Below are 144,179 nucleotides of genomic sequence, written 5' to 3' on the forward strand. Positions count from 1 at the left end.
AAGAGCTAATAACTTTTTTGATATACTTTTACAAATAAAAAAATATCAAAACAAAAAGACAAGTATTATATAAAGGAAGAAATATAAACATAAATGCTTTTTACTTATGAGAAGTTGCTTAGCTTCATTCATAATTAAAGAAATAGTAATTAAAACAACAATAATATGCTGCACCATTCGTTCATCAATCAGAGCAGTAAGATAAAAAGTTTGATGAAAGTTTGTGTTGACCAGGTTGTGGGACAACTGGCTCTCTCCTATAGTACTGTGGCAATGTAAATAGGTTCACCTTTCTACAAAATAATTTGGTAATAGCTATCAGATTTTTAAAAAATGCATATACCCTTTGACCCAGCAATTCCTCTTCTAGATACTGTCATACAGATACTGGAACAACTGTCACCCAAGACAAAAGAACAAGGATGCTCTTTGCAGCAATTTTTCTAATAACAAAAATTTGGAAACACCCAAAAGGCTCATCACAGAACTGGTGAAATCAAAGATGCTACATTCATCTAATGGAACACTATGCAGCTAAAAATAACACAGAAAAATTGTATTTGCTGATTTGGAACTTTCTCCAAAGTCCATTATATTTTAAGTGAAGAAAGAAATGTGTTAAATAGTGTATGTAATATGCATCTAATTATGCAAAAAAATGAGCATATTCATTCTTTCACACATATTTATTGAGTGTCCTGGGCATTGTGGATATAGCAATGAACAAAATACAAAAGACTGCTCTCTTGGAGCTTATATTATGGTGGAGAGAGAAAGGCAGTTTCCAAATACAGTACATACATAAAATCATGATAAGTGCTACGATGAAAACTGAGCATAGGAAATGGAATAGAGACTGCAGTATGTTTTCCAGGCAGAGAACAGAGCAGTACTAAGTGGCATTGAGATGAAAAAGCATAGCAAGTCCACATTCAGGAATCTAGTTGCAGGTTAGTGATAAATTCACATGGCGCCATTTCTTCTGTGAAGAGATTCATAAAATTTCACGTTTAAACCATAAGAGATTTCTCTCTCTATTACAGCAATTCTTCCTGTCAAAAGTATCCAGGAGCAATATGATATGCAATTCTCATTACTTCACTTTGTGGCTGACGTGTCCTAGACAGTTGGTTTCTGGGGTAACTAATTCGAAGACTGGAAGACAAAACCACTATTTCTGTGTCCCTAAGTCACCCTTTGCTCAGTGGGACTTCCCAAACATCAAGGGAGAATATTAAATGTCTGTTTGTTAGAACTTGGGCTCTCTCTTTCTCTGAGCAGCCCATTACTAGAGTGACCTTGATCCTCTCTGCAGTCATTTCTCATGGATAGGAGTCTGGTCGACCTTGTCTCTTGTGTTCCCAGGCTATTAGACAGCCACAGTCAGCTGTGTCTTGATTGTTCAAAGACTCTCTTCTCTTCTCACTGACTTTACTGGAGTAGAAGGCTAAATATAGGCACAGCTTTCCTATCTCTCAGGTCTTTCTATGCAGACAGACTTGCTATCACTAATAGATTATGCTTTCGAGACTGACAGGAAGAGTAAAATAGAAATGGGGGTCTGAGTGGTGCTGAAAACAAACAAACAAAAAAAGAGGCTTTAGAAAGTTTCTCATTTAGTAGAAAGATAAATATCATATGATCTCACTTATAAAAGGAATTTAATGAACAAAATAAACTAACAAGGAAAATAGAACCAGAGACATGGAAACATGGAAACATGGAACAGACTGACAGCAGCCAGAAGGGCGGGGGGAGGGGGTTAATGGTGGAAAAAGGGGGAAGGAATTAGTCAAAGAACATGTGTGAAACACCCATGGATCTGAACAACGGTGTGCGGACTGTTGGAGGGGGTGGGGCAGCGGGGGGAGCTCGGTGGAGGAGGGCAAAAGGGGGAAATTAGGACAACTGTAATAGAATAACACACACAAAAGTTTCTCATTGAGTAAGATCAAACACGGAAGGAAAATAATGTCCCTTAACAACAATGAACATGGACATAGCCTTAAGAAAATTAGAGAAATTAATAAATCCCATGCCTTGAGGTATTTACTAAAGAGATAAATGCATCCTTTGGGTTAAGGGGGTAAATTCCTTGCCTACAGGGAACAAGCATACAGTAGAAACGAATGAGAAGCTAAATGGGGCTAGGGATAACCTTGAGCAGGCAGAGCCAAGGTGAGAGGCTGATACAGAGAGATCTGATTAAGATCTCTGGGGAGAAGTAGGAGGGGCCTTAGGAGGAGTTTGCCTAGACAATGGAAAGCAGTCTAGGACAGGATTGGCTGAGAAGCTGAATGCCTCCAGAGCTAATGGAAATAAAGAGGGCAGGCTCTTTGGCTCAACAGTTTTTCTGGCTCCTGAGCTGGCTTTGGCTTTCCGGCTTACTCTCAACTTGTTTCCTTGAGGATGCCTAGATAATCATGCTGCTACTGCCTGCATTTTCCAGTGGACAGTATTTTGGAATGGGAAGGAACTCCTGGCACAGCCTAGGATTGGGCTGGCCCAGCAGAGGGTGGGAGGTTTATTTAGGGGGGTTCTAGAGGGAACAGGCTCTGAGGCAGAAGCCTGCCATTCTTCTGGAATTGTGTAGCTTTTGTGCATTATGTTATTTTAGTTTCTCAAATAACACTATAGAAACTAACAGGCTAAAAGATAGAAGGACCCAGGTGTTAGAGTTTAGTCTTAATTGATAGGCTTAAGTAATTAAAGACAACTTATAGGCTTAAGTGACTGCTTTTGAATAAAGACTGCTTTCCTTTGTCACCAAACCTTTTCCTCTAAAACTTTGCCTAGAGGGTGGCGGCGGGCAATGGGACCCCAACTTGCTGTTCGGTAACAAGGCTGCTGTTTGCTTAGTGCCAACGATTGTTGAGCTAGAATACGAACTTAGAGTTGCTAGAACTGATTTTTCAAAAGAAGTCAAAGATCTGAGACTTAGTGTGAAAACCCCAATTTTTAAATATTGGCAACTTATTTAAACGTAACTTTACAAATGTATTTAAAACATGATCCATCTCTTCCTTGTATTTTCAATGCACCGGCGTCATTACTTAGCCTTGTTTTAGGGACAATTTTAAGGCAAGTTATGAGCCTATTTGTTATACATACATAGATGAAAGACCGTTTTTCCTGTTCCATCAAACAAAGAGAACACTTTTATAAGGATGAAGTGTGGTACATAGAGTTAGGTTTTGAGTATCTGACTTGGAGGAGATTAGAATGCAGAAAACACATTCCTGAGTGAGGATCACACCTCAGCTCTGGCTTTGTTATGAGATCCAACTCTCTAGATATTGACGAACATCAGTTATTATTGTGTCATGGTAAATATTAAACTAGACATATAAATGTATTTCAGGTATCAATTAACTTACTTGCCCATATTCATAAGAGATTGTTGGTGCTTTGCTTCAAAGTGTGTTTCTGAATAGGATATGGAGGCATTGGTCATGCATTTGGTTAGTGTACAAATCTTCAAGGGTCTACTCTAAACCTGGCACTGTGGTAATATTATGGGAATTAGTAAGCTGAATTTGATACTAGCTCTGCCTTCCAGAGCTAGTTCCATGAAAGACATAAAACATGTTTACAAGTACTGGTTCAAAGCACATAGGACAATTTATTGTAAGCAATAAAGCTGCACATTAGTTCTGTAGGGGTAACCCAGGTTATAATTTTCAAATCCAAGAGCTTCAAATACTTTTCTTTTTACTATTAGTAATATGAAACCAGGAAGAGAACACCTGTAGAAAGACTGAATTAGTAATTTTAATAATAAATATTGAGTACTGAGTATACTGTTTATCACTGAGCTATATATGTCGTGTGCATTATTTTATCAGTTCTCTCAATCACTCCAATAATTACTACTTTTCACAATTAATTGGCTACTGAAAACAAGAAAATTAGTAATTTACCCAAAATAACAGAGTATAAGTAGACAATTCAGAACTTGGATTCAGGGCTATTTGACAGTGGAGCCCAGACTTTTAACATTATGCTTAGCTATAGTTCCTGAAAAACAAAAAACAAAAAACCTGAGAACAATTTTTTAAAGGATGACAGGAAATTATTTTTTATAAGTACATTTATAGAAAGTTTTCTTATTTGGATTCAGTTAATACTCATAGAATACATTTTCTTTAATACCATTTTATGATATAATCTAAAATTTCATTTTGGGGGAAACTTTTAACAACAGAGTGTGTGAAATTGATATCTTAATTTTTTCTTGAAATATTGTAATGGCATTGAGATATACATGTATATTTTCTATTTGCTGTTGTATCTTGTAAGAAATTCAGAAATGTAGAAATCTAATTTCCCAGTTAGTATTTAACAACATATCCCAGTAATTGTATACTAAATAATAAACTTAATTGTCAAGGTTAACTTAGGATATCAACTGTATTCTTTTCATTGTGAATTGCCAAATGGCCTACAGGTGAAAAATACACGTATAATGTATTAGGTTAAAAAATGCCCTTTAGGCCCCGGCTGGTGTGGCTCAGCGGATTGAGCACAAGCCTGGGAACCAAAGCGTTGCCGGCTTGTTGCTGGTTTGATTCCCAGTCAGGTCACATGCCTGGATTGCAGAAAAATAATGAGGGAATTTATTATTTCATATAAAAGAAAATTCAAAGGTATGGCTCACTCTAGGCTTCAGCTCTGTTTCATCTGCTTTCTCAGCTTCATCTCCTGAAGCTATCTTATACACTCATAGATGCAAGATGGCTACAACACTTAGAGAAGAAATATGCTGTCATGACAGTGTGCAGTGAAGAAAAGCAACCATCTCTTCTTTTTTTCCCTCTTCTTAAGATGAATATACCTTTCCCAGGAGCACCTTTTTGAACCCCTGCAAAGATCTCCTCACATCTCATTGGCCAAAATTGTATTATATATATGTATATATGTATGTGTATATTACATATATACATATATTGTTATATATCATACATTATTATATATTATATATACATATATAATATATATTATTATATATAATATATGTGTGTATATATATATGTATATATACACACATACATAAAACCGATCACTAGTGACAGGAGTGGGATTTCCTTAGGAAAATTAGAATCACTCCTTGGACTGGTTTTTCACCCTGACTCCTTTAAAGTATATGGCTGTGTGAGGGAGGGTAGATACTATAATGGAATCAGAGTTTTGTAGGAAAGGAGAAAGAAGAATGGCTATTTGTAGCCAACCAACAATGGCTATTATAGAATAGTCTAAATGTGGCTGAGAAGAGAACAGCTGTGGAGATCAAAAAATCTTCTGCAATTCTTCAGAGACTGGCTCTTTGATTTCTAGATGGTCCCCAATGCTGCTACTTACCATCCTCGTAACTACAGCTTCATAAAAATTTGAGCTGGAAGGGACCTTTCTCAGTCCCAGTTTATTAAAACATTTTCCCCAAAGTCACACAATAAATTAATGGCAAAGCCAGGGCAGGGTCTCTTGACTTAGATCTGTGTTTTTTTTTTTTCATTCTTTACCCTTCAGACTTAGGCCTGTTAGAATGACTGTAAAGCTCATGGCAAGCACTGGCCTTTTTTGCAATTAACAAATTATATTCATTTTGTTTGTTCAGCCTCCTAGAAACTAAATTGAGTCTGTGCTTCAAAAAGCCTGTTGAAGTCTTTATTCTCTGTTTTAATATCATCTGCATGAACCACCAATGGTTCCTTCCCACCTCCTATTTAATGCAAATCCTCTTCTTTCAACATCTCTCCCTATTGCTTTCCCATCTTCTCTTGCTCCATCTATGACCAACTTCCTGTATCTAAATAGACTTTGTGGTCACCCTTCTCTCTTTGTGCCAGCTCCTAGCCACCAGTAATGAAGGCTGTGGTCTTTATTGTTCTTCCTACAGCCTACCCACTTGTGGTTGTCCCACACATTCATTGTTATGTCCCCAAATTGGGTTCTGGGATTATTTTGGTAACGACTGCACTGTGTGAGAGTCAAACTAATAAAGTGTTGAGACTTCTCCTACTGCAATTTCCTCTCCCATTTTTATAATCTAAGAGAAGCTACTTTTGGTATTCTTATTATAAACAATGTACAAATAACATGTGATTTATAAACCACCATAAACCTTAACGCTTATGATTTACTTTGTATTTTTCTTCATTTCTAGGACAAAATGCTGATTAATATAAAGAGCATCTTATTTATGTGCTCTACTTTAATAGCAGCACATGCACTACATAAAGGTGAGTATGGTAACAATTTATTTGGTGTTATGGGAATAAAAAATCTAAGTACTGGGGCATGGAATGCCAATATGGAATAACTAGAATAAAATATTAATTTTTAATCTATTCAGTGCTGAAACTTTTAGTTAAATATTATTAGGCTGAAAACAGTAGTTTTAAATAAATCAATCAAAACAAAATGATGAATAGGATGCTAAAGAAGCAGATGATCTTACAGTAACTTCCCAGATTACCTCCAGACTGTGCAAAAGGCTCACAAGGTAGTCCCTTGGTATCCATGAGTGATTGGTCTCAGGACCCCTCCACAGATACCAAAATCAATGGATGCTTAAGTTCCTTATATGTAATGGTATAGTATTTGCATAGAACCTATGCACATCCTCCTATATACTTTAAACCAATAATGTCTAGATTATTTATAATGCCTAATATAATATGAATGCTATATGAATAGTTGTTATTCTGTATTGTTTAGAGAATAATAACAGGGAAAAAAGTCTGTACATGTTCAGTACAGAGGCAAACTATTTAGGCTTAACTACATATTACTCATCAGCAACATAACTATTAAAAATATATTTTCAATCTTCAGTTGGTTGAGTCTGGATGCAGAAACCTGTGGATATGGAGGGCCACCTACATATGTCATTGGGCAAATTTCCCATCTTATTCCATACTGCTCAAAGACTTTTCTATTAAAAAAAGGTGGGAGGGGGAACATCACACCCTCAGGAGACTAGATTTTGAGAAAAGTCAAGAAGAGAAAGAGAAGACTGACAGCCAAGTATTTGCCCCTACTTCCTTTTCTTTTCTCTCTGTTTTTCAAAGTAACTGGATAAATTCACATAAACTGTTTTCCTTAGCTTTAAATTATATGTCCACCAAATGAATATTTTATAATTCCAAATTCAGGGACTATGACTCATGAAGAATGATACTGCCTTGAGCTTCAGTGATCTACTCCTGTTTTGTGCACCTCTCCAGGCACAACGTCCACTTCTTTCTCACACTCACTCTATGCTTCAGAGTCTCTGAACTAACTTGCCACTCCATGCACAGACTTTCATACTACCTGGGTTTTCATATGTAATTTTTTTTCTGCTTGGCAGTCCAGTCTCTTGTTCTCTACAGTTCTACTTCAACTCATTCTTAGATACCCAAAATTTAAGTATTACTTCATCTATCCATCCATTGATTTATTCACCCCCCCCCCACCATTCATTGACATATCTACCAACTAATAATATTGTTTGAATGCCTTCTATGGTCCAGGTTTAATTATGGGTGTACAGGGATATACCATTCTCCTGGATTTCATTAAACTTAATCTCCTAGTTATATGAGACAGATGATAAACAAGTAAACAAACAGTTCAGGTACTTTCAGATTGATCAAAATAAAGCAGTGTGACTTCATAGAGAATGATCTGGGTTGGGGGGAGGTGGTAAGACCTCTTTGAGAAAGTAACAGTTAAATTGAGATATGAATGAACTAGATGGCTATCAGACTCCAGGGCCTACCAATCTGTTAACAGTCCAGGAGCTGTCCTTTTCAGCATTTTCAGGGGTAAAGGTGAATGTCATAGAAAGGAAAGGGCAACAGCATCCAAGGAAGAGAGAGGACATAGGAAAGATATAGAAACGGGGGTCGGTTTGGATAGGTAGTAATAGAAAGGAAATTACAGAGAAAGTAGTTGGAGAACCTTGAAGGACAGATCAACATCCCTCATTTAAAACAAAGTTTAGACTTTCTACTTGAAAAAAGAAAAAGAACTCACCTCCAAATTAAAAAAAAAAAAAAAAGGAATATTTCCTTGACAGTATTTTAACATAGTATAAAAATAATAACTAAAAATATTGAGTAGTTTTAATGTGTTAGGCCTTGTTGAAAGTATTTTGCATAATCTTAACTCTCTAAGATATCTCTTTTTATTCTCCCCATTTGGAAGATGAGAAAACTTCAGTACCCAAAGGTTTGGAGGCTTAGCTAAGCTAGAAGATCACACAGCAAGTTAGTGTCAGAGCTGAACCCAGGCAGTGGGGCCCCTTCACCTTTATTTCTTGAAAATGCTGAAGAAGACAGCTCCTAGACTGTTAACAGATTTGTGGACCCTAGACTCGAATAGCCATCTAGGTCCTTTACATCCCAATTTAAGTGTGATTTTCTCAATGAGGCCTTGCCGCTGCCACCCACCCCAGATCATGCTCTTAGTCAGTATATTATTCTTTACTCCAAGAATCAAGTTCTTTGTAAATCTATGATCACAGTTAAGAGATGTGATTAGTTGGGGCTAATTTCAGAAGAATTTAATTTTTTCATATGAGAGGTAAAAGCTGAAAATGTAAGATCCACATAAAAAAGATTTGTCAAGTTCATAGTGGGAAGCAACATAGTACCTTGTTGTGAATCAACAGTAGTACTTACATCTTAAGGATTTTTTCTGTTTATTCTTAGGCCTTCAAAAGGCCAATAACTGACATTAAGGAACACCTTGTGTACTGGTTATTAGCTTTATTTTAATTCATGAAGAGCTCTTTGCTTTAACAATTCCCATTATATTGATTATCTAGCATTGACCTAGTTATTTGGATATTCCTCTAACATTAATAAATAGAATCATGCACAGTCATGAGTAAATAAGTGAATAAGAGAATACTGTTTATCACTTGAGAAAGTGATGAATTCCCATACTCTCAATCTGATAGGTTTTGGCCAAAGTCTCTGTGTGTATATGTGTGTTTAGTCAAATTATATAGATGGAATTTACATCATCGTTGTTCTGAAGGATGTGCTGACAGAGAATGAAAAGAAATCGATTATTCATTTTTCAGCCATTTCTCCCTTACTGTACTCATTTAGATCACAAACCATCTGGTGAGAGCAGTGAACTTTTTGTTAGCATTGCTTTTTATTGCTTGCATTGTTAGAATTTCAGACAAGTTCTTGCAGGTAGCAGTTTTCTTTTTTAAACAAGGATAATCCATAAACATTTTCTTCTGAACTACTGAATTTATTTCTTAAAATATTTAGATTTAGTGAACGTAGTTCTGGTGATCCAGTGCATTAAGACCCAAGATTTCATACACAAAAGAGCTGACCACACAGCTTTTTGTTAGTCCTGGATTCTACATGGAATATATATTTATATCCAACCAAAGATTTTAAATTTCTTGGGAAATTTGCCCCTGATATCATTTTGTTTCCATATATCTTTTAATTGTAGTAGAGTTATTGAACAATGCTCTAGGTTTCTGAGACCTCTTGATTTGATAGATTGGGCTGAATCTCATATTTGCCTCTATACATCTAAAACTGTGAAAAGAACTATAATTTAGTAATAAATATTAAGAAATTCTAAGTCACTTATCTTAAAATCATTTTAAGGAAGTGGTAAAGAACCTTATCATTTATACCACCATTGAGGTTGATGATAAAGTTTATCCTCTGTTAAAAATGTAGTACTTGATTTATTCTGAAGTCAATATTTAAATAATTCTTTAGAAAGGGAGATGAAATTTTCTATAAATATGATAAATGTAAATCAAGGAATTTTATCACTCCTTTCCTACCCAGCACCCCTATTCCTGGCCAGAAAAAATTGTGCAGTCATTATCTCCTTCATGGGTTCCAAATTAAAGATCTGTGCAACAGGTAGTGGTTTCTCTCTGGGAGTCCCCTGTGGACTTCATAGATTTATTTAAAAGATTATGAAACTTCTAACAATTTTCAGTTCAGACAGCCATTAAAAAAATAGAATGGGTTAGAAATAGGATAGGTGTAGACACTGGAAAGAAACTAAAACTAATTTAGGAGCAGGGGAAGAACCCAATAAATACCAAAGCTGAAAGATGCCTTGATTAAGTGTAAGAAGACATGTTCTGTCCCAGGTCTCTCACCAGCTAGCTGAGATTTTGAGTGTCACTTCTTTAGTAAGGAATTGGACCAGTTTCACTCTGAGGATGGGCTTTAAGTAACAGAATTTTTTTTTTATAAGCCAAGGAAACCATTAAAAAGAGAAATATTGCCTTGCTATATGCAAATGCTAATAGTCTTTGTAACATTTTAAAGATTAACTTAGTGCAGCTAGTAGCACACTTCATTTTATTTTTATTTACTCTACAGTGCCTTAAATCTGTTTTGGACAAATTATATATAGATTAGCAAAGTGATAGAGAAAATGACAGCAATGATCATTATAAATTTGGAATTAGTACTGGTTTCTATTATATATACAGTAAATATAACACTGTATTAATTATTTCAGATTTATTTGTATCCTATGAAAGATTTTATAGGCCAGTCTTTCCAAAGTTAAATTTCAATTGCTAGCAACAGGGAGTAGTTTTGTCTTAAAGAGAGTTATATCTCCATATTTTTTTGCAATTTTCAAAATGACTTATCCCCAACTGAATCCATAGAGCTATATTGACAACTATATAATTTCTGATGTATGTCCATACTGGCATATGTGTTACCACACCTTTGACCATTAACACGCTGTTAGATATACATCATTTTGTTAATTAAGAATTATTATTTCATTCCACCTACTATTAACTTATCCATCATGTTTCATTAAGTTGAAGTTGCTTGTGTGTTAATGATAATTTCTATTGCTATTACCGAAACATTGTCTAGCAAAATAGTAAACACAGGAAGATGGAGTGGGTGGAGGTATGGATCCCATAAGAGTGAAACATTTCTTTTGCATGGAATAGTGTTAAATCGTAGCCAATACATTCTTTCTCATTAAAAGTTAAAGGGTTTAAACAGAAAGACATTGTGCAGATTAATACTTTAGGAAGGTTAGGTGAACAGATGCCAAATTTCCCCCAGGATATAATCTAGAGTTAAGGTTTCATTGCAAAGTGATTGCAGCTGGATCTGTCATTATAATGAAAGCCTTTGGTTCAAACACTGAACCAAAGAGGGTTCTTTCAAGTGTTACACTTCCCCCTGCTCCACTCTACTGAAGTACATTTTTTAGATTTTCACTTCCTCTTTAAATTATATTTTCATTTCCTCTAAGGCAGTGGTTCTCAACCTTCCTAATGCCACAACCCTTTAATACAGTTCCTCATGTTGTGGTGACTGACCCCCAACCATAAAATTATTTTCATTGCTGCTTCATAACTGTAATTTTGCTACTGTTATGAATCATATGTAAATATCTGATATGGAGGATGTATTTTCATTGAACATAATTAAAACATAGTGATTAATCACAAAAACAGTATGTAATTATATATGAGTAAATCAAGGGGTCACAACCCACAGGTTGAGAACTGCTGCTCTAAAGTAATGGGGCAATTACCTTAATAAAGGTTTTCATCTTCTGACCTGTGACATAAATTCACCTTCCAACTGCTCTTTCTAACATTGATCTAATCTTTTAAACCTGCATTGTTGATTCTAGACTCCTTTTGCTCTTGATTGCTTGTCTTCCTATACTTGCCTTATATTATCACTTATTTGTTCATGTTAAACACTGAGTTACAAATACTTTAAAATTAATCTCATGTTTTTGATACGTAAAATGAACATTAATTATCTCTGTCTTCATGATAAAACATTATTGAAATTGTATACTATTCTCTGTATATAAAATCACTCTATTTCACACATAGAAAATGTAAGAGATTTTTGTAAGCGTTTCTTATCCATTTACATATTTAATACACTTTTTTTTAAGGACTATTAATTTGGTATTTTCTCTTTCTTCTAGTCAAAGTGGAAAAGAACCCACCTGTTAAGGGGTCCCTCTCTGGAAAAGTCAACCTTCCTTGTCATTTTTCAACCATGCCTACCTTACCACCCAGTTACAACACCACCAGCGAATTTCTCCGAATCAAATGGTCTAAGATTGAACTGGACAAAAGTGGAAAAGATTTAAAAGAGACTACTGTTCTCGTGGCTCAAAATGGGAATATCAAGATTGGCCAGGGCTACAAAGGGAGAGTGTCTGTACCTACACACCCTGAGGATGTGGGTGATGCCTCACTCACCATGGTCAGACTGCTGGCAAGTGACGCGGGTCTCTACCGCTGCGACGTCATGTATGGGATTGAAGACACACGGGACACGGTGTCATTGACTGTGAACGGTAAGGCTTTTGGACTCTGTAAGAAGGTAGTATAACATGATACCTGATTTAGAAGTGTTTGAAACAGTACTCAAAAGTAACTTGTTCAGGGTTTGGACAAGTGGAAAAACCATCAGTCATCCCAACAGTCAATGTCTTTCAGCAAGAACAAACTGTTATTTGTTCGAGAGTTGAGGAAGATCACTTTGCATAGCAACTTGAATAATTCAATGTGGAAAATATAGTTTAGATACTGGAAATAATGACTACCTGAAGACATGGTATATAGTTCAAGGTCATTACCTGTTATTGAGACCTATCAATATTGCTTTTTAAGACTATAAAGGCTAATCTACATCTTGTTTTAATTTTTACATGTGTGTATGCACATATACATATACACACATACACATACACAATATATACATGTATATACACACATCCCATAAACTTTTTCCTTCTTTTTCCTCACTCTTCTAGCATGATTGTTAAAATCTTTTGAGTTTGATTTTAAGAAATATAAATTCTGTCTTAATTTACATTAAACAAATAAGGCACTTAATAAGTAACATGGTACATATAACAATGGCTTTAAAAGGCCAAAACTCAATAAATATTTGAATTGGATCAAAATAATAACTCAGTGAATTTTTTAAAATGTTAATACACTAGTTGTTATTCATTGTCTTGCAATGGAACATTTGGTTTTAGCCCTCTTTCAGTAGAGACTTATATGTCATTTGAATTTAAGTTAGGAGACAAAGCAAAGAAAAATTGCTTTAATTGGGTACACACGTAATGCCATAGCTCTTGGAAGCAGGCTATTTTGGCAAGTTACTAAGCAAAATTCTAATACCCAGACATGATGAAACGGATTTTTCTTCCAACCCTCTATTCCCCTATAATATATTTACCTTTCAGAAATATATACAAAGGGCTTTATTAAAACTCTTTCTTATGTAGCCAAAGGGAAATACTTTAAATTTCAGATGCAACAAATTAATTTTCTGGACATCCTTTTACATTCAGATTCTATTGCTTTCTTTCATAAATCTATTTCTATATTATCCACTAAATATCCTGTGTTCTTTGCTCTCTTAAGCTTTTTATCATTTATTTTAGTTAGCATAATTGTTTTATGCTATTAGTATTTCTCTAGATATATATAAGTAATAGTGTTAGATGCACACTGTATATAAATATATAATAATATAAATATATTAATTATATATTTAAAACTCCCAAAGGAGTTTAACATCTTTTTATAATTATCAATATTAAAGAATTAGCAATGGATTTGTCCCTTGCCCCTCTGACACAATGAAAATCCTCTGCTTAATCTCCTTAGCCCCATGAGGTATTCAAATTATCCCAACAATTGCAGGTACTTGTACAGACTGTTATTTGCTGCCTTGGTCATGGAGGCCCCTTTGTGCCCCTTACTGCCAATCTTCAGTGCACATGGAAGATGTTTAATTATCAAGAAGACTATTTGAAGCTTCAGTCAGCATAAGATTAATTCGAAACTGTTCAAATTCTCGCTTAGCCTTAGAGATTATTATAAGCTATCTCTCATAGTTATCAAATACCACCATATATACTTCTTGGCAATTTCAGAGTAGTTCTGTAAAGGTAAAATTTTCTGAAAGGCATTTAATGATTTTTTTTTTTTTCAATATCAGAAATGGGAACACAAATGTTAGTTGTTAGTGCATCTTACTTGGTGCCTGTGCAGGTCCTTTTGTGTTGATCACATGTGTTTATGACATGGCTAGTCTGTTCCCTCATAGTTACTTTATTGGCACAAACCTAAGACCATCTAAGGTTGGACATGTGAGAGATTCTTATAGCTAGAAGTCAGGCTGTGTCAGACAGACTTTTGTCAACCCTATTCAAGTACTAGGAATAAAAGGAGAGTGGAAGATATTTCAGAAACCAAAGTTCATTCTACATAACAAAAAGAAAAGTAGTCTTCAATTATATGACTCAAAATCTTGAGCCCTGGCTGCTGTGGTTCAGTGGATTGAGCATCGGCCTGCGAACCAAGTGTCACTGGTTCGATTCCCAGTCAGGGCACATGACTAGGTTGCATGCCAGATCCTCAGCTGGGGGCACATGAGAGACAACCGCACATTGATGTTTCTCTCCCTCTCTTTCTTGTTTCCCCTCTCTCTAAAAACAGATAAATAAAATAAAATAAAAATAAAATAAAGTAACCTTGTTAAAAAATTAATTAATTAATTAATATTAAAAAATATATATTATCTGTAAGACCCAGATGACCCAGTTTCCATTTTCCAGTAACTTCTCAGGCAAATTAGCTTGACTCACTTTGCAGACTTAACAGAAATGAGTCACCATATTTACTCCAGTTAAAAATGGAGATCCTCTTGCTGAAGTGGAAGTAGAGGACCCACAACTCCACCCCCAGCTGCTCTTTCCTCAGTCCCTTGACAATTCCTTGAGCCATGGAGGACAGCAAGAACTACTAGTTTATGTAACTGTTAAAATACAAAAAGATGGAATTTGAGGCAAATACCAGGATTCCTGACTTTACTTAAAAACTTCTTTGGGATAAAAGTCCTATATTTTATCTGTTATAGGGGAGACCCTAAATTATGCTGGTCAGATAGTAAATACAATTAATATTTGAGTAGTACTTAGTAGTCTTTCCAATATTTTAAAATCCTTTATCTGATTTGAACATCATAGTAATCAAATAACATAAGCAATAGTAGTTACACTTTAAGGAAGCGAAAATTAAGGCTCGGTACATGATTAAGGATTTGTATATATTTAAGGAGTTAATTAGCCTTCTTACTTATACATAGTGCAGTATCTTTTCCATCTTTATATATTGTCTCCAAAAGTAAATATGTTTTATGTTCAGAAGTAGTGTTATTGAATATTCCATGTACTTCTTTTGAGTTGGCTTTGTGAAAAATAATGAAGTAGGAGAAGTTGGTCTTACGGCCCTCTTAACTCTTTGTATCTCTTGTAATACCTACTCCCTTTAGTTGTCCCATGCTCCCATGATAACCTGAATACTACTTGTATTAGGACAACTATCCACATCTTGAGACTTAGTGGTGTAAATCTTAGATTATGTACATGTGAGGAAAATTTATGACTAGGGGTCTTTTTTGGAACAGAATAGGACACCCAGGTGAATGACATTAATGGGGCTCCTCATATCACCATAATTTTGCATAATACAACATAAAGTAAAAATAAAGAATTATCATGAAGTTATTACCATGTTACCAATAATTTGATATATTGCTCCAATGACAAACTTGGCACATTGTGGTGGCAGTTTTGAACACACCCGTAATTATTTGCTGCTATCTTTGCAGGGGTTGTTTTTCACTACCGGGCGGCCACCAGCAGGTACACCCTGAATTTTGAGAGTGCTCAGAAGGCTTGTTTGGATGTTGGGGCTGTCATAGCAAGTCCAGAGCAGCTCAATGCTGCCTATGAAGATGGATTTGAGCAGTGTGATGCAGGCTGGCTGGCTGATCAAACCGTTAGGTGAGATATCTGGGGCCACAGGCTTTAATTCACCAAATTGGGAGTGAGAATCAAGTGCTAATTATTAGTCCTTTATTTCCGCAGATATCCCATCCGGACTCCCCGAGAAGGTTGTTATGGAGACATGATGGGGAAAGAAGGTGTCAGGACCTATGGATTCCGTTCTCCTCATGAAACTTATGACGTGTATTGTTATGTGGACCATCTGGATGGTGAGAGGTTTACATTTCCCTACTTTCATTTGAACTGAGAAGACTGAGGAAAGACTAGGATTATGTTGGAGTAAAACAAGTCTTCCTGCCTGTTTGGATTCCAACAGCAACACTAAGTTTAAACGACCATATGATTCTGTGGTGAAAGAAGCTTAAATTAAAGTGGAAAGAGGAGTGTGTAAATGGTCAGGCAGGTTAGACATGTCTTTAGTTAATAGCAGGTTTTCTTTCCATCGTGCTTCTATTGGACTGTTTTCAATGCACTTTTATAGCATTAAGAATAGAAAGCTGTAAGGGTGGTACCTATTCTTGTGAGAACTTCAGGTAAAATCCTGTGATGACAAACCAATGTGAATCCCTGTGCTGATAAACACCCCGAAGCATAACTAAAAAACGTAAGCTAGCCCAGGAAGGGTTTTCATGTTTCTCCTCTCCTGGTTATTTTGTGCACTGATATCAGAGCAATTATTTGCTCATTTGTCCAATCAACACATTAAAAACAAACAAACAAACAAACAACCCATCTGCTTTGTGATAGATACTCTGCTAGGTAAGATATAAACCTTACTTTAAAAATGCTTAGGGTATGATTGGTTTTGGACTACCATTTCTATTCAGCATAAGTTGGAGATTCTTAAAGACAAGTTTAAGGTCAATAGTGTTAATATTCTCTAAGGGGTGCATGAAGTTTTATTCATAAAATACATGGAATACAAATTTTTGTGACTTTTAAAGTAGAGTTTCACTTGTATCAATATATATCTTAGAAGCCTAATATATAAATAGAAGTATTGAATTGAGTTGTACATTCAATTTTGGCTGGGTACGTATATAAAGAATGATTTCAATTTTCTTAACTGTAAAGTTAGGAGATTAGACTAGATAATTTGCACGGTCTCTTCCAAAATTATGATTCTATGATTTTATGAATTGAATAAACAACCTCAGAGACTGAGAGCTAGAAGAGGAGCAGCCTATATTTTCCCAATGCTCTGATTAAATTTGAATCAGTAGGCCTGCTTACGAGGAGGCTGCTGAAGTGTGGTTCTCTAGCACCTTAACATTCTTATTATAACTATCACTTAATACTGGCAAATGTATAAGAACCTCAGATATTTACAATTTCCCTTTTTGTTTGGAACAAAGGAAACAGCACATGTGAAGTCTAAGATATGATACATAGTTTTTCTTCTTCTTTTACTTTAAGTTTCATTTACTAGGAGAGGGTTGGTAGAAGAATCTAGTTATAGAAAATAAATTTAGCTATTGCTATTTCAGAAAGATGGAAATTTGTGTCCAAATTCAGTAACATGGAATTTGTTTGATCATGGTTATTTTAATATAGAATAATATCTATCACAGTGATAGTTACATAAATATTTGGAATATTGGTAATACTGGAACTGAATCAAAGGTAGTTTTGAAGAAGTATACATAAGTTCTAATGACCTAAAAGAGCTTTACCAAATATAATTGAAGTGATGGCTTTCAGGTACAAATCTATGGCCTGCTCCAAATATGAATGATCATTGCAAGCCAGCTTCCCTGTTGGAAAGACAAGCTCATGTACTCACAGTGCTCTCAGGAGGAATGCCTAAGGGCCCCTCTGTGTGTCTGTTCTTCATCTTATCCTGATGGAGCTACCAAAAGGCTGAAAACCCCATCTTTTGAGACCACCCTGAGGACTTTTCTGCTTCTGTAGAAGTCCTTCTATAAATACTGTTTGAGGTAATACCTTTGAGAGGACCACTGGGGATCCCCAGCCATTCTGAACCCATTGAGGGCTGACTCCCTTGTAGTCTGTTCAGAGTATTGCAACTAGTGTGTGAGGATAATTGGACTCTATTAGAAAGGAGCTCTGCGAGTGTGCATGCGTACCACAAACAGAAGGGTTTCCTAGTCTACAGGAGTCCTTTCCCACCCCCATAAACAGCGTTTCTAAAGCAACTGTGCCCCAATGTAACCCAGCTGTGTTTTGTACAGTTCCTGGGGACAAATGTTGCATATTTTTGATGACTGAAAACTTGTAATGTATAATGTACCATAAATTTAGTTTTGGTATTTATACAAAAGCAACAGAATTTAAACCCTTTTCTTTTAGCACATAAAAGTTAGAAGAGAATGATAAAAGAATCAGTATAAATACTAATTCAAGTACTAGCTGAAGTTTGTGTCAGATGAGCTACAAGGTTTTTATTTGTTACATGTAAGAAACATGACAACTCTGGAAGATGTTCAGTATGTTTGTAATGACATTGTGCTGGAAATTTTTTCCTCCTTGTTTTCTGTCTTTGGACTAATTAGCAAATCTTGGGACACTAAAATTGGGGGTGGGGTGGGGAGGTTAAAGAGTGACTTTTGTGACTGATGATGTAAGAAGATCACAAGATCATTCTTGTAATGTCTCTCTCCTTCCGTTACTGAAGTGCGTGTCCTCCCTCTGAAGTAAAGACCATTGGCTAAATTGTGAATTGGTTAAAGTTCTTGTGGAAAATTAACTATATAAAATCATATCTGGTGCTTCACTGAATATTAGTGGATTATTTGAAGTGAGCCAAAATTCCTCATAAGAGACATTAATTGTTATATTCATGGGTATAATAATTCCTACCTATATTGTTTTGTAATTTTGACAGCCAAGTGTGTACTGAGAGAAGTGGTAGGACAGTAAAAGTTAGAGATATTGATGTATTCAGAATGCATGTGATGTACACAATTATGAACAAGGTATAATACTTGAGATTAGGAGCTATATTATTCCAGATGGTATAATGAAAAATCCTCTGGAGTATAAAATTAAACCTAGTCCAAAATAACATTAATGTTGTTTTAATTTAGTTATTTACCGTCAACGATATTTAGTTGACAGGATGTCAACCTTCTGTTATTATTTCTTATCTTATACTACCATATTTATTCTGATATCTATTTCTTTATAAAGGAGAAAAATGAATCTGGTTCCTATTCCAAGGTGGTAGTTCTAACACAGTTATGCATATAAGTACAAAATTTAGTTCTATTTAAAAAAAAATAACCTAGTAAATATAAAAGGGCAATTACATTATCTATATTCACCACCAAGCATTCCAGTATTAGCTTGTGTTCTTAGAAATGGTCTAGATGTTATGGTGATTTCTTAGCCATCATGCAGTAACAGCAATTAATAGAGTTTAGATTCTAAAGTAGGACTCTAGCAATTAAGATTTATAAAATAATCCTTATTAAGAAGCGTTATCTGTGTTTCTTGGTAAGGTAGATTTGGAAAACATTGAGAGAGTTCCTTCTTAGAACATTTAATCTTTGTTTCCCGGTAAGAGGATTTAGAGTCAAGTTGAGATGATTATGTAGTAGAAAACTGAGTGAAGGATTAGGGTTATTTAGGAGTGGTAAAGACAATCCGGAGAGAGGGCTTTGGGAGGCAGTTGTGTTTCTTATAATTAAGAATAGGAAGGACCTCAGCTGAGTCCCAGCTCTGTCACTTACTAGCTGTAAGATCCTGAGCAAGCCTTTACCTCTCTAAGCTTCAGTTTCTTTTTCTGTGAAATGGGGACAAGAATTCTTACTTTTTTAGTCATGGTATGAAGATGAAGTGGTTTAACGTGTAAAGCTTTTATCACAGTGCATGGCACAAAGTAAGTGCTCAATAAGTAATAACTATTATTATAATTTATGGGCATATTAAATGTTCTTTATTTCCACTGAATTTTTCAAAACAAGAAATAAGTTAAAATTCAACTTCATAAATTACATTCAGTATAAAAATTTTTTTCTGACAATGAATATTATTAGATGTAGAAAAATGCTGACAAACTACAACATTTTTTCTCTGGAACTTTCTTAAAACTAAAATTAATCTAAAATGTTATCAGTGCATTCCTCTGTCAAAGTCTGAGTCATGCATTGTACTTTGAAGGATAAGGAGAATAACTGGAAATGAGTCACTATATGAAGAAGGGTGACTATGGGAAGCCAGGGTGCTTGATGATGGCAAATGTAGCTCAGCCCCAGATTTGGAAAACCACTGGGAGCGTGGTGGCACAAAGGACCCACTCCACACACCGTTTTTTCCATAGAGAACCAGGCCTGCATTTCTATAATATCTTAAAAGCTTGCTTTCTGCTAAAGGACTCCCTCATCCTGGGCTGAGAGCAACAGATGTTCAGCGTGTAACCTTGAAGCAGTTTCTTAGGGTCTATTCTGGGCTGATTTTTAAGAACAGGATATGGCTAGATGAGTTATCCTCATCATCCATGCATGTGTTACATTCTTTTCTCTGTTCTATAAAAGTAATAATCATATAAGGCAATAATTGGCACAATGATTCACAATTTTCTTAGATGTAATCCACCTAAAGAGTTAATAAAAGCCTGTTTAGGCAGGGGCAAACTGCACTTTCTCCTCTAGAAAGTGGCTGGTTTTGTCCCCTCTTCTCCACAGAATTCTTGTAGTTTGTAAACATTTATTCATTTCATTCACAATGCCATGGACCCTGCTGGTTGGAGGTCCATGACAGATGTCTCTTACATCAAGGCATTCTGAATATGAAAAATTGCTTGAATATTATTGAATAATTAAAAATAATACTGTAGCAAAATAAGAACTCCTATATTATCCCTCCTAAATTGTTTGAAATCAGTTTATTCTTTGATTAAGAACATTATCTTCAGAAATTCACCTGGTGTCTGACCCTGCACAAAGGGCACATAAAAATGTCAATTTTGCCAATGGAAAATTTAAGTACTTCTGAAAGTGTTTTGTGAATAATGTATTTCTGTGCTGAAAACTGTCAGCTTAATAGAAATTATGTGTATATAGTTGAATCTATAGCAAAAAATGATCCCTAAATAAGGTAGATAAAAGAGTGTTGGAAAGAATGGAGTTCAATGTAAATATTTCAGCCAAGAGAGCACTCAAACATTTAAGGGAAATTTAATTCTTTTTAAATGAAATTAATAGATTATTATCTGGTTTATTTATGATAGCAGGTACTTGTAAGACAATAGTTTCCTTTATACAGGCTTTAATTCTCCCTGCAAATAAATCAGAGGATAATAGAAGAGGTCAGACTGCTTCCCTTCATGGCTGACCCCTTTATCCCCTTGCAAATGAGTCAACACATCCACTCTTGTCTCTAGATCTGACCAATAATTGATCCAGGAGCTCTTTGCCCCTCTGATATTGTCAACCTCGGAGACCTACATTCTATTCTACAATCTGATTTCTGTGCGTCCCTCGCTTTTGGCTTTTACTTCACCTGGAATAACTACCACCCCACTATTCCAATTCCCTGGTTCTCACACAAGTTTTCCTAAACTTTGATGTGTCTGCACTATGGGCTCTTTCATTAATTTCATATCTTCCATCTGAGTCCTAGTTGATCTCTCTTACCTTTACCATCTTCGAAACTTGAATGTCTGACTGTAACCACTGTCCTGTACACCTCCCTGTCTCCTACAAGTCTGTGAGTTCTGGGAGGGAAGAAACCATGTGTATCCCACTATCTCCCTGGCACATAGTAGCTGTTCTGTAGATGGGGAGGAATAAATGAGTGAATTAATAAATTAACCTCCAAACTATAAGAGCCCACTCTACTTACCTCACTTTATACTTGCCCCTTGGAAAACTCCACATCTCTGCAAGCTTCATCACTGTTCTATTTGCTTCCGAATTTTCCATTGCTCTGATTTCCTTAGTAGTTTGTTTAAGTTCATTTTAGTTCTCTTGTATGCAAACTGTAAGTCAAATGCCTTGTAGGATGATTGAGCGGCAAAAGTACACCGAAAAGAACAAAAAAAGAAAATGAAAATGTTAATTTCTAGTTTTGCATGTCCAGCCCTAACCTCTCTTCTGAAGTCCGTATACGTATTTCTGGTCCGTGAATCATTTTTGCGTCTCACCTCCGGTTTTGATCCTCACAAATAATCACCAAGTCAACATTGTGTAATGAATTTTCCGTTGCCCTCATCCTCAAGCACAAACTCTGCCTGATTTTTGAAGCCCCTCAAACCCTGCTTGGGAGTAACCTATTCGACAGCCTCGTCTCCCTGTCTCCAACATGGTGGCCCTCCACAGACCCTTTGCTTGCTCCTACTGGCACATCTGCCTTGGTTCCCTCAGAGAATACAAACTCCTCAGCTTTCCAACGTTCTTCTCTTCCCTTGTGCCTGAGCACACTACTTCCAAGAGCTCATCTTTTGTTCTCTCATCTCACAGCGAGATTTCCTGGCTCTGAACTCCCACTTTGCTTAGACCTAGTTCCACATACTTGTTTAATTATTCTCTGGTTGCTTCAGAGTCATCAGATACAAAATGTTATCTACTAGTTTAATTTCTGTAACCTCTGGGTAGAGATAAGGCCCTAAACATCTTCTATTACTTTCTCAACCACAATGAAGGATCTATTCCAGTAATAGACACATAATAATTACTGAAAAATACTTTGTGATAATGGCAGTATTTCTCCACTCTGTGTTTTTTGGGGACTGCTTCCACCACCCTTCCATTTCTATAATACTTCAAAGAAATACCAAGCTTTGTCCACCACATTTACTAAGGAATTTTTTTTTTTTACCTTTATTGAATCACCGTACTAATTTTTCTCTGTGACTATCTCCTCTCACTGTTTTCTGTGGTGTCTCAGAAATAATTCTTTTCTGGAGACACTCTTTTCTCCTTTCCAACCTCTGACAATAACTTCCCTTTCTTGTTGACCCAACCAATTGTTCTCTGTGGGGTTGGTTCCTTTTGTACCTATTTATAAATTACAGGTTAATTTTTCAATTTTTCTACTTCTTTCTTATGTCAAAATGCAGGATCGCTCTGTCACCTTTACAACTTGTCTGATGCCTCCATGTCATCTATGTGTCTGACCTAGAACCAAATATAACCTTTCTTTTTTGTTATCATATGAGCTCCTTTAGAAATGCAAAGAAAAAAAGAAAAATAGGTAAAGGCCTGAATGTCATTAAACAAGTCTTAGAGGAAGGCTTATTTCTTGTCTTCTTGGAGGCTTTAATTGGGCTAACATCAGATATCAAATCTGGAAATTGTGTTATTTCCTACTGTAAATTCTCAAGTTGACTTCTCATTTTTTTTATTTTTATTTTGGTTTTTCAATTACAGTTGTCCCCTTTTCCCCTAATTTCTCTCTGACTTCTCATTTTAATAGAACTTACAGTGTGTAATCTACAGAATAATTCACTCATGGGAGTTTTTTAAGAATTAGTGATACTGGGCTTATTCCATTAAAAAACCCCAAGTTCAACAGATAATTGAAGTATTGATTCTGGATTACAGAGCCCCTCCACATGGATTGAGGTTGGTGCCATAAGATGCTGAAAACTTTTTAGCTATTCTCTGTAGAATTCACAAATCATAGATCACAGCTATGGCTATTCTTCTTATATAGGCTTTGGAGATTAACATAACTTGTTAGGGATTTGAGATTGAACTTGGAGTTGTTTCTGTTAAAGTGTTTGAAAGATCTAGCAAAGAGCCATTGATGAAGGCAACCAGGCATGGTACCTCTGGTAAATGACATCTTCATTCAGTATAGTGACTTCAATAGATGGACCATGAGGTAGGCATAGGTAGGGTAAGGAAAGAAACTATTATATGGTTGCCTATCAGGAATTAAAAAAAAAAAACAAAAACAACCAACCCTCCTTTTTGAACATAAGGTAACTGAGGCACAGAGATGTTAAGTGATAGGATGTGCCCTTTTCTCCGTTCCACTGCAGTTAGCTCTCAGGGCCACCAAAGATTCCCCAGCAGAGCAGTAGCTCTCATGGTACTCCGGAGCTCTGATTTGCCACATAAAAATATTCTAATTCTTATTTCAGTAATGATTGCATTACTGATTTGATTGCAGTGATTGGAGTCGCTGGATTATATGGTAACTCTATTTTTAATTTTTTGGTGAACTGCTAAACCGTTGTCCAGTGTAGCTACACCATTATAAATTTTCACCAGCAGTATTTTGGGGTCCTGCTTGCTTTACTTTCTTGCCAACACTTCTTTTTATCAGGCTTTTTGATCATAGCCATCCTAATGGATATGCAATAACACTGATAGTTGTTTTGATTTGTATTTTCCTGATTGCTAATGATTTGAACAACTTTTTATGTACTTTTTGACTATTTACATATTTTCTTGGAGAAATGTCTATTCAGAATCTTTGCCTATTTTTAATTGGGTTAGTTGCCTTTTTGTTATTGAGTTGTAAGGGTTCTTTATATACTCTAGATTCAGGTGCCTCCTCAGATACTGAATACAATTTGCAAATATTTTCTCCCATTCTGTGAGTAGTATTTTCACTTTCTCAGTAGTGCCCTTTGAAGCACAAAATATTCTAATTTGTATGACATACAATTTATTGAAGTTTTCATTGGTTGGTTGTACTTTTGGTGTCATAGCTAAGAAAATGTCAAGTCTCCAGTCATGAAGACTTACTTCTGTATTTTCTTCTAAAGTTTTATGACATTTGTTTACTTATATTTTGATCTATTTTTAGTTAATTTTTATATATGGTGTGAGGTGAGAGACCAAATTCATTCTTTTGCTTGTGGATGTCCATTTTTCCAGCACCACTTGTTGAACAAATTATTCTTTTCCCATTTAATGGTCTTGGCGTCCTGTTGAAAATCAACTGATCATAGATATATGCGTTTATTTTGGGACTCTACAGTCTATTCCATTGATCTTTACATCTCTACTTATGCCATTACCACATTGTCTTGATTACTATTGCTTCGTAGTAAATTTTCAAATTGGAAAATGTGAGACTACCAACTCTGTTCTTCTTTTTCAAAATTGTTTTAGATATTTTGGGTGTGTTGAGTTCCCATGTTAATTTTAAGATCAGCATGTCAATTTCTATAAAGAAAGGATTCTAATATGGACTGCATTGAATTTCTAGATCAATTTGAGATATATTGCCATCTCAACAATATTAACTCTTTGGATCCATGAATACGGGATATCTTTCTATTTTTTAAAAGTCTTCTTTAATTTCTTTAAATTATCTTTTTAGCCTTTAGAGTATGCGTTTTACAGCACTTTTGTTAAATTTGGTCCAAAATATTTTATCCTTTTGATGGAAATGTAAATGGATTTTCCTTTATTTCTTTTTCTGTTTGCTTGTTGCAACTGTAGAAATACAATTGATTTTTACATATTAATAGCGTATCCAGTACCCTGCAACCTTGTTGAACTTACTAGTTCCAATAGTTTTTTAATGGAATTCATAGAATTTTCTAAAATATATATTTTTAAATTTTATAATAATACCTTAAAAAAAATAGAAATGTCTTAACATAAACTCCTTGAAGCATGTAATAGTCATTTGCTTTAAGGTTTTGATGTCGAGGTCTCCTTGACTTCTGAATTCAAAGAGGTTCTTTGGGAATATAGTGGCCATTTATCTCTCAACTGTGAAACTTGAAAAACCGTGTGCACATGAAAGCAAAAAGCTAGGCCAATTCTCTTGTGTTGACCTGCGGCCATACTGTGCCTGTCAGACCAAATAACATGTTCAATCTTTTATATATTTTAAAGATGCAGGGACTCAGAAATTTTTTAGAACTTCCTTCTCACTCTAATTAAAATCTTAGCACTGTATCAATAGGAAAGAATAAGATCAACATCCTGAAAAACCATTAAAATGTTTAAATTTTAGTGGGGCTTCCCCTGTCTTTAAGCCCTTCAAATTGGCATACATGAGCTCTTGTGCAATAACACATTGACAAATGAGTAGATTCCTTTCCCATGAATATTACTTGATTTAGAGAATGTTAGCTGACTATCAAAGCCAACTAATGACAATTCTTTAATAATTAATTAGAGGTTACAAATTTCAGAACCCAAAGTTCATGTTTAATTACAACTCTCTAATAATTAATTAGAGGTTTCAGAACCCAAAGTCTATGCTTTAAGCCACATTAGGCTTATACTTCAGCCTAAAATAAGGGAGAAGTTGGAAAGGTGCTGGCTTGGCTTTCCAGTCTCATTACCCCTCAAATTAGAAACATTACCAGCCTAATGCTAGAAATGAAATGAAGTTACTTTGGCAGACTGGGAAGATTTCTTGTCATTGTTAACAGGAGGTTGATGGTATCTATGAAGGTTAAAGGATCAAATCTTAGGGGGAATCAACATGCTTCTTGAATCATCTACAGATATTAGCCCTCAAAAGATTATACAGCAGTGTATGTTAGCTGTTAACCACACATGTACAGCTGATGGGTTTCATGATTTAGAGGATAATGAGCATTAGTCTTCATTGCTTTGATCTTGTGTATGTAGACTCAGTCCAAAAATGAGACCGAGAGAGAGAAAGGGGAAGAAAGAAAAAAGAAACCTCATTTGAAAAAATTGAAAAGTCAAAACTTCAAAGCTAGTAACAATTATGTTGAATTGTTCTTATCACCATAGTACTTGCCATATACTATAAGTGGTTTTATTGTAGGAGCATTTAGAAACTCATTTCGTGTGACTACTTTCAGCTCACACCATATCTACTTTTGCATACGTTTATTACTTATATTCCCCTTTGATTCAAATAGCAAGAAAATGTACACATCTTGAACTTCTTTCTAATGAAAAAAATTGGGGAGTTCTATTCTCAGATGGGCAAAGGGAATCATGATTCATTTATAAGAACTAATTTTTAGGCCAGGTAGTTCCGGATAGAAGGGTTATGATCAAAGATAAACAGAAGAAGCATAAACATTTATCACACTACCTGGCAGATACCTCCACCTGGAGAACTGTGGTGAGATCTCAGCTTTGACTGCCGCAGAGAGCAGCCTATCAGCTGCAGTCTAGAGAAGAACTGAGTATCACCTGAGCTCTGCTGATGCCCATGTGCCTTCTCACCTTAGCGATGACAGGGAATTGTCAGCAGGAGAGAAAGATTCTATCCCACCTTTCCTCTAGACCCTGCCCCGTTAATAATTTTTCTGAGTTTCTCCCAGGTATAAACTCCAGCTTTTGAATAGTATGGTCATTTTTCTATGTTTTGATTTGTTTTTTTATCACTGCTTGCCTTTTCAGAATGTGTCTTTTTTGAGTTAGCCAGGAAACAGCTTTTCCATTTAGAAATCAGAAGTACAGAAAATGAACATGCATGGTCCAGTTTCCAGGGAGTCTAATAGCAGTTAATTGTCAAATTAAAATTTTTTCTTTATAATTCTGATGATGTTAATTACCATGATTGAGATGAACTCAGTTTGTGAAAGGTCAACAGATATTAAAGTCTCACCAGCATGTCTTTCAGTTTCTTCCAGGACATCCCTGGAAAGTTGAAATAATGAGAATATTCAGAGCCACAGTGTTTAATTTTCAATTTAAGGAAAATATGGGTTAATAATACTGCATAGATATTTTTCATAAAATATGCAGATTAGCCTGTGTGTGAAAACCTCCATTCAGCATTATATCTTATGTATAAAGTAATGTAGATACATATGCTTATGTCGATAAATTATTACTTATACCAACTTAAAGTGACTTGGTATTTTATCTTAGGTAATGCATTGTTTTATGTATATAAAATATATTTTGTGTGTTTCTTTCCTGACATTTTATTCGGTCTCTTTATCTAGAGAAAAATGAAGTATTCTCTCAGAGGTAGATAACATTTGGAAACATATTCCAAATCTGTTGTCTAGTTACAAATTTGTCAGTAAGTGTCCTAGAGATGTAGCTGCTTTGATAAGGCCACTTCTGGAACTTAATAATGGGCTAATTGTCAAGTTATAAATGTGATACTTGCCTTCCAGGAAGGCAGTTATCCAGTAAACCCAAAATGCATGAAATTGTTTAGTTACAAGTATTCAGGTATAGGCATAGAACATAGCAGTGTCCTATCCTAATAAAATAGGGTTTAATCTCATGGAAGGCTTTGCTTTCCCCCTTCTCACTCTACAGGTGGTACTGTAATAAAAACCCAGAAGGAGATTTTATTGCCTACATCAGAGGGACAAAAAGTGCCTTTAAGATACCCTCAGGGTAGGAACTTACACAACCTGACCAATTAAGTCATATTGAAGAGATGCACTGAGTTGCTTTGCTTGGTTCCGCATGTTTGCTTTCTCTTTCTGTTCTTTGGTTCCTGATTTGGTTTTGCCTCTGGATTTTAGATTTTATCTCTTGGTGCATCCTCTCATGATCATTCATTTTTGGATCAAGACCTAAATTACTTTATTATTACTGGCCCAGACTCAATACATATCCTTCTAATTTATTCTACTGTGCTATACTTTAAAACATATAGTTTGACCTGTAAATAATTTCTGACATTAAACTTAAAAACTGAAAGTAGATCAAATACAATTTTTGAAAATCTTAATATCTCAACGGCATTTTTCTGTGGGATATGGTATGGAAAGACATGCCTATGATTTGTTATAGAAGAGAAAACCTGATGCTTTTATCAGCTGTATCTTGTTTTATGTTTTACAAAAAGATCTTTTTAAGAAATGAGCTTCTGTGTTTGGCTTAAAAGCTATCTTAGACACTTCATCAGGGCCGCCTGCTCTGTCCCAGCACCCTTTGCTCACTGGCAGTCTTTGAAGCAACGCTGGGAGACAATGGACTCCATGTGCCCTTTGTGTTGTATTCCCTTTCGTTTCTCGGCTCCTGCTTTGATTCTGTGTCCTGATCCTGATTCACTTTCTCTACTCTTATCTTGAGCAGGTTGACAAATAGGCAACCAGAAACTCAATACTAAGTTATAGTTTTCATGGATCAGTTGAGGTTCCTTTTCATTGAAACATGTATGTCTCTAGAACAATGTTTTTCAAACTATTCTTTGAAACAGATCCATGGACTATTGAGTAGTATTCTGTGAAGAAAGGAGTGTTCTCTGGTCAAATGGTGTGGGACTCCCCTAAAATACTATAACATTAAATGCTCAGAGAAGTCTTGCAGAAATGAAACCTGTCAAATGACTTGTGTTTGTGTTTCTAAATGCAGTTGTCCATGAAACCTCTTCTCTTTGGAATACCTACCCACATCTCAAGGCTCATCAGTTTTCTGTGGAAGACTTTTTTGGAAACTATGTTCTTAGAATTTGAACCATATGTTAACTGATCCACATCTTCAGTAATAAGTGTTTTTAATAGATTGATTTAAGAGAGAGAGAAACATCGATTTATTGTTCCATTTATTTATGCATTCATTGGTTGATGATAGTATGTACCCTGACCGGGGATTGAACCCACAGCCTTGGTGTATCTGCAAAACACTCTAAACAGCTTAGCTACCTGGCTGGGGCTTCAACGATAAATTTTTAATATGTAATTCTAATTTAAACAGCAGATCATCTATATTTGTATTATGTTAGATAAAAATCATATAATGTCAAAGGATTATCTAATTAAAACAAGGCATCCAATTAATTTAAAAAAAGACTTGACAAGAAGTTATAGATGCCTTAGAAATCTAAACCTCTTTCTAATATGAATTAATTCAGTTACTATTATCTGTGTATTACCTATCTATTTACCTTTTTGTGTATGTGTGGTTTGAGTTTTAACCCCTGGCTGGTTTGGCTCAGTGGATTGAGCGTCGGCCTGCGAGCTAAGTGTCGCTGGTTCGATCTTCCAGTCAGGGCACATCAGAGAAGGAAAACTCTGACTCCAAAAAACCTCCGCTGCCTTGCGGCATACCTCTTCAGGGGAAAGGCTAAGGGAGTAAACCCCGACAGAAAATCCGGAGCCGGAGTCCCTAAGGCGGTTTGACGTTGTAGTCAACACCGGCAACTCCTGCGGCGCACCTGAAGCCAAGCTGTATTGACTCCGTCTTTCCCTTGGACCCTTCAGCTGCGAAGAGAGGGGGGTTCTGCTGCATGGGCAACAGCAGACCCTCCATATCACCCTGCCCAGGCTCTGTAGCTTCAGCTCCACTGGAGAGGACACTCCAGCGTCATCGCAAGATGTCGATTCAACACGGGAGGAGACAGATACCGTGTCACTCCCGAGTCAGACTGCACAGCCATTCTCGGCGGTGCAGATAGACTCTTAAGAAGCTACACCATCGTCTCTCGAGACGGACGGCTGCCGACGACGACGGTTTGAGTTTTAGTATGAAACTGATGCCAGGATATTCTGGCATATTTTAGAAAAACATGTGATGTTCTCCTGGCCTTAATAGTTTGAGGTTAATGCATGGAAAGGGCAACGTTTGGACATTTAACATTACTTTGGATATTGATTCAGTGCTAATCATAGGAATATCAAGACATAGTAAGATAATTTTATAATGTGAATGTTTCACTATATCATTAGTTTTTTGAAATGGGCAAGGTAATGCTCATGTTAAACAATTATGATTTAGGAGTCTTAGATATTTTTGGGATTGGGTTAAAGGAAGTGTTTTTCTTTTCTTTTTCTTATTATTTTGAAATAAGACAGTTACGACATGTATATAATCTTTATAGATGAAGCCTTTCAATTCTCTCCTTAAAGTAAACTCAACTTCAGTTAAATATTCTCTCTTTTTGGTTTGAATTATACAAAACCCAATGGTAATGTAGCTTCCAATATTTAAAAAAATTGTTATTTGCCATGTTTAAAAAATTTCTACGTATAAATGAAAAGAAAAATAGGTGACATTAGAGGAAACAGAAGTTAATCAAATAAGTAAAATCATTATTTCTTGGGTATTGGATAGATAGATGAAAATTGTATTCTACAAAAAAAATGAACTAAATAACTGATATTTTGACATAAAGTCAGATTTAACAAGAGTTCCTATATAAGAAGTTCTATAAGCAGATCTTTGTGATTTAATAATAATTAGAGAATTCTCTTTTTAACCTGCCAGTGCCTCCGAAACCTTTCTTTTCCTTTAATACCACGAATGTGTGTGCTGTGTAAGACAGGGAAACCATTACCCATGAAATCATGCTGCCATTTTTCTTCATTAGTCCTTTGGTCTGGCTGCATTTGGAGAAGTTGATTTCCCCCAACTGATCGACTAACATAGATGTTTGGAGAAGCAGTTTTACTCAGTTAATTATGTTTCTTTGCCCTGCTCTGGTTGGCTGATCATTCCTGTTACTTAAGAGGAACAGTAGTTTCACCTCAATGTAGAAGCACCTCGCAGTGCAGGAAACTTAAGGCCACAGAAACGATATGCCAGCTGTAATAACAAACCCAAGTGTTCCATCTCGGAGGGAAACGGATTGGCACTCTGCCCTCCTTCACACTTGCATTCCTTTCAGGCTTAATGCAAGTGTAATATGAAGTGAATGAGGCTGCTCAGGGCAGCACCGACCAGTCTCTCTGTCTGCCTTTTCCTCCCTGTCGCTTTGAGCCAAACCCATAGGTGAAATCAATCACCTGTTCCAGACAGCAGCTCCCCAAAGCCCTGCCGCAGAATTAGCTTTCTTTAATGTGTTGCTTGGGAAGGAGTGAAGAAAAAGAGCACCTTGTGTCTTAACAAGAACTTGAAATGGAGTTCATTTAACAAATATTATGGAATACATACCCTGTAACTGGTATTGTGACCCTTATGCTTTTAAAACTTATTAGGGAGTGAGACACTGAAGAATTGGGGAGGGGGAACTTCCATGCTTATATGTGTTTTTAGAGTTGAGGTTCCATCCCTTGCCAGACTAGGTCATTAAGAACAAACCTATTGACACCTCTACCTTACTTTTCTCAGGTAAAAGTCATTTTTCTTTCTCTTCTTCAAAGAGCTCTTATTGGGATTTGACCGGGTTTTATCAGTAGTCATTTTAGGTTTATAGTGAGAAAAGCCAATATGTGTGACTAATTTTTCTTGCTTTATAAATCTACCACACACTCAGAGAGACTAATGGCGCTATTCATTTTAAATAATTGCTTGTTACATCTAAGTTTTGTCAGGTGAAGCTCCAAACTGTGAGCACTCTGGAGTCCCAGCTGTTTAATACCTCGTAGAATCAGAAAGAGCCTCAGTGAGATGGAAGCGGGACCCACACAGCTACTACAATAATGCGCTATGAGTGCTTTAGCTTCCTCTCCATTTCATTTTACATTACTTCTCCTGCCTGCTGTATTTGCTTAGGGAAGCTCTGATTCTGCCTTTGTCTTTAAAAAAAAGGCACTTGTGCTCAGGTGTGGAAAGCATCATTTAATTTGCCCTGAATTAACTTCAGCCAATTGTTCTGTTAGTTATCCAAGGAAAATTCCAATTTAACAAGCTGTCTGGCATTTCCAGACTATTTTATTATGACACGTTAAATGGTAATAAACATATCCTTCGTTCATTGGGCCTGGTGATTAACAAAGTAAATGTTCAGCCTTTCTTTGTTAATCAATAAGCAAATGTAAGAGTCTCTCAAACTTAGAGCCCCTGCCAGGACACAATGTGTCTTTGTGAGAAACGGAGACAGGTGTCCCTCTGGGCAGACAGGTTGCAAAAGGTATCTACCTTAGGCAGAGCAAGTAGGAAAAACGGTGCCCCTTCCTCCCAGGGGGACAAGGATGCCTTTCGCTGGTTGAATGGGAGCTTATGGCCCCCGTTCTCTCTTGGTCCTGACCATGTGCAGGCAGCAGCCTGCAGAACAGCCCCAGCATCCCTGTGTTCCAGACGGGAAGGCAGGTAACAGCATTTCACTCTGCTTCCATCCCTTCCTGACTTCAAACTCTGGTGGTGTTCTCATTTTGTTGTTTGATTTGATGGGAGTTAATCCATTTTTATGGTAGTGGTATAAGAGGAGGGTCCGAGAATTACTATTTGACTTTAGGATAAACAAAGTGAAATAACCTCAGTGACAATTCCGTACATCTTTTTCTTTCCAGCTGGCAATGTTAATAAGTACATCACAGGCTCTTTCATTAAAGAGAAAGCTTATTTCTTGGACAATAATCCAAAAATTCACTTGGAAAGGTTTGTTCATCTTAAAAAAGTTAATTGTAACTTTATTATCAAATAACTGCTTTTATGGCCATAGAAGCATTTATTTGATAATAAAGTTTTCATATATGAAACTTTTCAGGTATGTGTTATTTCTTATCATACATAAATAGCAACAAAATTAAGTAACTATTATGTTTTCTTCTTTAAAGTGTAAGAAGCTGCTGCCATGCCATGAAAAAGTATTACATGCTTTCCTGAACCATGCTCAGGGCTTTTTTTCCTCTTGTTATTTCAGGTGATGTGTTTCACATCACTGCTCCCGATAAATTCACCTATGAGGAGGCTGAAGAAGAGTGTGAAAACCAGGATGGCCGGCTGGCAACAGTGGGGGAGCTCCAGGCGGCGTGGAGGAATGGCTTTGACCAGTGCGATTACGGGTGGCTGATGGACGCCAGTGTTCGCCACCCTGTGACTGTAGCCAGGGCCCAGTGTGGAGGTGGTTTACTTGGGGTGAGAACCCTGTATCGTTTTGAGAACCAGACAGGCTTCCCTTCCCCTGATAGCAGATTTGATGCCTACTGCTTTAAACGTAAGTGTTTGATACCTTTTTAAAATTTACAGATTAAAAAAAAAATGCTTTGAAGGCATGCATTGATGTTCAACTCTCAGTTGGAATGGACTCCATATCTTGTAGTGTGTGCACAGAATAGAAACAGTTCAGTGATTTTCAAACGGAAGCAAACAGAACAGCAATGAAATGGTTAAAACAATAGGAAGTTTGATAAATGGTTTTATAAAGAGGATGAGGACATGTTAAGTTGAGGTCTTTACTGTGTCCTATTGCACATGGAACATATTTCTGAGTAGTTATTTTATATTAATTGTAGTCCTCAAATGCAATTTGATAGTTGGTGTTATAATGCTGAGACCAACTGTGGCTGAGTTGAATCCTTGAATTCTGTTTATTTTGTCTTTGGTTTATCTTCCTTTGAAATAGCAGAGAATTTAAATATCAGTAACTGCAGGTGAGTACTTGGAACTGACAGGGATAATCATAACATTCAATTAATACCTAAAAAGGAATCATGCTATATATAATCTCCACTTATCTCATTTTGTTTCAAGTAAGAGAAATACATGCCTTCTAATAATCAATTCCCTTGTATCAACTGACATACAATACATATATGCTTTTTTGTGACATATGCTATCTTCATTAGGTTGACTACTTAAAATTGGTTTTAAATAACATTTTTCAACATTCATGATACAGTTATTTAAAGTTTTCAAGTGACCTTAAATTATCTGATCAAAAGTAGTCACATGATATAGTATCATACTTATAGAATATTTAATTAAACAGGCAAGTAATCCAGAGACCATTGATATTACTGTCAGGACTATATCATGACAGCTAAAAAAAATATAGAATTTTGGAATTATGTTTAAGATACAACCATGTTATACTGAAAATACTGAATTTTTTTTTTACTAAGTTTCTAATACATCTTGTTATAGCACTATGTAACAGAAATCAATAGAAAATAATTTATTATGTGATTGGTTTCTAAAGTCAAGCACAGGCATTCTTCAGCAACCAAAAAGACACAGTCAGGATATCTGAGTAGTCAGCAGAATAGATGTTGGAGCAACGAAAAGGCGTGATTTCACATACTGCTGTTTCCCAGCTCTGATGCCTCTGTTTGGATCTCCTCCCATGAGCTCAACTCTCTCAGTGGTAAAGCCATGTGCTGTGTATCAGTGCACTACAAATGGGCCATAAAAAGGCCATTGAAAATCCTAGTTTTGTTCCTAAACCCTGAAACAACAGCAAAGTCCTCTTTAGTGATTTCTAGGAAAATAAACAAACAATAATAACACCACCTTATCCCTAAAAGTAGAAAGATACGTATTCTTTTAAGCCACATTCTCATAACAGTTTTTTTTTAAGTAGTTCAAACTCTATGATCGGTGTTACATTAAGTGACTGATATGATTAAGGAACAAAATGAGATTAATGTGTGTTGGGATGAAGTGGTTAGGGAGGTTAAATTAGAGAGGAAGAATTCTCCAACTTCACTACATTGCTGGATTGTATTTTCTTGTGCTTTATATATAATTGGCACGAGAAAACTTTTAAACATTTTTTTCTCCCCAAGGGTAAAATTTAAACCAAAGTGTGTCTGTAGCCACAAATAATTCATCCCAGTGTATTTTAAACTATTTGTTTGAATGAGGAATTCACATGAATGAATAAAATAGAAAGGTATTTAGATTCCAATAAAAAAACCACCTAGAATCTACATAAAAATCTTTAAAAGTTGCAAAGTTTAGATCTGTTGTTTTCCCTCTAATTCATTTGAATCTATGTAACTTGGAAATATATGACTTGCAAATATAATGGTTCAAATTTTGGTTATTGTCCCACATAAGCTAAAGGCTAGATTTTTTTGTTTCTTTCTTCCCTACCTAAGACCCTATTATATTCAAAATTTATTCAGTGCATAAAAGGCTTAGAATACTTAGTCATAACATAAAAACCTTTCTTAAAATACACACAATGCCAACAGCTTCCCCAAATTATTAATTCATTTTTCAAGGATTCTTTTAATGTACAGGGTGTGACAAAAGTAGGTTTACAGTTGTGAGCATATGAAAAACAAAAGTTTATTCTTGTATTATTATATATTAATTATTGCATTATTTTCCATATGAGCAACTGTAATCCTACTTTTGCCCTCCCATTTATATATGTTTATTTTAATATATATATATTTAATTTGAAAAATATTCTCAAATGACTTGATTGCTGTCCACTTTTCCCACATAGCTGAGCAGTGACTAAGTTCTGTAGGGTGAATTTTGTAGGAGTTGTGGCCTTAGCGACAGTTCCAAAAGTGATTTCAGAGATATATAGTCGGTTTGATAAAATAGAGGAATTTAGAAATATAATTATATTTTTCTTGTTTCCTTTTAACAAATATAGAAAGTGTTCTTACAGCCACTTCTTGGTGAGTGAACAATAACAAATCTCACTTTGCTATAATTCCCTTTTTCTTCTAAAACCATTGAATAGAACATTAATAATGGCTGATAATATAATTAGAATTTATTTTTATCAAATAGATTTTAAAAAACTACTAAATTAATGTTTTGGTGAAATAAAGTTTTCCTCTGTATTGCCCTGTGAAGGTTAAACTAAACTGTGTACTTTTGATTTTTCTATCACCTCAGAGTTAAGCAAGCTATGTGAAAGTTAGAGTTTTCAGGGCTTTGGAAGATCACCCATACACCCCCAAATTTAAGTGAGTCAAAAGCATTCAAGACATGATAATCTTTCATTCAATGTTATTAATGATTTTCAAGACAAGGAGTAGAACATGTTTCCTAGCGAGCCCATTCTAATGTCCTATTGCTATCACTAAGATAGTTTTTCTAATGATCTAAATCCATTGTATCAGAGTTTGAGCCCTTTTTCCTTTTTAAGTTGGAGACCAAAATCTATAATAATATCTATTTCTATTATTGAACACAACTGTTCAGTTGTTCCTCAACTAAAACAATTTTTTGTTTTGAAATTTCAGTGTGTAAACCTCTAATCACCTATGTGATCTTGCTTTGAATTCTCATTATTTTTCACATCCCTCTGTTTGACTGAGCTTGAAACTAAAAGTAGTGACCTAAACAAGGCTAAATAAGTGCCCCAAATTCATATGCTTTCTTACTTACATATTTGTTTACTTTTAAGTTTGGTCTGCCCTTCTAACCTATGGTCAGTTTATCTTTCTTGTCATTTTGTCTTTCTTGTGCCTATAATCTGACCATAGGCACCAACATTTACCCTTCTCTAATTGGTATTTTTTAAATGTTTTCTGTTTATTGAATTTGAATCTGTTAGCATTCATTCACTCATAAAACTTCTTTTAAAAGTTTGAATTTTAATCTCATTGTTTCAACCCTTACTTTTTTCCCAACTATGAACCCAGAGTCAACCTATTGTATATCCACTTTATTTGTAAATTCCTATGTTTATAATTATTTATGCACAAAACATTTAATCTAGAAGAACTAATTTGAAATTAGTTATTTTTTTATAATGTAGGTAGTATGGGCATAAGTTAAACTATGATGCTGCTAATAGGGTTTTTATATTTTATTAGAAAAATCTGTTTGATGTCTAACAGCAGAAGCATGGGGAAGATCGTTCATAGGACATAAAACACCATGAGTACAGTGATGTGAAACATCTGTGTGGGAGACAGCTGCAAAGGTTGGAAGGGAGCTTTTGTGGGAAAAGCAGCATGCTGATTTCTGCTGGCTTCCTCAGCCATGAAGTTGAAGGGCATGGGTCACTTTCCAAGACACACACTTCTGCCTGTGAATGCTCCTTCTGCAGGGATTGTGGTCTTGCCTTTATAATAATAATCATTATTATACAACACTTATTCATATGATATCTCTTCAGAGATACTTATAGTTTTAAAAATGAATATTTGGGGTGGGAGAAATGATTGAAACAAATGGCACAGATGAGGTGATATACTGAGTTATGCTGGATATAAAATTCACCAAACCCCAAAAGGAAGTCTGAAGTTTTTCATTCCTAATAGTATAATTAATTAACTTAATTATAAGCAGACATTTTAACGAGGCTCTAAAATTATTGAAAACCATTGTTGTTGTTGATTTAATCACATGAACCCTGGCTTTGTAAAGGAGATTTTTCTGAGATTTATTAAGTCACTTCACTGTGCCAATACCAAATGTTATACTAATTATTGACAATGACATAGTTATTTAGTTTTATTTTAATCTGAGTTCTTCATTTTTCAAACACAATACAAGAGTTTTCATAGCACTGTAGAAATCGCTAGTACACACAACCTGGGTTGGAGCGTAAGGAGACCCGGTTCACAGGCTCATTGCTTGACCCTAATGCAGTTATCACCTCCTGTGGAAATACTCAAAGAGAAAAAGCAAAATTACCTCTTTTGTTGTTAATAATATGATTCATTTTTATCTAATATGTAGTGTGCTAAGTGTTTATATTATGTTTCCATGGGAACTTTCTCTCTATGCACATTTCACTATTTCCCTAGAGAATGCAGTTATAAGGCAAACCTGATATCTGGCAGTTTAATGAGGTAACAGTTATGGAATTTCAGAGGGTATAGATAATTGAATTAAAATAAAAAATAGTCAGCCACACTTTGCTTCCTGAAGTTGCTCATGTCAATCAAAATAGACTAAAATGTCTTCCAGTAAATGAATGTAGAAAGAATTTTTCTTAAAAAAATTTTTTTAAAGGAGAAAAAGGCTATTTAACATAGTTTGAAGAGTTCAATCCTTTTCTGAAGTTTAGTTTTGTTTTACTATAAAAGAATAAACAGTGACAGGCTTTAAAGATTATTTAAGAGCACCATAATGTAAATAGCCACCAGGCTTTTCTTATAAAGTTGGTTAATCTGGGCTGTTAAAGCTCAAATCTGACTTTCAACAAAATAATATCATTTTATCATAAAAGTTTTTAAATATACTTTATTTTTTAGAGCAGTTTTAGGTTCACCACAAAACTGAGTGGACAATGCAGTGATTCCCATAATCCTACTATCCCTACTCAGACACAGCCTCCCCATTACCAACATTCCCCTCCCTTCACATGTGTTACAGTTGATGGACCCACATGGACATATCATAATCACTCAAAGCCTATCATTTACATATGGTTCACTTTTTGTGTTGTATATTTTATGAGTTTGCACAAATATATAATGACATGCATTTACCATTTTATTCATACAGAACAGTTTCACTGACTTAATATTAACTTTTTACACGATAGATGGAGCTCAAAGGTATCCAATTTTGTTTTCCAAGGACTTCTGTTTTGGCCTTATTAAGAGGAAGACACAAGATAGTATAGATACTACAGACATTACTACTCTTAACAGGGGAATAGATATTACCCATAAAACTAGTTTTAAGTTATATAGGATATAGCAAAAGAACAACTAAGTTTTCCTCAGAATAGTTCCTTTTGAGTCTAGTGGCAGCTAGTTTTTGATTTTCAAAAGTCTGGATTTGAAAAAAAAAATAACATAATCTTCATGTACTAAGCTGCTCCATTTTCCCATGTTGAGAAGGAATCTTCTCTACAACACTGTCACTTTTATACACAATTTAAATATCTTTAAACAGGCCAGGCAATTCTCTGTAAATCTGGATGCCTTATAATGTAGCATTTTATGATGACATGTTACTTTTTATTGCCAGAGCCTATTCTTTCTGATGCTCAGGGTTGTTTCCAGTGATTTGTAATTACAGACCTAAAATATATCATGTGGGTATTCTATTTCCTGTTCTACGTTTGGGTTTCATGCTAACATAGGCCTGGAACCAAGACCTTTTTACATACACACTGCATAGAACATAGAACAAAAGGTAGAACTACAGTGAAAACCAAGCAGTCTCTGCCAGAAACATTTTATTATTATGTATTAGGAGCACAGCTACACTAGAGTTGAAAGGAAAGGAAGACAAATGTCCAACACCTGGAGTCAAGTGAAGGGTGGTATTAAATGTTAATATCCTGTTTTTATGACACCCTCCACATTATGGACAATGAAATAGTTTATATGTAACTTGGGCACATTTGATGTGGCTTTTTGCTGTTTTGTAATCTGAGGCACTCCCTCTCCCTTGAGACACTATGCAGCTTGAGAAGGAGTGAAAAACCTTGTGGCAAAGTACAGAAGCTTCCAGAATAGTAATACTAAGTTCTCTGACTAGGTTTCAAGTTGCTGCTGTGGTTTCCAATAAATCGCCTACCAATTCTTTCCAAACTCTGCATTTATACATTTTTGAACATCTCCTTATGTTAAAATGATATAATATTCAACTTCCTTAAGCCAAGAACAGTCAATCATATCTACAGGTAGAAGCAATGATAACCTTACAATACAAAATAAGCGATCAATTGGTGACTATTAAATGTTCAGTTGTTTTTGAGTTAATTTGCATAGTCTTAAGACTCCCATCTATCACAAAACACTTTTGGGTCACCCCAAAACAAACAGCAGCATTTAACAAACATTGGACGTGCAACTTTTTATTAGTGACTTGTCTAATCAACTCTTTGAAATTATTTTCTAGCTAAACAGAATATATCAGAGGCTACAACCATCGATCTGAATATCCTTACAGAAACTGCATCACACGGTTTATCCAAAGACCTACAAACAGTACCTGACAGAACTACACCAATCATCCCTTTAATCACTGACTTACCTGTCAAAACAACAAAGTTCCCTTCTGTGGGAAACATAGTCAATTTTGAACAGAAATCCACAGTTCAATCTACAGCTGTCATACACAGATTAGCCACTGAACCACCCACACCTGCTGCAAGTACCAAGAAGCTTTGGGATATGGACTATTACTCACCTTCTGCTTCAGGACCACTTGAAAAGCCAGACATATCTGAAAGTAAGGAAGAAGTGCCCCAAAGTACAACTGTCATCTCCCCTCATGCTACTGATTCATGGGATGATGTCACGGAAGACATACAAACACCAGAATCAGTTACACAAATTGAACAAATAGAAGTGGGTCCCTTGGTAACATCTATGGAAATCTCAAAGCACATTCCTTCTGAAGAATTCTCTGTAACTGAAACACTGTTTGTATCAACAACAATGACCCTGGAATCCAAAACTGAAAAGAAAACAGTAAGTACTTCTTCTCAATCTGTGACCACAACCCAAGAAGATGGTGGTGAAGACAGAACATTTACAGTTGGACCTGCCCAGAGCACCTTGGCCTTTAGCCAAATACCTGAAGTCATTACAGTGTCAAAGACATCAGAAGATGCCACACCCACTCAACTAGAGGATGCAAAGTCGGTCTCAGTATCAACAATTGTTTCACCTGTACCTATGCCTGACCGCGATGGCTCATCCATGGACACCTGGGAAGAGAAACGAATTAATGGTAAGACAACTGAAGATTTTTTGGGCCGGTATGTATCCACCACACCTTTCCCATCACAGCATCATAGAGAAGTAGAATTGTTTCCTTATTCTGGTGATAAAATATTAGCTGATGGAATAGCCACAGTTATTTATCCCTCTCCACACACAGAAATGACACGAGGAAGAGAAAGAACAGGAACACTAACACCAGAGATGAGAACAGATACTTACACCAATAATGTAATACAGGAGAAGATCACCAAAGATCCATTTATGGGGAAAAGGGAGGAAGAAGGCTTCTCTGGAACGAGGTTCTCTATAGCTTCCTCAGAGCAAATTCACCTTACAGAGTCTTTGGTGGAAACGACCAAATCCTTTGATTTGCCAGCGCTGACCACAACAAAGCTAAGCATTGCACCAACAGAGGCAGGAGATGTGGAGGCAGACTTTACAAGATTAGAAACAGATGGCTATCAAGATGCTACAAAGTATGATGAGGATGTTGCCACAGTACATTTGACCCACAGCACTTTAAATTCGGATGTGGTCACTGTATCAAAATGGTCATGGGTTGAAGGTAATACAACCTCAAAACCGTTAGGGCCCACAGAACATGCAGGTTCTCCTGCCTTACTCACCACTATAGGAGTGGCTGGAAAGGATGAAGAAATCCCAAGTTTCACTCAAGATGGAGGATATGAATTTATTCTTACCCAAGACAGTACTCAAAAACTGTTAGAGAAGTTTACTGAGGGAGATACAACAGATCATGGGAAATTCACAGTTAGATTTCAGCCCCCTACATCTATTGGCATCACAGAAAAGTCAACTTTGAGATACTCTACAACTGAAGAAAGAGATCTACCTGTCACAAGCACAGAAGGTCGTGTTGCTCAGGCAACCATAGAAGGAAGCACTTTGGATGAAGGAGAAGATATGGATGTCTCTAAGCCTGTGTCTACTGTCCCCCAATTTGCACACACTTCAGATGTGGAAGGATCAGCATTTGTTAATTACAGTAGCACCCAGGAGCCTGTTACTCATGCAAACACTACCTATACCGTTCCTCTTTCTATAATTCCCAAGACAGAATGGGGAGTGTTGGTACCTTCTGTTTCATCAGAAGGTGAGGTTCTAGGCGAACCCTCTCAGACTATTTCTCCTGAAACTATAAGAACAACAACAGGAATTATACAAGGAACAACTCAGGACGAATTCCCTTGGAAAGATCAGACTCCAGAGAAACCAGTTCCTGCTCTTGGTTCCACAGTTGGCACAACCAAAGAGGCAACAGCACTTTTGGATGAACAGGAAAGTGATGGGTCAGCATATACTGTCTCTGAAGACAGAATGATGACAAGTTCTGAGAGAGTTCCGGCTTTAGAAACAACTCCCATTGGAAAAATTGAGCACACTGTGCCTTATCCACCTGGCGCTGTCACTGAGCACACATCCAAAGCAGGTGAAGCAATGACACTGACACCAGGCCCGGGGACAGAGGTATCTTTAAGTCCAGGGGCTGAACAAAAATATGAAACTGAAGGTACTAGTCCAAGGGGAGTTATATCACCTTTAAAGACCAGTATTACCCAGCTTATGGAAGAAACCACTACTGAGAAAAGAGAGAAAACATCTTTAGACTATTTTGACTTAGGCTCAAGATTACTTGAAAAATCCAAAGTCACAGAACTCCCAGAATTTTCAACGCTTAAAACTGCAGTTCCAAGGGAGATCACTACTGCCTCCAGTTCAGTAGACAGACCTCACACAACCTCAGCCTTCCAGCCATCTTCAGCCTCCACTGAGAACCCGCCTCTCACTGACAGGGACCCCAGAGAGGAAACAACCCGTGACATGGTAGTCACTGCAGAATCAACACCTCGTGTTCCTCCCACTACCCTTGAGGATATTGTAGTCAAGGAAATGGGAACAGATATTGATAGAGAGTATTTCACAACTTCAAGTCCTCCTTCTGTTACACAGCCAGCAAGACCACCCAGTGTGGAAGGCAAAGAGGCCTTCAGACCTCAGGCACTTTCCACTCCAGCACCCCCGATGGGGACCAAATTTCACCCTGACATAAATATTTATATTATTGAGGTCAGAGAAAACAAGACAGGTAAGTCTTTGCTTTCTAGACATATCAGTCAAGGCAATCACCATTTTATCTTGAAAATTACTTTTGGAAAAAAAAGTAACATCATACCAAATGTTGCCATTAGAAGATAACTGGAGTGTGAAAAAATTCTGTGATTTAGTTTCACATATTTGTACAAGTATTGGAAGAATATGTTAAACAATTTGGAAGAATGTTAGGTACAATTTTATTTTAAAACTTATAAGAAGCCCTGCTTTGTCATCTAATATAACCAAATCATCATGTTACATCACTTCTGAACATGCAGAGCAAAGTGTTTTAATTTCAGTGTCTTTCCATGCATTACTACTCAAGTGTAGTACTAGACTGTGTTAACATTCCATTGGTCTTTAACTATTAACCTTCAGTACTTAACACTGTGGACAGCTAAAACCGTATTTCATATTCCTAGGGTTGACAGAGAGACATCTAAAGGTTTGCTATAGTCTTTCTTTTCCAGGATTTTGCCTGTTCATTATGTGACTTGTGGGGTGGGTGATATGTCTGCTCTTTAAATGTTATTTCATGTAAGTTCAACATGTTTTTAAGCTGTTGTTCTTGGGTGTTTTAATGAGGCTTTAAATGTTCAGAATAAATACAGCCTAGCTCAGTTCTAGGAAATGCTATAATTCATTACATCAATGTCAGCATTACTTCTTTTCCCTACAACCAGGCTATAATGCTATTTATTTTATGATTTAATTGTTTCATTTATAGGAATATTTACAATGCCTTGTATTTTGCTTTAATATTTTATTTATCTCTTGGTGAAAGGAACAAAAGCAGTTCTTTTTACATTGATTAATACAATTTTTATTATCAAACATAACATTTCTTTCTAAAGGTCAGACCATACCATCTTTTAATTTTGGTAAGCTAAATTGAGACTACGTAGAACATACAGGTCAGTAGATCAGTTCAGGTTTGTTTCTCTCTTTCTAATACAGGAGTCAAGATTATTGATTTTAGTTAAGTTGCTAAATTCTCATTTTAATATGTGAATTTTTCCTTGAGAACTTGGGTTAAAGGAGAGATTTTTTGTTTTGTTTTGTAAGCAAGTTTTCTTTAACTGTTGAGGTATTCCCCTCAGGGTGTCATTTTTCTTAAGAGCGATACATCCTCATTAGAGTTCTTAGGAGTGTACCTTGTTGGAAACAAATAGGTCACTGTTGTTATGTCATCAAGGCTTCTGGTGTTGTAGGTGGAAACCTCACAGCTTCTACTATCTACTATCTAGAATTTTCTCAGTGTGAAAAGCTCTTGCCAGGGCAGTAAACAGAAGAGAAGGGAATGCATTCCCAGAGTATTGGAGTTAATCTTTATTTTCCAATACAGTTGAAAGCAGCCACCATTCTTTTCCTACGAATGATGCTGTTTCTTGGAGACTATAGCGTATTTCCTACATTCCATTTCTGCCTCTTGGAACTGGAGCTGGAGAGATGATTTGCCAAGTAATGCGAATGAGGATTGCTGTTAGTAGGGTTGGAAAAGGGAAAAGAAGTTATTAATATGAAAAGGAAGAAGTGAAGTAAAAAGGAATTACTGCCAACATTAAAAAAAAAGTATTTGAATGGCTATGCAGCAGTTTTTCCCACTTTAGATTACTCTTTTGTTAGTGTAAATATTAAGTTGAATCAAATAATCTAGAAAACAGAAAAAAATGCTCTATATTGGAAAACTTTTAAATGGGAAACTGTTAAGGTTAGAGTGATCAAATTACAAAGTGAAAAAGTGGAACTCCATATCCCTGGAAGGACTGGCAGTTATAGAGAAAGAAAATCTGAGTTTATAAATGGTTACTCAAAATGGAGGGTCTGAGTAATCTAACCCAGAAGCCATTTATACAACAGTGCATATTTATATTTGAGTTGTGAACTTAATTCAGCTTTGTCTGGGAGACATGACTAGGTGTTTCCTCTCTACCACTTTTAAAACATGGGCCAATGATTAGTCTTCAAACTAATTTTTGTTCAGCATTGATAACAAATGGCCAGAAAACTCTGTGAAAAGGGAATACTTGGTGATCTCCATAAGGACAGGATTCTATTATCTGGGTGGTTTAAGCCTAGATCTATCTAGTTTCCTCCCTCCATTTCTCTCTCTCTCTTTCTCTCTCTCCCTCCTTTTCTCCTTTTTCTCATACTCTCTCTCTCTTTTATCATGTTTGTGTACTTCATATATGCCATTTTCTTTATGACTAAAAGCATTATTTAATAAGACAATGAAGTTAACTCAGATATGCTTACTTTTACTTTTATTTGTTTCCTATAAGAAATTTAACTTTTCAAGCATTTTGAACTTTGGCAAGGGAAACAGATGTTAAATTAATGAGTTCTAAGGCAGGTGTATATAAATAAAGAAAAATACATATGTGCCTGGAAAACCAACCTTTTTATGTATCAAGGCACATTTTTCCAGACTGGAAAATCCTTGGTATATATATGCATGAACTTATATGACTCTATTCACAAACATAGACTCGACCTCTACATATACTGTATATCCAAGTAAGCAAAGATACCACCCATGCTACACTAAACCAAGACATTCATAATTTTTTTGCTGCACTCAGCAAGTCATATAAATCTTGATGTATTTTTTTTTAGTACTATGAAACAAAACATGCTACTCAGGACATGTTAATGTTATGTTTGTTCAAATGGATCTTAATAGCAATTTAGGGTGCTGTTGCTGGAGGGCACCGATAGTTAGCAGTTAAAAAAATCTGAAGGAACTTTTCAGCTCATAAAAGTTTTATGAGCTGAAAAATGCTGTGGGGTGTATTTAACAGTGGTTCAGGGGATACTGAAATCATGACTCCTGTCTATTTCAGGAGTAATTTGCACACCTGCATTTTGAAAAATTATTAAAAGGTTTTCTTTGTGAACATGTATGAAGTCTATGGGGTTTAAAGTGTAGGAAGATTTCATTCAATTCTGGGTCTTTAAAACAAAAAGAATGCTTTTTCGCTGAATAATCTGAAATAGCACAAGTTAGTGTGATAGACTGTGAATTTCTTTTTTTTAATGATACACTGATGTGTTTAAAAGAATAACTTGGAAATATGTAAATATTATTATGCAAATGCTCACAGTATTCACTTTAAAATAGGTGGCTTCTTAGATATTTTTTTTTTTTTCTTTCAAGAAACGAATTTATATAAACTACATACTCTGTTTTGGGCCAGCTTAATGTTATTTGTCTTGGCAGATTTTTTTCACTAGTTTTATTATTTATATTAATCTAAACCTAAGTGCAAGGCAAGTATAAAGCGAGTATTAAACTAAAATTATATAAATATCAAATATATAAAATACTTAATGTAATTATATTAAATATTAATAAGATCTTAAGTAAGATAATTTTGGCTACTAAATTAGAATGTATTTTGCCCAGTTTCCCTATTGAGAATTATGCTGACATAATTGGTTACATCATTCAGCAAAAGCTCCCATGTGATAAATCCCTTCTGAAATTTTGTTTGTACATTTGCGAAATGTACAAGAAGCTAAAGGTTTATTTTATGAATATGATAGTGTTGAGGAGAAGGTAAAGAACAAGGGACATTGGCTCTGAGAACAGGAGATATATGGGCAAATGCTAATATTTGTATCATTGATTTCACAGTCATTTAAAAAAGCTATTGTTTATACAAGATAGCTTCATATAAATGTTCATCATACATTTTATTTTTAAGGAAACTTCAATTACTGTTGTTTTTTTTTTTTATTATAGTATCAGATTCCTTTCTTCAAACAAAATCTTATTCAGAACCTTCATATTTTGAGCAGATAAAAGGATGGCTGCTGCTCTGGTTAATGTTTGGGAACAGAGATAGGAGCCCTACTGCCTTGAAATCTCCCCCTTAGGCCCTTCGGTAGTTTCTAAAATAACACATACCTCAAAACAGAGCTAAAAAGAGAGTGATATTATTTAGATAATTCAGAATAAAGCAGAATAATTACCCATTCCTGATTTTATAAAGTAAAAATATTTAAGTGGTCTGATTAATACCTTTTCTTACTATAATGATGCATATTTGTTAACATTTACCTTTAGATAACAGTATGATTCTGAACAAAATAAATCAGGAAAATCTAGTTTCAATCATCGATGCCTATGTGTAATGAAGAAAATATCTAGTTATGTTTCAGAATGTCACATGTATATGCAGAGCTAAATCATCAGTTCACACTTAGAGCTTGATATTTTCAGACTCTGTTTTACATATATTATGATGTTTAAGCCTCAGAGAGAACTTGTGAGACAATTTGAGAAAGCGTTGCAGGTGGGCTGGTGCAGGCACACTGAGTCTTACACTATTAGCACTGGGGCTACAGTCTTGGCACTCCTTGGAGCAATTTTGCAGTGAGGCAATTCTCTCCCCTGATGAACTCACAGGAGTGATGACCCCTGTTGGCTCAGCTGCTGACCTGTCCATCAATTCCTAAAAAAAAAAAGCGTAGACTATAGAAAGACTGGCTTTTCATTGGCATTCTATGGAACTGTTAAGACTACATGACTCAGGTTTAGTTGGCAGGTACTGTGGGAGACTATGCATGCTATTCAGAGACCTGCCATGGCAAGAGAACAGCTTGCTGAGATTGGTAGTTCTGGTTGCAGGCTGCTTCTTTCCTGCAGAATTTTGGAGCTCATCCTTAATTGTGGATGGGGCTGGTGCTCTGGTTCCCTTTGTGGGGCACCTGCTGTGGCTCCCTGCCAGAGAAGCAAATTTTTCTGAAGGGAATTAGGATGGCCTCTTCCCTCCCTCTTTGGCTGGAAAAGGATTGAATTTCTCTTCTATTAGTCAAATAATGAAAAAAGAAGAGACTATCTTTCCTTTGTTTCTATAGTATGAAGAAAAGAATAGACTTCAGTGTTTCTAAGTTATAATGAGCTTAGCACTGCACTACAGACCAAAAGTTGCCTTTTAAAAAACTTATAAGTGAAATATTTTTTTATGTATAACATGTACATACACATTACCACTCACACAAACTCACACAGAAGCTCAGTTTTTAAAATCCTCATTGAATGCTTTATAAATTCATTAAACTCAAGGAAAAAAGATTAAGAAATTAAAATTGTTTCCTTCACAGATTGAGGTTTAATAATAAAAGACATGTTCCATAGCTAGCTAAAAGAAGCTTTGTATCTTCTTCCTAAAGTGACCCAATACCAATTCTTCCTGAAAATGGCATTTGCAATGACAACTTACTGCTATTAAAAATAACTGCTGAGGTGAGGCATTATCCAAAGACAAGTGTCGCTTGGTTATCACTGGCAGTGACCCTGAGAGAAAGGCTTGCACTGTCATGTAGCAGAGTGTAGTCAATCAAGAGTTATCTTCAGGTAAAGCTACAACATGACTACTTTGACATATTAAAAGAGGCACAAAATAAACATAAACCATAGGCTCTGCTCCAAGAACTTTAAATGCATTTTGGGGAACCAGTATTAACACAATCAAATATAATTGCATTACAGAAACAGATTATGGTGCACTAAGTAATGTGGTGCCGGCTGTGAATGGCAGATTAAGTCAGCATAGCGAGGAATTGATGAAGGCAGGGAAGTCAGAAAATATTGCATGAGAAGGAAGAGACTTAAGCCAGGGCTTGTTGGAGGAGTAGATAAAAAACAAATTACTCGAAACCAGTTATCAGCTTATTGCTTCCCAACAGAGGCTCACAAGTGGGTATAAGCAGCCCCAAGTATTAACAGGCTTGGATTACAGAGAGCACTGTCTGCTTTAGGATTCTCCAGGAAAGCTACAGGTTCCTGGAAACCAGAAATATTCAACCAACTTCCTCAGGAGGGAGTGTTCTCATACTACCTTTCTGTTCTTCAGTGACTTTTATTTTTCTTTTTTTTATAAAGATGGTATCTTCTATGGGTTAAGTACATTTAAATTCTCAAGATATATTCCCATGAAATATCATGGTTTAGTTATACACTCGTGAAATTCAAAACTATTTTTTGAAGAGTGAGCTATATACTCCTAGAAGGTGATTTAAAGGTTTATTACATTTTAAGTCTAGTGAATTTTGAATCAATAGTATGACAGAAATAGGTGCTATATATTGGGGAATTTACAGTCAGTCTCTCATTATCTGCAATGTGGACCCAGGAACTTCTTAATTTGTCTGTCAAAATTTCTTGGCCAGTAAAATGGATGTAATGCCTATTACTGTATATAAGGAATACTGTTTTCTAAACTTTGATTGTTTTTTCAAATCACAGGGATTATAAAACAAGAAAGATGATCATGTATATACAGATATATGTATATATCCATTTTTTTTCACTTATTCAACCAATAGTCAGATAATTACCATGCATTAGTTTCTAGACTAGAATTAGAGTTTTTAAGCACACTGTGATATTTGGAATAAAATGGAAGGGTAATCAGTTCCTTTCACCAGATATATACAAGAGGCAGCTGATGTAGTTGAAAGAGCCTTTGGACATTGTTATTTGTGACCTGTTTTGATCTTGAATAAATTGCTAATCTCTAGAGACCTCAGTTGCTATAACTTTAAACATATATAATAATACTACAAACCAACCAAGTTGCTTAAAGGGGAAAGGAACCTCTTCAAGGGCTTGCCAGTCAGTGTGGTAGGCAACATCACACACATCTAATGCTCCCAGACAACAGCACTCCAAGCACAGTGCCTGGAACATGGGAACCAGTTAGTACAAATTAAGCCCCTCTCAGCTTTAGGAATTATATTTTTCTGAATTTTTAAATATAGGCATATTTAGACTGTTTTGTACTAAAAAGGTAAACACTGAGTTCTCTTAAAATTCAGGATGCTTTATACCACAGGGAGCCAAAAATAATTATACTTTAGTGTCTGCTTGACTGCAAGAGCTTGTTAAAATTTTAATCCTCTGTGCATTGTGTTTAGGTGATGCCAGTTTGGGTGCAGAGCAGAAGCAGCTGCAGCCTTTATTTAACATTTAAATATAATATCGATTCTATAGTCTCTACGTATAGCTTTCTGCTCTATTTTATGTGCAAAAATTGGGCTTATGATTTTGATAAAAACCAGTTTCATTTTTTTCAGAGCAAAAGAGGTTTTTTTGAATTCTTCATGAATTTTTTCCAGGTACTGGGCCTAGCTTCTTCTTGCATATTCATAGAACACATGGGCATTCCCTGCTGTCTTTTAGTTGTTGTCAAGGAAACCCCCTAGTTCTCTACACAGGGATCACATTCTTCTTTCTTAATAGCTCTTAGATCATTCATTTGTGCAATGAATAAAAAATGTATTCATGGGCCCAGACAGTGTTCAGCACTTTTTTGGAGGGGGGGTGGGCATAGCTAAGGGAACAGACATGCCTGGTGAGAGAAGCAATAGAGATAAAAGAAAAGGAAAAAGAAATGCTCTCTGGGGTTTTATTTTAATGAGGTAAAGCTACAAATTTTATGTTTTAAAGAATCGATTGCGTATTTTTGTCAGTTTACAAAACACTACACCTCAATGAGACCAGTTTGTCAGGTACAAAAGAGTTGGTTATTCAGTACCTTTAATGACAGAATGATTTCAAGAATGACCCTGGTTGGGGGCAGTAGGGATAGTCGTGTTTTGGTGAAAATTGTTGTATATTTTTTCATTTGTATTGAAGTACTTTGGAGTTTTTACAACATAATTGAAATGATATAAAATGCAAAACATTCTTTCATCCTAAGACATCACATGTACAATAGAGACTCTATTGGCCAGCAGACTATAATTATTCTGAAAATGAACAAATTGATTCTTTGGAATAACATAAATTATGAACTTTCTAAAGACTTGCCAAAATTATTGCAATGATGTATAAATTATTTTTTCATTAGTAATTTAAGATTTAAGTAGAAGATTTTAAACTGGAAAGAAAGTATTGGTGGAGGAAGAGGAAAAGTTGAATTAAATTTCAGTCTATGAAAATTTGACATATTGTGTCATGATATTGTACCTAGACTTGCTTGTGTGCATGTATAGTCAGTATACAAGAGCTTAACTGGCTTCTAGTGGCCTCGTCTTCTGACATTGTATTACAGTATTCCTAGTATCTCACAGGGTGATTCAGTTGCTTTGGCCGTATGATGCATATACTAGGTTTCTGAAAGTTGGTTTTTCTAAGTTGAGAAAGGGAAAAGAAACTATACTAATGTATAATTCTGTATAGTTTAATGGGATATAGTATAATTATCATGTTTCAGGATGTTGCAGTCTTACCTTACTCTGCTCTTTGGGGAGCCAGTTCACTATCTGAAGATAAAACATTCTCTACCTATCTCTTCACATCCATCCTCAGGAAATATTTTAGAGGGTTGTTGAAATAAAGTCATTCCATCAAGCTACTGTGTGGCTGCAGGAAAGAAAATAATGCAATTTATGAGTTAGTTGGGAAGGCAAATTGAAATAATTAGTAAGCAAGAGAGTATATAATAAAAGAAAATTGCTTACTTTAGTAAAAGGAAAAAGTAGAGGTAATATTAAATATGTTATTATAAAAAGCATCTTTAGCTGGCAAAGTCTCAGAATTGTCCTCACAGGAAACTTGGAACATTTATCCCCTCATTAAGGAACCACCCAGTTTACCTGGGAGAGTCCAGGGCTGCACCAGCCAGGCACCAGCCAGCTAGGTAACCATGATGCCTTTACATGTTGGGATTTGGGAAACACCAGAAAGTCACCCCATGCATGGAGATTGTTCACACTATTTTTCAACCCTGGCTATCACTCAGAATCACCAGAGAGCTTCCAAAGAAAAATATCCACTACCTCACCCCTCACCAGACAACTTAAATCTGAATTTCTAGTGGAGCTGGTCAGGCATTTCTATTTTTTGTTAGTTTCTTTTTTTAATTTGCCTTATTTATTTTTATTAGTGGTATCTGTATTTTTTAATGCACCCCGTGTGACTTTGATGTTCAGCGAGGGTTGAAAACTAAAGGCTTTCTGACCTACAGACAGCCCTGGCAGAAATACAGAAATTATTGGGGAAGTGGCTGCTTTAAGGTTCTGCCCCTTTAAAATGTACTTGATCAATTTTAAGGAGGAAAAAATATGTATGAATCAGTCTCTCTTGAGTGAAATGGTGGTCTTTGATCATATTTTGGGAAGTGTAGTTTTTGTCACAAATGTTAAATGAATCTTGACACCTGTAAGTGAGGAAGAAAGTAAAATTAAGAACCACTGAAACATGTTTTTAAAAGTTTCATGAGTAATGGTAATTGAATCAGAAGTAATATGGAAGGGTGGAGGATATATCTCAAATTATCCAGAGCTACATACCTTATTTTGTTGTACCTATGTTACCTTCCCTCTGCCAACATGGAAATTAAAAGGAAATATGTATGCTATGATTAAGGATTATTATGGCTCTACTGATGTATATAGTATACAGTGGATATTTACATTTGAGGAAAATAGTGATTATCCCCCTGATATAAGCCCATATAGAAAGCTGGATTTGGAAAGTGAATGAGTGATGAAAAAATATTGAGGCTGTGTCTGCACATTTAGATTACCTGGATTTTAATATTCATTGGTGTTTGAACTATCTATATGGTTTTTTAGTTGTATCTTAGAATTCGGGCAGTTATTGCAGCTAAAGAACACCAATTTCTTCAGTCTAAAATGCAAATCTTTTAAAGGAAGTATCAAACAAGATGAATGTAAACTTTTTCATTCTCGATGGTAATTAACTGTGTAGACATTCTTCTAACTAAATTCCCCAAGTAGGGCCTAAGTGGCCAGAGTATGAAGAGCATTACATGTTAAAGGATCCTTTCACTTTAGTTGTGGAATATTCAATTTAGTAAGGGAGGTGAGATAAAAATATATAAAAACAACGAGGGGGTTTATAAATAGGGGACATGTGACAAAAGTCCTGAGGCATACAAATCAAAAATACCACCAATTTGGGCTGGGGAGTTTTAGAGAGGATGTATCAGAGAACGGAGGGCTCCAGCTGGATCATTCATAAATGCATGGGAGAAGTTCCAAGGAGAATCTGTAAAGCATACCAGGGTGTGGGAAGAAGGGTTCTTCTTGAGCAGAAGTCTGAGACAGAAAGGAAGATACTGAGATAGGAACATGGAGCTGCTGGCTTCCCATGCGGGGAAGCAGAGAATAACATCAGCGAACTGAAGGAAGAGGAGAAATGTGGGCACCGTGAATGGAGATGTTTGAACACTTTTTTTTGTAGTGGAAGAGGTGACCGGAAACTACTCCTGGTTTTTGAATAAGTGGCACAGTTAAAAATAAAATGGTATTCGGTCAAGTTGAGCTTGGTAGCTATAATTTGGGAGGCTTAGAAAAGAAATATTTGTATATGGGGGAACAAAAGGAGGTTTACAGTTGTTTGATGGAAAAATAATACAATAATTAATAAATAATCCGAGAATGAACTGTTTTGCATACTCATAGCTTTAAACCTACTTTTGCCCCAACCTATATTTATTTATGAGAGACAGTTGTTTTACTTTAGTCAAAGGTTTTACTTAAATTTTAAATCCATGAATCTGACCAAAGCATTTTTCTGGTGTTAGGAGACCTGGTATTTATCTATCTTTACTAGGCTTTGACAGAGTTAAAGAACTAAAGTGAAAAAGATATTAAAAGTACTGCCCTTGGTTTTTGTTTATTTGTTCTACTTTAAAGAAAACATTTAGAAACCAAGTAATCTGGCTTACTTCTCTTTCATATAGCTCTTTATGCTATTATTCAGACATGCTTGAAGGTCCCCGAATTTCTTGAGTATGCTATCCAGCAAAGCCCTTCTTTAAAAACTGGAAGTTATGAAGTCCTCGAGTCTTTTCTATAAGCAGGAAGAGCTCACACTCAGCGATATCTCCTTAGGCACACTTACAAGACTGTATCTAAACGCGTTCCTTCCACTCCAGGGAATAACATTATTAGAGAATTATGTGAAGTTGAAAAAAGATGTGATTCTCATTTATCATCCACAAAATATATTTGCCTCATAAAAGTAAGGTCGTCAGAAAGTCTTATTGTTTATACATACATATTACCCTTTCTGGGTGTAAAATTCATGAGCTGAGAAATACTGAGCTTCTTGCTCAGCGAGAAGCGGGAATTGTCAGTGTAAGAGAGCACGCTGGGAGGCTACACCAAATGTACCTTAGCAAGCAGAGGTAATAGAGAGAGGTGGGTCACACAATCAGTATTTGTCTCCTCATCTTTCCTTCAATCTCTCTCACCTCTGGGAGGTTGAGTATTGATATAAATATCACATGATTTTCAATCATTAAGATAATTAAGGAGGCAAAAATATCTGACAAGATTTGAGGAAGGTGTTTATATCTTGATTACTATGTCTATTTTTAAAAATATCCTGAGTTGGCACTATTTTTAGTATCTCAAATTTTGAAAATGTTGAAGAATTTAGGATGTCTGAGATAATCTGGTTGAAATTCACATTAGGTGGTTTTCTTTGCTTTGTAGGAAGCCAGTTAGCTTTTTATTTTAATTAAGAACGTTAAAGGTGAATGAAATTGAAGCATTTGTTTCTGAGTGATTATTATATCTTATAGGTGTGTGTCAGAAAAGCTAAACATATTAAAGAACTTTAAGTTTTTTTCTATTTAAATATATTTAAGTGTATTTCTCACACACTTCCATATGACTGTCTATTGTGTTTTTAAAATAAGAAAAAAAAGTTCCTTATTGTATTTCTGCTGAGTAGTTTGCTATATGCTTACATTTAATTGAAAGCTCTTAGACTTAAATTGTAAAATTCCCTGAAGAGAACATGAACATTAGGCAGCTACCTATGCATCTTAGCGACTATGTTACGCACCTGCTAAGTGTGAGTGGGAGACTTTTGCTAGGTCAGTTAGCAATAAAGCTTTGTGTGAAAGGCCACTAAGAAAATCTGTTAACCATGGTACCAGTTTATTCAAGTCAAGCTGTTAAAATACATTCACATAAACATAGAAAAGATTATGCATACACTGTGTAGGGTTTGTGGTCTGACTCTTAAAATCCAAATAAAATTTATATTACCATTAGAATGAAATTCTAAAACAGAGCAGTCTTTCATAAAGACTTGTTCATCTAAGAGGTTAATTACTCCATCAGATTGCACTGTTAGTACAAAATTGAGCAGATCACAATTTTGGAATGATATACCTGCTTTCACAATAGCACTGATGTTGCCTCTACCATCACCCCTCTCCACACCCTACAAAGAAAGTTTTCTAATTTGCAATAATTATAGCTCTTGCAGCTTTCTGCTAACATGTGTAGTGCATGGGGGGTGGTGACAAGAAAGGGGAATGAGGAAGTAATTTTGGAATCTGAGTAAACAAAGGAGAGCACATGGGAATGGGGATTAGATGTGAGGTGACAATGACGGGAGTACCAGTGACAAGAAAGAATTCACCTCTCTCTACAGACAGAGGCAGAATTCACCACCACACCCTTGTGGTCTTAAAAGTATGAGAACAAATTGGCCACACTGAGAGAATAAAATATAAATTTATATGTTGGCAGAAAAAATGAACTTCAAAGTCCTAGACAATTAACATTTTTCTCACCCTCACACCTATATTAAGAAATCCAACGGACCCATTTGGAAGTTGAGTAAATGTACTTAAACAACAAATAGTTGTCGCTTTATTGTGAGAATATTCCTTTAAGGAAAAGAACAGAAAATAATTTCAACTGTTATTTTGTGTCTTTGTTTTATTTAAGAATGCTCATTTAGTGGAACATTTTTGTAACATATCAAATGAGCACTTTTTGTAATAAGTCTTTTCTTTCCAGTCACTGTTTAATATCATGTGCTATGGTTCTTTGGTTACTGCCAGCTTCGTGGTAGAGTGAGAAACATGAAAAAGCTTAAAATGATTCTATGTTCTCTACTTCAGGGAAGGCAAGTGAGATCAGATACTTGGGAGGCAGGTGAAAAAAGAAATCATAAGTTAAATGTAATGTTTCCTTTTAAAATAGGATAAAAGGAGTTTAATAAGGCCATTTCTCTAACCTGTTAACAAGAGTATTTGTTTTTGAGAGAGCAGAGTGAGACACACGGGGGGTGGGGGCAGAGTGGAAGTCTTAGTTCTCTATAAGGTTGGTAGGCAGGTGTCTGCTATACCTTCTGGTACATAACGAGTGCTCAGTAAATTCCATGCAGTCAATTGGCTCCTGCAAAGACAATACAATTGGGTGGTGTGCATGGTCGTGACAGTGCATTAAATTTTGTGTGAAGCCAAGCTGTGTTTGTATTGCTGTGATTGAATGGTGATATTTATTTAGATTATAAAATGGAATATACTGCACAAAACAGTTGAGTCTTTTGGTGGAATATTCTGATATTATGGTGTAATACGCCAAGGGAAATCTTCATAGATTTATGAGTAGTAAGAAATGTTGGAATTCGTTATCCAAGTGGAAAATGGACTCAAAAAGTGTTATACTTTGTTCAATGGCACTAAAATTGGATAAGATAAAGTGAATGCCAGGGTTTTTAATTGAATTAAATAGACTTAATAAGAGTTGATAGTCAGTGAAATTATTATATAAGTTGCTGATTCTCAATTAGAGTTCTTCTAGAAAAACATTTTGTTTTTAAATTATTGATTCTTTGGTAAAACATTTAGGTGAACATTGTAATGTGTCAGTTTCTTTGGCATATTGACATTTGACACACTGGCAATCTTAATATCTTCTCTTTCTGCTTTACTCCACTCTATTTATTTTTAGAGCTATTAACACCATACCTGATGGAACTTCCCCATATAATAATTCACTAAGAAGTTCATAGAATATCTTTATGCCAATTTTGATATTTTTAAATATTATTTTTAAAAGTAAAATAATTATTTAGACACTCATACAAGTTTTATAATAACAATGAGTGCTTTTACCATATTCCTGGCCTAAAAGTTTATAAATAAATGATATCAAACAGTTATTTCCTTATTAATCCTTGTGTTTGTCCAGAGAAGCTTAGCTGAATTATCAGTTTTATATCCATTATTTATAAAAAGGTAAAAAAATGTGGTGGGGATTCTTTATATTCTTGACACAGATTCATGTTTTTTATTTAAAATTCTTACTGTATTTAAATGGAAGGTACTATGTGAATTTAGTATCTGTGTGTGTGATGCTTCTTAATGTGAATTTTAGTTTTATTTATACCCAATGAAAAAGGTTGTAGGTAAGACAAATGTACTGTAAACATGAAAGTAGGCACATTTTTGAAGCTCTAGCTAAGTCTTGTATAGTACAAAATAGTTTAACAGAATCTAGCTTAACTCAACTATATTCAAATAGTATTAGCAGTGAGAGACTAATTAATGTGGTGATTAGATAGAATTATTGATGTGATATTTCCAGAGATTCATTTATACAACATGCATTTAAAATATATTCTCTTACAGACATATATATGCACGTACTTATTTATTCTCTCTCTCTTTTTTTTTTTTGTAGCAAAAGGGTAGACTTCACTGTAAGCCATATTAAAAGTGTTGTTATCTATACATTTTACTGTGTCCTCTTTTAAACATACACAACGTGGGGCACTGTAAGATCACTGGAACAACTTCAGTGATCTGATATTGAACAAACTTACTCATTTAATTATATATTTTTAAAAAGGTAAGACATTTAGTTATTTTCTTGTTTGGAAATTAGAAGTAGTTGCAACATCTATGGCAGAAATTATCTGCATTCATTTTATATTTTCATGAAATACTAGAGTTAGGCATTGGTCACACTTCTCTTATGGTAAAAATATGTTTTTCATTCATTTGAATACCCATGAACCTTTGTTTACATAGTTGAAAAGTTGGATGCATGGCATGAAATGAGATTAAGACATAAGAAGTGTGTGAAAGTTAATGAGGAAGGATATGTAATTAGGGTAAGAGTAAGCCATCCCTACACAAATAGTATTCTATGGAGATAATACAGTGAAGTGAAGATGGAATATAGAGAAGTTTTCTTTTTTGTTTTTATTAGAGTGAAAAGAATAGATGTAAATACATAAATGTCTTCTAGCTACATAAAGGCCTTGTGCTTTTCATTTTTTTTAAAAAGACAAACCATAGTTAAAAACATAGAAGGAGCTTTGTAGAGTTTTAATGAGAGTTCATATATGTCTATACTTATGTTGATGTATAAAGAATCAACCAATACCGGTTCCTTTTCAGTAGGGCCTTTTCTGACCATCAGTAAGTGCTAGATGTTGATACTTTCACACATGGAAGGGAGCGACTTCTTGCAACAGTAACAATCTCCCTACCGATGGGAGGAAGGTGTGGCTCCATCATAACTGTTCTTCCTGTAAGCTTCTCAGGTTCAGCCTGAGCGCCTTCAGCCTGAGCACGTGTGGCACGGATCGGGGCTAAGCTGAAAATAGTTCTGCGACAGTATTTCTGGGGGCTGGAGAGTGTGACTGTGCAGTCCTTGGGCTTTTCTTCATGGGTCCTTTTACCCATGGGCACCTTTTCACACTGCTGTGATACTAGGAATAGGGCAGCTGTAGTGACAGGACCCTTTTCCAGGACAGCCGAATATCACTCTAATGAGAGTGAGCGCCCAGAATTTCCTCTTTCCTGAAGCTTTGCTGGTGTATTTCTGGAGGCAGAAAAGTCAACTGGGCTTAGTAGTTTGTACCCTATGGCGATTACAATCTAGGGAATGCTCTAGAGATGTCTGTTATTTAACATATGCTAGTTCAAATGCTCGGATGTGACACTTAAACTTCCTTTGGAGGACAAGTTTTAAAAAGAACTACAATAGACCCAGTCCAGGTCATTTGTCATTGAAGAATCAAGGTGTAGCATTGTGGAGGGCTCTTTCTTTCTGGTACTTCCAGTGAGCTACAGGTTCATGCAGAGAGCGCCCCTCCAAGGCTTCTGCCCTGCGTGTGGAGGTGGTTGCTGTGTATGCAGCGGAGTCTTGTCTCACTGTTGCTTTGGGGAAGGGCGGGTTGTCACTGCACTGTAAAGGACTGTAAAGAAACCTCTCCTCTACTTTCTAAGGACAATCTTCTTTAGGACAAACCCTGACAAGAGACCAAAAGGAGTCCCTTCTTATTTCCTTATTGAATAGAGGGTGCCTATGCATCCTGTTACATAAAGGACAATGATCAGTTGCTTTTTCTATATGATTTGGTGAAATGACACTAATTAAAACTTTTTTTTTCAGTTCCCACAAAGATGAATTTCCATATTTTACTATTACAATGTGTGTATATGTGATTTCTTGTTTCATTTTACGGACACTGCTTTGTTAAACATGCCAAAGAGTTTTTATAACCTGTTCCTATGATCTTATATTGCATTTACTTTTCCTATTGTTAATATAAAACAGCAAATATGAAGACTGAGAACCATGTATAGAAAGGGGAGTATACTTAATGGGAAAAGATTTGAATCCTTCCTCATGTGTGAATGTGATCTGCCAGCCTTGCTATCAGTTTCTTCTGTCATACACTGCCAAATGTTTTATTTAAGTATTGTGAAAACTCTTTGTTTTTTTCAGGTCGAATGAGTGATTTGAGTGTAATTGATCATCCAATAGATTCAGACTCTAAAGAAGATGAACCTTGTAGTGAAGAAACAGATTCCGAGCACGACCTAATTGCTGCAATTTTACCTGAGTTAATTGACTTAGATCTATACCACAGTGAAGAAGATGAAGAGGAAGATGAAGACTGTGCAAACGCTACTGACCTGACAACCACCCCATCAGTACAGTACATAAATGGGAAACACCTAGTCACCACCATGCCCAGGGACCCAGAGGCGGCGGAAGCCAGGCGTGGCCAGTTTGAAAGTGTGGCACCTTCTCAGAATTTTTCAGACAGCAGTGAAAGTGATACTCATCCATTCCTCATGGCCGAAACTGGATCATCTACTGCTGTGCAGCCAAATGAATCTAAAGAAACAACTGAATCACTTAAAATGACATGGAAGCCTGAGACTTACCCTGAAACACCAGAACATTTTTCAAGTGGTGAGCCTGATGTCTTCCCCACAGTCCCAGTGCATGATGGACGAGCCACAGAGGGACCAGAATCAGCCACGGAGAAAGGTCCTGAACTTGATAACCTGGTACATGAACATACTGAGCCTGTACCTCTGTTTCCTGAGGAGTCTTCAGGAGATGCTGCCATTGACCAACAATCCTCAGAAATGGTCTTTCCAAGGGCTACAGTAGTAACATTCAGCGAAGAGGCAGAAAAAAGTATTTCTCTCACATATGTTCCAACTACAGTTCCAAGTTCTGTGTCAGCAAATGTTTTGGAGGAAGTATCCATTCCCTTAACAGGAAATCCCCAGCCTGCTGACCCATTGTCTACTGTGGGAAACTGGGTGGAAATAACCTCTAGACAAATTGTAGAGCTCTCTGGGAGTCCTTTAATTCATATTCCAGAAGGTTCTGGGGAAGCAGAAGATAAAGAAGAAATGTTCACCATGGTAACTGATTTATCACAGAGAAATACTACAGATACTCTGGTTCCCTTAGACACTGGGAAGATAATAATCACAGACAACCTTTTAGAAGTTCCTGCAACCACCATTTACTTGGTTTCTGAGCAAACTTCTACAGAAGTAGTGCCCACGAAATTTGTAAGGGAAACAGACACTTCTCAGTGGGTTTTCAGTACATCTCTTGAGGGAAAGCAAAGGGAAGATGAGAAGGAGGAAACTGCAGGTGCAAGTACTACAGTTCAACTACATTTACCTACACAGAGATTGGATAAACTAATTTTACCCTCTGAATTAGAAAACTCAAGTGAAGCTACATCTGATGATTCAGCATCTGCTACCAGGACCAGTTTTATGTCCTTGACAACACCCACACCGTCTGAAAGGGAAATGACAAGTTCTAATCTTGTTTTTTCAGAAACAAATGTTTTAGGCACTCCGAGGGCAGAGGCCAGTGTGCCCAGCAGTAGTAGCCAACCCGGGGCTCAGGAAGGGCTGTCCATCACCCGAGGGAGCCCCTCCTCTCTCTTTATGGAGCAGAGCTCAAGAGAAGCTGCTGCTGACCCAGGAACCACCACTGTTTCTCCATTTTCATTAAATGTAGAGTCTGAAGTTCCAATTAAAAAGGAAACAGCTAGCACATTGTCTCCCCATGTGGAAACTATATTCCCTTTTGAGCCAACAGGACAAGTGATGGACAGAGAGGTTACTGAAGTTATAAGCCAAACATCTAAGGGAAACCTTATACCAGAGGTCTTAGGAGAGCCAAATCATGGGACAAAAATAAAGGGTTTCTCCACAGATTTTCCTATGGAGGAAGACTTCAGTGGTGACTTTAGAGAATACCCATCAGTATCTAATCCTATAACAAAAGGAGAAACAGTAATGATGGAAAGCTCTGGGGATGCAGCATTTAAAGATACTCCGAATTCACCATCAGCAATGCCTACTTCAGGTCACATCAATCACATAGCTGACTCAGAAGGCCCTGGTAGCACCCCGGTCAGCTCTTCAGCCTTCCCTTGGGAAGAGTTCACAGCCTCAGCTGAGGGCTCAGGGGAGCAAGTGGTCTCTGTCAGCAGCTCTGTTGACCAAGTGTTTTCCAATGCTTTGGGAAGTTTCCTTGGTACGGAATCCCCACTTATTGACCAAGTTTTGGGAGAAGAAAGTACTATCAAGGAAACTGGTGAAAGATCCACCATTTTACCAAAAGCAGAAGCTGAAAGTACTGAAGCTCCAACTGAAAAGGGGGACATAAAGGTCAGTGGCTCAGCTTCAACAGACTTGCCCCAGTTGATGGAGGCCACCAAACTGTGGTCCACACAAGAAGGCAATCCCATAAGACAAGAAATTGAAAGCAAAACAGCATCAGAGGAAAAGACTCAAGATCAAAAATCTTTGGAATCCCCTCAAAGTTCTATTGCACCAGAACAAATGATTTTTGATTCACAGACATTTATTGAAACTGGATTTAGAAGCACAGATTATTCTACACTAACAATCAAGAAAACTTACAGTACTGATAAAGAAATGGAAGAGGAAGGCATTTTCGTAGTTGACATATCTACTCCAGATCCAGATTCAAAGGGTTTGGAACCCTATACTACTTTTCCTGAAAAATCCCATTTATTCTTAGCTACTGCCTCAATGACTGAATCTATATTAACCAAAAGTATAGTTACAGATTCACCAATCAAAGAGGAAGAACATATCAAACGCTTTCCCAAAGTTATGAGACCAATAATTAAAGAGTCAGATACTAATTTATTCTCTGGCCTAGGATCAGGAGAAGAAGTTTTGCCTACTACAGTGTCAGTGAATTTTACTGAAATGGAACAAATCATTAGCACATTGTATCCCCAGACTTCTCAAGTGGCAAGTTTAGAGACCAGCATTTCAAGTGACACCACTGAAGACTATGAGGGAATGGTAAATGCAACAAATGAAGTCAGACCACTCATTTCTAAAACAGACAGCATCTCTGAATATAGTGAGACAGCATCCAGTACAACCTCACCAGCAATTTTAAGTGACACCAGGGCAGAAGGACCCTTTATGGAGCCTCTCACTTTCTCCACAGACAGTGAGAATCCTCAAAATCAGACTCACAGCTGGAAAGAGGACATTCAGAGTAGTCAACCGCAACCTACTCCTGAAGAAATCACCAACAAGAATTCTTTAATAGCAGAAACAAGAGAAAGAGCGACTTCTTCCACTGACTTTCTGGCTAGAATTTATGGTCTTGAAATGGCCAAAGGATCTGTTACATCAGCACCAAAAACATCTGACTTGTTTTATGAACATTCTGGAGAAGAATCTGGAGAATTGGATATAGTTGATTTAGTCCACACTTCTGGAACTACTCAGGCAACCAGGCAAGGAAGCACTGCATTTGTTTCTAATAGATCCCTGGAAACACAACCCGAGGTCTCAAGTTCCAAAGCCGTTACTCTTGATGGATTCCCAACAGTTTCAATGGTGCTACCTCTTCATTTAGAGCAGAATGAAAGCTTCGCAGATCCAACTACTGCACTGTTGAATACAGTGTCATATAAGAGGTCCACAGAAGGTGCACATAGTTTCCAAGACAATTACATAGGATTTGAGGATTCCACCTTGAAACCTGACAGAAAAAAAGCCACTGAAAATATTATTATAGATCTGGACAAAGAAGACAAGGATTTATTATTGACAATTACAGAGAGTGCCGTCCTTGAAATTCTACCTGGGCTGACACCAGATAAAAATACTATCATAGATATTGATCACACTAAACCCATGGATGAAGACATCCTTGGAATGCAAACAGAAATAGATCCGGAGACACCATCAGGACCACGTGGTAATAATGAAGAAAGTGCTCAAATTCAAGACAAGTATGAGGCAGCTCCTAACCTCTCCTTAGCTGAGGAAAACTTTGAAGGTTCTGGTGATACTCTTGTGGCTATTTACACTCACACAGGCCATAATGAATCCATGACTTCTGAAGACAAGAGCCAATTTGATCACATGGGCTTTGTCTTCACAACTGAGATCCCCATCCCAAGCACAGAAACAGAATTAGATATTTTGCTTCCCACAGCAACATCCCTGCCCATTCCTAGCAAGTCTGCCACAGTTCATCCAAGTATTGAAGAACCAAAAACTGAAGCAAAAGCCCTGGAAGACATCTTTGAATCAAGCACTTTGTCTGATGGTCAAGCTATTGCAGACCAAAGTGAAGTAATATCAACACTGGGTCATTTGGAAAGGACACAGGAAGAGTATGAGGAAAAGAAATATGTAGGTCCTTCTTTTCAGCCAGAATTCTCTTCAGGAGCCGGGGAGGTGCTAACAGATTCTACACCCCACGTAAGTATTGGTACTATCCACCCTGTGGCTCAGAGTTTAACAGAAGCACCTAATGTGAGGGAAGGATCTAATCCCCCAGATTACACTGATTCAACATCAGCACTTTTGGCCTTTGACAAGTTGTCCTCTGAGATACCATCGTCCTCTGAGATACCATCATCTCCATTCACTGTCCACTTAGGCAGTGGAGCCTCTGAACACACAGACGTCCCTCAGCCGAGTGCTCTGCCCGGAGTGGGTGCCAGCACATCTCAAATATCCCCAGGAAAATTTGCAAATATTGAAATGACTTTCAAACCATTAACTGAAGAGTACTTTTACATAACTGGGCCTCCATCTTTACCTCCTGACACAGAACTAGAACTTTCAGAAGATGAAAATAAACCTAAGTTTTTAGAACAAATGGAAGCTTCTCCCACAGAACTATTTGTTACAGAAGAAACTGAGATTCTCCAAGATTCCCCAAACAAAACTAATGTTCAACCTTCTGGAGAAACAACCCAGGTATTATCTAGTATGAGGACACCTGAGGCTGGAAGTATTGTCACTGCTTCAGGTGAAATTAAGTTAGAAGATGCTACACTGTGGCCGCCCTCTATTTCTGTTTCTGCGACTTATGGGATTGAGGCAGGTGTGGCACCTCAGCCCAGCCCACAGACTTCTGAGAAGCCCACTGTTCTTTCTTCTCTGGAAATAAACTCTGAAACACAAGCAGTTTTTATCAGAGGGCAGGATTCCACAATCGCAACATCAGAGCAACAAGGATCAGCGAGAATTCTTGATTCCAATAATCAGGCAACGGTACGCACTGCAGAGTTAAATATTTCACTTCCTACACCACCACTTTACCTTCTGGAAACTTCTAATGAAACCCGTTTCCTGATTGACATGAATGAAGAGTCAGTGGAAGGCACAGCAGTCTATTTACCAGGTAAGGTCACAACATTGACTAATTGGTTTCCAAACTCGGAAACAGTCCCTTGGCTGTAACATATAGTATATACTTTTTATTGTGATATTATATCATTGGAGATTTCTATATTGTTCACATAACAGCAGGCCAGGCCACAGTATTGAGTCCATAATGAGATGCAAAGAAAGTTAAGTATAGATAATTTCTGAGCTTTGTATTTTTCTGGGTTTTAGAAACAATGTATAATTGCACCAAGGAAAAATCAAAAATGTTAGTGGTGTGAAAATTCATTTTCATTTTTCTCACAGCTGAAGTATTACTTTGTCATATGTCCTACAGTCACACATCTGAATTTTAAAAACAGAAAAACAAATTCTTAAAAATATCACTGATAAGTGTTATTATGACAGTATCAAAATTTGTCAGGCCTTTAAAATTTGACAGTAGTAAATAGCTCTAATAAACATTTCATGTAGTTTGAGCAATATCAGTTATGCATTCATACTTTTATTCAATTTTTATTCAATTTCCTTGCTCTGGACAGTCTACATGATGCTTCTAACGCAGTGCCTCACCATAGTGGGTATTCAGGGTATTCATTTAGTATTGAAAGAGGATTTCTGTTGTTGGGTTTTCTTTTTCCCTTTTTTTTTTTTTACCAAATATGTAGAATTCATGAATTTATAGTGGTTCATGTAGACTATCTTACTTGATCTTCACAAAGCTGTACAGCATATACTGCTCTCCCCATTTATAGGAGAGTTTCTGTAATTTTCCCAGGACTGCACAGACACACTCACCATAGAAGAAGTGAGATTCGAACCCAGATCAACCCCACTCCAAAGTTCATGGTCTTTATACTGATCTTTGCTCATTTCCTATTAATATAGTATAAAAATGGATAATTGATAATTAATAATATGTAAACCATAAATCTAGGAGTATTTACATTTAAAATTTATTTTCCTTTTAATCTAGACTGATAATGTTGAGAAGTGTCCGCTGTCACGGTATTTTTCAGGAATGTTATTAAAGCAACAATATCAGTGGAATCCATAAATAACCATCACCACCCAGCTACTACTTAGAAAAAAAAAATCAGTACTTCAAGGGCTGTGTTGGTTGAAAATTAGTTACACTTCAAGGAGCATGCTTTAGAGCATGGGCATACTTAAAATTATTCTTTTGATTGTTTCAATATTACCTTTTATGCCACTACTGCTTTAGTTTGTTGTGCTTCAGGTGGAATGAATAGTCATAAAGTGCAACTTTTATAAGTGACTTAAAATGTTTTATGAATAAAATTGATCAAATGCAGTTGATGAATTTGTTTTGTCGTCACACTGTATAATCGGTAAATGATAAGCAAGTAATCTGGCCAATATTTGTCTTTTTGTAATTTAGTTAAAGTATACTTCAGGTTGGTGAAAATATGATATAGAAATCACCTGTAATAACTGTATATTGAGAGAGAATTAAGTTTGACAAGTGAATAGGAAATGTGTACCAGTTATTCAATCTATGCTGTTTACCTGGATTTAGAACTTGCGTCTTCATTGCAAAACACATTGTCACTTTAGATTAATTCAGTAAATGGCCACTCATCTTGTATTGCCTGGTCTATCTGTTGCAGATTCAACTTTCAGAGATTAATTCAAACTGTTTAGAGAAGAATGAAAACCATAAAAATAAAACTTTTCTCCTAATCTAAGCTACTTTAAGTTCATAGAAAGACTCATTTTCTTGGTTCCATACTCAGCATGGTGTCTGGTCTAGTGTTTGGGGCAGAAACAGTAATGGAACCTCACACACACGTGGAACGTCACAATCTTACCAAACGCTTTCTCCTAATTGTCATGTTGAGTTTGCACTGAGGGCAACGCATAGATGTCTTGTGGACTGTAGCGTGTTGTCTAGGCAGAGTACTATGAAAGGCAGAAAGCAAAAATGGCTAGGCAACTTTTAAATATTGTTAGGACTATATGAGAAAAAGTCTTAAAAGAACTGGAGTAGTTTTTGGAGAAGTAGGTGTAAGCATCTGAATTAACCTAATGTTGAACCTACACATGCAAATATGGATCTATCAAGCTTTCTAGTAGTTTAGAATTTACTTAACACTCAGAAAATTTGAGTTTGACTTTCCTATCTAGAAAAGACTCAGTTATCTTCTATAACAGTACCTTCTTTATCCTAATATTTCTTAAGTTCATGTTTTATATGTAGACATCTTCTTTTTATGTGCAATCATTTCAGGATTTTGTGTCTTAAGATTCTTGAAAATAGGTGGTAGCCCACATATAACCATTTATCTCAATTATTTTGTAACACTTTAATCTGCAATATGGATTTCTGAACATTTTGAAACAAGCAATTCTGGAAAAATATTCAAGTAATAAATATAAGCTATTAAAGTAAAAAGAATTATCCAAGAATTGTTACAGAATAATATATGTGCTTCAAATAGTGTAAAAGTATTTGCATTTAGTAAACATATTTTAAACTGTTTCTCTTCATAAATTTGTATCTCTGGCCTTTATATTTGTCTGGTAAGAGTTTTGATTTTATTTGTGTTTTAATGAGAAAAATTGTAATAAAAATGTGGGGTTTCATTTTAGGTGAGGTTTTTGTGTTTGGGTTTGTTTTTATACAGTAGAGTTTAATCCATGTGTTGCTTTTCTTCAAGTATAGTTTAAAGGAGTACATTTGGAACGTGTTTTTGGAAAAAGCATGTTAATGTAGCAGAAGAAACTTCAGTGCACACTTTCGAAGAAAAACAGTTTCTGAGCATTAAGTGGTAAAAGGCAATAATAATTCAAATGATGGTAACAAGCCAGTCTGCTAAAAAGAATGCATGTTCTGTGTATCCAGCCATTTCACATGAACTAACCTCGTTTAAAAGAATACATTTCCATTCACTGTGCACATATGTGTAATTCATTTTTGACTAAAATCAATTACCATTATCATGCCAACTAAATCTGCAGTAGAATATATTAGTTGCCAGATACCATACAAAATAGTTTAAAATAATGATAATTGAAACCCAGAAATGAATAGATGCAATGTGTAACAGTTAATAATGCCAAGAAACACTCCAGAGAGTAAAGTTAATGTTACTTTTTATGTGTAGTATCTCTAAATTGCTATGGTAATACTTATATATTATAGTAGCAATAAATGGCATTTTATGCTAAAATGCATTGAAAATTGGAGATGAGACTAATTGCTTTTCTTACTTTCCTGAACATGATAGGACCTGATCGTTGTAAGACGAACCCGTGCCTTAATGGAGGCACTTGCTATTCTACTGAAACTTCTTACGTATGTACCTGTGTGCCAGGATATGGTGGTGACCGGTGTGAACTTGGTAAGATATCCTTGCCTGAAAGAGAATAATGCTTTTACAAAAGATGTAGTGGGGGAGAATTTATATTGCTTGAATCGATCAGAGGATTTCAGGGAAACACACATGTAAATGAACTATATATTCAGTAAAGTTAAAATCACGGAATAATTTAAGTAGATTCTGGGAAACAGGGATGGATGGTTACTGAATTTTAATATTTCCAAGTTTCAGTGAAGCTTGTTGAGGTCAGCTCTGTCTTTTGTGGTATTTTATAGTTAGGCTTTCTACATATGTAAAGTTGCATAAATATTAACAAAAATGTGAATCTATCCCCCAAATCTGCATATCATTAAATGATCAATTTAAATACAACAAAGTTTTACAAAGCTATATTTTAAAACTAAAAAGTTTAGCTCATAATGACTAAATAAAGGAGGCCCACAGAAATATAGAATAAAATCCCCAATGTCATATTAAAAGAGTACTTGTCTTATTAGTAAGCTTTATCTGTGTGCTAATTAGTGGGGCTATAGATATAGCAATAGATAATATTTAAGGAATAATTACATATTAAACACCATATATGTGTGTGTGCGTGTGTGTGTAAGAACATCTATCTGGCCTGCATTCATTTTACATTAAAGTCAGTTCAAAGTAATTTAATGAGTGAATATGTGTGAAGCTCATAGAACAGCAGCTGGCACTTAGCAAGCACCATGAAAGTGTTTGATATCATTACTATGTAATATCATTATTACTAAGACAATTTATTTAGGTAAGAATCATTATGTACCACTTGGAAATTTAATTTACTTTTCATATTCATTTCAAAAATATTCCTTTTATTTAAAATAAACATTAATTAAAATTTTAGTGGAATTGCAAAATGCTATGGGAATGAAGTCATTAATTTCATCAGAGGAGACCATGCAAGTGTTTGTAGAAAGGTTGCATTTGATACAAGTCTAAAAGCTGGGGAGGATATTGACTGGTGGTGGTGGGGAACTCAGATACCAAACAAAAGCACAGAGACCACAAAGTACGGAATGCATGTGGGTGACTGCAATTATTTGGGTATGTCTACTTACGGGTTTGTGGGAGAGGAACATATTGGGATAGAACACTAGAAAGCAGGTTGGATCTAGATGGGTCTGAGGAGGTCCTGAATGCGGGTACTGAATTGTTGTACTTCATAGCCTAGTTGAGGGATTCTGAGACTTTCATGTGTATCAGAGTCACCTGGAGGGCCCAGTAAATACAGATTATTGTTACTCCATCCCCAGTATCTGATTACGTAGATATGGAGTGGGCCTGCGAATGTGCATTCCTAACATTCTCAGGTGACGCTGATGCTGCTGGTCCAGGGCCCACACTGTGAGAACAACTGTCCTGGGATCTATGGAATGTTTGGCAGCCAATGAGTAAAACTGTCATGACTGTGCTCAAAGAAGGTGACAATCGGTAGAGTGAAGGATATATTGGAGAGGGAAGGGCCCAGGGGTTGCGAGTCTTGTTAGTTATTTTCAGTATTTCATGAGTGAGGTAGTGAAAGCATGAACCAGGATTTGGGGTGGGTAGATTAGACTAAAACTTCATTCATTTTAAGGCTCATATGACTCATTTCAAAGAAATGGATGCAATGACCCTCCTCTAATATCTCTTGAATTTTGTTAGGGTTGCCAGATATTTAGCAAGCGAAATACAGGAAGGTCAATTAAATTTGAATATTAGATAAAGAAAGAATAATTTTTTAGTTTAAGTGTGTCCTAAATGTAACATGGGACATATCTATACTGAAAAAAATTTGCTTTTAAAACTGCAATTCAAATTTAACTGGCTATCTTGTCTTTTATCTAACAGTCTTACACTAAATAGAATCCTTTGACTGTTTTTGAAAGTACTTTTGTGACCTTTCATGGTTTTATTTCAGATTTTGATGAATGTCACTCTAACCCCTGCCGCAATGGAGCCACATGTGTTGATGGTTTTAATACGTTCAGGTGCCTCTGTCTCCCCAGCTATGTTGGTGCACTTTGTGAGCGAGGTAAGAGCTACTGCAACATTTGTATAATGAATCTTACTGATACCTCAGTTTGAGTGTTATTGCTAGCTAGGCTTTTACCTTAATGATTTAAATATTTTAGTAATTTTGGCCATGCCACGTATTCTTTCCTGCAGAGGAAATTCACAGGTTACCTAAGTGCATTTGGTTTTCTTTCATATCCGTAGCTCACAACATCTGAAAAATAGTGTTGACTTGATCATTTTTGTTTTGCTAATACAATGCAATTGCAGATAGGCACACTGAGTTGAATTTAGGACTAGCTAGCCAACAAAAAAGGAACATTGTTATATGTATTCTTCCTGAGGACAAATTAGGAATAGACCTTAATCCACGTATGTGGTTTGTACTGAGAAATATTCAATGTTAGTTGCCTTTATTTTCTCCCCCCTAAGCACTTGAGATTCAAGGAGATTATTTCTCATAGTCAATCATCTATGGAGAATAAGTTTATGTACTCGTTAGAACACATTAGCTTTGGCTTGGCAAACACTGTAAAAGATACTATGAATCTGCTTAACAGGGAATTTTCCTACTGAAGAAGCATTTACTTTTTCTGAATGAAAGAAAAGTCTAGGTTCGTGATGCCTTAAATCTCGTGATCCTTGTAATTTGCATTTTATAGCCAGTCTGAGAGTCAATGTTAGGTGGTTAGTCCACCAATCAGAAACAGGTTGCGTGCTCAGCACACTAAGCTTTGGAATGTCAGTTCCCTCTACTTAAAGTCATACAGTGGTTTGGCTTTGACAAAAGCGCCTAGTGCCAAACTTCCATTTCACCAGAAAAAATGAAAATGTATTAGACACTCAGACACATCGGTCTGGCCCTACATTCTGCTTTTCAGCATTAATCCAGACATCACCACAATTAAAGAAAAACTGAAAGGAGCTTGTATTAAATTGCCAATCAAAGGGGATGGCTGATGGCTGAGTTTTTAGGGTTTTTTAGGGTTTTTTCTTTCTCTTTATTGCCTAGCATAAATCTGTTATAGAATTTTAAAAGGTAAATATGAAAATTGACCAAGGAATTTTCTCATTGTTTTCCTTCTTTTTAAAGGAAAACAGTGAGAAAAATGCTACTTGTTGAAGAAAACAAAGGGCGATATACTTGAGTTATTAAAATATGTTTAAATGATTGTCACTCCCCTTTGTTCCAAGTACAAGGAGCAATTCAAAACATCATTTGTTCAACAGCTGTTTATTGAGCACCTACTGTTTTCCAGGTACTGTTCTGGGCACTGCAGATAGAGCTCTGAACAATACAGGCACAGTCCTTGATTTTGGTGACTCAGCCTAATTTTTGGCAGAGAATAAGAAGAGATACTATTTTTTTGGATACTTTATAGTTAATCAAATGCTTCCAAGTATATCATTTCATTTGGCTGACACACTATTTCGATGTAATATTGTAAATGTGTCAGAAATTGAGGCTCAGAGAGGAACAAGGTTGTGTTCAAGGTCACACAGCTAATAAATTTGAGAGTGGGGAAAAGGAACCTAGGTTGCCTTTTAAAGTCTAGCTTTTTTCAGTATCGTTACTCTTCTAAGGTAACTGTCGCAGATAAGCATTTTATTCATGTGTGTTCCTGGTGGATCCAGGGGCCAATTAACTTTTCCATCTCTTTAAAGGAATTTTGGGAAGAAAGAGTTTTGTTTTTTTTTTCCCCTCTCATTTCTGGTGCCACCTAACTTTCAGATCCCTTTTGTATTTTCTTACAGCAAGTTTAACTTTCACCCATGCAGTGCTGAGAAACAGCCATCTCAGTCTGTTTACCAGATGCAGCTGTGCTCCTGTGATTTATTGCCAGGACTGTGAAAGATTTTCTTTCTGCCTTTTCAGGTTGCTTAAGAACAAATGCCTTCTTCATTAACAGCAGCATTGTTGTCTAAACAGTTTTCTGTCCAAATTTCAGTGATGACTGGGTCATTGTTTCTTCAGCTGACCTTTTCTGCTCTCTGCACTAGTAACATCCCAGTTCCCAGTAACTCTGGAATGGGGGCTATGTATTGATGGGATGATAACAGATTTGAGATCTAGAAGGGGGTCTTAGAACAGTGGAAACACCATTCTGAACCCACAGATTGCCCCCAGCCAAAGTCAAGGATACAGCTTGCCAGTGAGAAGTGCCTCAGTGTTGACAATTTCTTAAGACTTGACAACTATGTGTCAGAGGTGTTGAAAACATTGCCTATGTATCATGAAGTGAATGGATTTTTTTGTGAGATTGTTTCAGACTGGTAGTTTCATCTCCTGTGGTCACGAACAGAAGGTGTCGCACCCTCCACCACTGCCCCCAACATGCACAGGCAAAACCAAATCTGGGACTTTGTAATGAAACCTATGCACTACAGGAGTGTTAAAGCATGAAAAGTATTCCCATGTCAAATGCATTTTAAGACAGTGTTTTCCAAAAGGGTTGCCATTTAATAAATAAAATGTGTATTACGTTACTTTTAGGTAGGATAGCATAAACAGACTGCTTATCAAGATGCTGCTTGAATCTCTGTCCTTCCTTGCACATGTATTAAAAATAAAAATCAAGTGAATTAAGTGAATCAATGTGGATATTTAGCTTTTTTAAAAAGTCACTTTATTAAGTGGTATTTCATCATATATTTATAATCATTGGGAAGCTGTGGTTTATATAGTCCAGATAAATAAATTGTCCCTATTTAGTTTTAACAGAAACTCTGCCCCTATTTTTGGAGCCAGGTTCTGATAGGAATATCGTCGTTGGCAGCCGTCCGTCTCGAGAGACGATGGTGTAGCTTCTTAAGAGTCCATCTGCACCGCCGAGAATGGCTGTGCAGTCCGACTCGGGAGTGACACGGTATCTGTCTCCTCCCGTGTTGAATCGACATCTTGTGATGACGCTGGAGTGTCCTCTCCAGTGAAGCTGAAGCTACAGAGCCTGGGCAGGGTGATATGGAGGGTCTGCTGTTGCCCATGCAGCAGACCCCCCTCTCTTCGCAGCTGAAGGGTCCAAGGGAAAGACGGAGTCAATACAGCTTGGCTTCAGGTGCGCCGCAGGAGTTGCCGGTGTTGACTACAACGTCAAACCGCCTTAGGGACTCGGGCTCCGGATTTTCTGTCGGGGTTTACTCCCTTAGCCTTTCCCCTGAAGAGGTATGCCGCAAGGCAGCGGAGGTTTTTTGGAGTCAGAGTTTTCCTTCTCTGATGTGCCCTGACTGGAAGATCGAACCAGCGACACTTAGCTTGCAGGCCGACGCTCAATCCACTGAGCCAAACCAGCCAGGGCTTGATAGGAATATATGCACCTGCTAATTGAGAAAGGTGTTGTAGCTATGATGTGGTCATGTATCTGAATTTCATAATCATGTGTTTTTTTGTGTGTGTAAAAGGAAAAATAATGATCACCTATTTTAATGATAAAAGATAAAACCAGACTAAAACCATTTGGGTTAATAGAAGATAAGAAAGAGTGTGCAGAAGGGTTTGTATGATGTATTGTTCAATAACTTAGGGATCCTCTAGAATTTTAAACTGTGTGACTTAAAATAAATGATAATTTCCAAGGTTAAGGAACACTGTGCTATTATATTATCACATTATTGACTTTGGCAGTAAGAGTATTCTAAACATTTTTCCAATTTTCTTCCCATGTAAACTAAGGCCCTCATGTATGAAGATCAGTTTCTTCAGCAGCACTTGTACCTCAGCTCTGAATAGCTTCATGAGAACTCCCCAAAAGGAAAATTACTACATTCAAGTAACCAAAATATGCCTCATTATTGGGCAGTGAGTGCTACTTTTGTACCAAATCATCCAGTTGTGTCTTGTGTCCTTTCCTTTGAGATTTGGTGGTCTCCAAACAGCACTTTAATAAAATTCAAAGCTTCTAGTGCGCATGATTTAAACCAATTAGTCAGCTGGCTATAACTAAACAACAGGCCAGATAGACTAAACTGAAATAAAGACTGTTCCCAGAGATAAGTTGCATCTGTTGTATGATCATGGCCTAAATAACTGAAGCCAGGGAAAAATAAATGTAATCTCCCGGGTTGCGGGCGTTCCCACAATTGTGGAAAGAGGAGTAAATGGAGTGAGAATTAGGAGATGGTTTGACTTTCAGTTTAGCCACCAAGTCTGATACATAAAACAAGCATTTATTTCATGGAGGAGGGTTTTGTTTTTTTTCATTGATCAGTAAAATTAAGGGCAGAACGGATGATCATTAGGTAATCTAGAAAGTTTTCTTGGTGTTTAAATATCATGAACCTTATAGTTTTGTTAGTTTAACACATAACTTAAATATATTTGTGAGAATTATTTTATGAAAATCAAAATCATTTCTATTAGGTCTTATTCCATAGAGTTTAACCCCACTTGTGACTGGGTGAGTCTCAGAGAAGATCACTGCTGAGAATGCAGTGATATCAGCAAGGTTGCTTTCCTATGAGAATCCATAAAAACCTGGCAGTCTAAAAAATATAGCTGAAGCTTACTGCCAGTGCATAATTTAAATACATTGGAAAAGTGTTTTCTTCCTACCAAGTTATGGGTTATAATGTGCTTGTTGGGAAAGAGGAAAAACAAAAACAACAACAACAAAAAGATTTAGAAACACAAATGGGTTGGTGGAATACTAGCAATACAATTAAAGAACTCAGGTTTTTTCATGTTTAATAAACTTAAAATCTGGATGTGTTTGCATTTGCAGTTACCTATATTCCTGCTTTCTTTAGGAAGAAGGCACACAGCCTTCGCTCTATCCCAGAAGCTGCCTACTGATGAAGTTTTTTTTCTCTTGGTAAATCTTAACTGGCCAGATACTGGCTACCTGCTGTCTCTCTGGGAAGTGGGGAAGGACTGCTGCCAGACCTTTGAAGTCCTTATGCAAGCATTTAGAATCCTATTCACTGGAATTCTTATCACTTAAATGAGGCTCTTCAGAAAACTTTCATTTGTAAGGGATTAACTGCTTCACAAGGAAGCCAGTAGACACTGCAACCTAAGAGGTCTTGGCTGGCCTCTCTTTCAGGCTTTTCTCCTGCTAAATCTGGCTTTCATTAAGGAAACTGCAGTTAGAGAGTGGCTTTTCAGTCCAAAGATGTATAGTGGCTTTTCAGTCCAAAGATGTACAGTAAGTCTTCATGTGACATCCTCCATAGATTCTGAGACTTTCAGTGAAATGACATCTTTATTTCATTTTAGTGTATCAGGCCTGTGTCTAAGCAGAGGCTGATTGATAAAAAGCAAGAGTGAAGTCCCTACAGCATCTTATCTACATTAATACAAAACAAAGTTGAACTGAAGGACAAGATCTGATCTGGGGACCTGCTGTAGAGCCACCCACTTGGCAGGAATCAGCTGGGCTTCTAGTTCTCACAATTTCTTTGTTATCACGACAAAGTTTTATGAATTTGTTACTTCAGAGATGTTGCATTGATAGTGCCTTGGGTCTTCTGTTAACACTTGGATCGGTGAGCCAAGCTTAAATGATGTAGGTGAGCTTATTAAGCCTCTGCTCTATTTCTGTCCAGACACCGAGACATGTGACTACGGCTGGCACAAATTCCAAGGGCAGTGTTATAAGTACTTCGCCCATCGACGCACATGGGATGCAGCTGAACGGGAATGCCGTCTACAGGGCGCCCATCTCACAAGCATCCTGTCTCATGAAGAACAAATGTTTGTGAATCGTATGTACCAAATATACACTGGTTTCCTGAAGCTTCACTCATTCTCACCACCTGCTTAGCTTTCTCTCCATCTAACTAAAAAAAAAAAAAAAGTAGCTTTCTCAGTGTTGATTCAACTTGTTCAATCCTTCATCTGCGAACTACTTAAAATCATCTCCTTTATGAGTCCCCCATCTGGGGAAACATCAGCTATAATATAGGAAGGCATTTCTTGGTCAGCTAGCAATAAGAGATGGAACAGCATACTATAGATTAAATCACATGAAATTGTTTTTTGATCATTTTTTGACTCATAAAAATGGCTACTTCTTATGGTTTAATAGAATTCTTCTGAAGATTACCTTTGTGGTCTCTGTCTTGAATACGTTTATGCATATGCTGTCTAAAATTAAAGAGAAAATGGCTCTCAGTTATTTTTGTCCCAGTAATTAAGATTGAATTGTTAATCGCACCCTATTTTAATCCTCTATGCATAATTAGTTCTCATCCAAGTTTCTAATTATTTTAGACCATAGAAAATGAACTTTCATATTAAGATAATGAATAGATGGAGACAACACTATGAAATTTGCTACCAAAGCTATTTACTAACTCTTTAAACTATAGCAAAGAGGAGGGCAGCTAGCTTTTTCTTATCAAATATGGAGAATATTTTTGCTCATAAAGCATTGTTTAATGCTTAATTAAATATGTTCTCATAATGCATGCTATCTTTTAGATACTTGGTTGTTAGTTTTCAATTTGGATAGAGGTTCATTTAACTTGTATGCATGATATGCTTGCTGGTGACTCATCTTAAGGTGAAAGCCATTATTTTTTAGGAAATTCTTCAGAACTGTCTAGGTATTCACTGTTTAAACTGCTTTGAGAAGAAATATGTGGCTTCCAAAGTGAGGCTAGTATGGGTAAGAACTGCATTGTTTTATAGGGTCACTGAATTTTTGCTAATAGCATAACAATAAAAACATAAATCCAAAGTTTCTATCATCAGTAAGAATTTAAAAAAACAAAAACATTCAAATTATAGTAAACTGCTAGAAGAATGGCCATCTCTATCAGATATTTAAATGTTTAACAATGTTCGCAAATTAACTTTTTAGTTCAAAGCACATTGGGCAGAAGAACAAAAGTAAGTTAGACCATGACATATTTTTATGAGCAACTTAACAAAAATTAAGCCAGAAAAGAGGAAGCATGCATGATTCCCTCTGAAATACTTTATTTTTTTACTACATTTCCTCCATATATTGGAAAGCTAATAAAAATATCTGTGTTATTTACCATCTTTTAAGGTGTGGGCCATGACTATCAGTGGATAGGCCTCAATGACAAGATGTTCGAGCATGACTTCCGTTGGACTGATGGCAGCACACTGGTAAGTTGCTGATGAAAATAGTACCCATTCTAGGAACTTGGTACTGTGTGCTTATTGCATTGTGTGGAGGACACATTAGACAGAAGACCAGCTAAGTGACTTGCTCAGGATTCCTCAGTGAAATAGAGGGGAATTAGAAGAGTTCCATGAGAATGTATCCAACCACCAGTCCTCCAATCACTGTAGCCCTTTTTAAAAGAAGACTGTATCAGGTTTCCACTGGACTGGTAAACCACATAATCAGAAGTGCCTGAAGACTGTCTTTAAGATAGTTATCTTGGCTTTGTATAGCTTCAAAATGAAAAGGAAAAGAATATCTGTAAAAAAAAATGCCTTTAAAAAATACCTTTCTCTATTACACAATTACACTGAAAATCTGCTATAAGGCATGGCTTATTTTTATCCAAGCAAAAAATGCCCCCCTTTTTTTTTATCTTAAAAAAGATTGTTGGATTGTGATCTTATGAATTTCCTTCCATTCAAACTCTGCTGACTATTTATATATTTTTTTAGTTTTCTCTACTTTGTAAAGAAAGGAATGGTTTGGTAACACTGACCACAACCTTGAGCAGGCTAGAATAAGGTTCTTAAGTCAGGATTGATGAAGCTGTGTTTTTTTGTTTTTTGTTTCCAAAATTTTTCAAGTGTGATTAACTATACTAGTGTTTCTAGGCCCTGGCTGTTAGAATCATTGGGAGAGTGTAATGAAACAACTGGTGTCTAGGATTCAATTCAAGTTTATTACAGCAAAACCTCTGGCAGCTATATTTTCTAAGTGTTCCCCAGGTGGTTCTAAAATGCAGATAAAGTCAGGATCCACTGGGCTAGACAGTAAGTGTAAATTAAATTTTAAATTAGATAAACAAGAAGAAAAGTTGAAAATAGTTGCTAAGCTCTTTTCTGGGTGTGAATTACTTAGCTGCTTAAATTTCATTCATTAACTGCCACTCATCTAATTTAATGATTTTGGCAAAATGTAAAGTTTGTCTTAGAACAAATGCCAAAGTAATCTGTTTTTGGAAGTTCTGCTCTGTTCAGGAAAGCTTCTTTGTGCTCTGTAGACATACAAGGGGGGATCCCCCCCAAATGGAATTTAATTATAAAAATTTGTGTATTTATTCTTACATGTTTAAACTTAAGTCACCTCAAGGTATTCTCCATTTGATGCAATACACTTAATGAGACATTTTTTTCCAAAGCTCAAAAACAGTTTCTGAACTCATTGATTTTGATGCCTTTTAGTGCTTCTGCCATTTTTGGTTTCACCTCTTTCACGTTAGCAAAACGTTTCCCTTTGAGAACTTTTTCATCTGGGGAAAGAAAAAAATGTTGCTTGGGGTGAGATTGGGTAAACAGGGAGGGTAGAGCATGAGGGTCATGCTGTTTTGGGTCAAAAACTGCTGAACACTCACCGTGGTGTGGGCAGGTGTGCTCGTAAATCACCCATCATGAAATGGGCAAACACGTCGAAAGTCTTCAAAAAATATTCACTGAAACTGAACATAGCCTCTCACAACAACGCCAGCTGGCACACTGATGCAAATTGTTCCTAGAACACTCGCCTAGTTGGGGAAGCCTGTACTGCAAGGGGCCTGCCCTCCAGAAGAAAATTCCATTTTAGGGGGAGTCCCTTTTCATACTCCTTAGTTCAGCTGTGCCATTCACTGTATTAAGCACTTTGCATTGTTTTATTTCCCAAATAACCTTTAAGGGAGGTATTAGGTGTTTTACAAGTAAAGAAAAGAAAGGTCAGTAGGCTGAAATATTTGTGCAGTCACAATGCTATTAGGAGGTGAAGCCAGTATTTGAACTCAGGCCTGTCTCCAAGGCCACAGATCTTTTTCTGGCTGGTACATCCTTGACTTTAAAGAGTATCCTTATTACATTTTGCCTTTAGCAACCCTGAAATAAAGCTTGGTTTACCCTTTATTTGTCATGACTCCTTATGTTTAATCAGCACTGTGTGTCATTCAAGTCCATAAGTAGATTCTTTGGCAAGAATCAGAAACCATAGGGAAAGCTGATTGTCCATAAAACATATTCCCAGTAAGGTATATAAACCACACCTTTTGGATCAATTAGTCTTGTTTTCTTTTAATTGCCCTCACTAGATGGTGTACCTGTAATTTTTACATCTGTATGTTTTCTTTTTGTTTTAATTAACTAAGGGAGATAAATTTGGTCAATTAGATTAATAGCGGTTGGTATGGCACAAGTCCTTATGTATTAATTTTAACTGAAAATAGACTTGTTTTATTAATTTATAAGTAAATATAAAAATTAAGAGGACTTCTTTTCTGTATATAACAGGTAGTTAAAACTGCATAATTCTGTTAATGTATGTTATATCATATAGGCATTTAATGAGCCTTGTTAAATGCATATTTCTTTCTTGTGGGATAAATTGGGTTCCTAAGATACCTATCGTTAAGTGTTTCTCTCACAAACTTTCCTTTATAAATAGCCCAGTGAAAAGTACAGATCCTTGTGAAATCCCAACTATATTACAAAAACCAGAATGCCAAGAACTCAGATGGCCAATCCAGTTGGCACTTAACTTGTGCCCTGCAGACTCAGGCCACTAATAGTCAGTCTACCTGTAAGCCAGGTGGAGTGTACGTAAAACCTGTCATTTGCTTCATACTGACCTGATTGGGCCAAGTCTCTGACTATGTGCAATCTCTCATTGGTTACATGGAATTGATTTGTATGTTTTCATTCTTAGCATTTTTATGTGTTAACTAGATGTTTATTCTGGTCTCTCCATTAAGAGTTCAACTCTTCAAAGCAGTGTTTCTCTTGTTTGTTTTTTATTTCTCACAGTGTCTAGGGTAAGGCCCTGTAAGTTTTGTGAGCTTGGTTAATGAGACTAAATATTGACTTACATCTGGCAGCCATGTAAGGTCTGTAAAATATCTGAGGAAATTCATTTTCCCTGTCAGGTGCCAGTCAGGTTAGCTTGGCTCATCAGATATTGTTATCCCACTATGCCAAAACAAGGCAAATTAACCATTTTCTTCATCTGTGTCCATTAATTTTAATGGACTATGAAAATTACCATTTTCATAATCAGACTGGTCCTAAACTTGGTGAATAAACCAGCATTGCACTTTGTCAAAAAATATTGATTTTTCCCAGAAATTTTCAGAGGAAGAACCTAACATTAATAACTATACAATGTATGCAGGAACCTTATTCTTAATTAATTTATATTTTAAAAATTGTTTAAGACTATTTATTTATTTTTAGAGAGAGGGGAAGGGAGGGAGAAAGAGAAGGGGAGGAACATCAATGTGTGGTTGCCTCTTGCCCACCCTCAACTGGGGGTCTGGCCCACAACCGAGGCCTTAGCCCTGACTGGGATTGAACCATTGAGCCAGCGACCCCTTGGTTTGCAGGTCAGCACTCAGTCCACTGGGCCACACCAGCCAGGCCTTAATTTACATTTTTAATTGAAAGCGAAGGGTTATGGAGAGACCACCAAGTGAAGGTCCCGGTTCTAAGAAGGCAGCAAATGAATTACATAAACAAGCAAAGTTTATCAAAGAAATGACACAAGTAACTTCAGGAAAAACTCTGACAGACCCCTGGTTTCTTCTTAGTTCACTCTTTGTATAAAATAATAGTGTGGTAAGGAGTGTCCCTTAACTTTGAACATTTTGAAACAGCCCGTCTCCCTCCCAGCTGATTGATCTCTGGCCCACTTTCTGCTTTGGTAACCACCCTTGCCTCCATCCCTTCCTTTCTGAGACAACCTAGGTGACACTCACACTCGTTTGTAGTTCTTTCTGCTGCTACCCCTCTCCTTAACAGGTTCCATATGTGCACAGGCCTTTGAATAAAATAGTTCTCCTTTGTTTCGCTGTTTACTCCAAGTGTCTTGCTTTTGAAAATACCCCTAATAGTAAACTCTTCATCGGAGAAAGCAGTATCGGCTTACACTTGGAAATGGTGTTAACGTTACTATGTGTAATTTTAAGGACTTGGTTTATGTTTTAGAGTGATTTCTCTCCTCCCCACCCCCACTCCCATTTTTGGTTTGAAGGATTGATTAGAGCTTATCCTTCTTGGGTGGTAGAGCAGTATTAAAACAAAAAGGACCACTGGTATTCATTGAGTATTAGCTTTGGTTACTCAGTCTAATATTCAGTAAAAACAAGTTTACATTAGGTCTCAATTTCAATACTTTTGTTTCTTAAAATAATTAAACTTTGCTTTCAGTCAAAATTATACCTTCAGTATAGTTTTATCATATTTAACATGATTATGCTTTACAGCTAGACTAATTCAATTTACAGGTTTATACCAAATCAACAATGTTATTTGTGCAAGTTATCTAAATTGCTTCTCTCCTTCAGGTTCTGATCAATTCACTCCCCATTATTGGCTTCTGTAATGCCTAATTCCTGCTTTTGTTATGTTTTAAAAATCTTTATTATTTATTTGGTGTTTGCCCAATTAATTTCACAAAGGGATACTCATGAGTAAAATTGGTTCTAGGCTTCCCCTTGTGATTTATATTAAGGTTATTTTCTCTGAACACATTTACATTTTCACTTTGTCACTTGGGTTTCTACTTGGGTGTCACTAAGTTATTTCTACCAGCAGCTATTATTTCTACTACCAGTTATTCTTTAACTCGACTATTGATCTCTAACAGTGAAGTGCCACAAGTGCTTTGTTAGAAACCTTGACAAATAACTTCAATAATGAATGACTTTACTTGTCACCGAAGTAATGTCTTCAAAGACACTAAGTTAAAGCATCCAAGTTAAATATACATTAAAGCTGGTGAACTTAAACAAATATTTCTTATCTAGCTTTTATACTATTATCTGACTTTTAAGTTCTATCCTTAACTTATTGTTAAATGAATGACTAATCTGAAGTGTTTTCCCCCAGATCTGTTTTTTAGTGCCTATGACCTTCCTCTCTCCTTGCTATGAACTCTTGTTACTCCCTTCTAAAAATTCTTCAATGTCTTTATATTGCCTTCAGTAAAATGCTAAGTATTAGCATGACATACTAAGCCCACCAACTCTATCTGCCACTACATAAGCTATCCCATCTCAAAACACTCACCAGGATAACCCAGAACGTCTCATTCCTGCAGGTCCTTGCATACACTTGCCCTACTACTTAGAATATCTATGCCCCTACTTTGCTTAGCCAAGGGTCTTCTTCTCCCAGGAAGGCTCCCTAGCTGCGTGGGTATGGCTAAGAGTTCTTCTTTTGGGTTCCTGTAGCTCTTTGTGCACTCTTCCAATCCTACCACAAACCCCTGTTGGGTAAATTTCCCAACACTGTGCTTTCTGAGGCACAGATTAACTTTTATCTCTAATTGTTCAACACCTAACAGAGTTGTTGACAAAAATAGATACCCAATAAATGTTTTTTTGAATGATAATCAATATCCGTACATTGTTCAACCAACTCACTATCTTTTGAATCCTGAAATGACCAATTGAGTCTTTTGGCTGAATCTCTTTATGACAATTCTTGCATATCTAGATTAAATATTTTATTTAAAGTTGTACCAGTATTAAAAACATTAAAACATAATAGGTGGGATTTTAAATATGATGACAAGAAAATAAAATGTTCCTCACAAACAGAATATATAGCCAAGCATAATGCATCTTACAAAAGTTATTAACCCAAAGGAAAATAGGTGTTACTGCTGGAAATAATGACAATTTTGTCCATGGTTGTCCAAAGAATACATTTATAGTAAAGTTTAGGGAGAAAACATGGAAAGCAAACTTTTCAACCTCTGCCACTCCTGCAGATTTGAGTTACATGAGGGCAGATTTTCCCTGGAGCTTTAGGAAACCAGTGATTACTCCAAACTTTGAAGGATGACTTTTTTCCAAGATAGGCACATATTCTACTATTATATTCCTTTAAGAAAAATGATTTTAAAGAACCTTATTATCTAAATCCACAATGTAATAAAATGAGCAAAAGGAAATCTTACTCCTGGATGTTATCAGCTCATTTTATATTTTAGGTTGTTTGACCAAGGATAAATTGTTGCCCCAGGCTGGACAGAGCTTCATTTATTCATCCACAATCTGTGACTGTTCTTTGCACAGAGGGAGCCAGACATCAGGAAACGCTTCTATCTTTCTGTCTATATACTTCCTAGCAAACTCATTTTTATAGCTTTCTTTGCAGCTGTAGAGTATTGTGTGTCCATGGGTAGCATAGTTAGGGAGATATTAGAAACAGTTTGGTACTGGAATCACACTACTTTTTCATAACCTGCTTCCCCAACCAGTGGTTAAGAATCAACCCATGGACCTCTGAGATTTAAAACTCTCACTTCCGTGCCCCCTCCTATATCTGACCCTCAGAAATAAAATTTTCATGAGGGGAATTCTCCGTGGTCTGTGCTGCTCCTTTCTCTCTTCCCCTTGCTGCACTTCCCAGTACCTTCAAAGCGAACCCCTCAGAACCCCTCACCGCGGGAGACCCATGTGCTTCAGTGGATCTAGCGCAGTTACTTCAAAGGAAAATGTCACCTGCCATAGCATTGTCCAGAGGTGGAGGATTGAATAGAACTGACAGTTCCTATTTAAAATGCCGAGGGGCTTTTGGAAAGTTTGATTTGTTTGGTAAAAAAACAAACCCTAAATTTAGGGTTTCTACATCTACATTTAAGGGCTTTCTACATCTTATTCACCTTTTTGCTCCTGTCATCTCGCTTTGTAAGGACTTAAGCCTGACGCCAGTGAGGTTGCTGGCTTGCAGCCTCCTTCTTCTCTCTGGTATACACACAGACGTCCTTCCCTCTGCACTGGTCTGAAGCTAGTCAGGTAGTTCTTGAACAAGTTACTAATTCACAGATCAATAAATGTCTTATTTTCTAGTTCTGGCCAACTCATCTTGTCCCTTAACAGTTATGACATAGGTTACAAAATGCTAATGGTAGCCTTTTCTATGTAAAAAAAAAATCCCAGTTAAAAATATTTCTAGAACTTCACTAAATTCTGTGTTTTATTTATTTATTTATTTATTTATTTATTTATTTATTTATTTATTTTAATGAGCATGATCCAACATGGGCAAGCTGGAACACCTAGAATGTGGGAAACCCACTGGCTCTCCTGGTTAGAGGTGGTACATGACAATAGCCAGATTGGTTGTGGAGTTGGCTTGAAATCCAGAGTGCCTTTTCTTCTTTCATAAATAAACACATCAGTCTGTCAAGCAAAGTATTGTGAGAAAAACCAGCTTTGAAAAAGGTAGAAACAATAAAGGAATAGCCCTTAACCCAGGAAGAGACATTTAAAAGGGGCAGAGAAAAGGAGTAACAAATCGCAGGCTATAAACCATTATTGTTTTTCTGTGGGAATGGATCATTACACTTTATAAACACAAAGGTCTTAGCGTCCTCCTTCTCCCAGATGTGTTGGACATTGAAAAGAGAAATCAGGAGTATTAACTAATTCCTCGTGTTTTCTAAGCTTGTTTGTAGGTTTCTGCCCCTTTGAAAGGATTACATGATTTAACAGAAAAATAATGCAAAACAACCCCCCACCCAACCAAAAACTTAAGTTTTTCTCTTTCTACCTAAAAATCTTAGATGACTTTATATAAAGTATTTGCAGATGGATATGTGTTAGCTGTGGTGTGGTTTTAGCTCCAAGTCAAATGCCACTTCTCTGTGAACAAGTCACACTGCATATCAACATTAATTTAATTATGTTAAACCTCACAGGCTTCATTATATTAACTTAAAAGCCAAGGAAAACATATGCTGTTTCCTCAGCCTTTAACACATTCCTCATTATTAGAATTCTCAGTTTCTTTTATGCAAAAGGTCACTTGAGCTCCTAATGAATATTTTTACTTATATTGCAGTTGAATGTGATTTAAAACCAAGCACTGGTCCTTCTGATTCTGCATGGGAAATACAAGGAGTTATAGACTAGCTCTAGAACAGAAAACATGCATCTCCACCTTGCCTTTACTTGCGTGCAAATAGCTAGTGATGGGTCAAACAGCTGGAAGAACAATATTTACCCATCACTGGAAAATCATTTCATAATTGAGAAGATTATCCTTAAAGAGGAAGAAAATTATCAATGCTGCAGTTGCTTCTCACAGATGCTCTTCCATCATGCTCTATGAAATCTTAAAATCACAGACATTTAAATTTCATGAGTCATAATTTTAGACAATGAATAACCACCAAAAAGGCAAAACAAAAAAAAAAATTGTTGAATGGGTTTTGGCAGTTTCACGTTGCATTTGGATGTTAGCACTTCCTGACTGAAGACCAGTGCAAACAAGCCCGGGTGAAGGAGTCCGCTGGCACCCATTCATGATGGGGACTGAATGCAAGTGTCTCTGTGGGGCTCTGCCTGGGGCCCTGTCTCCAAGTGGTCTCACAGTGGGAGTAACTCACATCCTTTGCAAAATGCTGTTGATAATTACTGCCTTTGTCGGCAGTGAGCTCACGCTATTACACAAGATTAGTGCTGCACTCAGGACCTGGCAGATTGTCTCTCCGTACAGAGATTTGCCAGCTAGGAAAAGAGTGGGCATGTTGCCACTTTAACAACTATCAGGAGACCCCAAGTTAGTTTTTCTTCCCTTCAGCACAGTCATGTTTGTAGGATCCGACTCCAGGCCGCCAGCCTCCGGCAGTGACACCAAAACAAACGTCTCTTTCTCCTTTAAAACAAAGCTGCTCTTTTCTTTTCAGTTGTTCAACTAAAAGACAACAGCAAAATCATAACCTCCCTTAAAATGTAAATAAATAAGGACCCAGACCAGAGTAACCTTCAGCAAGTAGAAGGATCAGAAGAGGGTCTATCTCTACCTTGCAGGGAGGTCATTTGCCCTGAACAAGTTAAATAAAACAAAGTTAAATGTACCCTCCACAGATAGCACACAAGTGCCCATTGTGTCCCACAGCCATCTAGGGGAAACAGAGGCATTTTAAAGTTCCCAAATGTTTTTATTTCTGTAATAAGTAGTCCTTCTAGCTTTCATTCAGATAAACGTTTGACCTGTGTTCTGAATGGCTGGGGGTAACCTGGGTTATTCTGAGTTCTTTATTTAGGGAAAGGTGGCCTCTTATCAGCGTGTGTTTCAAACGGGTAAGCCGTCCTCTTGGCAAAGTGTTTTCTATTTGGAGTTTGCTTTTATGCTTTGGTGGTTATCTGCTTACCCTTGGCATCGACTGCATTTGGATGTCATTTGTAGCTGTGGGAGCACAGGTGATAAGAAGAGTTTGCACACAGGGAGTCAGCTTTTCGTGTCGTGTTTTTATAGCTACTCTAGATAAGCTTTTACCTAAGACCAAACTAAATGTGAATCACACTGCGGACATTCATTTGTGTGCGTAGGTGTTAATGATCGCCCTTCTAAGGATTTTAGGTGGATATTAGAGATTTTGGTTGGCTTTTGATACAATTTCACCACTGATGTAAATCATGTGATAGTTTAATAAGCAAAATGGAGAAAAGAAGCTACTGTAGATGAACATTTTACTCCAATAGAAAATTCATATTACGGCTACAATGGCCTATAGCAGAACAGAGTGCTATCAGGTTGGCAAATACGGTCTGACTGAGGTCCATCTTCTAGCAAGGTGCTCTCTTCATGCTTTCCCTCAAAAAACTGAGAGGACATATCACAGATAATCCTTTATTTTTTTTATTTTTTAAATTTTTTGGTCACATTGAGTAAATAATCATGATTTCTGAGGTGCATTCTAAATTCTATTTTGTTAATAGTGAGTTTGTAATTCATAATATAGTGATGGACGGATATCACCACCTAGTGGCCACATTGTATTTTGTGTTTCAAAACTTTACATTCCCAGACCGCTGCCTAAATCTATACAGGAATAATATTCTCTATGAGTTAAGTTCCTGGAGCTTTGAGTTTAAAAATCCTAGCATGAAGTTCTTTATATTGTGAACCTGAAAGTTACATGTGAAAAAGATGATTTTTCAAATGCAGTGTGATGCCAACACATGGAGTCACGTGCTTAGGAAAATCCTAGCAACTGAGGCAAATATTAGCACCAGTTCCTCCAGTATCTTTACTTTATACACAATAATAAACCCAGAAGAAAGTTTTCCTTGGCTAGTTCCTTTGGTATGTGAACCTAAATGACTTGTTTGGCTTTCTTATGAAAGTGTTTTACAATGAATTAAATTAGCAATATTTGGGGGGAGGCACAGTAGGTGAAAATGGTGACTGGACTGTTCATGGGAAATAAAGACACCCAATTATGACTTGAAGTTTTAGTAAATTCTCCCCCAAATTACAATAATATATTGCATCATAGAATAGCTTCTCTGGACAAATGTCAAAAAATGTTTTTTTTTCAATGGAATGTGTGTGATTAATTGTTTCAATGTGCTTGGCAACATTCATAATAATTCTAAAACATAGAGCTTTTAATTGACTATTTAAGGTAATCTAAATTATAGTGAATTTTAAAGAATGAAAGGTGACTTCATCTAAGCTGAAAAACTGTTTCTAAATATAGTTAGAGATAGGTAGATAGACTAAGCCCTTAGTAGCTGCAGATTCAAGATTTGCATTTTCAGTTGTACATAAAAAGCCTTGAAGATCTATAATATTTAATAATTTATACCCTTCGCTCAAGCTGTACCCTGATAGCTGGCTGGTATATAAGAATTGTTCTATTAGCTACCATGTCTGTCTAATACACACCTTGGTTTTCCAGTCTCAGGGGCTCTGTTGCTGTCTGCTCTGCTAATCATTTAAATACTTGCATATTTTCTATTGTACTTATGGTGGGAACCTATCTGCTACCCAGGTCTTCCCTAGTGCCAACAAGTACTGTAGGGGTGTGTGTGTGTGTGTGTGTGTGTGTGTGTGTGTGTGTGTGTGTGACATTGGTAAATCTCAAATTTATAACTCACAAAAAGACGACCTTTAATTTTATCTAGTGTCTATGAAAATTTGTTTTTATTTTTAACAGAGAGGAAAAGAAACCAAGAGATTCTACACAGAATGTCTAACCCTTTAGAAGAACTAGTTAGTGCCCATTGATTGTTCTTTGTAGTTATTTGATCAAGTTAAGAGAAATCATAAAATTGTAAAAAAAAGAACTTAAAATGGATGATATGAAGAAGGGCTAGTTATTAAGTTTGGAAAGAAAAAAGTGCTTAAAAATTCTTAGTTTTAAGATGTGGATAAAAGAAATTTAAACACAAGAGTCTTGAATGTTTTGGGAATTCTTTCTCTAGTAGAGGTTGAAGTATGACCTTGTATCTTTAAGGTTTTGAATTTTGAATTGACATTCTTTTCAAACACTTTTCTAAAAATCTTATGTGGGAAATTTATCATTATTTTGGAATGTTTCCTGGAGGGATAAGAGTAAGCCATTCTATGCTTCAAGAACCTTCCCTGCTCCAGTCTTTTATTTTCACCACTCAGATGTTTTTGTATGTCCTCATAAATTGATTTGCTTGTACCTGTAACACCTAAAGGACCAGCTAGAAGAGTGGTTCTCCACCTGTGGGTCGTGACCCCTTTGGGGATCAAATGACCCTTTCACAGGGGTTGCCTAAGACCATTGGAAAACACATATATAATTACATATTGTTTTTGTGATTAATCACTATGTTTTAATTATGTTCAATTTGTAACAATGAAAATACATCCTGCATATCAGATATTTACATTATGATTCATAACAGTAGCAAAATTACAGTTATGAAGTAGCAATGAAAATAATTTTATGGTTGGGGGTCACCACAACATGAGGAACTGTATTAGAGGGTTGCGGCATTAGGAAGGTTGGGAACCACTGAACTAGAATGTGACTGTCACAGCAGTAAATAATACTGGTTAGTCTTCTTATCTTTAACTGAAAGTAGAGCTCAAAGCTGAACCCAAGCAAACTTTTTTTTTTAAAGCAAAGAAAAACTCCTGGTTTATTTCTAAATCATGTATGTTCCTGAAACATTTCTTTCTTAACCTTCTGATAAAGGCAGTTATCTATCTCTGCATAAGGTGACGGTCAGTTAGTTACATTACATTTGTATCATCAGTTTGTTTTGTTCATGCATGTAATGCAAGATATCTGCTGAGAGTTTAGGCCCATTGATCATGGCCTTGTGGTGTGTATTTTAAAGATAAAAGATGTCAATATCTCTGATGATAGTGGGGACTCCTTGACACTACATAATCAGTGATTCACCTTGGAAAGATTTAAACCCTGTCTGATTTGAGTGGACTGCCGATAACTTTCAAAAGGAGAGACCCCCACCCCTACACACACTTTTCCTCTCCTATGTTTATTGAATCAAGTTGGAGACTTGTAAAGGGCAAAGGAGCATATAATGTTTCAGCCTCTCTGCTTGAGAAAAATTAGTCAAGTCTGTTAGATCCGTGGAACTGGGGACACTCTCTGAGAGTGAAGAATATGGTAGGCAGCGAAGTTCTGTGTGCTCTAGAAGACCTGCTGAATAAGTCTTTGTTTTGATGTTAATTTGAGACAGAAACAAATTTTTTGACTTAAGTAAAATATGGGTTATTTGGAGTAATCTAAATATTTATAAAGTCAGGTAGATTAAAACTTTTTTTCTTTCCCAAATATTTTATTTACTTATTTTTAGAGAAAGGGAAGTAGGGGAGAAAGAGAGGGAGAGAAACGCCTGCAACTCAGGTACGTGTCCTGACTGGGAATCAAGCTGGCAACCTTTCAGTTTGCAGGATGATGCTCAACCCACTGAGTCACACCAGCCAGGGCTAAAATTGGATAGATTTTGATGAATAACTTCAACTCTGCTCTGAGTTTTCCTCCTCAATATTAGGATTGGTTCAAAATGGGTTCTCTGGTTTGTGGAGACAATTTTCATGTGAGAAACTGTATGTAGCTAGTAGATTTTCACTGGAGGTTTTTGATGTGTTTAGCAGCTGACTTGCTTGAATCCAGTTGGGGGGGAAAAAAAAGACTGAAAAGTTGTTACTAAATTCAATTTAATTGAAATAGTTGTTGTTTTTGCCACTGTTTTTTATATATATAATATGTATATATAACATATATAATGTATATAATATATATAACATATATATAATATATATTTACAAATAGAATGGTAATCATTTAATTGGAACTCTAAAAATAATTTTATCATATAATGTATAGCATTAAGCAGTTTTATACTAGGTATAAAACAATTATCTCAATAAAATGCAAGTTTGTTATAGAACATGTAGAAAATGTTCCATCTCAGCTAGCTTTTCCTCTACATCAATATTGGAGTTTTATCATAATTTTCTCTGCCTTCAGAAGAAAATAGAAATTCAAAGTAAAGTAACTTAAGGTTCTCTTTTCAGGTGCGGAATTGATTTAATTCTGGTCTCTGGGGAAGGTAACAAGAAATTGTGGTTTGTGGTGGGAAACATGAGTCTCTGAGACAGAGACAAACATGTGGAAGTCTAATAAACTTTTTTTTTTTTTCCAGTGGAGTTCAAATGAATTCTCCACAAGCCATATTAGCTTTCTGGAATAATTCTTAGTTTCTCCATCCAGCCCTAGAAGAGGGTTAACCAAGTCTAGATCACCCAGGATGTACATTTATAACCCCAAATGAAGAGAGAAAAATCCATATAAAAGTGGTGACTATTTCTCTGCCCATTTCAAAAATCTATATTTCTGTGTGTATGAAACACAGTGTGTGTTAAAGAGGCTCTATTACATTCTGATAACTCAGAACTGGTTTCCTGGGGAGAGATCACTTCCTCACATTTAACTATAGTGAAAAAAAAAAAAAAAACATTATTAAACCTAAAGTCAAAGATTTATTTTTCTATACTATTTCTCTCTGCAAATGATGTTAAGTAAGGCTGTAAAGCATTTATGAGGAAACAAAGAGAGTTGTTCAGAAAACTGGAGTTCCCTTTGCTAACTCAGTTTGGCAATTAACATGGAGCAGAACCAAATCATTCTAGCCAAAATAAATCCATGCAATGGAGCTATCAGATATGAGGTAATAGTGTGACATGTTTGTGGGTATCAGACATTCTTGTAAAAACCACAGACATAAAATTTCGTCCTGCACCATTAAGCCAAAGCTCTGCCAAGCAACAACACAGAACACACATTTTAAATCATTACAAGCCAAATCTAATTCCCACCCAAAACAATTAAATCTTTTACCAAAAGTCTGTGTCTGGGCAGTTTACACCCTGAGAGTCTCTTCAGTGGCAGGGATCTGAATCTCATTTCAGTGTGAAAATGAGATGGTTGTTGTTCAGATCAGAAGGAAATATCAGCTGTAAAATACAGGACAGTCAAATGACTATAACTTGAAGTGATATTTGTTGAGGTTAGATTTAAAAAGGGTTAGCTAAGAAATCTGTAAGTCCTTTCTGATAGTTTCATAGATCTTCTTACAATGTTCATTTTTAATGATTAGAAAAATAATTTATGCTCACCCTAAGAAAGTTGGAAAATACGTAAGAATACATAGAATAAAATATAATTACAATCTCTTATCGGTCAAATATAAACTCTGCATTTCCTTTTGCTCTTTTACAAACACGCACATAAGCAGAGCTGCATCTGAGAGTAAGTGTAAAATTTGGATCATTGTAAGTTTTTAGTATTTTATTTTTTAATTTTAACTTAACACTTTAGTATTACCCATCCCCTTATATATCCTTCAAAGACAGGATGGTTATGCAATATTGTATTTGTCTGGCTATACCATAATTTATTAAACATTTGTTCACTCTGTAGGTAGTTTTCCATTTATTGCTAATATAAATAGTAATTTAGGTAAAACATTGTTCACATCTGTAATTATTTTTTAGGGTCGAATTTTAGAAGAATTATGGGGTCCAAGGGCAGGAATTTTTTGAGACTCTTGATATGTATTGCCAGATGTTTTCCAGGAAAGTTATGGTTGCTTGTCTCTTCTATTATTTGTTAGTAGCAAGCAACATCGTCGATTAGGGGTGGGTGTGGTTAGGGGAGGATGCAACACACTCTGTGGTTCATTAGTTCTAAATGTCGGAGTATTTATTAAACAACCACAGTATGTGTTCATCATAGTTTCTGGCACTGAGGATATAGTATTAAAGAAAAGAACCCCAAATTCCTGTCCTCAGTGAAATTACATTCTACTAGGAAGAAAAAAAATAAATAAATAAGTAAATCATATGGGACGTTAGGTGATAAGTGTTTTGAAAAAAAAAAAAAAAAAGCCAAAAAATGTGGCTTGAAACAAAGAAGGGCAAGCATTGCAGAGTTTGCACCTACTTTTGGGATGCTGGAAATTTTCTGCTTTTGAGGACATTTCCCGGTTTCTTGTAAGAGGGTTAGTTAAAAAGTAAGCCAGAAAGTATTGAGCTCCAAAATTCAAATTAAGTATTTGAGGAACTCTGGAATCTTTCACCATAAAATGTATTAAATGTAGATTTTTGTTATTTTTAAGACATTTCTATTTTTGTTTATATTTTTAAAGATTTTATTTAGTTAGTTTTAGAGATAGGGGAAGGGAGGATGGAAGAGCGAAAGAGAAACATGTGTGGTTACCTCTTGCACATCCCCAGCTGAGGACCTGGCCTGTAACCCAGATGTGTGCCCTGACTGGGAATTGAACCAGTGGCCCTTTGGTTCCCAGGCCAGCGCTCAATCCACTGAGCCACACCAGTCAGGGCTATTATTTTCATCCTACCTTTATTCATCTGTTAAAGACAAATTAGTTGTACATTAGCAAGGGACTGAATATGACTTTTTTATCTCTGCTTTCTTGCTCCATTTCCTTGTCTATTATCTATTAAAGAAGTGTAATGTGAAAGATAATAAGGGAAGGGAAGTAAGCATAGAAAAGGAAAATGGAGAAGTAATTAGAAAGCTAATTCAGAGCAAAGGTCAGTTCCTAGTCCAAGGGATACCTGCTAGTCAAAGAGTACTTGAGGGAGTGTATTTTCTGAGCTTCCTCTCCAGGGCCTCCTGGTGGTACTCAGTGATATGATTCAGTCTACTAGAGTTGGATGTAAATCTGTCTAATTTCTGGATTTGGTTTTCCACCAGAAAAATAAAAACAACCTTCATTCTTTGTTTTGGCAAAAACAACAAACAAATAACAACAACAAAAAAACTACATTAAGCTTCTCTTGGTTCTTTGCAGTTTTATTGCTCTTCAAAGACCCCTTTTAAAAAAAGAAAGAAAGGGAGAAAGAAAGAAAGAAAGAAAGAAAGAAAGAGAAGAAAGGAAGAAGAAGAAAGAAAGAAAGAGAAAGGGGGAGAAAGAAAGAAAGAAAGAAAGAAAGAAAGAAAGGGAGAAAGAAAGAGAGAAAGAAAGAGAGAAAGAAAGAGAGAAAGAAAGGGAGAAAGAAAGGAGAAAGAAAGAAAGAAAGAAAGAAAGAAAGGGGAGAAAGAAAGAGAGAAAGAAAGAGAGAAAGAAAGAGAGAAAGAAAGAGAGAAAGAGAAAGAAAGAGAGAAGAAAGAAAGAAAGAAAGAAAGAAAGAAAGAAAGAGAGAAAGAAAGAGAGAAAGAAAGAGAGAAAGAAAGGGAGAAAGAAAGAGAGAAAGAAAGAAAGAAAGGGAGAAAGAAAGAAAGAAAGGAAGGAAGGAAGGAAGGAAGGAAGGAAGGAAGGAAGGAAGGAAGGAAGGAAGGAAGGAAGGAAGGAAGTCAAGATCTCTAGTGTCCTATCCTAATTTCCTCATGATTGAAAACTTTAAAGCAAAGCTTTAGGAAAAGTAGACCTCTTAATCCTGATGTTTTCGAAGTTCAGTCTTCTTATTAATTATTTTATCAGAGACTTAGCTTTTCACCATATTTTAAAGTTTTGAAAACCAGAAGAAGAAAAAAAATTGTAGATATTCTCTAGTATATCTGGTATACATTTCTAAATGACATAAACATAGCTATGGTGCTACTGGGACTAAATAGTAGCACCATTTTGTTGTTGTTGTTCTCTGAATGGAGAACAATTGCCTTAATTCTTAGATGTAGTTTTTTCTTCTCTGACCTTAACTTTCTCAAATAAAATCTCTTAACTCATTGTTTCAAATCATAGACTAAATTTTATTTAAGGAAAGATTTGTAGGCCCAGACAAGATAGTCATGTGAGCCCTTGTTACATAATTCTGAATCTGTATTTCTACCATATGGAGGAAGTTTGTTAAAACTGTCTTGTTAGCATTAGATTTGGTGTAAAGCCACAGTGGGAAAGTGATACTCAAGTTAAACGAGTAAGACATTGAACAAAAAAAAGTTGTCCCATATCACATTCTAGTTAGGAGACCCAAGACTAGGAAAGCGAATTCTTATTTATAGTTCAATATTATTTTCATCTCATAATGTTTGTTATTTTTGAATAGGAATAGGGGCTGTGTTTTACTTATAATTATTGTTTGTTATGGAGTATTTTAAAGTAACAAAAAACTGAACATAAACCAATGGTTGCTTATCTCTAAGGTATAATTTACTCCCAATCCTGTTATATTGTTGTAAGAGATAATACATAACAAGTACCTAGAAGAGGGCTTTATTCATTGTAGATGTTGAATAATACAGACCATGTATTATGTATTTTGTATCATAATGAGGGAAGACGGAAGATATATCCAGTTATATATCATTGGTCAGAGTGGGGAGTCAAGAGATGACAGCTTAAGGTAGAGATATAAAGTTAATCAGTAGAAAAACTTCAAATCAATAAAATGCTTTTCAATTATCTGAACATACATTATACAAAAAAACCAAACATAATTATAGTAAGATATATTTTAAAAGCTTATCTTTTATATCAATATGTATAAATGTTCCTATTAAGAGAAAAGAACTTCCAGATTAGATCTTAAAGCAAAACTCAGCTGTGTGGTGCACATAAGATCACATTTAAAACAGACTAACCCAGAAGGATTGAATATAAAGTGATGTGTACAGGTATGGTAGGTAAATATATAAAATAAATATAGCAAATATCTCAATTTTTTAACCAAATAAATGAATTTAGATAAAAAAATCACATTAAATAAAACAAATACTTTATAGTGATAATGTAGAAAACAAAGAATACAAATTTGATTGTACTATAATTACAACTGTATAAATTATGTGCACATAGGGCTGGAGGAAAACAGGATGGATTGGAGTGATAAGATTATGGATCTTTTTTCTTTTCTAATTCCATTAATGCTGTCATAATTAATAATAATAATATGATTAGTTTATTAAATTGAGCACTGATTATGTATTTAGAATTGTAGAATAAAATTTCTCAGATATATCTCATTGCCAAAGAAAAAACACATGTTGAAGAGAGGCTTTCAGATACATATATTGTCCATTCAGACTATAAAAGTCTTTTTTTTTTTACCACCAAAATCATTCCAGCCAGATGGTTAAACAGAAACTAATTAGTTCATTCTAATTTGATTGTGATTTAATACCACTGTCATGCTTATAATATGCTGCTCTTTGACTATCCCTCCATTTTTGCAGCAATATGAGAACTGGAGGCCCAACCAGCCAGACAGCTTCTTTTCTGCTGGAGAAGATTGCGTGGTCATCATTTGGCATGAGAACGGCCAGTGGAATGATGTTCCCTGCAATTACCATCTCACCTATACTTGCAAGAAAGGAACAGGTAATAATTACTCCATTAATCATGTATAGTTAATCTGCATGTTCATTGTCAAGTCAGCTCAGGAAGACCAAGCTTCATTCTTTAAGACTCACACTGGATATGTGATGTACATCATCTCTCATTGCTCTGGAATATTTCGCTCCTGCAATACAATTGAAAAGTTTGTTTTCACCATACATTTCAGGTGCTCAAGATAACAATGTAGTATTTTATGTAGAAAAACTACTTCCAAGTATCTTAAAAAACAAACAAACAACAACAGTAACAGCAGCCCAAGGGCCTAAAGATCTGATTATTTGATGAAGAAAGCATTAAAAAAATTGGTTGTCAATATTTCAAAATTGTGATATATCGTAAGATATTCTGGATTTTCTACTTAAAAAAAAAAAAAAAAAAAGAACAGCTGTTACCCTGTGTCTGTGGTTTGAAGCATTGGGGCAGAAACCACTGCCCTCACTGCAGGTCAGTGCATCCTTATTCAGTTCTCCCTCTTTTTAACTGCCTGGTCTCTGTGGGCTTTGAGATTTTTAATCATTTCTTTAGAAACTTATTGTATCCTTATAAATCGTGGAATAAAGAAGCCATCCCTACATCTATAGTTGAATGCCTTCAAGATGTAATCAAATAAAAACAGTTGTAATATAAGTTTCATAATGAGGAGAATTGCTTAGCTTACATTAAACAGATAAAACGAAGAAAGGTGATTTTTTAGAAGTGTTGTGTTTATTATTGACCAATATAATATGTTTAAATTTCTAATGCACACTGTATATACTTCTTCATTAAACAAATAGGAATCCCATAAACACTTTTTATCCTGTTTGCAATGGATAATGGTACTAAAGCATGGATATTTAGTCTCTAGGCGTACACTTTTATCCACCTCAAGTAAGAGTATGAAGTACAAATGCAAAATGTAAAATCCAGTTGATTTGTTTTTGAATATAAAAATAATACAACTATAAATTCATACTCTACAAATATTTTAGGAAACAGCAATAATGAAACACACTATTAGAATAAAGAGAACACTAAGATACACAAATCTCAGCTAAAACACAACCATCATTTGTGACTACTTGGCTCTTCTCTGATCTAAAGTAGAATTTATTGTGAATGTCCTTTCTGCGTGAGCCGCTTTCCTGACTACATGCATCACTTCAGCACATCAGCAACGGGGCTTGTGAAAATGCAACGAAGTGTCTGTTTTCCCTGTTCCTAATGTAAGAAGTCTGTAATGAACTGCTTGTCTTTATCCACATGTCATGTTTGCATTCTCAATCTCCAAATGGTCCTTGGAGTCGTGCTTTTCATTTTGTGATCCAAACAGTCTTATATTTCCTGTAGCAGGGTTTCTCAACACCAGCGCTGTTGACATTTTGGACCAGATAAGTCTAGTTGTGAGGGGCTGTCCTGGGCATTGCAGAATGTTTAGCACCATTTTTGCCCTCTAAATCACTGAAGGCCACTAGCACTCTCCTCCACTCCACATCCCTCTCTGCTTTGTGACAACTAAAAATGACTCTAGAAATTGTCAACTGTTCTTATGGAGGGAGGGAGAAGAAAAAAACTACCCCAGGTTTGAAAACCACTGCCCTATAGCTAAATGGGATTCACAAAACCAGCATCACAATTTACATTTCCCAATGGGGAAAAAGATTTACAAAATGTTGCCGCTATCTCATTAATGGAGAAAAAATAAAACAAAACAAAATGATCCTATTTTTTTCTTCCTATTGCCTTATTTTTATTTGTGTAGATTTAACTCTTTCTTAATCAGTAATCTGGGGAATTATATGAACTTTCTAAAAGTAGACTTTCAAAAAAGATACTCATTTCTGCTATGGCTCGCGTGGCTCAGTTTGTTGGGCGCTGTCCTACAAACTGAAAGGTCACCAGTTCGATTCCTAGTAAGGGCACAGGCCTGGATTGTGTGTTTTGTCTCCAGTCCAGTCATATATGGAATGCAGTAAGGAAGGCAACCAATCTATTTTCTCTCCCTTTCTTCCTCCCTTCCCCCATCTCTCTCTCTCTCTCTCAAAAAAAAAAATAGTTCTCATTTCTTCTTTCAGATACTTTAGACATCTTAAAACTACGTAAGACCTAAATAGTTTTACTTTTAATTAAATACCTGTAAATAAGGACTATAATATACACAAAAGACTATGTATATATTATATATATTTATATATACATATATATTATACATATATATGTATGTGTATGTGTACACACACACACACACATTTAAAAGAACACCTCAGTGCATACTATTCACAGTTCTCTGGAACATCCTGTAGATTCCTTCTAGTCCTATCTATTTACTTCCCAATTCCAATCATAGATAACGATTTAGTTTCTTACTTTTCTCTTTAGTATTATCATATACTTCTGTATCTGTAAACAACAAACTATTTAGTTTTGCACATTTTAAAACTTTATATAAGTGGAGTCATACTGTATGTACTTTGTGCCTTGCTTTTATTTGTTTGGCATTGTTTGTGAGATTTATCCATGTTGATGCCTGTAGCTGTTTCTTCATTTTTGCTGCTGTACAGTATTTCATTGTATGATTAAGTAACACTTTATTTATCAATTCTCCTGTCAGTGGACATTTGGGTTATATTAAGCTTTGTTATTGTAAACAATATTTCTGTGGACACTCTTGAACTTGTTCCTGGTAGGGTTTTTTTCCAGGAGTGAAGTTCTGAGTCATAGGATATATGTATCATCCAATTTACTAGAAAATGCCAAATTATTTCTAAAGTGGTTGTACCAGTGTGCACTCCCACCAGCCACGTGTGAAAGGTCCTGTTACTCCACATCTTCATCAACATTTGGTATTTTTGGACTTTGACATTTTTGCCAATCTGGTGGGTATAAAATGTTATCTCTTGTGATTTAATCTGCATTTTCTTGAATACTTTCCCTTATAGGTCATTCATGGCTTTTCTTTTGTAAAATTTCTGTTCATGTCTTTTGTTTATTTTTTAAAAATTGGTTGCTTTTTTTTCTATATTGATTTTTATGAGTTATTTTAATATTATGATTACTAGTCCCTTGACAATTAGATATTTTGCAAATACCTTCTCCCAGGTTGTAGCTTGTTTTTACTCTTAGCCTATGGCATTTTTTGTATGAACAGAATTCTTCAATTTGTTACATTTTCCTTTATGATTTAAACTATTTTTTTTACCTCAAGAAATCTTTACTACCCTAAAATCATAAAGATTTTCTATATTGTGTTCTAAATGTTTTATAGTTTTGCCTTTTATGTTTATATATTTAAACCATCTAGAACTGACTTTCCATTCATTCTACAAGGTAAGGAACCAAGTAAATTTTTTCCATAAAAATACCCAATTGTCCAAGTGAAAAGCTACTTTTCCTCACTGCTTTGCCATGTTGCTTCTGTCGAATATCAAACATATATGTCTGGATCTACTTCCGGTCTATTTGCCTGTCCTTGCCAGTATCACACTCACCGAACTATTTTAGCTTTATTTTCTTCATATGTAACTAGTTTTAGAAGAAATCTGTACATTGTTTTCCTCACAATTATAAAGACAACCTCTAATGTGTCAACATAGCACAGAATTAAGTATAATGAACTAATTCATAATTTTTAATCTTCTGTGTCAGTTTTGTCTCATTCTATCTGATACTAGCTAGTATCTGGACCTTGGTATAGGCTTTTCATAGTACAATATAAGAAATACAGGTATCCAAATTGGAGTTATCATTGAACCACATACATTGTGTATTTTATTAATTAAAATAATATATTATTATAGAAATCTCTGCTTTAGGAATTTGTGAAAATCAAATGCATGCACAAATACTTCTAATTTATTCATCATATATAGTATGACTTTATAATCTATTTATAGGTTATGTCTGTCTGAGTGATAGTTCTTACATTAATGAAAAAAAGTGTTTAGAATGTGTTTTCTTAAGGACAACATTGTTTACTGTGGGTCAATATGTCCCAAGCTGTTTTGTCAAGCAGAAATAAATTTGAGAAAATAAATATATAAGTTAAACCCAAATTTGTCATTGCAAAAGAACATGGTTGCAAACAGCTTTATGAATATGTAAATAAATGTAATATTTGTAAATATTTAATATTAGGATGTTGACATCCAAACATCTTGGTACCGAGGTTCCTGGTAATCATCCTCTCATTGAAGAATTGCATTCTTTATGGGAGAATATAGCATGTTCTTGTTATCGGCCTTGTGGCATCAGAATTCTTAGAAATTGGATAGAAAATGTTATTTAGGGAAATTATATTATTATAAAAGTTATAAAAGGTATATAGCAAAACACAGTCACTTACTAAAATTTGATTTTTTAAATATACCATTTAAAACAAGTACACTAATGTTGAATAAAATTGTAAGTTCAAATTCAGTTGAATTAATCTGCTCATCTTGAATTTTAAAATACAAGGTTTACTTTACTTTTATTTCTTTTTTATTACTTATTCTTGCTAAGTTTGCTGAAATTTATAATTTTTCATTGTAAATTAAAAATTATAGTTAAATATTCCAAGATTTACCTTCATTACCCTTCTGAAGAATTGAAATTTATATTTTTAAGGTAATTACAAAACAGCATGAATACTACGTCAACTTTCCCCCATCTTCATAGACAAGACAAAACAGAGTAAATAAACTTAAATAGAACCAGAGATATTTTACTAATATTTAAGAGTCCATATTTTAGACATGCTTTGCTCATATTTTGAAACCATGATGTTATAGATTTTAAGTTTTTTTCAGAGAGGAAACAGTGATAGTTAATTGTTACATGTCATTATTGTTCCAAGTGAAGTAGGAAATAAATAAGAACTTTGGGATAGTGATGAAGACAATACCACCAGGCCACATGAGACAGGTGCTTCTTAATTTGGAATTTTTGTTTTAGAAAAGTGACCATTTAACCGATGGCTTTTAAATAAGATGCCATTCAAGATGACATAATTTGAGATTTAAACTAGGCCCAGAGCCTCAATATAGTTGTTTTCTTTTTGAAAATATTTACTTTGTTAATTTTAAGTGATTACTTTTGATGAAGGTCCTTGATTGGGAACATAAAGAGTGAAAGAGATAAAAAGTGACTCATAATGATAGAAATATTTAAATTATTTGGAAATAACTTAATTTACTTTCCTTTAGTTTCTTGCGGCCAGCCCCCTGTTGTAGAAAATGCCAAGACCTTTGGAAAGATGAAACCTCGTTATGAAATCAACTCCCTCATTAGATATCACTGCAAAGATGGTTTCATTCAACGCCACCTTCCAACTATTCGTTGCCTAGGAAATGGAAGATGGGCTATGCCTAAAATTACCTGCATGAACCGTAAGTGGTCTTTTAGAAAGAATGGACAACCGTGCTATAACAACTACTAGACACCTACATTTTACAGCTGCGGTATTGGTAGTTTAGGGTATGGAGCAAGTAATATTGTTGTGTTTTCTTTCTTTCTTTCCTTTCTTTCCTTCCATGTAGCATCTGCATACCAAAGGACTTATTCTAAGAAATACTTAAAAAATTCCTCCTCATCAAAGGACAATTCAATAAATGCATCAAAACATGATCACCGTTGGAGCCGGAGGTGGCAGGAGTCAAGGCGCTGATCCCTAAAATGGCGAACACGTGTTTTCATCATTTCAGCCAAAGTCCTAACTTCCTGTGCCTTTCCTATCACCTCAAGAAGTATTATCAGTTGGTCTGGATGTTTGGACCGCTGTCCAGTCATTGTGGGTTGCTGCGCTCCCAAAACACTTTAAATGAAAGCATTGGCATTTAAAAAGAAAGCAAACAAGATGAAAGAAAATGAGGGCAGAGAGTAACCATTTGCAGCCTATCTGATTTCTTGAGTTTCTAGTTGCCTCCAGTGCAAATCATTTTATAATGTATACCAGCCTACTGTACTATTTAAAAAGCTCCATTTCCGCACCAATGGCAATGTAAATAAGATGATTTAATGTTGATTTTAATCCTGTATATAAAATAAAATGTCACACTGAGTTCTGGCCTATTTAATGATGATGATGGAGCATTAGAGGTCTTTAATCATTGGTTTGGCAGCTCTTGGTAGTTTGTTTAGGCTGGAAATGGTTTCACTTGCCCTTTGACTATCAGCAAGACTGAGGACAGCTATTCCTGGACAACTAACAAACACAAAGTCTTGTAGGTCACACTGCACTCGCTCAGCTCTAGGTGCAGTAGGCTCGCATGTGAGGCTGAAACCCGGCTAATGGGATCCTGATGGAATGAGGGACTACAATGTGGAACTCTTCTTTGCTGCATTCTTTTTTCTTCACTTGCAAGAAAGGCCTGAATGGAGGACTTTTCTATGACCAGGAGTATTTTGGGGGGGTCAAAGTGCTAATTATTAACTCAACCAGGTCTACTTTTTAATGGCTTTCTTAACACTAACTTGCAAGGTTCCAGATCAACATGTTTCAAATGGATATGGACCTAGGGCTCTGGAGGGTGGGGGATTGTTAAAACAACACACATTCAAAGAAAAAAATTTTTGTATATATAACCATTTTAATCTTTTATAAAGTTTTGAATGTTCATGTATGAATGCTGCAGCTGTGAAGCATACATAAATAAATGAAGTAAGCCATACTGATTTAATTTATTGGATGTTATTTTCCCCAAACCTGAAATAGACATAGTATGCTAGCTATTTTTCAGTGTTAGCCTTTGTACTTCTCTCACACAGTTTGGAACCATATACTCGTAGATACTTCGTCCCTGATTAAATAATGTGATGGATAGAATGCATTAAGTGTTTATTACAAAGAGAGTGGAAAAGTATATAGCTTTCAGCAAATGGCGTTCGCCCATTCTAAGCAAGAAGCATATATATAGAAATAGTTAGGTGTACGTGTTAAAATGTCTTCCTGTCTCTTACCACTTGTTTTTTTTTCCCTCCTTATTTGAATAAAGTGACTGCCGAAGATGACTTTGAATTATTATCCACTTAATTTAATGTTTAAATAAAAATCTGTAATGGAAAGAAGGCATTTAGGAGTCTTTCCCTAATTTCAGTTAGAATGATCTTGAGAAAAGTAGACAACATATGAAATGCAAACAGCAAAAGAGCAGCCCCAACAGTAATTCTTTTCCGCAAAACCTCCTTTGGCTTAGAAGTGACTGTGGTAGCAACAATCATTCACACTGTCCTTGAGCAAGCTCCCGTAGCTGCTGCGTTAACTGTAATCCACCGCTGAGTATTCTAGAGCACAGAACAATACTGTGTTGACCTATTAGGTTTTCATTTTTCCTCTTTCATTACAATGCACATAATACATTCCTGTATTTATATTATACCATGTATAGTGTAAAATGTGAATGATTGTGTTTTTTTGTGAATGAAAATCTAAAATCTTTGTAACTTTTTATACCTGCTTTTGTTTCACCAAAGAAACCTAAAGTCCTTCTTTAATTATACTGTGACTGGTCTGGTTATTTACAACTTTGATACTAACATGCACCAACATTTTTACATTCTGCTTCCATCACAGAGTACAAGCTGTTCAGATGAAATGATTTTCTGGATGGCAGAGGGGTGATTATATATGTACCTGTAAAAATTGAGATAATAATTTTGGTAACATTTATATCTTCATACCTTTGAATTAACCTTAAATATGAAAGTAACATGCCGTAGGAAAAGTGATAGCTCAGTTTTATCAAATGCTTTAGTTTAGTTTAGTGTTTTATGTGCATCATCTCCCAATAAGCCTGTGAGAGTGGTGCTGTTACTCCGATTGATGCGGGATCAAATGTAGAGAACTCAAAGTATTTGTCCAAAGTTACATAATTAGTTTGTAGTGGATGCACGTAATCTCCAGAGCCTGCAAATTATTCTCAAGAAAGATATAAAATATTATGTTCCCAATTATTATAGCTTTAGGAGGTAAATTTATTGGTTAGATGATCATATCTAAATAATGATCAGAGGATATCAATATATTATTTCTGTCCATATAGAGAGCCATTTATTTTTTCATTTTTTATTTATTTGCTATTTATTAAGTACTTACTATGTGTCAGGCACTGTACTTGGCTCTGGAGATTTGGCACAGAATGAGCTAGACAGGTCTCTGCCCACATACATTTTTTTTATACTGGATGCAACACATGGGATTTGTTTTATAGCCAGTTCTATTCAATATCTTTATTGATAACTTGGAAGAACACTGCTAGTATATGTTTTGCAGTTGTACTGAAGATATAAATGACAAAGGTGAGTTGAAAATTATATTGAGGTTTCTTTTTTGAAATGTCAAAGATACATGGGAAGTTGGGGATAAATAGATTCAGAAAAGGAGATTCTTTTTCTTGCTGAGCTTGTTCTTTTAATGTGCAATCTCTCATATGCTTTACACAGACCTTGAAACAGAAATTACCCGAAAGAGTATATAATAATTTGCATTCCTTGTACATAGACATCCTTTTGGATGTTTATAATTCCATCAAGCAAATTTTTGTTGCTCTAGATACAAATAATAAAGACCGTAAGATGTTCCATCACCCAGAATACTGGGACAGAGTATGGAGATTAAGGAGACCTGCACTACTCAAAGTCAGCCAGAGGTGATTTTCTACGTATGTCTACAGGCAAGGTTGCATATCAAGGGGAAGAATGTGCCCCTACAATTGGTGGCTATTTAAGAAGAGGTAGTCTTCCAGGGTAGCTGAAATGGAAAAGCGGTGAGAGAGATTGTATAGGGAGGGATACAACATTTTAATGTTATAACAAGTAGACCTTTGCCAATGTTAACTAAATTTTCAATGCTGTACAGGAAGTAGAAAATGGATTAGCCTTGAACTAATTGCCCAGCAGTCATAAATCATGTAAAATAAAGTTATGGAGTTTGGAAAAAAAGTATAATAGGTCTCATTAAGGTTTAAGAGTTGATTTTGTTCATTATCTGTGCATAAATGCCTGCCAAGGAAAGAATCCACAGAGAAAATGTATTTTAGATAAAGGCAAAAAAAAAATGTTATAATTATGTGGCTAAAGACTCAATGAAATATCAACATTTTAAAATGTGTTTCTCTTTATGTTTCCTAATATTACAAATGCAGTGAAATGGTTTTTGTAGAAAAAGGCCCATAGCGATGTTTTTGCACTATTTCTGTGTCCTCTTTTTATTGTGCTGTAATTCCCATTTGCTAAACAAACCAGAATTCATCCAATGAGTCTTTTCTAAAACAAGTCTAAACTGAAAGTTTATAAAGGTCTTTAAATAAGTCATTCAAGATTGTATAATCTTTTCCCATTATTACTCATTTCTGTATGTTTGGATCCCAGCTGGAGAAGAAAGAGCAAATGCCAAACAAGAACAAAAATGTTTTTTGTTGAGGTGTTTACAGAATAAGCAAAGTCTGGGTTTTAATTGGAATTTAATTCATAGTTCCATCTGAGTTCCTCAGATGATCCCTGTTGAAGATTAACAGTTTGCTGCCTTAAGGCAATAATTCTTAAATGATTTTTAAAAAAATGCTCTAAAATAAAAATTTGCATTACTTTTTAAGTACCCAACCCAAAATATTTTCATCATAAAGTTAAACAATTGTAAAGGATGTCATTTTTTGGCATATTTTAAATATTTCCATTCTAAAGTAAACAAGTAACATTACTCTTTTAAATACATTCAGTGAAATCTATATACCATAATGATTTGAATCCTACTGTCATCGTTTAAAAAATGCTTCAAGAAAAATACTTTTTTAACAGACATTTTATATTTTTCTTATTTTTAGACTTGTTTTCTTATTTCAGTTCTCCTCATGGAATTTTATCTAAATATTATATATTTATATGCTTGAAAGTCTTCCATTGATTAAGCTATCAAACATGTATATATCAAAATTTGTAAATACAAAAATTAATTTTCTCTTGTGAACATAAAGGTGTAAAAGTTAAAAATCTTCTCTGGATTGAGTTATTATTGTAATTTACTGATATACAATTGATCAAAGCAATATTATATTCTTACAAAATCTGAAGCAAAATTATACAAATTGTAAAATTTTATTAGAAACATATCTAAATAAGATGATTAGAGCTGTTTTTTATTCCCAATTTGAGTTTCCATTAGTATTACTTAAATTTAGAATTTGTCATGGTAAAGCATCAACTCTATTTCTACTTTGTTCTTGTGTATTTAAACACTGAGAAAACGTGTTTATATAAATAAGTAGATGCAAATGATAGTTTTATTATGCAATGCTACTCAATTTTTTTTTTTACTTCTCATTTTTTAAATTTTTTTTTATTTTTGGTTTTTCAATTACAGTTGTTGCCTTTCCCCCCAATTTCTCTCCCCCACCCAACCCACCCCCTCTCCCGCAATCATATCCCTCCCCCTTGTCCATGTCCATGAGTCATTTATACAGGTTCTTTGACTAAACCCTTCCCTTACTTATCCCCCTTCTCTCCCTCTCCCCTCCCCGCTATTTACTGCTATTCTGCTCTTTGTTCTATTTAGTTCCTTTGTTTGTGTTGTTCTTTAGTTTCTTGTATTAGGTGGTATCATATGGTATTTTTCTTTCTTTGCCTGGCTTATTTCACTAAGCATAATTCTCTCTAGTTCCATCCATGTTGTTGCAAATGGCAGGAGTTCCTTCTTTCTTTCTGCTACATAGTATTCCATTGCGTAAATGTACCACAGTTTTTTGATGGGCACTTAGGTTGTTTCCAGCACTTAGCTATTGTAAACAGTGCTGCAATAACATAGGGGTGCATAAGTTCTTTTGAATTGGTGTTTCAAGATTCTTTGGGTATATTCCTAGTAGTGGAGTTGCTGTTTCAAAAGGCAGTTCCATTTTTAATCTTTTAAGGTAATTCCATACTGTTCTCCATAGTGGCTGCACCAGTCTGCATTCCCACCAACAGTGCAGTAGGGTTTCCGTTTCTCCACATCCTCGCCAGCGCTTGTTGTTTGTTGATCTGTTGATGATGGCCATTCTGACTGGTGTAAAATGGTATCTCATTGTGGTTTTTATTTGCATCTCCCTGATGGCTAATGATGTTGAGCATTTTTTCGTGTGTCTATGGACCTTCTGTATGTCCTCTTCGGAGAAGTGTTTGTTCAGGTCCCTTGCCCATTTTTTAATTGGGTTGTCTGTTTTCTTGATGTTGAGTCGTATCAGCTCTTTATATATTTTGGAAATCAGTCCCCTGTCTGTGATGTCATTGGCAAATATGTTTTCCCGTATGGTTGGTTTCCTTTTCATCTTGCTGATGTTTTCTTTTGCTGAGCAGAAACTCTTTAGTTTGATGTAATCCCATTTATTTATTTTTTCCTTTATTTCTCTTGCTTTAGGAGATGTATCCGTGAAGAAATTGTTACATGAGATATCTGATATTTTCTTGCCTATGTTTTCCTCTAGAACTTTTATGGTGTCACGGCTTACATTTAAGTCTTTGATCCATCTTGAGTTTATTCTCGTGTGTGGTGTAAGTTGGTGGTCTAGTTTCATTTTTTTGCAGGTCCCTATCCAGTTCTCCCAGCACCATTTGTTAAAGAGGCTCTTCTCACTCCATTTTATGTTCCTTCCTCCTTTATCAAATATTAGTTGACTGTAGAGGCCTGGGTTTATTTCTGGGCTCTCTATTCTGTTCCACTGATCTATGTATCTGTTCTTATGCCAGTACCAGACTGTTTTGATTACAGTGGCTTTGTAGTATTGTTTGATATCTGGTGTTGTGATTCCTCCTGCTGTGTTCTTCTGTCTCAAGATTGCTTTCGCTATTCGGGGTCTTTTTTGGTTCCATATGAATTTATGGAGTATTTGTTCTAGGTCTGTGAAATATGTCATTGGTATTTTAATAGGGATTGCATTGAATCTGTAAATTGCTTTAGGTAGTATGGCCATTTTGATGATGTTGATTCTTCCCATCCAAGAACATGGTATTTGCTTCCATTTATTTGTATCTTCCTTAATTTCTTTCTTCAATGTTATGTAATTTTCAGAGTACAGGTCTTTTATGTTTGGTTAAGTTTACTCCTAGGTACTTTATTTTTCTTGTTGCTATAGTAAATGGTATTTTCTTTTTAGTCTCTGTCTCTGCTATTTTATTGTTGGTGTACAGAAATGCCTCAGATTTCTGTATATTTATTTTGTACCCTGCGATTTTGCCAAATTCACTTATTATATCGAGTAGTCTTTTAGTGGAGTTTATAGGATTTTCTAGGTATACTATCATGTCAACTGCATATAATGAAAGTTTTACTTCCACTTTCCCAATTTGGATGCCTTTTATTTCTTTTTCTTGTCTGATTGCTGTGGCTAGGACTTCCAACACTATGTTGAAAAGGAGTGGAGAGAGTGGATAACCTTGTCTAGTTCCTGAGTTCAGGGGGAATGCTTTCAGTTATTGTCCATTGAGTATGATGTTGGCCTCAGGCTTCTCATATATAGCCTTAATTATGTTAAGATATGCTCCCTCTATTCCCATTTTGCTGAGTGTTTTGATCATAAATGGGTGTTGTACTTTATCAAATGCTTTTTCTGCATCTATAGATATGATCATGTGATTTTTGTCTTTCATTCTGTTTAGGTGATGTATTATATTTATTGATTTGCAAATATTAAACCATCCTTGCATCCCTGGAATGAAGCCCACTTGATCATGATGTATGATCTTTTTGATGTATTGCTGGATCCTGTTTGCCAATATTTTATCGAGGATTTTAGCATCTATGTTCATCAGTGATATTGGCCTGTAGTTTTCTTTCTTTGTTGTCTCTTGACCTGGTTTGGGGATTAGGATAATACTGGCTTCATAGAAAGAGTTTGGGATTTCCCCCTCTTCTTGGATTTTTTGGAACAGTTTGAGGAGGATAGGAGTTAGTTCTTCCCTGAATGTTTTGTAGAATTCACCTGTGAAGCCATCCGGTCCAGGGCTTTTGTGTGCAGGGAGATTTTGGATTACTGTTTCAATTTCCTTCTTTGTTATTGGTCTGTTGAGACTTTCCACTTCTTGATTCAGTTTTGGAAGGTTGTATGTTTCTAGAAATTTGTCCATTTGTTCTAGATTGTCAAATTTCTTGTCATACAGTTGTCTGTAGTAATTTCTAACTATCATTTGTATTTCTGTGGTATCAGTCGTGATTTCTCCTCTTTCATTTCTGATTTTGTTTATTTGTTTCTTCTCTCTTTTTTTCTTGATTAGACTGGCTAGAGGCTTGTCAATTTCATTTATTTTTTCGAAGAACCAGCTCCTATTTTTGTTGATCTTTTGGATTGTTTGTTTAGTCTCTATGTCATTTAGTTCTGCTCTGATCTTGATGATTTCGTTCCTTCTTCTTGCCCTAGGCTTTGTTTGTTGTTGTTGTTCTAGTTCTTGTAGCTTTATGGTTAGGGTTTTTATTTGAGATTCTTATATCCTTTTCAGATATGCCTGTATTGCTATGAACTTCCCTCTCAAGACTGCTTTTGCTGTGTCCCACAGGTTTTGAGCTGTTGTGTGCTCATCATCATTAGTTTCTAGAAATTTCTTGATTTCTTCTTTGATGTCATTGTTAACCCATTCATTATTTAATAGCATGTTATTCAATCTCCATGAGTTTGGGTGTCTTTGATTTTTTTCTCTGAGGTTGATTTCTAGTTTCAAGGCATTGTGATCTGAAAAGATGCTTGGTATGATTTCAATTTTCTTAAATTTGTTGAGGCTTGTTTTGTGTCCTATCATGTGGTCTATCTTTGAAAATGTCCCATGTGCATTTGAAAAGAATGTATATTTTGCTTCTTTGGGGTGGAAAGTTCTATATATATCAGTTAGATCCATGCGGTGTAGTGTGTTGTTCAATTCCTGTATATCCTTGGTGTTTCTTTGCTTTGATGATCTGTCTATTGTTGATAATGGAGTGTTGAAGTCCCCTACTACGAGTGTGTTGTTGTTGATATCCTTTTTGTGGTCTTCTAGTATTTGCTTTATGTATTTGGGTGCTCCTATTTTGGGTGCATATATGTTTATCAAAGTCTTATCTTCTTGATGGATTGTTCCTTTAAGTATTATGAAATGTCCTTCTTTGTCTCTTTTTATTACCCTTGCTTTGAAATCCATTTTGTCTGATATGAGGACTGCTACCCCGGCTTTTTTTTTTATATCCCTTTACTTTCAGTCTGTGTAAATCTTTTGTTTTCAGGTGTGTTTCTTGTAGACAGCAAATATGTGGGTCCTGTTTTCTTATCCATTCCGTTACCCTATGTCTTTTAATTGGAGTATTTAATCCATTTACATTTAAGGTTATTATTGATGTGTATTTATTCATTGCCCTTTGTACCTCTGTTCCTCTCCTCTCTTGTTCTTTTCTTCTTTTTTCTTAGAACACTCCCTTTAGCATCTCTTGTAATGCTGGTTTGGTGGAGATGATTCTTTCAGTCTTCCTTTGTCTGAGAAACTCCTTATTTCACCTTCTATTTTGAATGAGAGCCTTGCTGGGTAGAGTATTCTTGGTTGTAGGCCTTTGTTTTTCATTGCTTGAAATATTTTTGACCATTCCCTTCTGGATTGCAATGTTTCTGTTGAGAAATCAGTTCATAGCCTTATCGGAGCTCCCTTGTATGTTATTTGCTGTTTTTCTCTTGCTGCTTTTAGGATTCTCTCTTTGTCTTGAAATGTTGCCATTTTAATTATGATGTGCCTTGGAGTGGGTTTTTGGGGGTTCCTCTTCATTGGAACTCTCTGTGCTTCCTGAACTTGTATAACTTTTTCTCTCATCAGGTTCAGAAAATTTTCTGTCACTATTTCTCCTATCAGTTTTTCAATTGCATGGTACTTTCCTTCTCCCTCTCTAATTCCTATGATCCTGATATTATTTCTTATCATGCTATCCTGTAATTCCCTTACATCTTGTTCATATTTTTTCAATCTTTTTTTCATTTTGCTGTATTGTCTGGGAGTTTTTCTCTACATTATCTTCTAACTCACTAATCCGATCCTGTGCTTTGTTTAGTCTGCTTTTGACTGATTCTACTGTGTTTTTCAGTTCAGAGATTGAATTCTTCAGTTCTTCCTGGTTCTTGTTAACAGTTTCTTTGTCTTTTTTTTATGCTGGTGTAGTTCTCGGCAAGTTCTCTGTAATTTTCTTGGAGCTGCTGGTAACTTCCTTGGAGGTTGTCATAGTTGATTTTAAGGATGTCAAGTATATTGAGCTTCTTTACCACCATTGTTTTGAATTCCATGTCTGACATTTGGGCTATGTCTATTTCATCTTTCTCTCTTTCTGAGGATTCCTCTTTTCTCTTCATTGAGGGGTTATTTTTGCGTCTTACAGTGTTGGATTCCTTTTGTTTTTATTTATTTATTTGTTTGTTTATTGGGGGAGGGTGGTCTGCTTTGACTTCCCTCCTTTGTGGTGTGAGATTCTTTATCGGAGATCTGGGGGTTTCAGTGGTGCAGTCTCTTTGATCTCCTGAGCCTGATATTCTTGGGTTACCCTTTATGTTGTTTGTTTATGCTGCTTGGTTATATTTCAGATGTTCTTTTGTAGGATCTTCCTTCTGGCTAATTGGTTGAGAGTCACTCTATCCACTTTGTCTTGAATTCTTTTGTGGATATGCTGTTAAAAACATAAACACACAGCCCAGGCAGGAGACCCACACCCTCAAAAAGTATCCCCCGCTCTCTATCCCGCTATTGTCAGCCAACTAGCCTGTATTAATATAAATGTAAAGAGATTAGAGCTTTTATAGTATAAGAAGAATAGATAAGAGTTGTTTTGGGGGAGGAAAAATATAATTTTTGATAGAGGGGGTGATAGATTAATAATAGTTGAGACTGTGCAAACCAGTAGGTAATATTTACATTGTATGTTAATAAAAATAGAAGAAAAGGATGGAAGAATGCATAATATAGTAAGAAAGTGGGATTGTATTGTATTGGGTTTATATAGTAATTATATTCTATTTAGAGTGATAGGGGGGCTAAACTAGACACACAAACAAACAACGATTAAAGAGAAAGGATGAGAAGGAGAGGTTATATGCAACACGTTAGAGATAAAGTTTGTTTTTCTTTTTGGAAGGGGAGGAAACCCCCCCAAAAAAAAACCAAAAAAAGAGAAGAAATAAAAGAAGAAAGAAAGAAAGAAAGAAAGAAGAAAGAAGAAAGAAAGAAAGAAGAGAGAAAAAAAATTGAAAAAACAAAACAAAACACCAAACCCCCAAAAAACCCAAGAAAAGAGAAGAAAGGAAAGAATAAAGAAAGAAAGAAAAGAAAAGACAGAATAAAGGAGAAAGAAAAAAAGAAGAAAGGGAGAAAAACAATTGAAAAAAAAAAAGCTATGTTTTTACTCCGTTTTAGCCTTGGTGTGTTGCCTTCTTTTTCTGTGTCCGCAGCTGGTCTAGTGTGGCAGTTCAGAGGTTCTTGTTTCTTGCCACAATGGTACGCGCCCGCGGTTGCCAGCACAGCGTGCTCCCTTGCTGCCCCCCTGCACGGGTGGGCAGCCCGAGAGTTTGCCCTGCAATTGGCGCCTATTGTTGCCGGGCTGAGGTGTTTTCTTGCTCGTGCGCCGGTGCCCTTAGTCCCGCTGAGCTGAGCTCCAGGAGTTGGTCTCTCGCCTCTTAGGGCGGGGCCCCGGACACTTGTGCTCAGTGGAAGTGAGTGTCTGTGAGTATCTGCCGCCTGCTGTTCCCGTGCTGCAGCCGCCCACCTTCCCGCACCCGTCTGGGCAGGCGAACAGAACCTGAGCTAGTGGTCTGCTTTCCGGCCTGGGGCCCAGCGCCCACAGGAGCTGTCTAGGGGTATCTGCGCCCGGTCCTCTGCGTGTTCAGTGGGCCCTCCCTGTGCCCCTTGGGGCACTGATCTTATGTCCATTGGGGAGTGTCCGAGGGACGCCTGGACTCAAGGTCCCGCGCACCTGGGCCAGTGAGTGAGAGCACTTCCCTATGTGCGCCCCCGCGACCCAAGGGTAGGGTTGGGGAGTGGATGAGCATGCCTCTGTGCCTGCGCTCCTCAAGAACGCCCTACCACCCCCAAACTTTCCTCCCCTCTCCACCGTCCACTAGAGAAAAATATAAAGGAGAATTATGTTCTCACTTGCCCGGCAGCACGCTGTCTCCTGTCCTTCAGCGCCAATGCCACTTGTTCGAGTCCCGTCTCTGCCAGCGGGCAGAGATCCGCTCTCCTCCCGACTCCTCTCCAGGGCAGCCTGTGGTCGCCAAAAAGCCTCTGTGTACTTCCAGCTGCAGTTCAGGCAGTCGCCCCAGTCAGGAACCCCATTTCGTCCCATTTTCCTCCGCTATCCTCACTAAACAGGTTGTTCCCAGATGGATTTTCTCTAATCCAGCAGTGCCAAGGCTCGACTCCTGCCAGTGTCCAGCTGCTCGCTGAGATGTTCTGTATGCAATTTGCCCAAACTGCAGACGGGTCTCGGGAGCCTGAAACCACAGCCTCTCCTCACTCCTCCGCCATCTTCCCAAATCCTTACTTCTCAATTTTTTTTACCTCTTTCTGAATTATATGCCAAAAATCACAATAGTAACCTATCAAAAGTTATTTTCTCAGCTGGCATCTCAATGAAGTCCTTTGGAAATTTTTCTTGTAAACACCTGACTTAAAAAAAGATTTGATATGTACAGTGTCATCAGAATCACTCATTTTGATTCATTCTTTTGTTTGCACAATTTTACATTCCATCGCAATGCATTGTGCGACTCGGGGTGAATGAGAGGTGTGTTTGATATGGTGGTTGTTTTTTATAAAGTGAGGAAAGAGCCATTGTCTAGAGCCTTTGGTTCTACAAGTTTGTTCCCTGAAATATCAGCATTCACATCCCCTAGGAACTGGTAAGAAATACAAATTCTCAGAGCCCACCCTACTGAATTAGAAATTTGGGGAGTCAGGAGAGCAAGCTGGGTTTTTACAAGCACTCTGGATGCTGCTGATACAGCTCAAGTTTCTGAGAGTAAACAAGATGCAAACATAGAACCAGCAGCCCCCACCACAGACACCGTTTTACATGGATGAGTTTTAGGGAAGAGGCCAGATAAAAGTTGAAGTTCTGCCAGTTGCTTCCTTTTACATTCCCCTGTACCCCTTGAAGAGTCTGGGGTATTCCCAGGGTAAGTGACCCTGGTTTGGAGAAACTGCTTTAAGATACACAGTTCATAAAGTACTTTCAGCTTCTTAGTACATTGTCCGCTTGTGTTTATGAGCATGTGTTCTATAAGTTAAGATGGACCTCTGGTTTTACAGTGAGAAAAGCTTTCTCTACAGGGAAAACTGAATACAACAGCATGATTAAAAATTATTTCTTATGGTATAGAGTTGAAATAAAGTTTGAAATGCAATAATTAAGACATTTAAAATCTGGAAATAGAAGCAAAATATATATATATATATATATATATATATATATATATATATATATATAAATTCCCAGCAACAGCCAGCCAGGAGAAGGAACTTCAAAGTCAGTGGGGAGTCCTGAAGGAGCTATAGGTGGGAAAATCCTTGGAAGAGAATTGATATCTGAATAACTCCAGTTCCTAAATCAGATCACCCTCTCCCATTAGCTAGATTGAACTCACTGTTCATTCAGTAATATATATTGAGTACTTACCATGTGCCAGACACTATGCTAAATGTTGGGGATACTGTTATAAACAAGCCAAGTCCCTGTCCTCAATGGCTCTTACAGTCTAATGGGAAAGATTAACAATGGCACTAAAGCAGAAAGAGATACGATTTCTCAAAATGTTTTTGCTAAAGCCTCCATTCTTGGCCATCTCTTGGTTCTGTTCTCCATCTTTACCTGATTCCTTATAACCATGGCCTTAGCTACTTTCTACATTATGGTAACTTCCATATCTTTTTCTTTTGTGTTATGGGTATATATGCAGTTGTTGGATTTCATAGGTACATTAAAGTCTGTATGTCCCAAATTGAACAATTATCCAACACTACCACTAACAATCTACATATTTTTTAAAATTTAGGAGTTGAGAAGTCATTCTTGGCCTCCTAATTTATTGCCCATATTTAATCAATCACCAAATTCCATTAATTTTAACTCCAAAAGTTTATCATAGCCATCATCTTTTCTCTATTCCACTCTCTCCAATACCTCATATAGCATTAATATCTCTAGATGTCTCACTTCAGTATAATCTTTTGAACTACTATAGAGTATTTCAAAGGTGCAAATCAGAGCCTGACATTCTTCAGCTTGCATTTATTCAGAACCTATTACCAACAAAATAAAATCTAATTTTTCTATACATAGCAAAATGCTTTGGGGGTGGGGGAGAAGAAAAAAAAACACCTATTCTACGAATTATGTGCTATGGAGGAATTGATTTAGAAATCTTAAATAAATTAACCATTAAATTTAAGTTTTAGTTTTTCTCTATGGCTTCCTGGTCAGTTTCTGATCAAAAGTCAGGCTCCTCTTGTAGCAATTGTATATGAGGCAGAAATGGGAGACCAGCAATGCTGTGCTAGTGGGACATAGGTTTGCCTCTCCAGATACACTCTCCACCCTTCTCCTCCTGCTGGTGCCCTGTAAGCTGACTGTGTAGATTGCTCCTATTGTGTTCAGCCACGGGGAGCAAGCAAGGCAGGAGATCAGAGAAAGAGGTGGCAATGCTTGTGCCCCCTCGGCTCCCTCTCAATCCTGTGGGATCTCCATGGGCTGCTGGTATCCCTACAGCAAAGTCATTAGCTCCTAGCAGGCTGCCATGTCCACATAGACCTTTCTGCCTCCTGGTTTCACTACTGTTCTCTCACCTTGACCTTTCAGATTTGGGGTAGTAAGAGCTCTCCATTATTATTGGCCCAGGGGTACTGCACTATAAATTGTGATTTCCTTAAGCTGCCTACCCTTGTAAATAGTTTCTTTACCTAATTTTATTGCCTCATCTGTTGCCTGCTGAATTCCTTATTGATAAAATATCTTTCAATGCTTTTTTTAGAGGGAAAATTTGGGAGTATCTTAGTTCATTTCAATTGTAGGATGGGCATGCTACATTTCAGTCTGGAAGTGCCACAGTAGTTCCCCTAGTTTTTTTTCCATAGGATTTTAGTGTGTCCTTTTAGGAGGTTATATCCTTTTTTGCTTCTTTACAACCAATAAACACCAAACATGTGATAGTTGCACTGTTAGCCATTTTTCTGCCTCAGCTTTGCATAAATACAGCCACACTGAAGACTGGTGGGTCCTGAGGCTGTGTTCTCTGGCTTACATTTCCAAAATAAAATGTGACCTAGTACTCCCTCACTTATCGCGGGTATTACATTCCAGACCCTCCTGCAAAGTAGGAACTGTACATTTATTCTACACTCTTAAACCTACCTAACTTTAACACAATACGTATACAGTACCGCAAAATCCCACAATATAGCAAAAAATCCACGATAAATAATTAAATATAATATTTTTAAGCCCTGGCTGCTGTGGCTCAGTGGATTGAGCATTGGCCTGCAAGCCAAGTGTTGCTGGTTCGATTCCCAATCAGGGCACATTACTTGGTTGCATGTCAGGTCCCCAGTTGGGGGCGTGAGTGAGAGGCAACCACACAGTGATGCTTCTCTCCCTCTCTTTCTCCTTTCCCCTCTCTCTAAAAATAAATAAATAAATAAACAAACAAACAAAAATATTTTTAAAAATCTCATGATACAGTGAGACCGTGATAAGTGAACTGCGATATCGCAAGAGACTACTGTATTTCTTAGCTTGAGATCACAATCAAGTTCAGTACTCAATACTTGTTTCATAAGTAGAAGTAAAAAAAAGAGTCAGAGTCAAGTTATATATGTGCATAACAAGTTTTTCTGAAGAGTAAACCCCCAATCTTTTTGAAGCTTTATGGCCATAGGTGGGGAAAGTGGAAAGAGAGGAAAGAGAGGTTGGTATTTTAAAGCAGCCAGCCCATTTTGTTTCTCTGGATAGAGATATGCATTTATCTTTTGGAGAAGATTTTTTTCCCCTTTGTTTTTGGAGGAGTCATTCCAGAGGGGTCTAAGACCAAGCTCCTATTGTACTTGGGAGAATTTGTAAAGGAAGAAGCTGAGCTGCTCTGCATTAAAAAGTAGTTGCTATTCTCTTCTCTTAAAAAATGTTGTATTTTTAGAGGAAACTTTACTTTAAAAAAGATTGTGTTTATTTTCTCTGGGGTCTTAATTCCAAAGAATGGAAAACATTTGGCAGAAGGACCTTGTTCTCTGTGGAGGAGGAAAGCTGGTTTTAGCAACATGATGGCAAATGTACTGACATTGAGAGGAACCTCTCTATAGATCTGTGGGGGAGCCCTTGACCTCTGGAATAGGCCAACAAAGTGCACAGTTTTGAGTGTTGCATAGCTATGTTTTGCATTTCTTTGTGTCTTCAGGATAGTTTTGTTAAAACTCAAGGCTTAACCAAGCTTTTCAGAATTGAGATGGCCTATGCCCTCATTGGGGAGGGGGTGGAGAGGTAGAGAGATCAGCTATAGCCTTAGTAAGCCAAGTACAGACAGTGTGATGTGGTCTGGAGTCATATACCTGGTATCAGAAGGCTGACTGGAGTCAGAGTGACATACACGGTAGATTTATGGCAAAAGGCCATGTGACAGGAATGTTTGGGGAAAGCAGCATGCAAAAATGTATAATATATATGTGTGTACATGTATATATATAATATATATGTATATATATATATATATTTTTTTTTTATCAAGTAACAAGTGATCTTAGGAGTATTATTTCAGCACTGAAGGAAAGCCAATTCTTTAAAACTGAATTTGAGAATATGCTTTACATAGGCTTTGTTGTAAGTAATATCTTCAGTGCTTAATATGTGGTAATACTTTTGACTTTTACCTTTGAGTCTCTCCTTCTTAAAGTATGAGTTAAATTAACAGATACTTTCATTTTGTATAAGAATATGTAAGACAAAAAGAGTATTATCAAAATTTAAAAATGAATAGCATCAGCAAGAGAAAAAAGAGTAGCCCGCCAAAATAAATGTAAGTAATTCCAAAGGAATGACAGTAATACAATAATATCATGGTTTTGGAAAAGGATTTAGGAAAGGAAGAAGACCTTCTGGGATTTTTAAAAGCCATACTAATCTATGTAGAGCCAAACATGTCATTAAAAGGCAGGCATTGGGATTTGGTGATGCTCTGATTATTAAAGGAGGAAAGAAGAAAAATATCAATTATAACATTTTGCATCCAGAGTTAGGAAAAATAGAAATGCCACCAAGCACTCATGCTAAAAAGAGAAGACGGTTTATCTGAAATACCAAGAAATATATGAAGGTCACTAACAATACCACTTGCTTGAGAGTTTCTGATTGTATAAGGATGAAAAAAAATTTTTTAAATAACTTTTAATTAATTGAGGATTTGAAAACACAAATATAACAGTCTTGATTCTCCACAAAGGAGAAGGTTTAGGATAGAGATTAGACAGACAGATCGGAGATGCTGAAATCACTGAGAATGCATGGGCCACTGTGCTAAAGCTGGGAAGTATGCTTCTAGGCTGAAAACAGCAGAGGCAATTAATGCTTATTGAATCATTACTTGCATCATAACTATTAGACACCATGAAAGCACTTTTAGGTATTGGTTAAATTATGTCATTGCTCTTTTGTTGTTTTTAATATGGTACCAAAGTAATGCCTGTTCATTGTCATTGTGTTGGAAAATACAGAAAAGCCCAAATAGGAAAGCAAATGTTCAAGAGAATAATTGCTTGAGATCACTATTTTTAACCCATGTGGTCCCAAAGAGTGCTCAGTAAGGATATGTAGAAGGTACTGTTTATTGTGTGCCGGTCACTCTTATAAGCGTGTGGCCGATCTGTTTCCTCTCACAAGAGCATAAGCCCTGTGAGCACAGGCACACCTCTGTTTTCATCATCGCCATGTTCCTAACACCTGCAGGAGTGTTTGGCCTGCAGCAGGAACTCCATCAAGATTGGTTAAATAAATGACTTAATCACCTCTCTTAATATTCACATTGGACATATTGTCATTCCCATTTACTGATGGGGAAACCGATGCGCAGGTAGATGACAATGACAATTTAGTGTGTAAGCTAGGATATACACCCAGCAACTCTGACTTTGGACTTGTTAACGTATTTGGTTGCCACTCCTTAGCTAGAGAGAGAGCCTGTAGAAATGAAGGTCAGTGGGCTGATGTTAACAGCGCCATAGTGATATTAAGACAGAAACCCCTTACCTCCTTGAAACAGGTGCCATCAAGTACGTGTTATGTCATATTCGTTGAACAGGCCTATTAACCAGTAACATCAAAAGCTGAGAGGGAAAAAAAAAGTGAAGGCATTCATCTCCCTGTCTCTCAGCAGTACTCTATTCCAGAAATATGCTCTTCATGGTTGTCTTCCACTTAACTTAGTGTCTGAATGGTTTAACAGATGAGTAATTACACTGACTTGGGATTTCTAGAACATCACGCAAGTGAATATGTAGAAAAATACAGTTGCATTATATGTCTACCTAATGGATGTCGGTCCGTTGTGGCTTTCACAGCTGCCTCTTTAAACAAAGTAGATATTTTCCACTGAAGCAGAACTGGAAGTTGCTTTCCAGAACATGTGGACAAATCTTCATGCATCCATTTAACTTGGACATGGAGATACAGAAATTATTGCATGATATTTGCAAATACCGCCCCCATGACAGCACTCATAGTAGTCACTGAAAGGCTTTTATCATGTCTCTTGAGAATATTTATGTAAGTACGTGATATGTGAATTTTTGAAATCAGTGTAGAGATTACAAAAAATAAATTCAACTTTGTGCTTTCAAAGGAAATGTAGCAGAAAAATATATGGAAATAATGTGCTCCAAGTTTTCGCAACCTTTAAATCTATTTAGACTTAGGCTACAAATGTAAAAGCACAAACCTATTCATTTGTGCACTCATTTTCTTCATTCGACAAATATTTTTTGAGTAGGAACTATAGTCCAGGCACTAGTCTATTTAATTTCTTGGATTCATTTAAGATTTCACTGCATTGCTTCCACAATAAAACAAGGCTCTTAAAGTTTTTAGTTATTGTTCCTGAACCAGGAAAGTTTTCAGCTGTCCACACATGATTTAAGAATATCCATTCTACACCTGAAAAAACTAAACATTCTCTTTCTCAGGGTGAATGGCATTTCATAATACAGCAAGCTTTGTTGGAAACTATAAGTAGTAGGTTCAGAAAGGAAATAAATGTTTAGGGATAGGAAGGAAGATTTGTATTCAAGAAATGTAGTTTGCAATAATTTTGTGGTAAATAAGGACCTTCTTGAAAATACTGCTTCAAGTACATTTTTAAGAAACTCTTGTCTTCTGCCATCTTGTAAGTAGATTTACAATGTACTGACATGGTGCCAATGTTTTGGCTGAAGCTCTGGTTCTTACGCCTACCAGTTTCTTTTCTGGGAGTTGGGAACTGTGTACTTATGATCCAAGTGGACGGGAAAGCCCCCTGCACAATCTGAACACCACCAGAAGTTCCTGACTTGACCCTGCATGGGGTACATTGAGAGGAGGACTGATTATCAGATCAGATGTAGTGAAAAGCAGAGCTGCCTGAAGTTGGGACATGAAGGATCAGGACCAGCATGCCCATCTACTGTTTAAGGGATTTCTTAAGACTTGATCCCAATGGGATTCATATAATGCAGCTGATTCTTAACAGGGCCTAAATGGTGTTAAAAGTCTGGTAGTATCTGATAACACCACAAATAAATGATCCTCAGGAATTAGGTTTTATGAACACATTACTACAGGGGTTTTGGTTTAGCTGAGCATAAACTAAAGGAAGAAGTTTTCTTGGGTATGTTTTTGCTTTCTTTTTCTTTTTTCTTTTTTTTTTTTTTTTTGTTAAAAAGATTTTATTTATTTTTTAGAGAGAGGGGAAGGGAGAGAAAAAGAGAGGGAGAGAAACATCAGTTGGTCGCATGTCCCCAACTGGAGACCTGGCCCACAACTCAGGCATGTGCCCTGACTGGGAATCGAACTGGAGACCTTTTAGTTCTCAGGCTGGTGCTCAACCTACTGAGCCACATCAGCTGGGACTTCCCTGTATTTGTTAGTTTGTCTTTATGGTGAGTAACTGAGATGACAGGGACATACTCCATCTACTCTATGACTTGAGGCATAAGCTGAAGGAACTATTTTTATTAGACTATGCAACCAAGGTGATTAGTGCTGTGTTTTAGGGCAGACTGGACAAGATGTGACCCATAGTTACAGGGAGAAGAGCACAGCAGGCTGAGTGGCTCTGGCACAGTGAGGGCTGCTGGGAACATACAGTGGCAGCAGTGGGAATGTCGATTCACCCAGAAAACACCAGAGGCCACTTGGGAAGCTAAGGATGCTGTGAGCCCCTGAGTCAAAGTAATTTAGTTTTTTCAGTTATTATTATTTTCTCTGAGGCTTTTCCAGTAAAAAGGGCAGTAGATGAAGCCAAAAGTGTTTACTATTAGTAGAGCCCTTCTTACAATGAAATCTGATTCCAAACGCAGATCTATATAATGAATAAAAGTAGGACTCTCTCTGTTGGAGCTGCCTGTTCACCTCACCAGGCATCTCTCTTTGGTGTAGTCCCTCCAAGTGCTTCCGATTTGCAGCTAAGTTTAAGGTCCACTGTCTTGGAGCAGTGCTTCACCAAATTTAATGTGCCAACAAATCACCTGAGGATTTTGTCAAACTGCAGACTTGGCTTCAGGAGGTCTGGGATGGGTTTGAGGTTCTGCATGGCTAACAAGTACCCAGGTGATGTTGATGTTGGTGGAAGATAAAACACAGTTTAAATAGCAAGGTCTTGGAGCACTGCTTCAACATCTGGCATCAACATCTGCCAGAGTGCTTATGCAAACACAGCTTATTGTGCCTGCTCCCAGTTTCAGATTCAGTAGATCTCCGGTGGGGCCTGAAAATTTGCATTTCTAATAAGTTCATGGGCTATATAGCTCTGGACATGGTCGTGTGGGGTGATGGTTCTCAACCTGGCCACACCTGGCAAACCACTAAAGCATTCTCAGGCTAGGCACCTCCACCCTCTTCATGCCTACTTCCCCGTTCCCCACTCATAGAGAGTGGTTTGAGAAACATTGAGAAGTCCTCATAGATCACATGAGGACTCAGATTTTATTCTAAATATTATACTATGTACTAGTTGTCTCTACTTTTAGAAATGATTAATGACTGGATACAAAAGTGTTTTAAAGCAGATCACTGATGAAATTCTGACAGCTGAACAATATGCCTTTATTTGGATAGATGAATGAATAATCCATATGAGACAGACACTGTTTTTCATTACAAATGAGGGAGACTTAGAAAGGTTAATTAGACAACTCTTTAATTCCTGCAGAGAAATATATTTAAAAGTACACTAATGGGTTAATTTTGAAATCTACTCATGCCAAACTGGCTATATAGTTTTATTCCCACTTTCCATTAGCTTTGGTCAGTTCCATTATGAGTTATAAGGCAGTAACTAATTATTGAGAGCCTGTAATTTGAAGTGACAGGTAATTGAAACTTAAGTCCTCTATGAATATCTTTGTAATGCACAATACATTATTAAACACTAATCATTTCAAGTGCAAATGAAGCCAATTGAAGTCAGCTCCAGTAGTTGGTGCTTAATAATAAAATTGAAACTACAGATAATTAACATGCATCCAAAATATCTCATTTCAAGTTGGCCTGCAAAAATTATTTTTTGTCATTTGGTATTAATCGTGACATGCTAATATGTCTAATTTTATTTGGCTCATCTACATTCACCTCATGTAGTCAGAATGAAAAGCTGAACAAAGCTCTAAACCCAAGAAAGAAAGAAAATGATCTATCCCACACTTGTATTAATATTCAATCCTCTTTACTGAATTAATACTATGAGGCTGCCAACACAAACCTCAATGGGAATGGTTACTCTTTTTAAAGAATATTGAATATATTTTAATTTCAAATGAATATTATCTCATGAAATTCGATCACTTGATTTTTTTTAAATGGAAGAAGTCTCATTAGAGCAATGGAATGCATATCACTAATAGTTTATATATATATACACACTGTAGTATAAACATAAAGCATGTTACATATAAACAATGTAAATTGTATAATAAACATGTACCTATATAATATAATTTGTCTATCTGTCTTTATCTATATCTGTATTTATATAATTTCCTTCCTGGTTTTTGCTTCTGAAATTGTCCATCTGATGCTTTGGGTCCTATAGTAGAATCCCTTATAATGAAGGATACGTCTTGTACAAGAGCAGAACAAAATGTGCAGACTTCTAAAACATGGTATAAGTAATAGTTATTGGTAAGCATACCTCTGTGAGTTGCAGGAAAGATTCCAGAGTTCTGCAGCCTGCATTTTTCCAGTACATGTATGCCATACTGCTATGAAGATAACAGCTTTTACTTCCTCCGCTCCTTATTTGCAACTTACCATCCTAGTGGGGCTTGAGAACCATAACTTCTAGTATTTTGTTTTCAATAAGAGCAACACTTCATATTTGAGAAACCAGAAGAAAGCCAGTATGACTGAGGCAAGAGATTGGCAGTTCCTGTTGATTCTAAAGCATGGAATAATGGTTAAGAGCTTGAAGCTCTAGAGCTAGGCTCTCAAGGTCAAATCCAAGGCTTCTCTTCTTAAAAGCCTGTGATATTTAAGTACTTAACTACTCTGGGCTTTAGTTTCCGCATCTGCAAAATATGCATACTACTTATGATGCTTACCTCATATGGTGGTTGGTTGTGTTATCAAGTGAGCAATTACATGAATGTACTGTATCAACAATGTAATATGTATTGTAATATAAATGTGAACATGTATCCTGAAATCAATTACTTCTCACCACATCTAGAGCTGCCATTCTGTCTACCATTACTTCTTGCTTTACTCCTAAAACTGCCTTTTATTGGGTCTTTATGGACTCACTCTTAACCCAATAACAATCCATTCTCCACACTCAAATGAGGGTGAACTATTTTTTTTTTTTTTTGTATAAGTTTAATCATATCACACAGCTGTTCAAAACTTTTCAAGAGTTAAAGTAAACCCACTTAGAAGCTTTTCCCATGGCCTCCAAGGCATCCTATGGTCTGGCCCTTACCTGCCATTCTGGACTCACTGTCTACCAGGTTCCTTTCAGTCACTATGCTTTTCTCTCTTCCTCTTCCTCTCATCACATGGCCTTTATATGTAATGCTTTCTACATCTGAAATGTTCTGTCTCTACCTCTGCATACCTAACTGTTCAGGTCTCCTGCTCAAGTGTCCACTTAAAAATGACTTCCATGATTTTCACATCAAAATAGGCATATACTTTGTCTTCTGTCCGTATGAATCATGTACTATTACATTTCTTTACTTCTACAATCCTTATCAGTTGAAATTATATTACTTATTTTATTGTTTACTTGCTTCTTTTTTGTTTCACATACTATCCCTGAGTGCCTATTACTGAAATATACTAGGACTCAATACATATTTGTTGAATAAGAAGATGATTTTTATATATTTTGAAAAAAGAATGATTGAATGTATTTATCTAAAGGTTGTGAATTATTTCCACTTTTTTTCTCTACAGATGGAAAAGGACCTTTTTGCTTTATTCATTTCTCCTCTCTCAGATGATGCTGTATATTGCTGTCTGTTATTCATTATCTAAAAATCATTGTTTTATATATTTTATCTGTTTTGGGGAGGGTGTTTAAAACAAAAGAGGAAATCTGGGTGCCATTTCTCCATTTTTGTGGAAACTATAGAATTCCACATATATGATTTTTATGACTCCAAATGTATTTTGTATGAACTTTTACAGATGGAGAGTATCTCACATAAAGGCGATTCATACAAATTGTGTCCTTTCTCCATTCATATGCCAGGTCCTTAATAGCTAAGTCAATATGCTACCATCCTGAATACTATAATATTGGAAGTTGTGTGAATACAAATTTAGAGGAGTCTATATAGAATTTTTATTGTCTTCTCCTAGTACTCAACTCTTTTATTTCTGATCTGTTTGGTGGAAAAACCAGGCCAGATCCCAGAGCAGATGCTTCTGGGAGACCCAAAGTCCATGATGTGACTGAATGCTACATGATGCTTTCAACAATTCTTGTTTATTTTTCACTAAACCAGATAAATTGTTTCAAATCTGAATGCTAGAAAAAGGAATATACTGGTAATATCTGCAAGAATTTAATTTTCTAAGAGTCAGCATAAGGTTTCTGTTGTAAGAGTCCCACTCTTCCCCCAGAAATATATTTAAATACTAAAACTGAATAGATATTGACATTTATGCTTGGAAATTTAGAATATAATTTAAAACAATAAGAAATATTTTCTATAGAAAATCAGGCTTTTATTACACTGATTTCTAGGCAGAATACTTCAACTTAAATATCCTGGGATTGCTTTTCTACAAACTGAGAAGTGGATAATTATATATGAATTCATCTGCTGGCATATATACTTTCTATTTTCATTTAGAACAAAATAATTTTCTCAATCAGAAGGCTAAAAATGGATCATTTTATTAGAGCACAGAACATTTTTTTGTTATTTAATTATTTCTATAACGAAAGGGAAACACATTAAAAAAAATTGAAAAATACTTTGCTTTTGGTAATTGTTATGATTATGGTGCTAGTTTCTGCATTTAGACCTGGTCTCAAGCCAGGAAGTTGAGTATGGATACTCTTAATGTATTTTTATTATACTTATAGAAATAAGGCATAAAAAACCTAATAATACCCTGGAAGGAAGGAAAAAATAAAATTTTGAGTGAACAACCAGCTCTGATAGAAATGGGGGATATCAACTAGTGAATTTTTTTAATAACAACTTGAGTTTTATATGTAAATAGAATATCTAAAGTTACTGTCCCACACTACTAGGTTAACCCTAATGGCCTGACATCAGTGTTTAGCTTTTAGGTACTAAGTTAGATTAAAAGCTTTGTTGAAATACTTTGATTAATGAGTTTCTTAGAAGACTGGACTTGTGAAAATCTTATTCACCAGAAACCTCTGGGAGACCTTTGCCAGTCATGGGGTCAGAAATAAGAGGGAAAACTGTGACGAGGAAGGCTAATTGTGACAGACTGTAGTTTGCTTACCCTTATGAAAGAACATAGAGAATATATTAACTTGGGAGATGGTTGTAGTATGTGAAGAGGGTGCAGTATGGTGCAGGAGAAAGAGCAATCATTAATCGCTGACATCGGACAGAGCTGACCTTCAAATTCAGCTCTCCTATTTACCCAGTGCACATAGCAGGTTGAAAGTTTGTGTCCTCCCTTCAAAAAAGAAAATCATATGTTGGAGTCCTAACTCCCAAAATGGTGGTATCTGAAAGTGCAGCCTTTGGGAGATAATTAGGTTTAGATGAGGTCATCAGGGTGAGGTCCCATGATGGGATTAGTGTCTTTATGAGAAAAGGAAGAGAGACCAGAAATTTTTTTTTTTCCCTTTACCATATGAGGACACAGCAAGAAGGCAGCCATCTGCAAGCCAGGAAAAAGATCCTCAGTAGGAATCAAATCTGTAGGCACCTTGATCTTGGACTACCCAGCCACCAAAACTGTGAGAAATAAATGTCTGTGTCTTAAGCCACCCAATCTGTGGTGTTTGGTTATAGTAGCCCAAGCTGACTAAGGAAGCAGACATTCAAAAATACAAGAAAATGTTTCCCAGACATCAAACTTTGAGCAAAGAAACAGCACTTCAGGATATAGTGATCACTTCAGGAATAGGGGAAAATTGTAGAATAGACCATTATCTTTCTAAATATTGCTTTACTTCCTCCTCTCCTTCCAGTACTCCAATTATACAGATTTCTACCCTTTGTGCCTTATATGACTCTTACTTTCTGCTTTATTTCTTCTATCTGTTCTGTTTCTTTTTTGCATAGCCATATTCACCTGACTTCCAGTCTTATACTATATTCAGTCTTCTGTAAAACCCATCTAATATTTTCTTATTTTCAAATGTTGTATTTTTTCCATCCTAAAATTTCCATTTGATTTTTATATGTTCTGATTTTTTGCTTACTCTTTCCTATTATTCAACCAACTTTTTCTCTAATATCTAAATCACCCAGGGACCATTATTTTCCCACTCTTGGTTTTTAGTAAACCTAGTGTATTCTATGCATTAGCATGCTTCGTAAGTTTGGATATTGTGGCTTAAAAAACAAAACAAAACTGTAGAGGCTCTGTTGATTTCTTTCAAAAAGAGCTAGTTTTTTGTTTATTTTTTGGCAGGCAGATAGATCCTGCTGAGGTGTGAATTTAGGCTTTGTTAGGGCTAGACTATTAATTTGTTTTACCTTATTTGACCTCATTGTGCAGACCTTACTCCTTGTGGGATCCCCCTACTCCCAGTGCGCACCCCGTCTGAGGTCTTGACTACAATTTTGTAGTGTTTACCGGTGCACCTCCTCTTTGGTAGGGCTTAACTCTAACCTCTGCTTTCCCAGGGCTGCACGCTGCTGAAATCTGTGCTCAGTTTTGTAGCTTTCCAGCTGCTGTTTTTATTTGGTTTTGTGGGGCACAGCTTAGGCATCGTCCAACAGCTTGTGGGGAGTATGTACACCACTTTCTGGGCTCCTTTGTGAATTTCTTTCACTCCTCAGAAATTTGATTCTGGAGTGCCTCGCCCCTGCAAAACAGCCGTTTTCCACTAAGGCTCTATTTCCCTATGTTTGAATGTGGAAAACTAGAGAAAAAGCCAGGCGGAATGTGGAGCACACTTTCTATGCTTTCTTCTCTCAGGGATTATAGCGCCTGTATTGCTGGTTCTCTGGTGCCAAGCAGTTGTTTGTATATTTTATGTGACATATATTTTACAATATTTTGTGTATTATAGATTTAGTTCTCATAATAGTTTTGGTTATAGTATTAAACCAGTACAAGCTACCATGCCAAGGCCAGAACTGGCTCCCCTTTAGTTTTCAACCTACTGTAATGTAATTTCCATCCCACGATTCCATTGCAACCACTGTTGCTAGGGTCACTAGTGACTTCCATGGTGGTACTTCCCTGGATTCTATTCAGCCCATATCCTACTATATTGCTTAGTGGCATTTGACACAGTTGACCATTTTCTGTCTTTGGTTTTTATATCATATACTCTTGGTACTCCTTCTATCTCTGTTTTCTGTCATCTTTGTTGACTTAATTCTTCTTTACTCAAACTTAACTGTTGGCTGAAAACTTTCCAAATGTATTTCCAGTCCAGGCCCCACTTCTAACTTTACAACTTAGATCTAAAGATCTACTTGTGATCTCCACTTGGATGGCTCAAGGATTTTCAGATTTAGTACGTCTGAACCCGAACTATTTTTGTGCAGTGTGCTGACCTCCCCCATCTTCTCAAGTTCTCCTTTCCAACAAAGGATATCATTCTCCACCCCATTGTCCAGCCTGTCACTCTTGCCAGGCACTTGGGAATGACCTTGATTCTTCCCTCTGATTTTAATGCGCCAGGTTTCAACTTTATGAGAGTTTATCTCTTTGCTGGCTGATGATCTTATTTTGCTTTACCTTGGGCCAAATGCATAGTTCTTGGAACCCATCAGGGTCTTTTTTCTTAGGGTATTTAAGGGTATAGGGGCTGCAAACCATGAAACATCACTGTATAGAAATTCATAGGCAAGATCAGAGTCATCAAATGAAGATTAATTTATCTTCTCTATGCTTTGTTTTAGGTGTTTGGGACATTTATTATCAATTTCTAAATAATTTCTAGGAAACATTAGGAATTTCGAGGCTGATGTGGGTTAGTAGGTAAATTTTGTGAGGCTGTTTTATGGAAAAGTTACCATTTTGTAACATTATAGTTGCAATTTTGAAGCCACTACTAGCTGAATGGACTATCAATTTATGTTATACAGGCTGAAATTTTAGGTTCTTCTTTCAGTCATGGATAACTAGGCATCTTAGATCTGTGCATGTCATCTAGTCTTTTGTACATGTACAAAAATAACTGTGTGTTTTAGCTAATGAGTTTCTAAGAAATGGTCTAAGTAAAATGACACTCTGTGCTTTGTAAACTTGCGTCAGATCCCCTAGACACAGCATAGTCCCCTTGAACCCTGAGTGACCACAGGCAAGTCACCTTCTCTGTCTTTGTTTTCCTCTTTTATAAAAAGGTGATGATAATTGTGCCTGCCTCTTTGGCTGCTGTAAGGTTTAAATGACTTAGTATTAATAAAGTGCCTAGAATAGGGCCTGGCACTGGGCAAACATGATAACTGTTTGTTAAATACAGTAATCCTGGCTTTTTGTTTTTGTTTCTGTCGTTTTGTGAAAAAAACTAAGCAGTGAGGAACCTTAGAGTCTTACCTCAGAGGTGTCATTGTTTATCTGTGTGGCCCTAGTACCACCTAATGTTTAGTATCACTTAGCTCTGGTTCTGCATCTGTAACATAAGCAACATTTAGTGAACACTTCTCTTACATCAAGCTCCCCATGGAGCACTTGCCCTGCACCATCTCATTTAATCTCAGTTCTAGACAGATGGTAAAAAGAAAAAAATCTTCATTTTATTGGAGGCATAGAAAAGATAATAACTTGTCTGAAGTGACAGAGCTAGGAAAAGTGGCATCTGGACTGCTTGTCTGTCTCCAGAGCACAAAACTTTTGACCACTGCTCTGGGATCTTGAGTATCACCCCGCGTTCTTTTCCATGGTTGCTTTCTTCCTTATGGAGCACTAGGCATTGAAAAGCAGCCCAGATTTCCACCAGAACTCCGTCTCTGAGATCTGTCAGCAGTGGGAGTCCTTGAGCCTGTCTCCTTATCAGAATCAGACATCACTGTTGCTTCTTAGTGCAAGCTGGGTCCAGTCAGTTTAGTGGCTCACTGGCTCTCTCCAGAGACAAATAGGGGGAGCCTGGGCCAGCCTTTGTTCCGTAGCTTTTGGCTCTCTGTCATTGCTTTCTTTCTAGGATGCATTTGCAATTATAACCAAAAAAAGTCATGCAGACGGCAAGCCCTGTTGCCTCCTTAGGATTTTCTGCTCTCGTTCATGCCCTAGCTGCCCCAGGCAGCCATGTAGCTTTGCCCCTCACTACCCCCCAGAGCAAGTCTCCCTGTAAATTTCGCATTTCGAAACTGAATTCTGTTGTCAATATATTGTTATTTAGAATCAGACTATCCTTGCAGTGGCCTCAGGAGACAATATATTTGTTGATGTGTCACTAAATACCTTTGTGACCCTAATGGTGAGTGAGACAGGCAGGCCAGGAAGGAAGGAAGGATCACTGGGTGGCAGGGTAGTGTTTTCAGACCAGGACAGTTTTGTGATACCTCTTAAACTACACTGTGTCGGGAGTAAGGGCGAGGGTGGGAGTAGGTTTGCCTCCTCCTCCACTCAGAGCCAGTGGGATCATTAAATGTCAGTGCTAGACAGGATCCTAGACAACATTCCAGCCCCTGTGGAGATGATGAAATCAAGACTAGAAGCTAATTGCCTTGTTCAAGGTCCTACGTCACTTTAACATTTGACCAGGACCAGCCCTCCAGATACCAGAGCTCTTAACCTGCATGGTGTCACCTCTTCCACACCAAACTCATGTGCGTAGCAGGTGTGAATCCCAGACTATTAGTGGTGAAACAGCACCAGATGTTAGACTGGTGGAGTTCAGCAACATCCCTTGTGTCCTTGTTATGAAAGAAATCATAGCCAAAACTTTATAGAAGAAAGTTTATTTAGAAAGTCACAGAGGTAGAAGAAGTGAGCTGTAAAAGAAAGGCACAGGAAACAAGTTACAGAGATAAAATAAAGTCATTTGGAGCTTAGGAAATAGAGAGGTAAACTTGCCTGGGGAAAGGGTGTGGAACAGAGAGAGAGAGAGAGAGAGAGAGAGAGAGAGAGACAGACAGACAGACAGACAGACAGGACAGACAGACAGACAGACAGAGACAGAGAGCGCTTTAAAGGGTGGGGATTAGGGGAGGTCCCAGGACAGGATCTCAATAGAATATTCATCAGCTTTTCAGGTATATGCTTTCAGAGTTGTGGTCTCCACCGATTGGCCAGCACCTGGGCAGAGGGTCATTAGTCAATGCAGCATGGCATCGATTGTCTGGTTTTGCTACTTTTCTGGGCCTGGAGCTGAAATTTAACTGAGGCCTAGATGTTATCCCTGGGGGTTAACGCTTAAGGGAGTGGTCACGTAAGGGCCTGATTGGGAGTTGCATGTGGCCACTATTCGACCCCTTGTTCCTCCTCCAGGGAGTGTACTGCCTGACTAGTTACATGCCAGGGGAAAAATGTTCAGGGGCGGGTCTGAACCACATGATTACTGATATAAAGGTTAGGGAGAAAAGGTTACCCCAAGGGTGAGGTCCTTTTTTTCCCCCAGTTCTGCCCATTGCTAGGCACCCAGGGCTTTCGGTCCTGTTGACCTTCTGTACCTGGCGCATTGTCCTTGCTCTGCTCAGATCTGTCTAACTGCCTACCACTAGACCATGATTCAGATGTGCAGTGGGTTGAATTGTGTCCCCTGAAGAAGATATGTTCAAGTCCTGACTCTTGGTATCAGTGAATGGAAACTTATTTGGAAGCAAAATCTTTTCTGATGAAATCACATAAAGATAAGGGTCTATTGGATTAGAGTGGGTTCTAAATCAGTGACTGATGTCCTTATGAAAAGAAAAGAGGGCTCAAAGGGACACACACACACACACACACACAGAAGAAGGCCATGTGAAGCTTGATAGAAGCAGAGATTGAAGTGATGCAGGAAGCAGGCAACCACCAGAAACTAGGAAGAGTCAAAGAAGGCCTTTCTCCTAGAGTTTTTGGAGGGCACAGAGCCTAGCTGCCACCTTCATTTTATATCCAGCCTCCAGAACTGAAAGAATGAATTTCTGTTGCTTCAAGCCACCCACTTTATGACAACCCTAGGAAACTAATACAAGGTGACTATTAAATATAATTTTATTTTTCTGTAATTCAACATGACATTTATTTTGTTCTTCAGTTCCTCAAGGGAGTTAAGACTGACAAATCCAGGTAATTTAGGTTCCGCACCACTTCCCAGGGCTGTGTCTAAGCTACAACATGTACACATCTGTCCAGCCCAGTTGTCTGGGGATGTGCCTTTTTCTGTGCCCACGCCTGTCCAGGTCTGGTGTCTCTGGCAGCTTCCAGCCTACTGCAGGGCATGAGATTCTCAGATGGGCATCTTACATTCATGTACTCGTGGCTGAATTGTTATGGATATTTCCACAGTGAGTGTGTCCTTGTCATGACCGCCATGTCGGGGAAGAAGTCTTTAGGGCCTCTTTTCTCACCTGTGTCTCCCCCAGCATCTTTCCTCCACCTCTGCTGCCGTGGAAAAATGTTAGACCCATTTCCCTCCACTTTATTTCTTGGCACTCTTCCTCTGGTCTTTATTTATGCCCTGATCTTCTAACTTCCTCACTCAGACTTTTGGGATATAAACCCCAAATAGTTGCTGGTGCTTTCAGCTTTCTGCCTTTCCATATCCCTCCCTGGAGACAGTGAACCCAGAATACATGCTGATGGAGGGGGTCAAGGAAAGTGGAAAATACTGGTGAAAAAGCAAAGAATATTAGTTAGTTTATCAAAATTATGATTTGGATAAATGTGATAAGAAAGAAAAATGCACTCCTGAAGCCAAAGAGACTTGTGCTAAGATGCCAACAATGCCACTTCCTTGCTGTAAGTGGGCGAGTTTTATTTAGTCTCTCTGAGCTTTTGCACTTGCTTACCAAAGTAGGAAATTAAAGACCTACCTTCCAGAGTTGTTATGAGGATTAAATTTAGTGAGATAATATATGCAATGTCGTAGTGTCTCCATTTAGCAAAAGCACAAAGAGGATACCAGCCAGCCAAGTCAACATTGTTGCAGAAAGGATTTTAGACTGAGTGGACTTCTCAGTTCTTTCCCAAGTAAGCAGCCTCCATGAAGACACCTTCTATGTGGCCGGAAGCTGCACTCTGAAAGTGGTCTCCCACTACTATGCAGGATGCTGCAACAGAGGATGGCTGGTTCCTTATTGTCCTTCTTGTGCTAAGGAACAGCCTGAGGATGAGAAAGAACTGGGTTTTCAGCGGTTCCCTATCATCATTATTTTTGAGCTTTGGTGCTCTTTGACTTTTGTGCTTTCCTGAATCCAGATAAATAATGTACAAACAGTCAAACCCTCATATTTTAATCTACTTAGTTCTTAAACTGGAACACTGCTGAACTCTTCTGGGGAATTAGGAGAGCTATAGTATTTTTACAGAAATTGGTAAGATCCGGGCAGAGCCACTGTTGACTCTTGCCAGATTTTCCTTCTTTGACTGAGATGTTGTCATTCAGAGGCAGAGCCACTAGATGTCACAAATGGGGAAGAGTTCTGTCCTGCTCCCTGTGGTTTCCTTGCTTCTGCAAGGAAAGATGATGGACTGTGATCCTTCTTAAAATACATTAAAATAAATTAAAATAAAAATTAAAAAGCTTTTGTTTTAAAAGGCTTAATATTTTTAGGGAAGTTTTAGGTTTATAACAAAATTGAGAGGAAGGTACAGAGCTTTCCATATACTCTTTGCCCCCACACATAAGTAGCCTCCCCCATTATCAACATTATCCACCAGGAGGGTGTATATATATATATTTTTTTTACCAAGGGTCAATCTACATTGACACACCATTATCGCCAAAAGTCCATAGTTCTCCTTAGAGTTCACTTTTGTACATTCCAGCACCCTGATCTCAGACTGCTAGGCTCCAGAGAGAAATTTTATTGTTTATAAGCTACCCAGTTTGTAATATTTTGTTAAAGCAGCCTGAACAGATCAAGACAATTATACAGAGTATTTTCACTGCCTTAAAAATCTTCTGTGTTCTGCCTAGTCATCTCTCCTCCCTTTCCCCCATTCTTGGCAATCCCTTATCTTTTTTTAATGTTTAAATATATTTTTTTCTCTTTTCTCCTGATATTCCCATTACGTGTATGTTACACATTTTGCGTAGTTGTCTAAGTCCTTGGATATTCTGTTCTGGATCTTTTTTTGTTTTTGTTTTGTTTTTGGCTTTGTTCTCTTTGCTTTTTAGTTTTTGAGGATTCGATTGATATATCTTCTGGCTCAGAGATTCTTCCCTCAGCTATGTCTGGTCTACCAATAAGCCCATCAAAGGCAGTCTTCATTTCTGCTACAGTGCTTTTTATCTGTAGCTTTTCTATTTGGTTCTTTCTCAGGATTCCCATGTGTGTGCTTACATTGCCCATCTGTACTTACATGCTGTCTACTTTCTCCATCAGAGTCCTTAGCATATTGGCCATAGTTGTTTTAAATGTCCAGTCTGATCATTCCAGCATCCTGTCATGTCTGGTTCTGATGCTTGCTCTGTTGTGTTTTCCCCCTTTGGTATGTCTTTTTATTTTAAATTAATAACCAGACATGATGTACCAGGTAAAAGGAACTCCTGTAAAAAGGCTTTATTAATGTGATGGTGAGGTGTGGAGGGAGCGGAAGTATTCTTAATGTCTTATGATTAGGTCTCAGTCTTTTAGTGAATCTATGACTCCAGACTGTGAACTTCACAAGTGTTTCTCAGTTTTTTCACCTCCTTTTGGTGGGACAGAGTGGCTAGAGTGAGCTGGAGTAGGGTATTCCCCCTCCTTAGGTCAGTTAGGCAGTAACATCCCAGCAGCTTAGGCTCTGGTTAACTAGTTTCCTCTGAGGGCAGTCCTTGTTAAGAACAGAGTGCTCTGGCATACTTCAAAGTGGTTCCCTTTTCCCTGTCCCTGCTGTAAGAAGGAGGCATTTTTTTTTTCCCCTTTGGCATTTACTTTGGAAGTCTGGTCAACCTCCTGGATGTAAATCTGGGTCCCCACTCCACCACTCCCCACTCCACCCCAACTCAGCCCCTTGGAGTTTTTAATGCACTTGTTCACACTGAGCCTCTAGCAACTCGTTAATCCCTGTTCAGATTTTCTAACCCAGCACTGCTTCCCAAGGCTCCCTTTATTCACTGTTTCCCCGATGTTGGAAATAGCAGTTTGATCTGTGACCTCTCTTCTCTTATGGATCCAAAAATGTTGTTGATTTTTCAGTCTGTTTAGCTTTTCACTTGTTGTTAGGACAATGTAGTGACTTCCAAGCTGAAAAAGTCAACAATATGGTTAAATGAAGGGGAATGGCTCTTTTCTCTAAAATGGTGACGGGGCAGAATGCGGAAAAGGGCTGAGCTCTTCAGGGCTGGTACAAGCTACAGCTAGGGTGTACTCCATAATAAAGCACTTCATGATAATCACCCACTTGGTGCCTAGGAGCTCAAAAAGAACTGGATGGCAGGCAGTACTCTTCTTAACTAGAGAATTCGAAGGCATTTGATTAGCATGGGGCAGTCAGGATGGTGGTGCTTGGATTATTTGGGTAACAAGTACAGCAAGTGCAGCCTCCACAAGACCAGAAGGTATATGTGATTGACATGAAAATGTACAACCCCAAATACCCTTTCAAGGAAGGCCTGCTGGGAGTGGTCAGAAGCCAGCTTTCAGATATTATTCTCTTCCAGGCATTCCTATGTTGTAGGTGTCACTGCCTGGCCTAGGGCCCACTCTTTCTGGGGCAGCCCACATTCACTGACTGACTGGTATGTAAAGGCCCGGTTATTTCAGCACAATGTGGGAGAACTTTGAAGGGCCATCATCTCCAGAACTCCACACAGGACCAGATACAGCTCTTTATCAAGCCTGCATCACCACTTGACCCCTCCCTCCACTAAGTCTCCTTTTTCCTCCCCACTTCCATTTCTTAATAAACACGCTACACATGAGTCTGCCTCAGAGTCAGCTTCTTGGGGAAACTAACCGGCGTTTGTGTGTATGGAAGGAGAGGAGCCCGAGTCATATGCAGGGTTCCCTTCTCCTCTTGGAGCAAAACTTGGTATTCCCAAAAGTGGGGAGGCAGAGTGAGCAAAATTATTGACTTACTGTCAATAATTGAAGAATAGAAGTTGTGACTCTTAGCTGATTTTGGCTAGAGATAATACTGTTTAGAAGGGTGAATGAATAGTAGTATCCCACACAGAACCACGTGTTCAAAAATCCAGTACGGGATTAATATTTTATGATATTCTAATTCTAAATCAATAGGTGAAATCTTAGTTTTTATCAAAATTCAGTTTAAATGTAATTGGTCCTATTTTTCTTTCTATAGCTTCCTTGGAGAAAGTCAATTTGTACTTTCTTTTCGTGAATGAAGCCTTTGGTATCCATGGATACCAAAGGGATAGGAGGCAGGGGAGGAGGGAGAGTAATTTGCCCTGGGAGCAGGCAAAAGGAGATATATTATCTGTAGAAAATTTAAAAACAATAGTAAAACTGACTAAAGGTCAACCTGCTTTTAATTATCACCATGCATAGGCAATTCTATACAAAATACTCCTTTCCATGGGAAGTACCCCCCTTTTCCACCCCCCGTAACTCATACACTCCTTTCTACCTTGATCTACTATGACTCAGTATATAGACTCAGTGTATACCTCAATTTTTCCACTGTTCACATTGTATTATACTGTTTACCCCAGACTATGACTTTTCTATGTCTAATTGAAGTATGGAGGAATTTTGCTCCCCATGTCACTTCTGTATGATCTCTTTTATAATCCCTGGTCCAAAGTAGTCATCAATAATATCTAGATGAATAAAGGATAGAAATTCAGTCTTCGTCTATGTGTGCAAGTAGCAGGTTATCACAGAGATAATAAAGTCTTCCAGCTCTAAAGCTTGATCAACAATCTAAATGTCATTGTGATCTCAAAGCAGTTATTAAATTAAAGCTCCACTTCTCCTGACACCACTAGCCTATTAGAATAGATAAAGTTATGTAATAATAACTTAAATGTCACTAGTACATGACCGTATCTGCCTACTCATGACTGCCATTTTCATTTATTCATGTGAGCAACAGATAATTGTTTATGTAATGAATAAATATTGACTACCATGTGCCAGGCACTGGGCTAGCTTGAAATCTTATCCAATTATGTCTGAGAGGCCCAAATAGATATCTTTGTGATGATTACAAATAGCGTGTAGCCAAAACATTGTTAATACCAACTTTTTCCCATAGAGCAATTTGAATGCATTATTTCTTAGTAACGTCTGATAGTGTATGAGTCTTTGTAAAACTCCCTTTTTTAAGGGTGAGGAAAAAAAAGAACAAAAAGGAAGAAAATTATGTTGTCACTCATCACCCTTCATTTACCCAGCCTCTCCTTTAGCTTATGGCCAAACTGTTGTGCATAGAAGTCAGGATGGCAAGAAGGCATTCCAGGGACCCATGCGTGAGAAACTGTAGTGTGGCAATGTGGCTTGTTTGTGGGAGAGGCTGTCCCTGTGTCCCCTGTACATCAGTCTCACCATGGAAAACTTCCAACCATGGCCTCAGTGAGGCAGAAACAACAGCCAGTGTCTGTGGCTTCTGCTTCATATTGAAGTTTAATCTCTTGGAGCCCACAGTATCTGCTGCGGACCTCGGGGCCTGCCAGACTCGTACTGTTGTGTGTCCCTGGGTAGGAGAGATGGTGCAAATGCATGGGTGTGTTACTGGGTGGGGGAGAGAAACAGGAAAACAGAGAGAGCAAGCATGCAAGGGCTCTTTTTCCCATGGGATTATATAAGCTTGGGTTTGGGGTGGACGAGGTTTTTTTTTTTTTTTTTTTTTAAACTTAACTTTTCAAACTTTTGTGGGCTTTTGATAGGTCCACCTTCCAACCAATCACTTCTTTCCCCAGGCTAAAATGACAGGCCTCTTTGGTAAGCACCCATCCTCTGCCCCTTAACAATCCAGCATACTGGAGAAGAGGAAGTGAGGAGTGTTAATTCCCTTGGTGAAGCAATGCTATAACCCCTTGGGGTGTAGAGCTATAGTGTTCTTGTGAAGCAAACAGGCTCATGCTCTCCAGTTTATTAAGCTCAATGTTTAATGCCCTTTGCTCTTTCTTACTGACGACTAGTTAACTACCTATGGTAACAAAACTATCTTACAATGTGTATGGATAAGTCACTTTCTTCATCATATCTTACCAGTGGTTTCCTATTGCTATTATACAAAATAAATGCCAAATCCTATGACAGTTAAGGCTAGTTGAAGGAAACAGCATATAAACAAATATCCCAGAACCAAAACGACCATCTGTGGGAGCTCTCAGCCTTTTTCTTCCTCCTGCTAGCTCAGAAGTGGTCTGCCCTCCCCCCCATACACAGTTTTTTTTTTCATTTTTCTTTTGAGAAGAGTTCTTCTAGTGCCCAATGACAGCTGTTGGTCATTGTAGTTTGGAGCTTCCCAACAACACACGGGGCAGGAGGGAGAGAGGGCCTGAGCTTCAACATGTGCTCAGTCTACTGGGTTATGCCAAGCACCAGTGGGTGATGGTCCATGCAGAGGTGGTATGCTTACCTTACTGTCTCAGAGGTTCTGCATAGTTGGTTTTTGTGCTTCCAAATTGGGAGAATTCTAAAAAGTCTGACTAAGAGAAGAAAGTAAAGGGGCCAGAGAGATGAAGGCTAGGACTGTAAAAAGAAGTTTTTCAGGTGGTTGGTGTTGAGAAAGGACCAGAGAAGCTGCAGGTTGGTAAGGAAGTGGATGGGAGGAAATGGGATCTTAAGAGACATTACTCAAATAAAGAACCTAAGTTACTTTGAAATTTCTTTTGGTTGCTGGACTATGTTTTCATTGTCTGGTCTGCCATTGTGATAGAAAACTCATTTTACACTCCAGACTTCGGGAACTAACTGGTTCATTCAGGTTTGTAACTGTATTCCAGGTCCATGAGTGCTGGAAGAAGAAATCTTTTCATCTTTGCATTCATGAGCTGTTTGACCTTAACAAAGTTAACATTTGCTTAACTTCCTTTTTTTTTTCTTTTTTCTTTATTCATTTACAGATTAGGGTAGTAAAAGCACCTGCCTCATGGAATAGCTATGAGGTTTAAGTAAAATCATGTGTATATAAAGATCAGTATTTGGCATAGTGGGAGTGCTAAATAAATAATGTCCTGTGATTGTTTAGGTTGTTAAATGGTGAAAAGCAAGCAGAACCCTTGGAACCCTTCACGAAGAAATGCTGTGTCCTGGCAAGCTCGATGAGACCAAACGAAACCTTGAGGCTTGCTGAATTACAGTGACTAGAATCAAAGCTTTCTACTCCTGTCGTCTATGTAGACACAACATATTTTTATTTCTAACTGCTAGCATGTCATGGGTCCCCTAAAGAGTAGTTTCTTATGTTAAGTCCTGCATATAATTTTAACATTTTTCTGCCTCTCGGTTGCTGTGTTTGCTTTCCTTTTTTCCTGTTTCTTTCATATTTCATCCTGTCTGTTTGCTCGTACTCATCTCTACTTCTACTGAAAAATTTTAAGGATTGCAAAACTTCTCCAAGTATGAATTTAATGGTGGAAATAAGCTTGACATCTCTTCTTTCCAAACCATCATCTTCTTTTCTTTCAACTCCCTATCTACATCTTAGACATCTTCCCCAAGAACAAATTGCTCCTAAAGATCTCAGCTCTTCTACTTTCAGAGGAGAAAAGAATAGAGGCCTTTAATCAGTTGAATCATTTTGTCTCATAAAGAAATAACAATTGCAACAAAACCCACACTGCCATAGCAGCCAATTGTAATGATAAGTCAGATATAGCTTAAAATTAAGCTCAAACAAACCCTGGGGCAAAGGCTCTTTGAGCCAGAGTGGTCCAAAGGGACACTATCTGTCTTTCCCACTGTTTCATTTCGCTTCTCCTAAAACTTACTATTTGTTGTATCACATCATTGTCAAAGACTCAGTGTTCTCAATCTGTGGTCTGAAGGTGCTAGCCCAAAGGCTCTCTCCTGGAATTCATGGATGTATTTCAAGGGCAAAGACCCCTTAAAACTATCTTGAAGTTGTATGTGTGTTCATGCGCACAAGCAGACCCTTTTCTGAGAGGATAATATCTATTAGTAAAATTCCGAAGACCCCCTCCAAAATTAGTCACAATTTCTGTAAGACTTTAATGATTCATTCCAATGCTTAATTCCATTCATTTTCTATTTTGCCCCTGCCTCTCTTATTGCATTTGTGTATTCTTTATCACACAAATAGAGCTATACAGGCTCCGTAGGTCTGAAAGCAGAAATATTTCTTTCTTATTCATTATCCCTTGAAAGGATTAGCTCCCAGATTAGGGCCTATGTAATAGACATTTCAATTAAAATTATGTTTTAAAGTAGTGTGGATGCATAAAAATACAAAAACTAATTAAGTGTAATTCCTGCTGCCCTGTAGTTTATAATATAACAAGGAGGCAGATATGTTTAACAATACACCAAGAACAACAATTGCAGCAATGCATAGTCATATGTATGGGGACTTATGGGAAGGATGAATGAGGAGTTTTTATATCTGTCCAGGAAAGTTAAAATAGATGTGGTGAAATAGATAATATTCAAATGTATCTAAAAGGGCCTTGGGGAGTTTATATAGGGAGAACAGGTGGGAATGAGCATTCTTGACTGTAATGGGAACAACAGTTAGTTTGGGTATATCTGGGGCCTGAGGTGAATGGGTGAGTGTGGTGGACTTGTTGCTGGTGGGGACACTAGAATCAGGTGAATGATCCCAGGTAAGTGACGTGGGATTTCAGGTCAAGTCCTGTGTGTGTGTATCCTTACCTAGATGCCTACTGAGAGAAAATGTCATTTGGGGAGAAGTTGCTCAGTTGTGAAAAAATTCCAGGGTGTGGGAGATCTGGAGGTAGGGGATGAGCAAGTAGAGGCCACTGGGAAGTGAGGAGTCTGGCACTGGTGCTCTAGAAATGCAGGTCCAGGTCTGAGATGGAGATAGAGGGACAGTTCCCAGAGACAGGAAAAAGACCCCAAGTCAGTCAGAGGGGGAAGAAGCCAAAACTGCTATAGATCCTATTCAATTCTATGAGCACTGTAAAAGGCATCGGTAAATATAGACCCTTACACACTTCTCAGTTTGCTTATTTAAACTGGGAGCTTTCCGCTTATTTTATCAAGAAGTATGTTGGGTCTTGTGAAGAACATTGTGCTGAGTGCAGATGGTTTACGTCATGTAATTATGTTCCAAATGAAAGCCTATTATTCACCGGTAAAGGTCAAATGTACAACGACTATTTTTGAAAAGGTGACTCTCACACAGTTCCTTTTCATTTTAATAAATAGTGTGTTCGCAGATACTTTATTCTGAGCATGTCTTTAGTGCTTTGGCAAAGAGGCACTAAACACAAAACTGATGGCAGAGCCTACAGACCAAAGAAAGCAAGACTATACATTGTAAAGTTGTTTGTGAGTTATGACTCTCTGTGAACGAACCAGACTTTGTATCCTTTGCCTAGGGTTGCTTGGAGACAGCTGAGCTGTTAAATAAAGTTACTAGATGAGCTTTTAATTTAATATATATATCAGAACCTGCCCTGGCTGGTTTAGCTCAGTGGATTGAGCGTCGGCCTGCGAGCTAAGTGTCGCTGGTTCGATCTTCCAGTCAGGGCACATCAGAGAAGGAAAACTCTGACTCCAAAAAACCTCCGCTGCCTTGCGGCATACCTCTTCAGGGGAAAGGCTAAGGGAGTAAACCCCGACAGAAAATCCGGAGCCGGAGTCCCTAAGGCGGTTTGACGTTGTAGTCAACACCGGCAACTCCTGCGGCGCACCTGAAGCCAAGCTGTATCGACTCTTGTCTTTCCCTTGGACCCTTCAGCTGCGAAGAGAGGGGGGGTCTGCTGCATGGGCAACAGCAGACCCTCCATATTACCCTGCCCAGGCTCTGTAGCTTCAGCTTCACTGGAGAGGACACTCCAGCGTCATCGCAAGATGTCGATTCAACACGGGAGGAGACAGATACCGTGTCACTCCCGAGCCGGACTGCACAACCATTCTCGGCGGTGCAGATAGACTCTTAAGAAGCTACACCGTCGTCTCTCGAGACGGACGGCTGCCGCCGCCGCCGACGACGATATCAGAACCTGAACACCATTTTGTATCTGAGAAGTGGCTTGTGAAAGAAGCTAAATTTAGCTGTTATTACTGTTAAAAATGCCATATTTGAGTCATTGTTTTAGTTTGCAGAACTTAAGCATTTTGAAGGAGGTGCTTAGATAATATATTGGAGTTAAATTTAGGGGGCAGAGTAACTATGAAAAGATTTTTGCTCTGCAAGTGACTTTTACTTAAACTCATTTCCATGATATAGACAGAAAATGTAAAGGCTGATTTTTTGTTTATTTTGTTTTGTTTTTCTAGTTCCTTTCTGGATGGCATAGGCCTTGTTTCTTTTACTGTTACCCTTGATATTCTTTAAGCATGTTGCTGATATTTAGGCTTAAATCAAGGATCTTCAGGGGCTGGCAGGCCAGGAGGATACATAATAATGTTTCACGGGATATAGTCACAGTGTCTGTACAAGGTGAGAGGAGGTTTCGAAGAAGCACACACCTGACAGTTTCTTTCTTCTTTCCAAGGCCTGCAGGCAGTCTTTGGACCTTGTGACCAGAATGGCCTCAGACAGAAAAGCCCCTGCCTGAGCCCTCCCAGCAATTCCCACAGGTCCCTTTGCAGTTGAGAATTAGCAGGCAGTGGATCTTGCAGAGTCTGGCCCTGCAGGGCTCTGGGTATACTGACTACAGACTTTTTTCCAGAAAAACTGAACTGTGTTAATAATGGCTGGGAGGTATTTCTCCATAGGTATTTTATCGCTAACCAAAAAAGGCAATACATTTGGTACTGGCCATTTTGGAACACTGAAAAGGAAAAACAGACAGTAAAGACCACAGATCACGACAGAAGAAGCCCTGAGCAGGACCTTCCTCTCAGGCTGTCTGCTTAAGGATCAGGAACATCTTTAATGTCCGAAGACTGAAACCTCAGTGAGGTTGATCTGTCTGTGGGCTGCAGATTTTTGCTTGGGTAGTGGGTTGAAGAAATGATCTTAACCATTGACAGTAGAATATCTGTTAAAGGGGAAAGTTCTTATTTTGGAAAATCATGTGTATAATAGATTGAGGTGAAATATGAAAGTTTGGAGGCAGTAACATAAAAAGATTGTGGAGTGGTGGCACCTTAGGAATGAATAGGCACTTGTGGAAAAAAGAGCTGAAAGTAGAGGAGAGCAGATGGGTGATTGAACAACATGGAGACCAAATGGCATTTAAGAATAAGCTTTCCTAATGTTCACTTCTTGAGTTTCATGTTGTGATTATACATCTTCTTGCTCACAAAGACAGTTAAGGCAGTCTACCAGATACCTCAAGGCTTTAATTGCTAAACCAGCCATTTCTTTGCACATCTGAGCCGTATGCATATATAAGAATAAAACTGTGTGTCTGACATCTGTCCTTAACCCCTGTAAGTATAGTTTTAACATGTTAAAATGTTAATCAGAATGTCACTACAAGTATCATGTCTGGAGCCCATGTAGAATTAAAGAATATTTACAAATGGTTTGCAACAGTGCTTTTCTATTTTTTATTTTCATTTTTTGGTAATATACTTGCAATCCTGTCTGGACTATTTAAAAAGTAATCTTACATGGTGGTTTAAAGTATCTTTATCTTACTTTTTATATGGCAAGTCATGATCATTATTTAAAAAGCAGTTCATTTGTCCAATTTGACATCTCATCATAGCCAGTTAACTTTGGGTGCTGGTACTCTGCCTTGATTTCTAAAACTTTACATATCCTTTGCATATACATTGTTCATTCAAAACACTTTGTCCAGTAGCTTTGCCAGTTAGCAATTAAAGTCTTTCCAAAGTTCTCTCTTGTTTAAATATGAAACCACAACTTACTTTTTTCTAGGGACTACTTATCTAGAAACACAGTTATTTTACATTGTTGAAAAACCTAATCACATAAAATTATAGGATATTATATACTTCAAAAGAGTACCAATTTCTCCTAACCAACTTTAGTGTCAATATGCTATTGCCCCATGTCAGAATAACCCCAGCAACTTGTTTGGAAAAGTTTTTCTCTAAAGATAAAGACGCTGTCGGTGCTAATTCTGAAGGATCAGTGAAGCAGTTTCTGTGTGGCACTCAATGCCTAAACACTTTTTGCATAAAGACAGTGTGGATCTAATAAACAAACAAACAAAAAAATTTATTAGAGAGTTTTTAAATCTTCACCCAAAGATATGTTTATTGATGAGAGAGAGAGAGAGAGAGAGAGAGAGAGAGAGAGAGAGAACATCAATGTGAGAGAGAAACATCGATTGGTTGCCTTCTGTACACGCCCTGACTGACTGGGGATCCTATAGAAACCTAGGTATGTGTCCTGACTGGGAATTGAAACTGCAACCTTTTTGGTGTGTG

At 36.8% G+C, this 144,179-nt stretch overlaps 1 protein-coding gene and 1 long non-coding RNA gene across 4 annotated transcripts; one reads left to right on the forward strand and one right to left on the reverse strand.

The window, feature by feature from the left end:
• Window positions 1-703: 703 nt before the first annotated feature.
• Window positions 704-51,379, reverse strand: LOC150008636 (uncharacterized). The gene is made up of 3 exons (XR_016511126.1): window positions 51,254-51,379; window positions 21,664-21,814; window positions 704-1,571 (listed from the first exon to the last, which is right to left on the reverse strand). It is a non-coding gene; the product is annotated as an uncharacterized LOC150008636 (long non-coding RNA).
• Window positions 6,170-103,158, forward strand: VCAN (versican). Of its 3 annotated transcripts, XM_090276449.1 has the most exons (15): window positions 6,170-6,239; window positions 11,968-12,345; window positions 15,681-15,855; window positions 15,940-16,067; window positions 33,211-33,504; window positions 40,068-40,816; window positions 41,099-43,004; window positions 59,543-64,774; window positions 68,010-68,123; window positions 70,033-70,146; window positions 75,669-75,827; window positions 77,120-77,202; window positions 95,663-95,807; window positions 100,988-101,170; window positions 101,321-103,158. In XM_090276449.1, the coding sequence occupies exons 1-15, from the start codon at window positions 6,170-6,172 to the stop codon at window positions 101,446-101,448; spliced, it is 9,858 nt and encodes a 3,285-aa protein (XP_090132575.1). In that variant the 3' UTR covers window positions 101,449-103,158. The 3 variants fall into 3 exon arrangements, with proteins under 3 accessions (XP_090132575.1, XP_090132576.1, XP_090132574.1); XM_090276450.1 differs by having other exon boundaries at window positions 40,068-43,004; XM_090276448.1 differs by lacking the exons at window positions 41,099-43,004; window positions 59,543-64,774 and having other exon boundaries at window positions 40,068-40,904.
• The last annotated feature ends 41,021 nt before the right edge of the window (window positions 103,159-144,179 follow it).

This window comes from Furipterus horrens, unplaced genomic scaffold (genome assembly GCF_987537825.1).
Source record: "Furipterus horrens unplaced genomic scaffold, mFurHor1.1.pri manual_scaffold_5, whole genome shotgun sequence".
NCBI classification, from domain to species: domain Eukaryota; kingdom Metazoa; phylum Chordata; class Mammalia; order Chiroptera; family Furipteridae; genus Furipterus; species Furipterus horrens.

What these genes read in the sequence shown, in the direction of transcription:
- VCAN (XM_090276450.1), top strand. Translation starts at nt 6,170, where the DNA reads ATGCTGATTAATATAAAGAGCATCTTATTTATGTGCTCTACTTTAATA. An exon ending in TGATGCCTACTGCTTTAAAC is followed by an intron (nt 33,505 to 40,067) that starts GTAAGTGTTTGA and finishes ATTATTTTCTAG; the next exon opens with CTAAACAGAATATATCAGAG. An exon ending in GGACTGATGGCAGCACACTG is followed by an intron (nt 77,203 to 95,662) that starts GTAAGTTGCTGA and finishes CCATTTTTGCAG; the next exon opens with CAATATGAGAACTGGAGGCC.